Genomic DNA, 143,274 nt, shown 5'->3' on the forward strand with positions numbered 1-143,274 from the left:
CCAGGAATGACCTTCATCCATTTGGGTTTTAGCAAACGCTGTGTCTGGCCTCATCTGTGATTTGATCTCTCTTCTGAGCATGTCTTAAAGGCCATGGCCTTCAATGGGTTTTTGACCAAATCTGCATCTTCGTGGCCACGTCCTCAATTTGGTGAGGAGACCGCTCCGTGTCACAACTCTGGAAACCCAGGGACATCAGGACCCCTCACTTCTGCTTGTGAACTGGTTGGTCTTTGTCTGAGTTCACTTCTTTCTTGTACTACCCTTTGAAGTACAGGCAGTCATATCAGCTCACACAGGGGATCATCTTTCCTGATGCTTCTCTGCCAGGAGCCACAAATAGATGAGGTGTCTATATTCAGTTTTCCACATCTCGTGGGCAGCATTTTTTCTGCCATGTAACCCAGGTGCCATGTTTCTATCCCTCTTTAGGTTCCCTTACCACTAGCTATCCAGTGCCAAAGCCACTGTGCCAAAGTTTGGGTTGGCATAGCACTCCACCTGTAGGTGCCGATTTCTGTTTTACTTTGTGCAGCACAAATACCTCCCAATAGGTCCAGTGGCTTATGACAAAAATATGTTTTATTACTCAGGGTTCTGTATGTCTTCTGTTTTGCTCCACGCTGTGAGTCAGGTTCAGGTCGTTGTACTTTTTGGGACCCAGGTTGAATGGTACCTGCTGTCTAAGGCATGCTCTTCTCATGGTGAGCCCCAGCTTATAATTCTTTTTTTTTATTAAAAAAATTTTTTTTGGCTTAGTCAGTTAGGCGTCCGGCTTCGGCTCAAGTCATGATCTCACGGTCCGTGAGTTCGAGCCCTGCATCGGGCTCTGTGCTGACAGATCGGAGCCTGGAGTGTGCTTTAGATTCTGTGTCTCCCTCTCTCTCTGCCTCTCCCCACCACCCCCCCCCCCAATAATTAAATGTTAAAAAAAAATTAATGTTTATTTTTGAGAGACCAAAAGAGACAGAGCACAAATGGGGGAGGAGCAGAGAGACACACATACAGAATCCAAAGTAGGTTCTAGGCTCTGAGCTGTCAGCACAGAGCCCGATGTGGGGCTTGAACCCACGAACTGTGAGATCATGACCTGAGCTGAAGTTAGACCCTTAACCCACTAAGCCATCCAGGTACCCCTACAATTCTTAAAGTGTTTCTTTCATGTCCCCACCCCTGTCCCATTCTCTGCCACTTTGAGTTGTTTCTTTACATCTTTTCCAGTTAATCCTCACATCAGCTGTATTTATTCATTGGGCTTCTGGTTTCATTTTTCATTTCTAGGAGTTCTAGGTGATCCTTTCTTAATCAGGTACACCGGATCAATTTTAAAATGTTCCTCTCCCATTGTGTTTAAGCTTATAGGCCTTATTTCATATCTGTACCCTGGCCCTTGGGGGTCAGTTTTGCTGCCCTTCCTGCTGACTCTTACTCACAGTGGTTTCTTTCCTTGGGTGTTTGGTAATTTTTCATGGTGAGCTCACATTTAACCGGTTATAATCTGCAAGATTCTGGAGAGCCTGGGCTGAGCATGTGTTCTTTCGGAGAGAGAATGTTTCTTTCGGAGAGAAGAACCATTTTGTGAATGGTTCTTCTTGGTGTCCAGTGATGCCACCTACCTGAAGACACTTGATATCTACCTATCTACTTGGTGTTTCTTTGACTGAGGAAATGCAAATTCACCCAGGTGAAAGCAGGCTTGGGCCATGAACTCCACAGAACACTCCCTGAGTATTTCTCCCTCCGAGCCAAAGCTGGAGATGGCCAGGTCTCCCGGTTGTCTCCTTTTCCAGTGAGTGGATTGCCTGAGGTATAACTTTGAGAGTCCTAGGTCCAGGCAGAGGTCCTAGTTTAAGCCTCCTTATTTTGTAGGTCAGAGGTGTTTTTTCTGCTTCTGGGATTGGCTGATGACCTTACAGCAGCCCTGGTTTCTGTACTTACATGGCTTGGGCATCTTAATTCCGCTAGAGCTCTTAGCATTGTAGATTTCCCACACCTGTTTGTTCGTTCCCTCCCTCCCTCCCTCCCTCCCTCCCTCCCTCCCTTCCTTCCTTCCCCTTCGCACTTATATTTATGCTGTGTCTTACCCAGCATTTCTGGATGATTATGTTGGGAGGGTGACCCAGCACATTGGCAGGAGCTGGAGGCCTCCCTCTATAGTACACTTATCTCAGTCCTCCCTGGGCACACAGAAGGTCCTGTTTCTTAAGAGGCCTCAGGGGCTCGGCGCAGGGGCACTCAGGGGAAGGAAAAGACCCAATTTCTCTGAATGGGCTTCTTGTCCGAGAGAGGATAGGGCATACAGACACAAGAAGGTTGAAGAGGAAGGGACCCCCATGCACTTATTGAGCACCTATCAGGCATGTGCAAGATCCTGTGTCTGTACCACGCCTGTCTACTCCTATCATCTTACTCTATCTTCACAACAACTTTTGAAAGACTCAGAAATGTCAAGCAGTGTACCCAGGGTCTCACATCAAGCCGGTGGGCTGAGCTGAGAGGCCAAATCTACCCCTTCTCCTAGTCCAGTGCTTCTTCAGAAGACGAGGTGCAGGCTGGCCTGCCTGCCCGGAGCAGGTGTGTGGGAGGCTGCATGACCTTTCATGGACGACTCCGCTTGCCTGAGTCTCTAAGCTTGTGTGTGCAACATGGCGGTGGGCACCAGTGAGTAGGGGCTTTGGGCAGATTTCCCCCCCTCCCCTTTTCTTGATGGTTGTAGAAGTTCCAAAGGAACAGAGAAGTAAACATCTTGAATGGGGTGCCGGGATACTGTACTGCATGTGAGCGCAGGGGGCTGTGGTGTGGTTGGGGCTAGAGGGGCCACATCTGGAGCCACTGGTGAGCGGGGCATGGACGCTTTGGGAAGAGAGACAGGTGTGTGTGTGTGGATGGGGGCTTGGCCAGGAGACCATGTTTCAGACTCTGTATGAGTCTAGCTGCCGTGCTGTTGGGTCGTTGCCAAACACTTAGCGGCCGTGACTCCCCGGGCCCCGGACCCTTGGGTATTTGTTTTTTTAATGACGATTCATTCCCAAGGATGGCAACAGCTTTAGCCCACAAGTCTGAACTTAGATCTTGTCTCCCAACCCAGCGGTGTTTGCTTACGCCTTTTCCTTTGAGAAAGTCCCATTCCGTGTCTTCTCCCTGGCACTGCCCCCACCCCCGGGCAGTCATGACATGTCAGGCTCCAGCATATGGTCATGGCAGAACAGAAAGAGACTGCTCCTCAGGGTGCACGGGGCCCCTGGGCTGCATCCCCACCGCTGTCCCAGTCAGCAGGGGCAGGAGGCTGTCGCGCACAGCAGTGCTCGGGGACAGCTCAGCTGCCCCAAGCAATGCCTGGAGCTGGCCGTAGGTTCACAAAGGCTTCCTGGCCCAGCAACCTGCAAGCTGGAACCTCTGGGTGGGGTTCTGTGATGGGAAGGGAAACCCCAGGGCCGGGTGGGGAACAGAGTAGTTAAGAAAGCGGACGCTGGAGTCAGGCACAGCTGGATTCGGGTCCTGGCTCTGTCAGTTGGTTTGTGACCTCGGGCAAGTTCTTTAACTTCTCAGAGCCTCAGTTTCCCTGCCTCTGAGAACAGGAGTAACAACTGTACGTGGCCCTGTGTGGCTGCTGAGGGCCTTCCACACAGGACCCGGCACGTGGTAAGCAAGCAGTAAATGCCACCTGTTGTTGTCATCGCCGTCCATGTTGAAGGGACCCTGGAGGCCATGGTGCCCGATTGTGTTGGCTCTGGTCTGAGCAACAAGAGGAAAGCCCAGACGAAAAAGCCCAGTAACTTAGAACTTGGGTGTAGAAATTGAGTGGTCGGTGTTGGTGTGATTGTGGCCCTTTAGCTGTGGGAGGAGGCTGTCTAAAGGCCCAGAGGGGTGACCCGGTGGTCACAGGGGATGGCCACTCCCCACAGCGTTCTCCAGAAGCCTGGCAAGTAAAACTGCTGCTCCCCACTCAGATCGGCTGGCTAGAGGCCAAGGAGGCTGCAGTGATGCACCCGTGCCTCAACCTGACTTGGGCTTCCAAGGGCCTTTCTTTTTTTAGAAAAAAAAATTAATGTTTATTTATTTTTGAGAGGAAGGGTACAGGAGAGGGGCTGAGAGAGAGGGAGACACGGAATCGGAAGCAGGCTCCAGGTTCTGAGCGGTCAGCACAGAGCCCAAGGCGGGGCTTGAACTCTCGAACCACGAGATCATGACCTGAGCTGAAGAGACGGTCACTCAACTGACTGAGCCACCCAGGGGCCCCTGCAAGGGCCTTTCTTAACCTGAAGTGGCCTGGGTTCCTGGGGATGGGAATCCAGAGAGAAAGCAGACATGCGAGGACCCCAGAAAGAATTAGGAGAAAGCCACCAAGCCTGTCGTTTGGGAAAGGATAGCTGGTCATTCTCTAGCCTGCAGGGTGCTTGCGACTGCGGTTGTATCGGGCCCTGCAGGCTCAGTCATCTGCAAAAGTAGGCGTTCAGCCTGGGTATCTGGGCTCTGGAGCCCGCTCTGGAGCTGGCTGTTCTCAGCTGTAGTGTACCTGTGTGCCTGGGGGCTGTCCAGAGCCTGCTCCCTGGGCCCTCCGTGGCCCTGCACTGCCCACGTTTCACAGTCTGCTAAGATTTTGCAGGATGGGGGCGCCTGGGTGGCTCACTTGGTTAAGTGTCCAGCTTTCACTCAGGTCATGATCTCCTGGTCGTGATCTCTTGCAGTTCGTGAGTTCAAGCCCTGCGTCAGGCTCTGTGCTGACAGCTCAGAGCCTGGATCCTGCTTTGGATTCTGTGTCTCCCTCTCACTCTGCCCCTCTCCTGCGTGTGCGGTGCTCTCTCTCTCTCAAAAATACATAAACGTTAAAAAAAAAAAAAGGCATTCGCAGGATAGAAAATGGACTCAAAAATCAAGTGGCACGAGTCTTGCATTTGAAGCTTCTCGGGTGGTACTCTGAAAGGTCTGTGTGGGGTGCAGCCTGGTGGGGAATGGCTGAGGGCATCATGGACCCTGGGGCCCACCCAGCCATGGGAAAGGGACTTTGTGTCTCCTGGACCAGAAGGTACTCTCACAGTCACATTCGTCAGGTGACGCTAGGAGCCAAAGAGCTTTCTAGGGAAAGCTGTACATCACTGAATGGATTTCCTTCCCTTGGTGACAGAGATTCTGTTAATCCTTTCCTGATAATGACAGCTTACCTTTCTGTTTTTGTTGATACGAGGAGCATTTATGTCCTGAGGGTCTATGAAGACCCTCTCGTCGATAGAGTCCTGCCCCACAAAGATATCCACATCCTAATCCTCAGACCCTGTGAACGTGTGTGTTCCCTTGCATGGCACAGGTGACCTGCCAGGTGTGATTAAGTTAAGGGTTTGGGGATGGGGAGCTTACCCTGGATTTTCCTGTTGGGCCCAGTGTTTTCACAAGAGCCCTTGTCAGTGAGTGAGGGAGGTGGAGTGTCAGAGTCAGAAAAGGAGAAGAGATTATGGAAGCACAGGTCACAGAGAGGCAGAGAGAAGTTAGAAGATGCTTCTGGAATGGCTTTATAGAGGGAGGAGAGGCACAAGCCCAAGGATGCAGGCAGCCTTGGGAAGCTGCAAAAAGGCAAGGAAGAAAATTCTCCCCTTGAGCCTCAAGAAGGAACACAGCTTGGTGATGCCTTGATTTTTTGTGTAGTGAGACACAGGTGGGACTTGTGACCCCCAGAACCGTAAGATAACTTGTGTTGTTTCAAGTTACTAAGTTCACGGTAATTTGTTACAGCAGCAGTGGGAAACTAATACAGACACTAAGACCTAAGGTTCGGTGCAGGAGACGGTGAGTGCAGTGCGTGTCCTAGACCCACCCCAGAGATCTGTCTCCTGCCTCACCCTCCTGGGCTCCAGAGCAGGGCTCCAGACCGCCCCTCTTCAGCAGATCTTCATGGGTGGGTGTGTCCTTAGCCCGTGTGTCCTCATGAGCATGCGTTTCCTTCAGGGTTAAGTCTAACAGCACATTAGGAGCAAAGAGAAGGGAGGGTAATCACACGTGACATGGAACCACCGTTCCATGCACCTTCTTTCCTATGGAGTCAGGACTGTGGACTTTTTGACAACACTTTGTCTCCCTTTGGTTGCTTTCTTCCATAATTTTTGGCTCTGGGTCTGTGCTCCAGAGTACAGAAGCTCCCAGGAAGGTGAGCGCCAGCCAAGAGATGGGTTTCAAGTATAGTCAGGGAACCACAGGGAGCCCACTCCACGTTCATGGCTGTAGAGAAAGCCAACATGGCCATGGGATCTGTGAGCTTTTTTCAGAAATACCTTTGGCTTTGGTGTATCCGAGAGCAAGCGCTAAACCACTCTCTTCACCATGGTTTTCAGAAGTGAGCCTACAACGGGCAGCGGGCTTTGTTGAGAGGAACTGTTGGGTTGTGGAGATGGACAAGCGGGGTTCAGGGCGGGGGAGGTGAGGATGGAGGCAAACAGCCTTGGGCTTTTGCTTTATTTAAGGCCTCAGGAATCTTCCCTGAACAGGCCAGCCTCTGCCCATGGAGGGCTTCCTCCCAGAACTGGATTGGTTTGCATATCCCTGGACCTTTTAACAACTTAGAAAAACACATCAGTTCTTTGGATAAAGAGGAATTTAGCACAGACAATTACCACGGGCTTTAGGCATTTAAAGGTTGTTATAAAGGAAGCTGGGGCAAAAACAAAAAGGCAGAAGGACCGAGACAGCACTGCTTAATTTCCAGCACTGATACAAGACTGGTCCCTGGATCTTGAGCAGACCCTCTGTACCTGGTTCTTAGTTTCCCTGTCTCCTACGTACACATTCCCCATGGATCCATCCACTTCTGACTTGTACCCTTCATTGATGCCAGGCTTGAACGTTGCTGCAGGTTTGCAAGACTTCACATCGAGCAGTCCTTGATCCATTCAGAAACAAAGAGAAACTGTTTTGTGAGTTATTAAAAAAAATTTCCCTTGGAAAGTAAGAATTCCACAAAGGTAGTTAGCAGACAGTCCTCAGAATTTGCAGAGAGATACCAATTGCCCCAATAATTCCAGAGCAGGATGTGGCAGAGAGCTAGATGCCAGCCTGCCGTCCCTCCCTGACCCACCCGTCCCTGAGGGCAACCAGAGGGGCTCCCATCAGCCTGGCCTCTGCTGGCTGGGATGCTGCAGGGACCGGCTTCTCAGGAGCCACAATTACCAACTGCCTGTGGAGTGAGGGTTTGATCTCCAACAGCAGATAATAAATTGTTCCCATGCACTAAACCAATTCCCCTGAGCACTGGAAACATGATAATTCCACCCTCTCTCTGCCGTCACTAACTCACGCAAGAAACCACACTAAACCATGATGCCGAAATTAAAATAATGCCTTTGTAGATTTGCTGATTACAAAATTCTAGGTGGGTTTCTTGACACTAAGTTTTTCTCAGTGATTCAGGGGCTTGCTGTCCTCCCATGCCTGGGGTACTTTGCATTACAGCATTTATGGTTGTGGCCCTGGAGCCTTGAAGAGCTGGGATTGAATCCAGTTCTGACCCTGTTTCCTATGTGACCTTAGGTAAGTTATTTAACCTTTTCTGTTCCCTTGTTCTCAGGGGAGAATGGGATCTTCCTCACAGAGCTGTTAGGGCACTAAGCTACCGTTTATTGAGTGCTTGCTGTGTGCTGGGGCACATGTACCCTGCCATTTAGCATTCGCAGTGACCTCATGGTGGGGGTGTCCAGGGGGGTAGTATTGTTCCTATTTTATAGATAAGTTGTAGACCCCGAGAAGCCAAGTGACTCACCCAAGTCCACAGCTGGTGAGCAGCACAGCTGAGACTCGAATCTGGAAGTAGACTCAAATGTCCTCTCTCTCTTTCTCTCTCTCTCTCTCTCTCTCTCTCTCTTTTTAATGTTTATTTATTTATTTTTGAGAGTGAGCAGGGGAGCAGCAGAGAGAGAGAGAGAGAGAGAGAGAGAGAGAGAGAGGGAGACAGAGAATCTGAAGCAGGCTCCACACTGTCAGCACGGAGTCCCATATGGGGCTCAAACTCACAAGCTATGAGATCATGGCCTGAGCTGAAGTTGGACGTTTAACTGACTGAGCCACCCAGGGGCCCGCAGTCATATGTCCTCTTTCTCAACCACTGAGACAATGCTTGCCCTTGGAAGGGCTTGAGTGCAGTAGGTACGCAGTACAAATGAACGGACAAAGAGAAGAGAGCTGAGTGCATTGTCTGTAAACCTGATCCCAGGGAGTGTGTCAGGTCTCATGCATGAAACCTGGATTCCCAGGATCTCAGCCTGATGGCAGGCAGGCAGATGTCCTCCTTGAGGATTGTTCCAGGGCACGGCTGGGCAGCAGAAGGCCCTCTGGAGTGCCTGAGCAGTCTTCTCCCCTCCCTCCTGGGCAGGCAGGGATGTCTAGAGTTCGAGCCCAGATCCTAGATCCTGGAGGCAGGCGCAGCGTTGCTTAGATTTAAGGAGTAAGTTCAAAGCAGAAAGGAAGCTCTCTTACAAATGAAGGGCAGTGTGGGTGTCAGGGCCAAGGGAGGATGGTTGAGAATTCCCAGTAAAACTTTACAGCTTCCGCACTTCTGCTCCTCTCAATCTTCCCATGAAAACCGCGCGTCTGGGGGAGTGTCTCGACTGAGTGAGGCCAGGAGCCACCCATTAGCCCCGCCAGGCAAGGCTTTCCGGCTTCATTAGTGCCCGCGCACGGCCCTGGTGGACGGCAGCCGGCTAATTGGGGGCCACACGGTAGGCCCGCAGGAAGGAGAAGTGACCACCGGTGCCCGTGGGGACCGGGATGGCCCCGACGCTGCCCGCCCACCCTGCTGGCCTGCATCTGGGCAGAGGACACTCTGCTCTTGTCCCTTTTATGCGTATTGACTTAGCGGAGTGCAAACATGTTAAAAGTTCACTTTCTCCTTTATAGGAGTCTATAAAAAGGCTCTTAAACTGGAGTCCTAGGGCTTGAGCGAGACAAATGTAGGATCAGGCCTTAGGGATGGTGTAGTCCGTCCCCCCGCCTTCACGGAGGTGTGAGCCCATTTCGGATGTTGCTTCAGCTTGAAGCCTGGAAACCCCAGCTTGGCTCATACAACCACAGCAGACCCATGCCAGCGGGCAGAGGGGTCCGGATGTGGGGGCTGCCTGTGCATTCTATCTCTGGTGTGTCCCTGGTGAAAGCTGGCTGGCCTGCATGGCTCTCTGGGGTGTAACAGCAGGAGAGTCGGCCTTGCCCAGGGCCAGTGGGGGGTGCCTGAGATCCCGGGGTCTCTAAGCAAGTACAGGAGAGGAAGTGTCCCACATGCCCAGCATCTGGCTAAGTGAGCTTCCTGATCATCGGCCCTGGTGACTTAGAGCCTAGGATGGCCTGTTGGGGTGCTGGAGAGGGTGGGGGTGCAGGATGGACTTGTACCTCTGGGGTCCTTGTGTGGCCACAAGAACCACAGAGCCCACGGCATGCCCTGTCCATGTAAAATGCTCCCTTTAAAGAGTGACTTGGTAATCAAGTGATGAGCCCTGTAGTCAAGACTTGCGGGTTGGGGGGGGGGGGGGCCAGTTTGCAGGCTTTGGGAAATTGGTTTTGTTCCTCAGCCCTCAGTTTCTCCGTTTGTCAAGCTGGGGGGCCCTCCCTGCCCTGCCTGCCTGCCTCTCAGGGTTGTCGCAAGGCTACAGTGGGAGAGAGGCATTTGGGAATGGTGGGTGGGACAAAGGTGCTTTATGGCCCAGAGGGACCTGATCTGCAGAAGGTGACCCTGGCACTCCTTTGTTCAGCAGACAGCTAATGGAGGGGTGAGAGATTGAATGTGCTGGGGCTCACTCCCAGGGCCTGGCCAGTCACTGTGTCCTCCTCGCTGTGTCTCAGTGTATTCTATTCTGTAGGTATGGCTTTGGGCAGGAACACAGGATCTGGTCCCACTCACAGGCACACACCCTGGGGCATCTCCCTGATACTGGCTGTCCCTTTTGGCTCTGCTGATCTGCCCCTCGCATTGGGCCATGCTGTCCGAAGAGGTGTGACAGCGCAGCGGGGGCCTCCATCTGTGGTCTCCCCACGTGGCGCCTGGGCCCAGTAAGCAGGTCCCTCTGGGCACCAGGGGTGGTTGATGGGGCCAGAGCAGCCCCAGTGGTCAGCAGCAGCCTTCACAGGCCTGTCCAGCCCAAGGCATTCCTCCCGGCAAGCAAGGGAGAGCATGAGCCTTGGCCTAGGCTCAAACAGGTATGAGCTTTCCTGAGAGCAGGAAGTATTCAAAGCTAAGAGAAAGGTAGGAAGGGGATAGAAACCTTTTAGAAAGAACAGTTACCCTCCGAGTGTAAATCTGGTCAAAGCACAGAAGAAGGTTAGTGTGGGTTCTGTACCTGATGGGCAGGCTGGCTTTCAAGTCCAAATTGGCCTTGCCTCTCTACCTTGCTTGAATTCTTTACTCTCTCTGAGTCCATTTTGTCACAAGTAAGGTGGCGATAGGTCACAAACTGTAGAGTATTTGGGGAGGGGTGGGGGGGGGAGTTTAATGCAATGAGTGTGAGGCACCCAGCGCAGTGCCTGGAACACAGAAATGTTCACTACATGGATATTATTATTTCTACCACCATGATTTTCACTATCAGTAGCATAGAACCATTGATTGATCGAAATGCCCTGGCCATGGTTGTTGCTCCATATGCTAAGTTAAATGGTATGAAAAGCTTGGAGTGTAACCCTGAAGAGCTCCACCAACTCAGGTTCTAGAACAGTGTTGCTCAATACAATGGCCACTAGCCACATGTGCCCACCCACTGAGGACTTAAAATGTGATCAGGAAAAATGAGAAACTGAATTTGAAATTGTACTTAATTTTAATTTAAATAGTCTCATGTGGTTCATGTGTACCATATTGGTCCTGAAGGTTCTAGAAGGTTCCCTCCAAACTGGACATGGCCTAGATCTTCTCTGAGCTGTGTTAGCACCGGATGGAGAAGCGTTTACTAATAACTCCAGCACTTCCAGCTACAAACAATAAGGTTGGGGTTACACATGGTATTGGTAACCACCTGGCCAGATTCCTTTAAACTTGGCCCGCATGAAGATGAACTGGCTACTCTCAAACACTGACCATAGCCAGAGTTTGGATTCTGGCCATGGCAGGTGCCTGGCTTCTAACCTTTATGGGAATCAGAGCAATAGTAAGAAATAGATCACGTTTATTGAAGTATTTGGCCCCGACACTGTGTTGCCAACTCTATTTCACAGACGAGACCACGCCCCCAAGAGGTGGGGTGACTTAACTCGTTCCTCCTCCCTTCTCAGACCACAAAAATAGAGGCCCAGCCGGTCTCGTACTATCGGAATGCCAAAGTATGGCTCAAGGTCACGGGCTGCAGAGCAGTGTTTCCCCAGCCAGAGCAGGGAGTAGCTTCCCATTTTATAGCTGTGAGAGTGAAGGCTCAGAGGGTCCAGAGGACCTCCCCAGAGGTCACAGGGAGTTGGTCATTCCACGAGGAGGCAGGACGGTACTCAGGGCCCGCTGGTCCCTGAAGATCACCTCTCCTGTTACCCAAGTCCTCCCTGCCCCTGCTTCGACTTCCTGTGGCCACTGTCAGGGTGGACAGGCCGCACCGCAGGGCACGTCCACACGAACTGGAGCGAGGGCAGGGCCCCGAGTGGGGTGGTCCTGGCTCAGCGGGGCGGGGTGCACTGGTGGGGGACTGACAGCTGACGGCCTTAATGGGCACATTGTCCCCTTGCTGCCGAGAGCACCGCCCGGCCACTTCCTCACACGCCGCGCGCTGGATGAGCTCATGTCTGAGGCTGCGGGCGGCACGGGGCAGCCGAGCTTGGCTGCAAGGAGGCCCGGGGCCCGCGAAGCCCGAGCAGGCTGGGGCCGGCGGAGTCGTGAAGCAGAACGTTGTAATGAGCGACGCCGGCTGGATTTATGGGGCTGCGCACGTGCGCCTGGCCTTCCTGCGAGGGCCTCCGCACGGGAACAAAAACAATTCCTGGCCCGAGAACGGCGCGACTGGGTCTTAACAAGAGCCCACTAATTACTGGAAGGCCCCGGCCAGGTCCCCAGCCTGTGGAGGAGCAGAGCGTGGGGCTGGTTCCTGTGTCAGCTTAGGCTTTGCTGGAGTCTTCGGTCTCTACTCAGGAGGCCCAGCGGGAGGCACGAGACATGCCACTTGCTACCTATGGCATTGCAGAAGCCGCTGACCTCCTCCTCACTTTTCCTCATCTGTAAAATGGGGCGATGTGCCTTCTGAGGCCAGGGGGTGACAGCATACCAGAGTGAACAAGGGTGGGCCTCGCAGATGGCCCGTTTCTGGTTCTGAGTCTTGGTTATATGCCTGGTTCTGTTGTGTGGCTTGCCGAGAAACTTCACCTCTCTGAGCCAGGCTCCCTCACCTAGAAAGTGGGGATAAAGGCGTTCAGTTTGCAGGGTGACGAGGAGGATTTGACAAGAGAACGCACGTGGACTCCTTAGTGTACCAGGTACTCAAACCGCTGCCACCTCTGCACGCGGTCATGGCTGGCTGTGTTACTGTCATCTTCCTACACAAGCATGCAAGTGGCAGATGGGTTCTTGAAGGCCCTGTGTCAGTGTGATTCTGCAGCTGTGCCGTGGTGTCTGGGCTTCAGAGGGTCAGACCCATACCCTGTCAGGGGCACGTCGGAGACTCATAAGGGCCAACACGTCCCTTGTCCTCTTTCCGCTGGTAGAATCTGGGCCTTGGACTGAGAACGGGGCTTGTCCTGGGGCTGGGTCTGTGAGCAGGAGATCCCTGACTCGGGCTTGTGTATTGGGCCATCAGGAAGTGGTGCTAGTGTCCCCCCAAGGACACCTGCCCTGTGGCCAGTACCCTTGCCTGGAAAGTTTGTGCACCAGGCCCCCTGGCACGCAGGCAAGAAGCTCTTGGCTGCAATAACTCAGAGGTCTCTCCTGCAAACATTTTCTACTGTTTTCCCTGTTTATGGATATCGTGGATTTAGCATCTGGCCAGAAAGTTCCCATGACCACTCCCTTTTCAAATCGAGAGCCAAAGAAAGCAGAAGCACCAGATGCCACGAGATCTGGGCTGTGGTTAGCAGTGTGGCGAGAGGGTGCCGTGCCGGGGCCTGGGGCCAACATCACACTTCACTCTGAAGCCACCGTGTGCCCACATGAAGCGAGAGATCCAGCAGAGTGGTGCCCCTGGCTGACTTGCACAGGGATGGATTTTCGGGAACGACCATGTTCTCCCCAATCTTCTCACTGCCTTGTCTGACTCAGGCGGTCTGCCTGGTGACTAGCCTCTGAGGTCCTGGTGGAGTCTGCTCATGCAGTGATTCCCATCTGGGTCCTTGGGGTAAGACACTGAGGGTGCCCCACAGGGCAGAGGCCCCTCTCCCCGGCCTCATGGAGGGCAGGGTTTCTTTTGCTTGTCCACTGCTGCACGCCTAGGGCCTCGCGTACTGATGGGTCCAGAGGGCTCAGGGGGTGTGTGTGAGTGAGTGATCCTCACTGGGTGATGGGGAGACAGCCGTGTGAACACATGACAGCCATCCAGGAGGCACAGTGTTGTGGCTGCTGAGTGTGCCTGGTGCACCGAGACAGGGCACCTGGCCTAGACAGACAGGGGATCGGGGAAGGCTTCCTGAAGGAGGAGGAATGGAGGTCTGAGAGCAGAGACCTGAGGGTTGAGCAGGATGACGAAGAAAAGGTGGCCGTGGCATGTTCCAGACTGAGGCACTGGCATACACGGTGGCCTGAAAGCGACGTAAGAGAGGGGTGCAACAGTCTGTACTGGTGGAAAGAGGGGCGGAGGTGGGGAGGTGAGGCGGGGGGAGGCTGGGCAGCCTTCCTCGGGACCCAGGCCCATGTCCCCTTCAGGAGGCAGCTTCTGAACTTCCATGGGTCCCTCTTCCCTTGACCGTTCTGCAAACGGAAATGCTGTGCCATCATCCCAGCCCGTTGTGAGGCCTGAGGCAGCCGTGTGTGTGCACGTGTCTTGTGTGCTGTAAAGGGCTGCGTGGCTGATGGCTCTGGGTGCTGCCCTGTAGAGGCCCTGGAGTGACTGGGGCCACTTGAGGTCCAGAGGTCCAGGAGGGTTCAGGTGAGGGCCCCCTGCCTAGCGAGGTTGTTTAAGGGAAGTTGTGAACATCCCCTTGGTCATTTGGATTTGCCCAGAATTAAGGCCGTGAGTAAGCGAGAGTTCCTCACGGTTGGCCTAACCGGGATGTGCCACAGGGCCAGGTGACCTCTCTCCAGGCCTTTAGGGGCTGCCTCCAGGTGGGATGCCATGGGCATGACCTCCGTGGCACGTAATGAGGAGCTGCCGGGGTTCAATTAGGCGCCGAATCTGGCACTGCACCGTGTGACTGACAGCTCATTACCCCACTGCCATTTTGGGCGGTGGAATTTAATCTCCCAGATGGCAAGCAAATCAATTTGTCCATCCACTGCAGCTGAGCCTGCTCGAAGCCTACTCTAATTTATTCTCTTAAGCTTCAGAAGCCTTGCCGTTTCAACGTACAGCAATACCAGCTTCCCTGGCCAGCCTGGGCATGGGGTGTCCAGGCGGGCATGTGGAGAAGGCTGAGTGGGCGGCCTGATCGGGCGGCTGGAGTGCTCAGGCAGGGCCCATGCCATCAGCCAGGGTCCTAGTCCAGGAGTCTGGGCTCATAGGTGGGAAGGTTGTATGTGGAAATAGGAGTGGTAGAACATCTAAGTCCCTGAGACCAAAGTTGCCTGCCCCAGGGCTAAGGCCAGAAGGCACTTTGGCCAGCATGGCACAGGTGATCTGCTTCCATGCATTCTAGGGCCGGGTTTCCCCATGCTGTGGTCATGGGCCTGCTAGAAGATTTGGAGGCTGTAATTCTGGGACTCTGAGCTGTCTGCCCTCAGTAAAGTATGGTCACAAGCCCACAGCCGTGGCAGGGACCTTCACCTTGCCACGCTGGGACAGTGTTCAGGGAAATCCGAGGCCTCTTCCTCCACGATTATAGTGCCTGTGGCATGTGCTCCAGGGCGCATGATGCCCCTGCTCGACTTTGGGTGCCGGGCCCCAGCAGACTCTGGAAGGCAGTCTGGGTGACCCCTCTAAGCATACTCAAGGGGGCTGTTAGCAAAGGTCTGCATTTACGGGGCAAAAACAGCCTCTCCGAGGGCAAATTTCAGCTGCTTTGTGTGCTGGGTGATCCTGTTCAAGGTGGGTATTTTTCTGCGTATCCCTCAGTTCTGCACTCTGCTGACATGGGGCTCTGGAGTCTCCTTCGGCGTGTGAGGTGGGGGGCGTGGGAGGGGCGAGTGTCGCTTTGGTGGTAGAGGGATTTGAGGAAGACAGTACCTTCTGTGGAGAGAGCATTTGTGAAACACTTTCTGGAGTTTGACAAAGCAGCCCGCTGAGTTGGTTTTTAGGGGTCAGGGAAAGGCCAATCTATTTACACACCTTTGCTAAGGAGCATGGCGGGGCAGTGATGGCGGCCGGGATTAATGAGCAGTTTTATTGCCTCGCCTGTCAGGAGGGTCATGGGATATTATTTTGATATCGGGGGGCCCCCAGAAGCAAACACATCGGGTTAAGTTATAAACAGAAGAAATGCCAAAGGAAAGGTGGCCTCACCCCTGGCCATTGAGCGTTTCCTTTTCTTCTCAGCCAGGGATGGGCCCAGGACCCTCCTCCCACCCCGGTGCTTTCAGGGGGATCCCTCTGAGGCCGCACCAAAGCCAGTTCCCAAGATAACATTGGCCGGTGGCGCCGGGCCAGGAAAATTAAACATCATGGTTGCTAACGAAAGGAAACGTCCGGGCCATCCCCCAGCCTCCGCTGCCTCTGACAGAGGGAGTGCCGGCCCACTCGGGGTGAATGATGACACAGCCCGAGTGACATGTTGAGGAAACTGCCTGAGGACTGCCTGCACCGGCCCTGACCGGCCCGGTTGGGTCTTCCACCCCTCCGGCCTCGAGATGGGGACCAGGATTGGGACTGAGTGACTGGACGAGAGACGGAAGTGACTGCTCATCTCTTGTTTTCTTCTCCTGTCTTCTTGCCTTCTTGCCTTTTCTCTGTCAGGGCAGACTGTAGCTGTGACCAGACACAGCCGCCTGACCCTGAACGGGCAGGAGGAATTCTGCCAGATAAACACAGGCACAGATGGACAGCTCCACATGCCGGGGCCAGAGCCAGGGAGCAGGGGCCATGGCGGATGTGGCTGGCCTGGCTGCACGTGGGGTGCAGGTCTGGGCTTCTTGGCCCCCGGCAGACCCGTAGCTCCCCTGGCTGGCACCGCCAGGCCTGTGTGCTGTGTGGCCACTTACCATGTATCACCCTGACCTATGAAGTCCTGTCTATGTCTTCTGCTGCACAACCCCACCCCCACCCCCTGCAACACTGAGCTAGTGCGCACAGCTCCCTCCCGAGTCCCTGCCCATTTAGCACGCATGTCTCTGGGTCTCCCACTTGGCTGGACAGAGGCAGGGTCTCACCTGCCTTTGCCCGTTTGAGGCTCTTTTCATAGTAAGTACCCAGTAAATCCCGTTGGCCCCTAGATGGCTTTAACATACATTTCTATTCATCTGTCCTCTAACACGTTCTGTTCATGCTGCCAGGGCTGGCCACACACGACCTGTCTGGAATAGGCAAGAAGGCCTGCCTAACTGCAGCAGAACTTGGGAGTACATACCAAAGGAGAGGCCACCTTGGAGGTTCAGAGAACATACAATGGGGAGCACTTTGTTCAGTTAGACAACTGGGCTCATGTCCCAGCTCTAGCACTGAGAGCTGTGTGACCTTGGGGAATATGCCTCACCTCTCTGTGTTGTAGTTTTCTCGTCTGTAAAATAGGGATAGTATTACCAACATCACAGGGTTGCCATCCAGCTGAATGGATGTAGAGGACTGGGATATGGGTGTGCATACACACACAGACACACACACACACACAGTAGTTATTACTGTCATATTAGTCCCAGTTGGAGCTATGGTGCTGTGTTAGATCTCAGATGCAGGAGGCGGAGAAAATTGTCTGGATTATTGAGGGCAGAGTCCAGCTGCCGAGGGCAAGGGCTGCTCCTCAGGAACAGGGAGTGGGGGGTGGCTGTTGTCTATCTAGTGCCACCACCAGATTGCAGGGCTGCACAGCCCCTAGCTTACAGAATAATTTCATTTTTGGTAAATTTCACTAACTGCAACGGCTCTTTTGAATGGAGGCATGTGTGCATTTCAAGTTTTCCTTGCAGTTACACCAAGTTTTCTTTCAAGTAATGAGCTGTTTTCTTTTTCCCCTGTAAACATGAGGCTGACATCAGAGAACAATTTTTGATCCTGGTTTTAAAAACTAACTGGGTGGTTTAGACATGATGGGAATCCCAGGCAGTTGGCTGGCTCTCTTTTCTGTTTCACTGAAAAGCATTTCTTCAATGAGCCCACATCTCAGGGGCGAGACGCACTTTGGATTAGTGAAAGTTTAGAAACATTTAGGTGATTATGGTAAATAATTCACACAAATCCCGACAACTGCAACTTATTCTTTTGTGTGTGCTGGAGGAAGAGCCTAAGCTGGCTCCCTTTCCTGCATTTGCTTCCCAGTCCTCTTAGCGCCATCTAGTGGACGCCCCTTGCTAAATAATAGGATTTGCTCCTGTGGTCCCTTCTTCAAAGTTGAGGAAATGCAATTCACCTAGAGGCCTTTTAACCCTCGGTTCCTTTTGTGTTTCAGTCTCCAAGTTAGAAACACCACCACGGTGGGGGTACCTGGGTGCCTCAGTTGGTTAAACGTCTCTGCTGTCAGCACAGAGCCCACTTGGGAGCCTCCGTCTTCCTCCTCTCTCTCTGCCCTTCTCCAGCTCGCTCGCTTTCTCTCTCTCTCTCAAAAATAAGCATTAAAAAAAAATATCACCATGGTTAACTGGATTTCCTTTTGTTGCTGATAAGAGTGAGCCATCAGGGGCCCTGCACTGTAGTTGTCAGCATCTCTGCATCTGAGTCTGGTGGTGACTTACTAGTCGTGTGATCACGAGGAAGTTACTTAACTTCTCCCAGCCTCAGTGTTCTCAGCTGCAAAATGCCTTTGAAAACAGAAAGGGCCCATCGAATTATCCCTGAGGCACAATGAAATTATGCCCCTGAGGGGCTCAAGACAGTGACTGGCACACAGCAAATGATCACCATCCCCAGCTAACAATAGCACGGTTTATTTCTCGTTATCCTGCATGCTGAGGATTCTACTTATAGACAAAATGCTCTTGGGTGAATGACTGCACCATGTGGTTTGTCTGAGCAAACACTTTGAAGATACTACTTTTGACCTGATGACATTTTAAGATGCGTCTTGAAAAGACCACAATAAAGTTTTTCTCTTTCTTTCTTTCTTTCTTTCTTTTTCTTTCTTTCTTTCTTTCTTTCATCAAATTCTAATCAAGAAGTAGGAAGTGTAGACTCAGTAGAGATCTTGGGGAAGAAAAGTAAAAGTATTAACAACACCATACCTTTATGAGAAACTTGGAAAAAACTGTCTTTCAGGTTTGAGTTAGAAGCAGTTGCCTTTTCATTGAAAAGCATGGTTGTGTGATGGCTTGGGACTTCTATTTTGATTTCATTAGGCACAGTTGGGAAAGGAAAACTGATCCTTTATGTTCATCTCTGATATGTGTGTGCTGCATATTTTCTCCTGGTTAAAGTCTGTTCTAGAAGCAGGCCTATTTCTTTTTAGAGAGAAATGGTCTTCTGTGCATTTTAGGCAAATGTACCTTCTGAAGCAAAGAGTGTCTGTGTTTTGCTGAATTTAGGTAACACAAGGTTTAGCCACTGTCGTCCAGCTGGGATCTCCGTAAATACAGCTGACCATTGAACAAGATGTGTTTGAACTGCACAGGTCCACTTACGCAAGGATTTTTTTTTTTGATAAATGCAGTATAACACGGTGTATGTATTTTGTCTTCCTTCCGTTTTTCTTAACATTTTCTTTTCTCCAGCTTTCTTTATTGTAGCAATACAGCCTATAATGCACGTAACATACAATCGGCTATGTTATTAGCAAGGCTTCCAGTCAGCAGTAGGCTATTGGTAGGTAAGTGTTGGGGGAGTCAAAATTAGACTTGGACTTTCAACTGGGCGTGAGTTGGTGCCCCGAACCCCCACCTCGTTCAAGGGTCAGCTGTAATCTGCATCACTAAACACCCACAGCTGTGAGAAAGCATGTCAAAGCTGGGAGCACATCTCGGGGACCTTGGGAGTGGCACCTTGCCCTTGGAAAGTTTTTGGCCGCAGGGACCCTGTCCTACAGGAACAAGAGGCCCGACCCAGCTCCGGCAGAAGTCTCCAGGCTTCGCCAGCTCCATGTGGCAAGCGGCCCGGGGACACTGGGCCCGTCCATGAACCAGTGAGACTGTCAGGAGGGGGCAGACGGGAGGAGAGATCTGGGCTCAGATTCTGAAGATCTGGGCTCAAGTACCAGTCTGCCACTTACCACCCACATGGCTTTCAGTATACCTGCTTCCTCACCTGTGAAATGGGGAGAACGCCCTTGCCCGAGTGTCACAAGGATGGAAGGAGAGACTTTAAATGAGCTCCCCCTACCAGTCATTAGGGCCTGAGGATGCTCCTGTGTCCAGGCAGCGGTGGCCCTGTGGTGGCTCTGGGGGCAGCTGCTCTCGTCCCCCATCCTGTGACAGGAGAAGTCCACCTAGGGCTCAAGGGCACAGTAACTTGAAACAAGCCAGTCACCACAGCAATTTAACATTTTACTAAATCGATTCACACAAATTCCAAATCGCAAATATAATTAAGGACAACAGATTCTGTTCTGCCTTTTAAATCTTTCATTTTCAAATCCATCATTAAGACAAAAAGTAAACAAAAATGAAGTCTGCTGCAAATTCATGATCTTTCTTCTTGAGGAAAAAAAAGGAACATTAGAGTAAAAAGAACGCCACTGGGTGTACAATAAAGCACCACGACACACGGTTACAAAACAGGCTTCCTGGATTCGGCCACAAGTAGAAGACACTGCTCTCCCCGCTGTTCTGCGTCAAGCAGGATTTCATTAAAATAAACTATAAAATCTCCTAGGTTACACTAAAGTCAGACACGGTCTGGAACACAGTGCTTAACAACAGTAATGCCAACTATCAGTGCTAACGTAAAAACATTTTAGAAGGTCAAAAACAATTAAACTGGAAACCAAAACCTTATCTTCCCTAGATGAGCAAAACTGGAAATGAAAGGGTTCCGCCTCCCAACAGGCGTGAAGGGGATTTTTCTTTCTTTCTTTCAGATCGGAGGCGGGGGCGCGGCGCAGGCTGCTTCTGTACTTCAGCCTAGTTGGCGTCCAGCTTGGCCATTTCCTGTACGTAGATGCCTATACTCTCGCTGTCAAAAAGCACGAAATACACCGTTTTGATGGAAGAGGACATCGTTGACACAAAGTAACTGGAGATGGCCTTCAGAATCAGCTGAGCTGCCGTCTGCTTTGGAAAGCCATTCCTGCAGGAGAGAAGGGGGTTCAGCAACCAGGGGCCTCCGTGGCCATGGGCCTGCCGCCCTCCCTCCCGGAGGCCCCCAGGGCTGGGTGCTGTGCTTCGCCTCGAGGGGCCTCAGTGCCTGCGAGGGCTGCTCACACACAGGGGAAGGGCCAAGCAACAAGCACATACGCACGACTTGTGTCTCCTGCGTGGAGTCTCCCAGGGGTAGTGTGAGTTCCCACATTTCTGTTCCCAGTGTTACTGTGACTAGGACGGGGCTTGACGCCACCCCTCCCCCATGGGACAGCTGGAGGCTGGAGCTTCTACAGGAGGGGACTGTTGTTCACACACATAGGGGTGTTAAAGCCTTCATGTGGGCCTTAGACTTGACAGGTGCTGGGGCTGCTGGCCTGGAGTGCATCCCAGGACCCACCAGCTTGCTATCACCCATAGGCCAGGCCATGGGGGGCTGGGAGTGCAGGGGACGACTCCTGGCCGAGGGGGCTCTTTATCTCAAGAAATGGCATTCAAATTTCCCCTCCAGACGGCTGTGAATTCACATATTTCCACTTAAGGTAAAAGGTGAGAATTTTGGAGGTAGGGCTCAGACTCGGGCAGAATCTGAAATGAGGCCTAGAGAGACTGGAGTCTCTTGCTCTACATGTGCCTGGGGCTGTTCCTGGTCAACACAGCAGGTGCAGGACCCAGGAAACCCGGGACAGTGGCAGGAACATAGCGGCTTGCCTAGGCTGGCAGAAAGGATGTGGGTTTTGAGCCAGTGGTCTGGATTCAGATCCCTTACTGACCCCCTGGGTACATCAGGTGAGAGTCTGAGGCCAGGTTTCATGGGGATTTCTTTTTTCATTGGCAGATCTGCAGTCTTCCAGAGCCCCCAGCCTGTGGACCATTGTATCCAAAGTGCTGGGCCAGCCTGCCAGCTTAGGCCACACCCCTCCTTCAGATGGGGTGCCTGCTGCCAGGTGAGAGGTTTTCAAATGCATAAGGTGGAGGCTTTCTTAGAACATTCTGAGCCTTGCTTGCTAAGTGCCTCTGAGTTTTGAACTACCTAAGCTTATTCCTCTGGAGAGCCACACTTACTCTCCAGTTGTCAGTACAAAGCACATCTCAGGGCCACAGGGCAAAACCATTCTAGTGACTTGGTTTTCATCCAACGGGGCTTCGCCCAGCTGGAAGATGGATCCCTAGTACTTGTAGATGGTTTGGAAGTGAAGCTCATTCTTAGCAGACAGGGGGTGTCACCCGGGGCATGTTCCCAGCCTGTGCCGAGGGGCCTCTGGGCAACAGTGGGGTGTGAGGCTCGTCCTCAGCCACACGGCGCCCACAAGGCAGCCAGCCAGCACAGGACTGCCCGGGAGGAGCGGGATTCAGAGGCCGAAGGAAGAGCTGCACAAGTGTACCAGCTGCAGGAAGGGGGTGTCAGGCCCAGACTCCCCTGGAGCAGATCCTGGGTGCTCTGTCTACCAGCAGCACAGGAAGGGTGCCCAGCAGGTGGGGCAGGACGGAGGGTGGTGGGGACCATGCTGAATGAAAGGTTTCGCTGGAAGGGGGGAGAAGGTGGGACCCACAAAGCAAGTTATTCCCCTTCCCCCCATCCACTCTCAGATCTGCAAGCTCATTCTGGGAAGAAGCTGTTCTCATCACCCCTGACAGAGTTGCCCTGAGCATTTTCACAGGATAGGTTGTCTGGTAAAAGGCACGTGTTGGCAAGTATTCGAAGACATGAACTCAACTTCCCATTTTAGGGGCACGTTCCTAGGGGCACGTGTATACATGACTGTTGTGGGGGGGTCCACCTCACACCCGCTGTGGGTGCCTGAGCGTGTACAGGCTGCCCTTCACCCAGCCCCAGTCCTGAGGGTGAGACCAGGGCCAGCTTTGGGGGAGGGCTATGCCGTTACAGGGTCACGGGGGTCACTGGAATAAGGGACCCTTTAAAGTGTCTCACAAAGAGCCAATATTTACTTTCCCACTGTAAACTCAGATTACGGCCTCTAACTTCATCCCTGGCGAGAAAAGCCAGTGGCCAGATCTGCAGGAGTTCCGGAAGTGCCTGGAAGCCGAGGCAGGACGGGTAGCCTGGCCCACCCTCCCGAGCAGCCTGTGTCAAGATCAGGGAGGGCTTATTCAGATGCAGTTTGCTGGGCTCTGTCCAGGGAATCGGACTGGGCAGGTCGAGGGCACACCCTTTGAGAACCACTGTTCTGTATGGAGCCAGCAAGGAGGTTTTAATCTGAGCTCACAGGGTGGGCCCCAAGGTTAAGAACCTAGAAGTGAGGGAGAAAAGGTGGGGATCGAAGGCTCTAGGCCCGTAGTATCAGTATCTGTCAGCCCTACTGTTAATGGAGCACGGGCTGGTCTCTTTCAAGGTTGTTGGGTACAAGTGAATTTGACTTATTTCCAGGAGAACCTCTTATTGACAAACCCATCCCTCTGTCCTAGGCAACCACAGCCTAAAGAAAAAATGCAGCCAAGGGACCGTAGCTGTTCTGGACCACGCAGGCCGCCAGGAAGGAGTGGGGAAGGTGATTCCTTTCTTTATGTTTTCATGGCTCCAGAATGTTTTCTCGTGGCCAAAGTGAGCGGTGCTTGTAGCAAAATGGAGCATAGCAGCAGCTGTTCTCATGGCAGTGCTTTACACACCACACCCGGAGCCCTCAAGTCAGGGGCAGCTGTGTCGCTGCAGAGGCCCAGATGGCCTCCCGTCCTCAGGAGGGCCCAGCAGCAGGGCAGTTAGAGGCTCAAGCCACGGAGCCACACAGGATTTGAGTCCAGGCCCTGCCTCTGTGTCTTGTCTGTCATCCGGGGAAATGGGGTAGGTAAGCAAGGCACCTGTCATCCCTGGGGGCTGTGAGTATTGAACAAGACAACATGCAGAACATCCTCAATTGGTAATGGCGTCTATAGAACAGGCAGTCTGGCAGCATCTTTCTAGAGGCTCACGTAGTACAAAACTGTCTTCCTCCCAGGCCCCATGATCGCTGTCACCACTGCGCTTTCCCTGTGCCGACAATGTCGGCCTCAGGCCCCCAGAAGGCCATCGGGGTCTGCGATGCCCAGTCAGCGATGACTACTGGCACGCATGGTATGGCAGGGTGACACAGGGTCAGTGGTGCTGTGTGGGCCAGCTTCAGAAGCATCACTGGTCTGTGGGGTCTCTCTCATCTCCTGGCTTCCTGGCTGGTTGGGGTCCCTGCTGTTGCTTCCCTGCAGCTGTCCCCAGTGACCATCCCTGCTTGGCCAAGTCTTCGGGCCCACCTCCCCTAGCAACAGTCACTCTTTCCACCTTCTGGAGAAGACCAGATGCCCCCTCCCCCAACGCACAGTAGAGTAAGGGGAATGGGGCTTCCCTTGTAGTGTTAGATTTGGGTTTGAAGCCCAGTTGCCCTGGGGCAGGGGCCTTAACCTCTCCAAGCATTAGTCTCCTTGACGTGGGTACATGGGGTTCTGATGCCAAGAGGCAGGTGTCCCTCATAGTCCCATTTAGGTCCCATGGGGCCTGCCAGGGGCCATGGTTAAGGCATGTGCCTTAAGTTACTCTGCAGGCAAGTGTCCTAGACTCCAGCCTTTTGGTCTTGAGCCAACTAAGGAGCTTCCCCTGAAGTCATTTCAGTTGTCTTCAGCCTCAGTTTCTCTAGACTAGTGAAAGGGGACATGAGCTGTCGCACCCTTTGAGTCAGCCTGCTCAGTGATGGCTGGGGGCTACATATTGGTTGTCTGTTCTTGCATTCCACCTGGACCGCAGGGGTTCTGGGTTCACAAGGGCCATGTCCCATAAGAGACTGTCATGCCTCCAGCCCTGCTGGGCCCCCACCTTCGATGGGGCATCACTAAGTGTCTCTGTTATCAGTGAGCTCACCTGCAGGGCTGGCCACAGCAGGCACACAGGACTCTAAGCCAAGAGCTGTGTTGCACAGCCTGATCAGGGACCCTGGAAGCTCCTGTGGGGAGAGGCTATGTCTCGGGGGTTGGAGGCGTCCAGGAAGATTGTTCTGGAGGAGACAGACTGGCAGCTTGCCTTTGAAGGCAGAGCAGGATTAAAGGTGGATTCTAGACGGACTCTGGTTTTTATGGGACTGGTCCACCTGTCTAATTGTCCTGGCGGTTTGCAAGAGGGTAGGGCTGGATGTCACAAAAGGTTGAGTGACTTTAGGAAAGTGTGTCCCTGTGTGGTCGTTTTTTCTGGTAGGATTAGGTTTCCCTCTCACGGTGCTCCTGTGCCTTTCCATTTTCCATGTTCTATGTAGCTTTGAGCAAGTGCCTTTGTCAAGTTGGGCTGCCTGAAGGCCACTCCCTCCAGAGGCAGAGACCAGGGCAGCAGCTGAGAGCAGTGGGCTCCACTTCCAGAGGACATGGTGGGGGGCATGGACTGGGGAGCACAGCCCCCGTGTGGCCTGTAGCCTTCTTTCCAGATGTTCTTGTCTTAGGCTAGTAGGTAATTCTGCCCGTTCTGTTTGGTTTCTTCCTATCTCTTCTAAGGCCAATTCTCAAGGTGGAGGGAGGCTGACGGCTGGGCCCAGGGAAGTCAGGGACTTCCCCAGTGGGGTTTCTGAGCTTCCCTAAAACCTCCTCCTGTACAGCACCCTCAAGCAGTGGGGCGATCCTCTGGTGGAGAGCAAATGGGGTCTGGAAGGGGCTCCATGCCTCTCATCTTGGCCAAGGACTTGCCCTAAAATTCGGGCTCTCCCCCGTCTAAGTTGTGTCACCTCAGGGGAGCGAGTTAACCCCTCTCAGCTTCCTTTTTATTTTTTCTTTTAGTGGAATTAATGACAGTGCTCACCCTGTAAGGGTGTTGTGAGATAATGCAGATCAAGGGTTTAGCACAGTATGTGGGACTCAATGAATACCCATAAATGGTAGCTTGAAAAAAAATGAACTGGCCTTGAAGCTCATAAATCTACAGAGAGTTTAATCAAAGTTCCAAACTACCCATTCCCTATATCCTACCCCTCCAGAGAGGGGGTCGCCCCCTAATGTCACACAGAGCTGAGAGAGTGGGGGTATCCATGAATGTTGTGACCATAGTACCCAAGGACAGTCTCCCTGAGGTCAGGGTCTGGCCTCCCGGGGGCTACAGGGAGAGGGCATAAGGGTGGGATGGCCTTCCACATGCTGGGCCTTGGCTGAGAGAAAGTGACCCCTCTGCTCCTTGCCAACATGTTTGCATTTCTATTATTTTCATTCCAACCCGACTTTTAGGCCGGAGACACTGGATGCCACAAACAAGCTTTTTATTTCCCCTCCTAAAACCCACTGTGATTTACAGGCCGGCTCTGGTGTAATCCTAATCTTTACTCATGAAAGAGAGGGCAGCTGTTTACATGGCTCTGTGGGGCAAGGTCTGCCTGACAGATGTGGGGCCACTGGCATTGCACATGTGCTTGCCTTTGGCATTCTGCCCTCTTAAAAGCTTTCAATGGATTGTTTTTAAAAACTTCTTACTCCATGAAAAATGTAGAGAATTACTTTTATGCTTCAATTAAAAGTTTCCCAATAGCTATATGAAAGAATATGAAATTATTACCTCCAATAAAGGCTCCTGTTGCTTCTTTCTTCGGAAGCACCTTTCATCAGAGCAGATCAAAGTGCATCCGAAGCACTAATTGAGCCTCAGGACCATCTGTGAGGGAGGGCCATCCCCAAAGCCGTGCTCACTGATAAGGGAGGCCACGGACAGAGAGGCTAACTCGTTTAGCGAAGGTCACACAGCAGCACTGTGCCAAAGAACAGACCGTCTACAGGATGTGGAAGAAGCAGGAAGCTGGCTACTTAAACTCTGATTCAGAAGCACTTTGTCAAAAAAAGGTTCGAAATCGACTCTGGCACCCATTACACATCTCTCTAGTTCTGGGGAAATTTCAAGCTAGGGGCGGGTGGGGGGGGTGCTGACGACCTTACAATGGTGGCTTTTGTCTTTGCCACCGGCTGTGACACCCAACTGACAGCAGCCTGACAGCAAATGGCTTTCAATGGTCCCTCTCCTTTAGCTTTTCTTTTAAGAGACCCTTAAATGGTGTTGCAAAGTGACGTTCAACATAGGCTCTTGGCAAAAGAGAACAGGATTTAAAAGCACAGACCGGAAGTGTGGACGGCACCCAGACCAACACGTGTCATCACATACCTCTGGATGTCTCTCACTTTGGCAGTGAAGTGGCACTCAGCGTACAGGGTAGGGAGACTGTGGGCATGCATGAGGGTGGGGCGCTGGCATGAGCTATCACTGTCCCCTGAGGGCCCCTCTTCCCCCCCCCCCACATACTGTGGGAACAGGGCAGCTGGGGCAGACCTCCCGGTGCCACGTGATAGGAAGCCTGCCCAGGGCTAGCTGTGTCACTTGAGGTGTGGAACCCCAGTGGCAGCAGTGTTCAGAGAGGCATCATTACAAAGCCTGCCCAAGATGGCGCTCGCAAACTCTACTCTTTGCTCCTCGTGGGTTCGGAGGGGAAGTGCTTTGAAAAGAGGTGCTTTCTCTAAACATGAGGAAGGGGGTTGAGGATGGTCACCCTGTGCGGCCTGCAGTGTCAAAGGAAGCCGGTATATGGCCGCCACACAGCCCTGCCTGGGCACCGGGAGGGTCCGATGGCAGAGACCCAAGTGGGCGCACAGTCTGGATCGGATGCCCCAGGTGCAGCCACGGCCAATACACAGCCCTGGGTTATGGCCCTCTTGGGCCCAAGATGTCCACAGCTGCAGCCTCTGGTGCCAAATCCAGAGTGTGAGGCATGAGGCACAGACCGGGACAGGGAGGACCCCATGATGTGATGGGAATTGGGACACCGCCCCTGCATCATGGCACGGAGTTCCCAAAGCACTCTCCCTTCTCAGAGCTCTAATTTCTTTTAATGCACACCCAGAATTACTGGGGGCTACTTCAACGCTGGAAGCCAGAGCAGACCCAGCCCTATGTCACTGACACAGAAGTGTCCATTCATGTCCGCCTTGCACGAGCCAGACAGCAGGACACATGGAGACAGGGCTGGCAGGTTGCAGGGGGGGATGGAGGGGGGGGCGAGTGAAGGATGCCAGAGATACAAAGGTAAGGGGCAGAGGCATGCTGTGGCTGGGAGGGTGCTCCTGGAACAAAGGTCCTGGCTTTCACACCTCCCCTGTCCTCTCCACTTCCCTCATGTCTGAGTCTTCGTGTCCTGCCAGGTTCACTCTCTAAACTGCCATCTCTGATGGTCCCACTACACCCTGAAGTCACTTTCTATGCTGACATCTGCTGTCACAAAGGAAATTTGATACGTTCCTCAGTCTTCCTGTCTCACTCCGTCTCTTCAATTGCCGTTCACCGTTGCTTAATGTTTGTATTCTTTCCCCCCCTGTGCTTTGGGTCTTCTCGACTAAAGCAGATGGCTCAAAAACAGCCTTAGCTGACCGTGCACAAGTCAGAGCTCCACGATTATGGGCTAAGTATGCAGCTAAGTATAATGACCTCACAAGCCACGATGTGCCCTTACCTGCCGCTGCCAATGGACGGGAACGCGATGGACTTGAGCTTCTTATCGTCTGCCAGGGCCAGACAGTTCTTCACCGTCTTTTCCAGAAGTTCCTCACACTTGTCGGCACCCCAGACCGGACTGTTACAGTGGATCACAAACTTGGCAGGCAGGCCGTGACCTGCGCTGACAGCAGCTGGGGGAGACAAGACAGGAACAGTGAGTTCTGTCCCTCACACACCCAACACAGCGCCCTCCAGCTGCAGCGCGCCCCCAGGCTCCCCTGTGGCCTGCATCCAGGGAGCGCTGCAGCTGCCTGCCATCTTGTGCTTCTGATGTCCCCCTAGAAACTGCTCACCAGCGAGTCTTCTCGGGAAACACCAGGCCAAGGGCCACCCTTGGAAAGCTGGCATTGAGATGCACCGCCACTAAGAATTTTAGCCAAGATTACAGCCAGCCCTCTCTGTACATCCTCCCAGAGGCGGACCCTGAACCACCTAACTTGACTGACTGTGTCAGAATGTTTGCAGCCTCAAATTCGCCTCTGGGGATCTCTAAGCCCCCTTCCTCCTGTGAACTCCTGTACACATAATTATGACGTGTCTATAAATCTCCCCGGCAGAGTTCAGGATAAACCTATTAGGAAAGCAACTCCATTTAATGAGCCACTAAGCAACATGACTGGCAGCTCTGGTGCCCGCCTCTCCTCCTGAACTGATCTTCGTTTTTGACAGAATTAAATTGTTCTTTCACGCTGGAACTGGTTTCTGTTCCGGGCAGAGCTGCCTTTTCCCCACTACACATCTCTACACCGCACCCAGCTCCCTCCCTCAGGCTTTGCCTTCTCATCAGAACTAAAGGCACTGGCTTCGGGCGTGCTATCCCTTAGGAAGTGTTCCAAGTCAGCGCCGGGTCTCCGAGAGCATGTTCTGGGACTCCTGTTCCCAAAGGTGCAATGCACAGGTGGTGGTTCTGGGTACTGGGTTTGCCGAGTGCCTCCTGCACCATTTCTGTACAGGAACACACTGAGGCCCCACATCGCTGCTATGGTCTGATTGTTGCCTGAGCCCACTTGGGGTGACCGTCCTCGTGGGTAGGACTGTCAGGTCTGCTGTGGCACTAGTAGGTACTGGGGAAGAGTGATCTGTAGGTAGTGCCTCATGGTGCAGAGAAACAGCTCTGAACTAAGAGGTCTCAGTTTGACTCTTGACTCTGGGCTCAAGTGCTGACCTATAGCAACATGAGATGTGGGGGGTTTACGCACTGGTCTGTCCTCGGGAGAAGTCACTGCTGAACGATTCGTGGGAAGAGACTGGAAAGAAACATCGGTAACTGTGATCATCATCCGTTAGTGCAGCCAGGGCTAAGGTTTTACACCACCTTTAAATGTTCTAAAACTTTTTCTAAAATTGATCTTAATATCAAGGACAAAATGAGTTATTCAAACAGGCAACCATATCCTCAGCCAGGCTAAAGGTAATGGGTTTGCATCAGCGGTGGCCCAGGTGTCACCTGCTGAGTTTGGGGTATGGAAGCACCAGGCTGACCTCTCACCACACCTCCATCTGAGGGCCACCCATGGGAAGCACCTCCAGGGTGGCACAGACAGGTTCTGGGAAGGGACTGAAGAAAGGTCAGGAGCCCCTGGCTGGGTAGTTAATACTACATCAGTTCTCCCTTGTTCAATGTGGGACTTTGGTGGAAATGCCTGTAAGGACTTGGAAAGGTACCCTACCTGACACCACACTCATTGCAAGCAAAAGAAAGTGGGCAAGGCAGAGGTCCAGGGCAAAGCGAACGCTACCCTCTTATCCACACCCGGCTCCGTGCCTAGCCCAGGATGACTGGTGAAAGAGGGTCACTGGTGTACCCTCTGAAAGAGGGCTTGTGTAGAAGTCACACAGTCACTGTTGACACCTGTATTCAATTAAGAGTCATTTTTAAAGCAGCAGTAGGATTTGCAAGACAGCTTGGACACTGGGGACCATCCAGTATGAAGAGGAACCAGAGTCCAAAGGAAGGGAATGGCTTGTCCTCACATCACTGGTGGAGTGAACCGGGCCTCACCCCACTGTTTGGACCCCTAGGTCCTCAGGAGGCCCTCTGTCCTTCACCTCCTACGGACCACCTCCAATTCCAAAATCCAGGCCAGTAGCAGGAAGAAGGCTCTGCCACTAGCTCTTAGCAATCATTCTCCACACATCCGGTTCCAAGCTATTTTCTTACCCTTGGTATCAGGAAAGGTGTGACTGGCAAATGAAAAATGTCGATTTCTATTTTGCCCATTAAACACACAGATGGCTGAATGAAAATGATTAATTTGCACTTCTCGCCAGCACTTTTGCAGATGGCTCAGTATCACTGCCTACAATTCTCAGCTCTCAGCTTTGCCAAACTCGAATGCTGTAATTCCTTAAAATCAGAGTCTAGACACCAAACATTTAAAAGCTATTTTGAGCAATAAAGAAAAAAACTGGAAAGGTAGTTTTCACAACCCTTACACTCCCCCCGACAATTTGCATGTGTTTTAAGTCCAAATTTGTAAGGCTAACCGGCTTGGAGACAGGTTTGCGTGGACACGCACTCCTGAGTTCCAAGATGCCTCATAATCAGGCTTTCCTAATGCTGCACGGGCCACGGCCAAATAAGCAAGGCGCTGCCCCAGCTCACCTCCAGCTACTTCCAAGGGCCCGTTCTTTTTTCGGAGTTCCAGAACAGCTTCCACAAACTCCTTGCCACCTTTCTTCTCCAGCGTGTTTCCTAGACAAGGACAGGGTGAGGTCAGACTGTCATTCTTGCATCTCAGGGCACACACAGACACTTAGCATGTCAGGTGATTACATACTTCAAATGATCTGACCAGCTAAATTTCCATACAGCTGCAAAACAGGAAACTAAGACTTGGTTAAGTCATGAAAGTGAAATTTAGAAAAGATTCACCACTTGGCCAATTACCACTGAGCTGGCTTTGCTATCCGACATTTGGGGGTGACTCAGGGCAATCCTGGATATGCCAGAGATACGAGGGACATGGGACACGCCTGTTCCCTGCAAGCGTGCCTGTCCTGCATTTCTCGCCATGAGAAATCAGATGGTGTTGGCTTCTGAGGCTCATGCCCCCCGCCCCTAGATTTTCTTCTCTCTGAGGAGAACCCCCAAATATGAAGGCTTTAGGGGAAGCATACCAAGTTCCCATCAGGGAGCCAGCTCTCCCCTTGGCAGTGTGCCCAGAAGAAAGCATTCAGATTTGGTCACCTCTGGACCACCGTTATGACCATACTTCTTTCCTATTTTGCAGCTCTGGTGTCAAAGGTGAATACAAAAAAAAAAAAAAAAAAAAAAAAAGGAAAGAAAAAAGATAAAAAAAAAAAAGAAAAAAATGGCCTCAGACAGTATTTCCTTCATCACACTAATGACTCAGAATCACTTTAGGTAAAGGAAGGCAACATCAGAAGCAGAGCTTAAAGGGGAGCTTGTACTACATGAAAGTTTGTAAAAGAAGATGACTGTTCACCAGATTTTCAAGGTTAAACCCAGCAGAGGTAGGCAGCACCTTTTCTGGAATTCGGGTTCTTGCTAAGTACCCAATTCCTGCCAGGAAAACCGGGTTCCCACACAAGGTTACCAACACCTGTGAGGCCTGTTGGTTAAATGCCTCGTGTGGCACAACAGGCGGCACTGAAAACGTGTGACAACATCGTCCTTTAAAGTTTGGCCAGAATGGGGTCTCTCTTCCTTAAGCTCTGATTCATCAGTTTTGCACATTTTAAAGTACTTTTCCTCACAAGAGGATAAAATACTCCCCTTAAGATTCACCATTTGTCTTGGAAAATTCGGAGATGCACTCGGCACACTGTAGTAGGTGTCAGTCAGGGCGCATCAGAGTGCACCAGCCCAAATTCTCTTTGGATTCACCCTGTCGGGACTAGGTCTTTTTCTCTTAGAAAAACCTGCCTCACTGGCGTGCTTGTTCTGCAGGAGTGAACTAACCCCAAGAAGTATCTGGAAGGAAGAGCACATCGTCTGGGCACTGTCACAAAAGAGACGGCACCGGGGCTGATGGCAGGCACTGGCCCGCACGCCGGCCCACTGCAGGAAGTCTGGGGTTGTGTGCATGAACGTGACCGGCAGGCCGGCACCCCCAGGGAGCTCTAGGATGGCGAAGAGCAGGCCCTGCTTTTAAAGAGCAATTAGCACGGGATGCTTGGGGTAGGATCCAACATCCCTTATTAGCCCAGACTGCCCTCACGCCTCCGCCTGTCTTGGAAAGCAGTCACAGACACTTAAAATAGCAGAGGTGTCAGGAGGGAAAACACATCCACTCCAGAGACTTCTAACTGCTGTGACAGCTGCTGTCTGTTTCTGACAAAGACCAGCGTCACAAACGGTGGCCAGACAGGCATGAGGGAGCAGGGTCAGGCCTCACAGCCACCTCCCCCCGGCAGGAAGGGGAGACTCTGAGGATACAACCCAGAGGAGTGAGGCCCAATTACGGGTTCACTCAAAATATCATGCAGCCGAGAAAAACGCCTCTGAATTCTGAATCTGCTGGGTCCCAAACACTGCTGCCCGCCACACCTGGTCGGGCCTTCCCTCCTGACCCATTCTCAAGTTTGCAGGAGGGAAACAAATACGCTCTAGGTGCAACTATTTTAGGTGTGCATCCTCTACCCCTATATGCTCTTCGGGGAGAACTGAGAAATTTGGGAGGCAAAATAAGATCAGCACTGGAGGAATACTACCAGCTCCTCTCTAAAGCAAAAACGATTAAGAAAATGGGCTTATTTGGAATTAAAGGTGTTTGATCTTAGGAAGAGTGTTTACTTTAAAATTTTTTTACTTATAATTAAATCTCGCTTTAATTAGAAGTGAAATTTGCAAGTTAAAATACACTCAATGCATTTCCCAAACTTAAAAATTGAACCCTAGGTTGCAGGCAATCACCCGGTCAGGACTGGACTCCTACACACACATATGTACGCACATGTTCATGTAGACACACGTGTACTTTGTAACAAGAAACAGGCCCATTTCGACTGTATTGTCAACACTAGTAATGTAAGACTCTTGTTTTTTAGGCTTCACTTCAGGGTTAATCATAAAGCAATTGGCTTCTTTGCCCCCAAGCATAAACACGTGTTACTCCCATGAGAACAAGAACATTATTTCATGCTTAGAAAGCAGGCATAAGTATTGGTGTTCAAAACAGCCTAAGCGAAAATTTAGGCTTGGGCATATGTCAGGCTAAGCCTGTGGTCTATTTCACTGTTAGAAAGAACTGTGATGGGTAAGAGTTAATCACGGGGCTAAGCATTCCTGCACTGGCATTCCTTCTTCCAGCAGTCTTGGGTCTCAGGAATTCACACCCAATGGGAGAAATAGAGTGATCGTGTCCTAGCTTCCTCTTTTCCCCTCTCACACATCAAAGTGGGAGCTGGAACCAATTGAGGCCATGCATGAATCTGGTTTGTCATTGTTTTGGCATTGTAAAAGATAGGTGGGTTCAGTACTAGTCTGGACTGGTTCACTGAGAAAAGGCACTGAGGTGGGCTTTGGAAGACCTGGGTTCTGGCACAGTCATTTAGGGTTCCGGCCGGCCAGTGAAGCCATCTGGACCTGTGGAGGTTCTTTTCCAGCCGTGACAGTGTCCGTGAGTGATGGGCCCCCTGACCTCGGGCAAGCTCATGCACCCAGGGTACTTAGAAGTCACTGAGGCTCAGCATGCCTCCCCTGTGCACCTCAGTGGGGGGAGGGCAAGCACCTCACAGGGGAAAGGATTAGCACCAGTTCTGATCACGGTTTAGGAAGGACTAGGTTCTTTCCCTGCTATCCCCCGGCTGGTTCCTAACTCCATCTCAAAGCCTCCAGCTCTATGTCCCAGCACAACTAATCCTGCTGAACGCACCCCTTCCACAGCCACAGCAAAGAAAGTCAGCTTTCTCTTCTCCTCGGGCCTGGGGGAGACCCCTTTGCGCCCGAAGGGTGCTAATTTCCATTTTACCCAAAGTCCTGGATGGCAGGATGAACCCAGGCCTCAGTCACTCCTGGTGGAAAGATAAGCCCTTAGCTGTTCTGTTTATTTCCCTCCCATCAAGTGTTCATTTGGTCAAGAAATAAAGAGAAAGAATATCTTTCTCTTAAGCTGTCTGACTTAGGAGCTCTTAAACTCCTCCAAAATCTTGTGAAAGTGGAGTTTATTTTAATTGCCTACAGCCTGATTTCATTTTGGCCTGGATGACTTGGCGAATCCCAACTTCCCGTCCAGTGTGTCTTTTCCATCCACGTCCGAGATCCAAAATGCCCAGGAGAGCAATCAGCCCAAATCCCAGTGGCTAGGGCGGGCTGTGAACAGCGGGCTTTGCTCGTGACACTAAACAGAGCTGGACAGCCTCGCATTGCTAAGCTGTTGGACTTCCACTGTCTGGGACGCTCATGAAAATCCCCATAGCCTCAGCCTTCAACATGACTTCACTTCTGCCCGTAGCAAGGGCACCACTTTAGAAAGTGGTGTTCAAATATACACCTAGGGCACCACTCTCAGGACTAGCACATCGATGGTAAAAATCATTAGATACACGTGAGAGTAAGGCTATACGGTAAGCACCAATCAGGAGGCAGACACAAAACAAGGTGCTTTGCTTAAGTTATCCTCTCACTATTATCACTCTTGCGATAGGACAGAGAAACCGAGGCACTGGGGAGTTAAGTAACTGGCCCAGCTCTCATGACCTACAGATAGCAAGGTTGGGATTTGCGCTCCTTCTACCTAGCTCCAAAGCGGTGCCTTTTTGCCATCCATCCGGATGCCCCCTCATCACGTAAGCAGCACAGCATACTCTTAGAGCAGGGCACTACCTGACTTTCATGCAGCAGGCCAGCGGCCCCAGGGCTTGGCACCCAGCCTTCCCTCTCTCTCCCTCACCCCACCCTCAGATGTTGAGCGCCAGAAGCCAAATGACTATGGGTGTCAGCTGCCAGGGAACAGGAAGGAGCTTTCTGGGTCTAGCAGAGTTTCTCAAGTGGTCTAGGCACCCCACATCAGAATGAGGTGACTTTCATGCAATAAAGGTCTGAGAACCTCAGTGTGGGAGAGTGTTCTCAAAATGCCCGAGTGCACCTGAGGCCTTGAGGCCATCTTCAGGAAAGCGTGCTTCCGATGCCAAAGTGGGGGGAGCGGTGCTGACACCTGTGCCTAGGTATTGCTATGTGTCTGGTCCACAGCGGTCACATCAGTGGTCTTGGAGGCCACTCGGCCGACCTGGCTGCATCCCCTCCACAGCTGAAATCACGGGTGAACCCAGTCTCCGACAAAGCTGTGCCTCGTGAAGCAAATGCAGAAATGATGCTGCCGAACCAGTTTCCAAACCAGAAGCGAGCCCATCTGTGAGCTGCATGACGCACCCTGGCTGCCAACTAGCTGAACCTCTCGTGTCTGCAGCCCGGGGACTGGAGACCTTAGCAAGGTCGACCTTGGGGAGGCCGGGGACAGCTGGAAGTGTGAAATGAATGCAGCCCTGCATAGCTGTCAAAGGATCAAGCTGTCTGCGGCGGCCGACTGACCATGCACACACACACTCGGCAGCACCCGGCTAGGCATTACCTACTTCACCACCGGTGTAGAAGTCAGTGTTTGTCGGGTGAACGACAGCATCACTGTCGATCGAGGCAATGTCAGCCTGTACAACTTGCAACTATAACAGGTAAACAAATGTATATCAACTGTGTTGGACCGAGACCCACGCACAGGCACATTTACTAATGCCCCAATGGCGGGGCTGGCCTACCTGGTCGATTCCAACATGTGAGCCCAAGGGGCAATCAGTCCACGAAGTGTGCGCACATGTGGATGGGGGTGAGGAGGAGGAGGAGGAAGAGGAGGAGGAGGAGGAGGAGGAGGAATATCAAATGTGACATGTTTAAATTAAACATTTGAATGACATGTCCAAAAAAAGAGAAACACACACATGAGATCATTTCCAAAGATTAAAAGAAATAACAAAACAACGAATGCCCCGTTTCACTTCGCAAAAGCCTATAAAACTGGCACCCCACTGAGAAGGCTACTAAAACATGGCATCTGTTTTAAAAAAAACGTGGACTATCAGGCCAACCACAACAACGAGTTTCTCCATTTTGTTGGCAGCCGTCAACGTTCAGAGCTGGAGTTTTGGTCTTACGACATTCAACGTTTGGTCTGCCTTCAAGAGACAGCTCTTGAAAACCAAGAAAACAGTATGTGTGCATAGAGAACTGACTTTATTTTTTCCCGCTCAATGTGTACAAATGTGTTTCCAGGTCTAGCATTTACTCTATCACTCTTTATTTTCATGTATTTTACACATAAAACATACTTTGGATAGATAGGATCCCTGCTTTTTCTAGCCTGTGGCCTTTTTTTGTTGTTTTTTTTTTTAAGAAAATATCCATATGAAGAGAGTATGTGGTCAGAAAACAAGGCCGGGCAGGGCATTCTTGAGTCCCAGTTCCTATGTTTCCGGCCCACTGTTACACCCAATTGGTGTGGGTCGGGCCTGGGCTCTGGAAGGAGCATCTGTGCCAGTAAACGAATCTGCCACCTTACAAAGGTAGCCAAAGGTCGGGGGTAAAGGTTTATAAAACAAACCTGGGTCGGCATCAGGCCTGAAGCTACCTTGGTGGGCCTCTGCTAGTCTGCTGCCCCTGTCAAGGCTCAAGGCTGAGAGGTCAGGAGCCTTCACTGAGCCCCTGAGCTGACAGTTCTCCGGGCAAAGATCAAGCCACAGAATGGGATACTGAGGGATCCCTCTCAGCTTGCCCCCAACCAGGGAGACACCGTGGCTCTGAGGCAGAGTTGTCCTCTGTAGGAGCTCACCCAGAAAGAGATGTTGCCCTTCTGTTTAATATCATCCCCTAATCAAATAATTCATGAAGCTGGCATGCAGTCATATACTGTTTTCAGTTCTAGAAAAAATTGAGGAAGTGACAGTAAGTGGTAAATTGAGGGGAAACCAATTTACTGGTGGATTAAAGACAACTTAATGATATACTGATGCAGTTTAATTTTCTCCCTTTTCAAGTGCTTTTAAGCTTTGTCATTTCTAATTAGGGCTTAAATGGAGAAACTATCATTTTGTAGTAACCTGAGATTTTTCAGTTCTAAAAAAAAACAAACACATTTTTAAAAAATCCCTCCCAAGTAACCAGCAGTCAGTATGATCATTATGGAAGAGAATTTAGATAGCAATACATTTACAATCAAGGGGAAAATAGCCAATTGCACTCAATGAAACATTATCGGATCATTTCCATTTGAAATGGCTTGGAGTGAGTAAACATTGAGGATTTCCTTCCAATGTTCAACTGGGATTTGGGAATTTGGCTTGACCATCTGAAGTTTGAGACGATGAAGAGCCTAAATTCTGGGTTCCATAACTTTTCATCTGACAGCTGGCGGTGCCAAACCCCATCCCCAATTACCTAGGTCATCTTTAAGGTCAATGTCAGCATTGGTAGGATTGATTATGGCCTCCACCTCAAAGCCGGCTAAATTACTGATTTCACTGTGAATAAGGTTCAGCTGAAAAGAAAAGCATGAGGTGGGAAATAACAGGACAGCCGGGAAGTCACAGAGAAGTGAGCCTTGGGATACAGATGAAGGGCAGTGCACACTCCAGGGGCACTGGGCGCACGGGGTGGGGGTGGGGAGGCAGGACAGGGAGTCGCTGGCTAAAATGAATCCAGTTCAAACAAGGCTCCAGGGCTGCTCGGGATGCTGAAAGGAAGCAAGCTAGGCTGAGGCTCCAGAACCTGCTGGGTGATGCTTGGGGCCAAAGGGAGGCATAAGCCATGTGGACTGGTGGATCCACTTCCCTTTGAAGGAACAAAGTACAGCAGCTATCAGGAACCAGCATCGGGGTACTCATTGCCGAGGTGGGAACGGTGTATGTGACCTCTTCTTTGAGCCCTGGGATGGTACAGAAGCCCCAGCTGGTGTGGGAAAGCCCTAGTAGCTCTGCCATTCTCCTCTAACTGGCCACGGGTCTTTAAAGTTGTCCCCATCACCCTGACTACTGGCTGGCTGGCTCCCCTGCCCTGCTCGGAGGTAGCAAGGAGCAAGATGGTCTGTTGCTTAGAAACCTCTAATCCTGAAGTTCTGGTGAAAGCCAGGAAGAGAACCAGCAGTTCTCTGGCAAGACCGTGTGTCTCTTAAAATGTTTCACCTTGTGGAGGCCCACTGGGTCGAGGATTTTCCTCGAGTTTCATGAGCATGGGAACCAACTGGCTCTCTTTGAAGAGCCAATGAATGTCCTCCCTTCCCACAGGTATTCCATTGCTATAGCAAGCATCAGGATGAGAGAAGACCTGAGTTCTAGATTCGCCTGTGAGAAGGACAAGTGGAATTAGCTGGCCCAGGACTACTGTCCTGGGTCCTACCCTTTCCCCTCCTGTTCTTAGGTCCAAGTGCCTGCAGCAAAGTGCTAGCTCACTCTCTAAGACGCTTATCCTTCAGTGACATGAATTCCTAACAGCTGCAGCCAAGAGCAATGCCTAAGCAGCCCTCAGAGGAGCTGGTGCCTGGGACCCACTGTGATCCACGCTGGAAGAGCTGTCCGCAGCCGCAGGGCCCAGCAGGACAGGAGCCTTTGTCCAGGCACGCACTTGGAGGACAGGGCCGTGTGCAGCCACTTGGCAGGGAGGCTCTTGGCAACTAAGCTCCAATGCACTGAATTTCTGAGGCCAAGTGTTTTGTTGAAAACAAAACCAAACAAAAAACCTGACACCCTATAAGCACCAGAAATATAAACCCGCATTTCTGATTCCCAGAAGTAGACAGGAGATTCTCAAAAAAGACCTGCTGAAACTAAGTCATTCTTTGTGAGAAAGCACTTCTGGAAAGAAATCTGGTCATACGACTGGGGAAAGGCTCAGCAGGGTCCCATTTCTAGTTAGGGCTGGAAGGTGGAAGAGGAACAAGTTTTCTGCACCGGGACTTCCTGGGATATGGTTCCCAGCACCGCAGGTGGTTCAGGGGCCACCAACATCCCCGAACCTGGAAGAAGCCCACAGGGGGGTGGGGGGGGGTGACCTCACACAGCAGAGCACTCAGCACTGCAGGACAGAGGCATACAAGAGACCAGTACCAGGGTGAGGGTGCTAACTGCTGTGCTGAGGGAGAAGGGGTGTGCATGGGCAAGACTAGGGGGGCTCGAGGAAGGCAAGTGAGGAGTCGGGATTCAGGACAAGGGGAAGGGTTTGATTATCCTATAAGTATTGCATCTCACTTCAAGCAAACAGTGTTTATAGCAACTCAAATTAAGTGAATCTTCCCTGCTCTTCCTCCTAAAACAAACACCCCAAGACCCTATACTGTAAAGTAGTAGCAGGCTGTTGAGGGAGGAAGGGAAAGGAGAAAACCGGGAAAGCAACACTTTACTCGGTGTGGTATAGATAAGTACACTTTTAGGATACCTAGGAGTTTCCTTTCTTGTTGTTTTAAAAAAAAGACATGTTCAGATCCCTAAAATTCACGCTATTTTTTTTTCCAATGGCGTAGATGCTTCTGAACTTATACTTGGAGATGCCTCATTGGAAAATCAGCTGTTTTCCATGGGCTTTGATTTGGCTAGCAGAGAAGACCCCAGAACATGGTCTCTGACTCTGCCTGGGGAGAAGTCCCCTTTTGCCTGTGGGATGGGCTCTCTGGACAAACTGTGTGTGGGGGGGTGGGTTCCGGGGGCTTCATGGCAGTGCTGAAGCGAGGGAATGGTCACAGACAGCGCAAATTCCTCGGAGAACTCCCTATTCACTCTCTGCACCTTCCTTTCTGACAGAGGCAGCCTGCTTTCTGAAGCACCGCACCGAGCCGCGGCCCTTACAACAGAGAATTCCCAGCCAACCAAGTACTCTCACTCTCCCTCACATCTGAGTCTTGCTTTTCCGACTATATTCCGCTGTGTACCAGGCTTAGTACAAGTCCTCAGGGTGAGGGGCTGAGCCGCAGAACCATTCTGCTATTAAATATATAGAGGTACTTTAAAAAACCACCTCTGGACTATATAGCATGTGTTTGGGGTGGGGGGAGCCTTGTGTGTGTCTGGGAGAGACATGGGTGCGAGGGGAGAGGCCACATGGCTAGAGGCACTTTGGAAAGACACCTGGGTAACCAGATTGGCTTGGGCGGGCAGGCCAGTAGACAGAAGCCAACAGTGAAATGATCAAGAACAAAGGCCAAAGCTCCCATGAACAGGAGGAGAAAGCCCATGAGCATGGGATACAAACAGGCCACATGTGCAAATGTCTTGCAAGGATCCTGTTGTCCAGTGGGTACATACAAATAGGCCTGGTGGGGCCAGGAAAGATGGCCAATCCTGCCAAGTCCCAACCCCCTTCCCCCAGGAGCCACATGGCTCTATGAAGCACAGGGCAGAGCAGGGGGACCTGTGGGCTGGGAAATAAGATTTCTGGGTAACTGCGAAAATTCTCGTATTTAGTTTGATTCTCTGGGAGGCGGGACTAATGATTTCGAAATTTGAATAAGGTCTCTACTTCTTTGTCTTATCATTGGGAATGATGGGAAAATAAGTTTTGGGGGCACCTGGGTGGCTCAGAGCCTCAGACTTTGGCTCAGGTCATGATCTTGCAGTTCATGAGTTTGAGCCCCATGTTGAGCTCTGTGCTGACACCACAGAGTCTATAGCCTGCTTCAGATTCTGTGTCTCCTTCTTTCTCTGCCCCTTCCCTGCTCATGCTGTCTCTCTCAAAAATAAACATTAAAAAAATACATACATAAAAGTCTTAAAAAAAAAAAAAAAGGAAAAATAAGTTCTGAATGACAGCACGGGGAGTTTAAAACATCTGAAGATTGTTGGCCACCGTAGAGAGTGACAAAAGGGCACTGCCAGTTAGAGAGCAGAAGGGGGTCCTGCTTGGCTGTGGAGGTGGAAGAAGGGGACCTAGCTAAGTGTCCCGTGAGACCCTTCCACCTCTGGGCCCTGACTACCCTAATCTCAGCTGGGTTTACCACATCCGGTCTCTCGGTCTGTAGTACCCCCATATTCCCTCCAGTGGTTATGTCCACATTAGTCCTTGTTCTCTACTCACAAGTGAACTCATTAGGAGAAGCTCCCAGAAGGCAGAGACTGGGTTGTCTCTTAACCCTGAGTGCCACAAGAGGCCCGAGACAGTGCTCAGGCTGCTACAGGCACACAAACAGAGCTGGAATTGAATGTCAAACATCCCGACAACTCTACGGTGAAATGCACATCTCTCTTCTCTTAAAGCAGGGCTAATGGAAATGCCAGAGCTCAGAAACCGGGCCCTTGGTCTGCAATGGACCTCAAGTGGCTCAGGGCCAACCTGGCCTTTCTGGAAGGCAGGCTGTGGCCCCCACCACTTAGGGCAGGTCAGAAGGAGGCCTGCCAATGATAGGGAAGGAGCCAGTGGCTTGGAACTACTAGACAGATATGTGGACTGCGCCTTGACATGACCTATTTGGCTAGAGGAATCCTTTTTTTTTTTTTTTTTTTACTTATCAAAAATTCCATTTTAGGAAACAAAAGTAATTGATAAACAGTATCTGAAGGACATGTTAAATCTGGCCTGGAATTATTAAATTTTGACATCTCTTTGACAATGCCTTCACAATGGACAAGGAAGGGAAAAGACTGACCAGTCTTATTTCCTTGTGCTGGCCATATACAATGCAACTCTCTTCCTGTCACCAAAGTCCACTTCAACCAAGGCCAAGGGAGAGGGCACTGTTTCTAAGCCCCTCATGGAGAACTGTGTCTTCTCTGTGGCCCCATCCTGCCCTGCCTCTGGGATCAAGGGGTTTTCTTTAACGGTGCTCTGATGCCCTGCCTGCGCACATCCCCAGATCTCCAGCTTTAATTCTCCTGAAGATCTCAGGTCTGGTGGTAGCATCTGGCAGGTTTCAGGCTAGACCTGCCACACAAAGGACACATGTGAGCACCGCTGGAGGCCTAGAAGCCCGGAGCCAGCACCCTTCATGGCATGTGAGAGGCCCATTGTCAGCTGTAGGGGTAGAAAGAAGGCATCAGCCCTTTTCTCCTCACTGCCGTTTCAACTGCCCCCTCTCCTTATAGTATTCCAGCCTCTGGGAACCGGGTGTCTCTGCGAGGCAGACAACCCAAAGTACCCTGCCCCATGCCTTTAGTGGCCTACGGGGCTGCGGCTCCGATCCTGACAGTTGGGAGGCTTGGAGACTCACTCACACTCTCCTTACGCTGCCTTCCCTACTGCTGACCAAGGAAGCCCCAATCAGTTACTACCACTGACACAGATTTATAGAAATACACATTGGAAGAATTTTTTTGGAAATAAAAAAAACCCATCAGGTTTTTCAATCTGTGGAAGGAAGCTGTGAATCTCTGTTGAAGCACAAAGCAAAAACATTCGGTAGATTCAGATTCACAGCACTGTCTTCTTTTTGAAAACAATTCAACAATGTGTGTGAACGCTGGATAAAAGCAGAGTAATGAGGACGATCACTCCTGAGACTTGAGAACCTGAAATACACCATCGTCAATGATAATTAGACCCCAGGCTCCTGAGCCCTGGGCCAGCTTCTGTGAGTAGCTTAGCAACCAGGCCTTACAGGGCTGTGCAGGGCGCAGTATCACCTTTCTCTACCTTCTCCTGCTTGCAGCGTTCAAGCATGGGTTTCATGGTCAAAGATGGGAAAACAGGACTCGTGGGACAAAGGGTACGATATGGTCTTCATCTTCAGGTACGCTTCTTAGGACACTGCCTAAAATCCAACTCACAACTAACGTCCGTAGACTCTTGAATACAGAGAACTGAGGGCTGTTGGAAGGGAAGGGGTGGGTGGAGGAATGGGCTAAATGGGTGATGGGCATGAAGGAGGGGACATTTCAGGATGAGCACTGGGTGTCGTATGGAAGAGATGAATCACTGGGTTCTACTCCAGGAGCCAGGACTATACTCTATGTTAACTAGCTTGAATAAAAAAACAAAAACGAACTAAGGTCTGTAGTAACATTTTAAAATGTGCTTTGTGTGAAAATTCTCATCAGTTTTAGGACTCTTGCCCCTCTTGCATTATTAAGCCATGACTTTCACCCCACAGTAATAGCCAATAAAGGACCAGAAAGTACTGCTTGCAAAATAACGCTCCCGACCATAAATACGTGCTCTACCTCACACCTCAGGGCCCAGCGTTCCAGAAAGGGTTGCTAGCACACTAGTTTCCGACGCTGGCACCCAAGCTGACTTGAGGTGTTCCCTTATTCTGTGATGCCACAGTTGGGGAGATAGAGGCATGCCTGCTAAAGGGCATGTGTGGCGCTGGATTTGGGGGTACCTCGCCCTGGATGTGTGAGTTTTGGGTCATTAACCTGGCAGCACATTTGACGCGGAGGGCAGCCTCACGGTAGCTCGGTGTTTGTTCTCCCCACTGACGCTTAACTGTGGGATGTGGGAAAGAAGGTGGGTGGTCTGTCTGGGTCTGCATGCAGCCCCCTCTCTGACAGCTGACCGCTTTACACGGGGTTCAGCTCAACCAAACAGAAGTCAAGACCTCAGACAGGCATATTAGTTTCTTTGCCAAGTCTACTTCTCCCATTTTCCTGTTTCTTAAACAACAGTCGATGACACATCTGTAGGTTATTATGGAGTGTCAGTACTTCCCTATAGCTTTTTGGTCTCCCCTCTTCCCAATCCTGAATGGGGTACAGTGTTTGCCGATTTGTACTCTCTTGTACTGTTAGGCCTGTGGCACCTGGTCCTGAGACCCCACATGGTGGGGAAGAAGGCACTGCGTGGCTGCAGAGGAACTAGCAAGGTGTCTGCTGCCTTTGCCAGCTCCCTTCCAGGGCTCACATGCAGCAGAATCCAGACAAGACCCTGACCCCGAGATCGAGAAGGGCATCCATTTGTACATGGACACCTGTGTGGCTGAGTGCTGCTATTCTGAGGGTACTGGAGTTCGTCCAGTAAGGGGGTATGAGGCTGGCTGTGGGGTAGTCAGCAGGAGACAGCAAGACCACCACAGGGAAGGGAGAGGCCAGGGGCAGGGCACCCAAGGGTGGGATGGGAGAAAGCCTGAGAGACGGTGGGGGACAGCAGGAGGGCCTGAACTGTTCTACCTGCTGAATCGGCTTCCAGCCCTGGCTGACGGTCTGCAACAGGGACCTAAAGACACTGGAGCTACCCCTCAAGAGCAGGGTGTTCACACTCGAGTTCAAACCAAAGCAAGTGGGAAGGCGCTTCGCGTTAACGTTCCATGTATCGTATTACCCAGAGGACAAGTTAAAGGGTGTGAAAGTAGACCCAGGTGGTTGCCTTCACTGCTGAGTTGAAACTTTTAAACAAATAAAAACAAAAATCTTTTAAACGAAAACTCTGAAAGCCCCAGACCTTAAGATGACAAGCGCTGCTTATTTTTCCCTTTGAAAAATGCGTACAAAATACAGATAATGGTTATAAAATGTCAGCTGCAATGGTTATTTGCTGGAACACAAGGTCCACCACAGGAATTGCATCATGAGAGCCTGAGTGCAATTAGTGACAGGAAGGGGGGAAGAGGGGAAGGAGCGCTTGCAATGCAGGAGCAGGAGGGCTGTGTCACTGAGATGCAAAAGAAAATTGACAGTGAGGTTGTAAAAATGATGCAGCTTCAGAACCAAGTTGTTAGCCACAACGCAGTTTACATGAAGGTCAAATTCATTCATGCCTTTAATTGTTTCTCACGTAGGACTGAAACATTAAGAGAAGCGTAATTCCCTCTCTCTCCCACCCCCTGGTTTTTTTTTTTTTTGTTTTTTTGTTTTTTGTTTTGTTTGTTTTTGGTGTTAATAGAGCATTATTAATTAACTCTCACTCTCAGGTCTTAAAAGCCTTTGCATCATTTTTATTTTCAACAAAAGTGAATCATCTTTTACAAAACCATGGCGTCCTGGCAAAGCTGCATCACTGGGATGGCTGAAAATACATTGCCCACGATTAAAACAAACAAAAGATTGGCTTGAGGAGTCCAGAGGTGGCTCAGTGCACCCATTACCTAAGGACGTCTAAAAACAATCCCGCCCCCCGGAGCAGAGGCTCTGACTTCAGTGCCCACCCGAGCCTGTGCGCTGCCTACTAGACCTTTCCTTTTCCAAGACCCAGCTTTGACTTGGGGCAGTTTTGCTGGCCGGGGGCTACATGATGACCAGTGTATCCCACATTAGTAGCTTCTTCTGCAGACTAACCCCGGGGTTGTCCCGAGCCCCCCACCACCATGGGAGCGGCTTTCCCGCTTCTTTACCACTACCTCTTCTTCCCACCTGCCACTCTCCCCCACTGCTCCTGCCGCAGCCCCCCCGTGAGGCTACCCACTCCTCCTTCCACACCCACACGGCCAGGAGTGGCCTCCGGGAATCCCCAGGCCTTCCTGCAACAGAGGTGGCCTCCACCCATCTGTCCCAGGGCCGCGAGCAGACCGAGGCCGCACATCTGCCTACCTTCTGGCCGAGGAAGAGGCTCTTGGTGGAGAGTACTGTGAAGCCATCGGCCGGCGTTCCCTCGGTGGTGCTGTCGGCGCTGGCTGCCTTGCTGACTTCGCCCTGCTTCTTCTTGCACAAATACAAGAGTCACTATGAGGCCCATACAGGCAGAGACCAAAGGAATCTGGGCTTTTCTAATGGGGAGGAAGCTCACAGGCCCTCCCCTTAATACTGCAGAAAACAGGAAACTAAAACACAACCAGTTTGGGGCCTGTCTCAGCTCGGGAGCTGCAGGCTCACTGTGAAGTCCGGGAGTTCTATGAGGACAGTTAGCTGTATTTGCATCACTTTGTCATGTAAATACACAGCTACTTAAAGGCAAAACTCTACTGTAGAATGATAATCGAGAACAACTATTTTTATAAGTTTAGACCAATTAAGTATCTCTTACTTAAGGGTCTTTGCTTTCTCGATGTCTGCACACTATTCAAGTTGGAGGGGAAAAAGCAATCTGTTCCTGGTCACTAGTTCTCAAAGAGCAAAAATCAGACCAAGAACCATAACTCTGCAACCTCTTCCAGCCCGCTAGGTAAGACACTCCCAACTGTCCTTCATGAAAACCAGCCTTGGAGAAGGATCCCTATGGTGGCTGTTGCTGAGTCCCGCTGCCCCTGGGGACTCCCCATCCTCATAGTGGGCATGGATATCAGCATCTCATGGGCCTCCTTCCAGCCCCAACCCGACTCAAATATATATACCCTGGGGTTCCTAAGGGCCTTGCAAGGTCTGTTGTCCAGAGAGGTTTAATTCATTTCCAGATCTTCAACTTTCTCATGTACTTTTTCCTGAAAGTGATCTACCCTAAGTGATCTGCACATGTGATAGAGGTCTCATGTCAGAACTCCCTGCACCACCACCCTTGTCCTGCTTCCCACAGTGACTAGTAGCCTGGCACACCCAGGGAGGGAAAAGGGATACAGGACTTTACCAGTCTTTCATGCATTTCTGTTAAGCATGAGGATTATAAGAGAAATGGGTATTCTGGCTCATTTGGGGATGTTCTGCATTCACATGTATCATACACTGAGGATAGCGGGAACAATGTCAATTTGTGTTTAGATACTTCGCCTTTTCCCTTCCCAAGTACAATCAAAAAGGACATCACTCTTGAGAGATGCTCCAGTGTGAGGAAACCAAGAAAACAGGGGATGAAAGGTATCTCAGATGACCATGCATTTATGAAGGAAGGCTCTGGACCACAGACCCTGTCCACATGCCAACTTAGGGATTCAAATTCATTAACATATTAACATTTTTGCTTACATTGAAAAAATAAGGGCTAGTTTTACTCAACACTTTAACAAGAAGGAATGCTTTGACATTTAAGTTCTATGGCCAACCTCGAACATTTTCCATAAACGAAATGACCTAAACCTGAAGCTCCAAGGTTTTGATATAAATAAGAGAAAAATTATTTTATCAAGAAACAGGGTATTAGCAAAGATATGATAAAATGATCACTATTATGGCTTTCCTAATTCTTCCAGTACGCCAGACTGGACAAATGATAGACCAACAGTGAAAAAGGTATAACCCACAGTTACGTGGTAAGTCTTAGTAAGCCTATTTTTAATACACTTTCCAGGAAACAAGAAAGGGAAAGGCTGGGTGACAAATCCTTTCACTACTCAGATGTTTCTAATTCTGTGCTTTCAACAAAACAGGAGAAATACCAAAATGACTTAACAGATGAGAGATCATTAAAGAACAGACTGATGGAGTTAACAGTGCCAGTTTCTTAGTTGTGACAAATGTACTGGGGTTATGGAAGATGTTACGATGGGGAAACTGGTGAGGGGCATTCAGGAACACTCTGGACTGTCTCTGTAACTTTTCTGTCCATCTAAAACAATTGTGAAGTAAAACATACTAAAAGAAATTGATGACAGATTACTATGTGACTGCTGCCACATAGCTCAAGAGTTCGGAGGATCGAGTGATATTGCTGTGCCCCGAAATCCTTTCCATTCCTATTCAACTACTTTCTGTGCATAAGACATTCCAAGTACTTACACCTATAAATATCCAAACATAGGATGCTGAACCCTGTTTCATTTTATAAGTAAGTAACTGTCCTAGGAACCTGAGTGAATTATAAAAACGATCTCCATCTATCCCATTATAAGACACGGTTACAGGAAAAATAAAGATACAGTTGAGGGAATATTTTCCTTAATATTTATTAAATTTGCACAGTATTGGTGTGATCAACTGTGTGTTAATAAATGTGACAATGATCCAATCCTGTAGAATCCACAGCATTTAGTGGATTTATGATCACAAGAAATTTTTTCCGAGTAAATTTAAATTTATATACATTATTTTTGTTCTGAACATCAAGAAAATACCAGCAGCATAAAATGTTTGACATTAGGATAAAATATTGTGGGACAAGTGAAAGGGAAATACGGGTTCAAGGAGAAAATTAATGTAAATTTGCTGCCTGTTAAAAAAGAGCTTGTCTGTATGTTTTTAAATGATGGTACTCCAAATCAACGTTGTATTTCAATTTCTTTGGATACATGTAAATGAGTGATGAAACAGTGTTTTGAATACCAAAAATTATACACTTCACAGATATTTAAATTTATTATGAAAAGTTTAGCTGTCAAAATTTAAATGTGTGCAATACAAAGATCTTCAAAATTGTTTTAGGATGTAGGCAAGCAAAAACCTTTGAGAACCACTGCTCTACCCAGGGAGCACAGTGCATGCAGGGGGTCCTCAGTAAACACTTGGGAATGGGATACAGTTGATAAGTAGATAAGGATTTAGTGCTTATGCCCCTCAAATACTTGGACTTTTAGAGGTGAGAAAGTCTTAACTTTCAGAATTTCAGGTATCCAAGAAAGGGAGCTGGTTTTACTAGAAGGGGCTGTGACAGCTTCTCTGGGACCCGGGTATAAGTCAGCAGCTGCCTATGAAGCCAAATTATAAGGCTTAGCCTGTGATCATTAATCCTGGTGGCTTTCAGCAATGGTTCATTTGCTCAGGGCCTCCACCATTAAAGCTGTTGCCCATGCTGTACACTGGGACAACCACTAGGGAAAAACGATAGGAAGCTTCCTCAAAAAATTACAAGTAGAACTACCATATGATCCAGCAATTCCACTTCTGGGAATATAACCAAAGGAAACAAAAATCCTGTGTCAAAGAGAGAACCATACCCCCTGATCACAGCAGCATCATTTATAACGGGCAACACACAGACACAATCTAAGTGTCCACGGAGAGATGAATGGGTAAAGAACTGTGGTATATATATACTGAAATATTCAGCCATAAAAAAAGAAGAAAATCCTGACAGGAAGCCCACAGAGCTCCAAAAACTATGAACCCAAAGAGACCCACACCAAGACACATTATAATTAAAATGTCACAAGTTAAAGATTTTTGACAAGGAGAGAATCTTTTAAGTGGCAAGAGAAAAACAACTTGTTGTTTTCATACAAGGGAACCCCCATCCGACTATCAGATTTTCAGCAGAAATTTGTAGGCCAGAAGGGAGAAGCACAATATATTCCAAGTACTGAAAATTAAAACAACTTCCAACCAAGAATACTCTACCTGGCCAAGGTGTCCTTTGAAATTGAGAGAGAAGTAAGTCTCCAGACAAGCAAAAGCTAAAGGAGTTCATCACCACTAAACTAGCCTTATAAGAAATGTTTTTAAAAGGACTTCTTTAAGCTGAAAAGAAAGGAGTGCTATTAGTAATAGGAAAATACATGAGAGTATAACTCTCACTAGTAAAGGTAAATCTATACTAAAGGTAGAGAATTAATCGCTTAGAAAGCTAATATGAATGTTAAGACACAAGAGTAGTAAAAATAACTGCAATAATTAGTTAAGGGATGCACAAGATTAAAACACATAAAGTGTGACATCAATAACATAAAATGTTGGGAGGGTAAAAATGTAGAGTTTGAGAATGTGTTCAAACTTATGTTATTAGCTTAAAATAAACTGTTATAGGTTGTTCTATAAACCTGTGTGTCCATGATAAACACAAAGCAAAAGCCTACAGTAAATGCACAAAAGATAAATCTATACCACTAAAAACACTCATCAAATCATAAAGGCAGAGAGCAAGAGAGGTAGAAAGGAACAGAAGAACTACAAAATAGCCAGAAAACAACATAATGGCAACAAGTACATACCTGTCAATAATTTCTTTTGAACTAAACTCTTCAACCAAAAGACAGGGAGGCTAAATGGATAAAAACACAAGACTGATCAGGGCACCTGGGTTGCTCAGTCCGTTGAGCATCCTACTTAAGCATAGGTCATGATCTCACGGTTTGTGGGTTCCAGCCCCACATCGGGCTCTGTGCTGACAGCTCAGAGCCTGGAGCCTGCTTCAGATTCTGTGTGTCTCCCTCTGTCTGCCCCTTCCCTGCTCACACACTCTCTCTCTCCCTCAAAAATAAACAAACATAAAAAAAAAAAACCCACAAGACTCATCTATATGGTGCCTCCAAGAGGCTTACTTCACAAGGACAAGACAGACTGAAAGTGAAATGATGGAAAAATATTTTTCATGTAACTAGAAACCAAAAGGAGGCTGGGGTACCTGTACATGTGTCAGGTAAAATATTCTTTAAAACAAAGACTACAATAACAGATAATGAAGGCTATTACATAATGATAAATGTGTCAATCCCACCAGAAGATATTTGTATATATTTCATAAATTCCGTAAACATTTATGCACCCAATACAAGAGCACATAAATATATAAAGCAAACACTAAGAAACCTAAAGTCAGAAGTAGAAAGCAATACAATAATAACAGGGGACATTATACCTCCATTTTCATCAATAGATAGATCAACCAGACAGAAAAATCAATGACACATTAGACCAGGTGGACTTAATAGATATATTCAGAACATTCCGTCCAAAAGTAACAGAATACACATTCCTCTCAAATGCACATAGAACATTCTGTGGTAAAGATCATGTTTTAGGACACAAAACACATCTTAATAGATTTGAGAAGACTGAAATTGTATGAATCATCTTTTCTGATCACAGTGCCAAGAAACTAGAAGTCAATTACGAATAAAAAAAAACTGGAAGATTCAAATATGTGGAGATTAAACTACACACTACTCAACAACCAGCGGGTCAAGAAGAAATCAAAAGAGAAATAAAAAGATACCTTGAGACAAAGGGAAACGGAAATACAACATGCCAAAACTTACGAGATGCAACAAAAGCAGTTCTAAGAGGAAAAGTGTATAGCAACACAGGCTGCTTCGAAAAAACAAGAGAGGGGCACCCGGGTGGCTCAGTCGGTTAAGCGTCCGACTTTGGCTCAGGTCATGATCTCGCGGTTTGTGAGTTCGAGCCCCGCGTCGGGCTCTGTGCTGACAGCTTGGACCCCGGAGCCTGCTTCACATTATGTGTCTCCCTCTCTCTCTGCCCCTTCCCTGCTCATGCTCTGTCTCTGTCTCAAAAATAAATAAACAATAAAGTTTTTTTTTTTTTAAAAAGAGAAAGCTCAAACAATATAACCTTACACCAAAAGAAACCAGAAAAAAGAAAAAGGAACAAATGAAGCCCAAAATTAGTAGAAAGAAGGAAATAATACAGATCAGTGCAGCAACACATAGACAAAAATAGAAAAGATAAATTAACCTAAGAGCTAGCCCTCTGAAAAGATAAACAAAACTGACAAACCTTTGGCTAGACTAAGAAAAAACCCAGAGGAGTCAAATAAATAAATCATAAATAAAAGAGATGTTACAACTGATACCACAGAAATACAAAGGATTTTAAGAGATGACTATGAACAATTATATGCCAAAAAATTGGACAACCTAGAAGAAATGGACCAATTCCTAGAAACACACAGACTACCAACACTGAATCATGAAGAAATAAAAATCTCAACAGTCCGATTACTAGTAAAGGTATATAGCATCAGTCATCGAAAACCTCACAACCAACCAACAGAAGTCCAGGACCAGGTTTCAATGGTTGATTCTAATAAACATTTAAAGAAGAATGAATACCAATCCTTCTAAAACTTCCAAAATATAAGAGGACATTTCCAAACTCATTTTATAAGGCCAGCACCACCCCGATACCAAAACCAGACAAAGATGCCGTAAGAAAAGTAAATTACAAGCCAATATCCCTGATGAACACAGATGCAAGCCACTCAACAAAATACTAACAAATGAATTTGACAATGCATTAAAAGGATCATATACCATGATCAAGTGGGATTTATTGTGGGGGATGTAAGGGTGGTTCAATATCCCACAAATCCATCAAAGTGATACACCACATTAACAAATGAAGGGTAAAAAAAAACCCCACAAACCTATGATCACCTAAACAAATGCAGAACAAGCCTTTGACAAAATTCAACATCCATTTATGATAAAAAATCTCAACAAACTGGGTATAGAATGAACATACCTCAACATATTAAAAGCCATAAATGTCAAGCCCACAGCTAACTTCATATTCATTAGTGGAAAGCTGAAAGCTTTTCCTCTAAGATCAGGAACAAGATAACAATACCCATTCTTGCCACTTTTATTCTAATATATATTAGAATATATATAAATATATACATATACACACACACATACTATATATGTATATATGTATATGTGTATACATATACTATACATATAGTGTATATGTATGTATATATATATATACACAGTATATATGTATACATATATATATTATATATACGTATTTTATTCTAAAACTATATTAGAAGTCCTTGCCAGAGCAATTAGGCAAGGAAAAGAAAAGGCATCCAATTCAGAAAGAAGTAAAACTGTCTCTGTCTGCAAATAGCATGATATTATATATAGAAAACCCAAAAGACTCCATCAAAAACCTGTTAGAATAGAGGCACCTGGGTGGCTCTGTCAGTTAAGCATCTGACTTTGGCTCAGGTCATGATCCCACGGGTCGTGAGTTCACGCCCCGCATCAGGTTCTGTGCTGACAGCTCAGAGCACAGAGCCTGCTTAAGATTCTGTGTGTGTGTCTCTCTCTCTCTCTTTGCCTCTCCCCTGCTCACACTCTGTCTCTCTCAAAAATAAGTATACATTAAAAAACTTAGAATAAATGGATTCAATAGTTTCACGATACCAGATTAATATACAGAAATCTGTTGCATCTGTATATGCTAATAACATTATCATAAACAGAAATTAAGAAAATAATCCCATTTACAGTTGCATCAAAAAATAAAATATTTATAAATAAATTTAACCAAAAAAGCAAAAAACTATATCCTCAAAACTCTAGTATATTAATTAAAGAGATTGAACCAGACACAAATAAATGGAAAGATATTCTGTGCTCATGGATTGAAAGGATTAATATTGTTAAAATGTTAATACTACCCAAAGCAATCTACAGATTCAATGCAATCTGTATCAAAATTCCAATGGCATTTCTTATGGAAACAGAACAAACAATATTAAGATTTACATGAAATCACAAAAGACTCCAAAAGCCAAAGCCATCTTGACAAAGGAGAACAAAACAGAAGTCATCATGCTCCCTGACTTCAAATTATATTACAAAGCTATGAGATACAAGTGTAATCAAAACAGTATGGCATCAACACCAAAACAGACACACAGACCAGTGAAACAGAATGGAGAGCCCAGAAATAAACCCACATATACATTATGAATTCATGACATAAGAGCCAAGACTATACAACAGGGAAAGGGCAGTCACTGCAATTAAACAATGTTGGGAAAATAGGATAGCCACGTGCAAAAGGATGAAACTGTACCGCCATTTTACATAATACACAAAAATTAACTCAAAATGGATTAAAGACTAGAATGCAAGTCCAGAAACCAAGAAACTCCTAGAAAACAGATGGTAAGCTCATTGTTAATGCTCTTGGCAATGATGTTTAGTATATGATATCATAAGCAAAGGCAATGAAAGCAAAATAAAAAATGGGACTACACCAAACTGAAAAGATTCTGCAGAGCAAAGGAACCATCAACAAAATGAAAAGGCCACCTTCAGAGAAATTATTTGCAAATCATATACAGACAGGCCCTGACTTTGAATTTTTCTGCTTTCCAATGGTGCAAAAGCTATATGCATTCAGTAGAAAGTATACTTTTAATTTTAAATTTTGATTTTTTCCCCCAGGATAGCAATGTGCAGTACTATACTCTCTCGTGATGTTGGACATCAACACGTAGCCACAGCACCCAGTGAGTCACACAGTCATGATGGTAAATGATTGACAGACTTAAGCAAACATTCTGTACCCATAGAACCATTCTGTTTTTCACTTTCAGTACAGTATTCAATAAGTTACATGAAATATTCAACACTTTATTATAAAATAGGCTTTGGGTTAAATGATTTTGTCCAATTGTCGGCTAATAAGTGTTCTGAGCACGTTTACAGTAGGCTGGGCTAAAGCTATGATGTATGGTAATTATGTGTATTAAATGCACTTTCAACCTAATGATATTTTCAACTTACAATGGTTTCATCATGACACAACCCCATCATAAGTCAAAGAAAATCTGTATCTGATAAGGGGTTAATATCCAAAATATATAAAGAACTCATACAACTTAATAGCAAAAGAAAAAGAATTTTTTTTATTAAAAAGTGGTCAGAGACCTAACTGTGAGACCTGAAACCGTAAAGAGCCTCGAAGAGAACAGAGGCAGTAACTTCTTTGACATCAGCTGCAGCAACTTCTTTCCAGCTATGTCTCCTGAGGCAAGGGAAAGAAAGGCAAAAATAAACTGCTGGGACTGCATCAAAACAAAAAGCTTCTGTGCCGGGAAGGGAACAATCAACAAAACTAAAAGGCAATCTACAGAATGGGATATTTGCAAACGTCCTATCTCAAAAAGGATTAGTATCCAACATATATAAAGCACTTATAAAACTCAACACACCAAAATTAAAAATCCAATTAAAAACTAGGCAGAAGACACAAATAGACATTTTTCCAAAGAAAATATCCAGATGGCCAAAAGACACATGAAAAGCTGCTCATGATCAGTCATCATCAGGGAAACACAAATCAAAACTACAATGACATAACCTTGCACCTGTCAGAATAGCTAAAATCAACAACACAAGAAACAACAGGTGTTGGAGAGGGTATGGAGAAAGGGAACCCTCTTGCTATATTGACTGGAATGCAAACTGGTGCAGCCACTGTGGAAAACAGTTTGGGGGTTCCTCAAAAAGTTAAAAATGGAACTACCCTATTATCCAAAAAACACAAAAATACTAATTTAAAGGGACACATGCACCCCGATATTTATAGCAGCATTATCTACAATAACCAAATTATGGAAACAGCCCAAGTATCCACTGATGAACGGATGAAGAAGATGTGGTATATGTTCACAGTGGAATGTTACTCAACCATCAAAAACAATGAAATCTTGCCATTTGCAATGATGTGGAGGGAGCTAGAGAATGTTATGCTAAGCAAAATAAGTCAGAGAAAGACAGATACCATATGATTTCACTCGTCTGTGGAACTTAAGAAACGAAACAAATGAGCAAAGGGAAAAAAACAGAGAGGCAAACCAAGAGATAGTCTCTTAACTGTAGAGAACAAACTGATGGTTACCAGAGGGGGAACGGTGGGGGGGACGGATGGGCTACATGGGCGATGGAGATTAAGGAGTGCTCGTGTCACGATGAGCACTGGGCATTGTATGCAAGTGTTAAATTACTAACTGTTGCCCTGAAACTGATATTATTACACTGTATGTTAAATAACTGGAATTTAAGTAAAAACTTACAAAAAAAAAGTGGTCAGAGAATCTGAATACACACTCTTCCAAAGAAGACATACAGACAGGCAACAAGGACGTGAAATGGTGCTCAACATAACTCATCACCAGATACATGCAAATCCAATCCACAGTGAGGTATCTATCGCCTCACACCTGTTAGGCTATTATCAAAAAGATAATAAATAGTTAAGTGCTGGTAAAGACATGGAGAAAGGGGAGTTCCTTGTGCACTGTGGTTGGAAATGTAAATTGGTGCAGCCACCATGGGAAACATTATGGAGGTTCCTCAGAAAATTAAATAGAACTACCATATGATCCAACAATTTTAACTTCTAAAGAAAACAAAACACCAACTCAAGAATATATGTGCACCTGCAGGGTTACTGCAGCATTATGTATAATAGTCAAGTAATGAAAATAACCTGAGTATCCATCAATGAAAACATGGCTAAAGACAATGTGAAAATTTGATAAAGATACTTATATATTATATATACTAACATATTTTATATCCTGATATATATGTCCTTACATATAATATGTCCTATTAGATATGTTATGTATCCTATTATACATTATCTCCTCATGTATTTTATATATACATATACACACACATATACAAAATAGAGTGTTATCACTAAAAAAGAAGGATGTGACCTGGAGGGCATTATACTAAGTGAAATAAATCAAGACAGAGAAAGACAAGTAATATGTTCTCACTTATGTGTGGAATCGCAAAAAAGAAAAAAAAATCCGAGTTTACAAATACAGAGAACAGACTGATGGTTGACAGAGGTGGGGGGGGGGTGAAATGGGTGAAGCTTGTCAAGAGGTACAGACTTCCAGTGATAAAAAAACCAAAGTCACGGGGATGTAATACACCGCACGGTGGCTATAGTTTTTAATACCGTACTGCATATTTGGAAGTTGCTAACAAAGCCGACTTGAGAAGTTCTCTTAAGAAAAAAAAACTTGATAATTACATATGGTGACAGATGTTAACTGGACTTACTGTAGTGATCATTTGCAATATATACAAATATCAAATCATCATGTTGTACACCTGATATTAATATGATATTAAATGCCAATTATATCTCAATAAAAAAAGAATTAATATCCATAATAAATATGTACTGTAAGGCATTTAAAAGAGATAGATAATCCACATTTTTAAAACTGCCTAAAACACTAGCACAAAAGGAACTATCCAAAGGGCCAAAATTTGTTTCAGCACATGCGAAAGCTAAATGGTCATGAAGACAATGCACAGCCATCAGACTGGCTAAAATTTAACTCTCAAAACAGCCTGCCTTGGCAAGAATGTAGAACTGGAATCCCCATTTGCTGCAATGGGAATGCTCACTTTCACCACCACTCGGGAAAACTATTTGGCACTCTCTACTAAAGCTGAACATATGAATACCCTATGATACCACAATTCCACTTAAAAGTATACTCCCAAGACAATACAACATGTGTGCACCAAAAGGCATGTACTTTCATAGCAGGAATATTGGTAGGAGCCTCAAATTGCAAGCAACTTAAATCTCTCAAGAGCAGAATGGATAACCACGTGGTGGTAAATTCCAACCATGCAACACACAGACTCAGGGCTGTATGCTACATACAATAACCTAAATGAATCAAACACAATGTTAAGACAAAAATAAAGAAAAAAAAATACACCCTAATGGAGTTAAATGTACTATGGAGATTAAAAAGGTCCCTTACCTCGCTCAGATCCCACCTAAGTGTCTGTACCTAATTTTTTATTTATAGTTGTATATTTGTGGGAGAACTGGATGTCAGTGGTCAAAAGGCTCAAACTTTCAACTAGAGTTCCAGTCCAAAAGTATGACGTGGGAAGACCCTGACCCTCACCTCCACCATAGACACACCCAATCTCCAGCTACTGATAGAGCAATTCCTTCTGAAGAACTGAAGGCTGGCTGAACAGCTTTTGTCCAACAAAGATAAAGAGACCACACAGAAAATAACAGAAGGAAAGAGACACAGTGATGAAGGGAACCCCCCACCCGCTGCTGCGAAGTGCAGTAGGGAAGGAGATACTGAGGGACTGGGAGCAAATTTGTTAGCCGTGGGCACAGAAAAAAAAGCCTCGATTTAAAACAGCAGCTAGTAGGGATGCCTGGATGGCTCAGTTGGTTAAGAGTCCGACTTCGGCTCAAGTCATGATCTCATGGCTCATGACTCCGAGCCCTGCGTCAGGCTCTGTGCATTAACAGTGTGGAGTCTGCTTGGGATTGTCTCTCTCTTCTCTCTCTGCTCCTCGCCCTCTGGTTCATGCGTTTTCTCTCTCTCTCTCTCTCTCTCTCGCTCTCTCTCCCTCTCTCAAAATAAATAAATAAACTTAAAAAAAAGAGTGGCTAGTATATAAAAGATCTAGATCCTCTGGCCCTCTTCTGCTCGTGCACATTCTTTCTCTCTCTCTCTCTCAAAAATAAATAAATATTGTAAAAAGAGCAGCTAGTGTATAAAAGATCCAGTGCTATAACTCCACCAAATGACAGGGAAGCTGCTGGAACTCTTTTCATGTCAGAGGGGCTGATGAGTGCCATGGTTTACATTTCCCCTATACCTTGGTATAATGGGTGGATGATAGCAGGGTCCCAGGGCTCCAGATCCAATATCCTTGATGAACACAGATGAAAAATCCTCAACAAAGTATTAGCAAACTGCATTCAATGCAAGAATACATTAAAAGGATCATTCACCATAATCAAGTGGGATTTTTAGTCTAAGGATGCAGGATGGTTCGGTATTAGCAAATTAATCAACATGATGTACCACCACCAACACAATAAAAGATAAAAATCACATGATCATCTCAACAGATACAGGAAAAGCATGTGACACAATTCAACATCCATTCATGATAAAAACTCTCAATAAAGTAGGTTTAGAGGGAATATACTTCAACATAATAAAGGCCATATATGAAAAACAGCAAACATCATACACCCACTGGTGAAAACGTGAGAGCTTTTCCTCTATCAGGAACAAGACAAGGATGCCCACTCTCACCATTTTTATTCAACACAGTACTGGAAGTCCTAGCCCCAGCAATCAAAAAAGAAAAACAAAAATAAAAGGGATGCAAATTGGTAAAGAAGTTAAAGGGTCACTCTATGCAGATGATGTGATACCATACATAGAAAACCCTAAAGACTCCATCAAAAAGCTACCAGAAGTAATCGATGAATTCAGTATATTTGCAGGATATAAAGTTAATACACAGTAATTGGTGTGTATACACTAAAAATGAAAGAGCAGAAAGAGAAATTAAGAAAACAATCCCATTTACAATTGCACAAAAAAGAATAAAATACCTAGGAATACACTTAACCCAGGCAGTCAAAGACCAGTGCCCTGAAAACTATCAAGAAATTGAAGACAACACAAACAAATGAAAAGATATTCCACCCGCACGGAATGGAATAATATTGTTAATATGTCCATACTACCCAAAGTAATCTACAGACTCAACACAATCCCTACCACATTTTTCACAAAAGTAGAACAAGTAAAACCAATATTTGTATAGAACCACAAAAGACCCCAAACAGCCAAAGCAATCTTGAGAAAGAAGAACAAAACTGGAGATATCACAGTCACAGATTTCAAGATACACTCCAAAAGCTGTAGCAATCAAAACAGTACGGTACTGACACAAAAACAGACATACAGATCAACGGAACAGAATCGAGAAATAAACCCATGCTTATATGGTCAATTAATCTACAACAAAGGCAAGAATATACAATGGGAAAAGACAGTCTCTTCAACAAAGGGTGGGGGGAAACTGGACAGCTACATGCAGAAGAAAAATACTGGACCACTTTCTCATACCACACACAAAAATAAGTTCAAAAGGGATTAAAGACCCAAATGTGAGACAATAAGCCATAACAACAGAAGAAAACATAGGCAGTAATTTCTCTGATATTGGCCTTAGCAACATTTATGTAGATATGTCTCCCCACACAAGGGAAACAAAAGCAAAAGTAAACTATTGGGACTACATCAAACTAAAAAGCTTCCGCACAGCTAAGGAAACCATCAAGGAAATGAAAACGGTGGTGGCGAGGGGGGTGCTCCTGGGTGGCTCAGTCAGTTAAGCATCCGACTTCAGTTCAGGTCATGATCTCACAGTTTCTTGGAGCTGGAGCCGGCTTCAGATACCGTGTCTCCCTCTGTCTCTCTCTGTCCCGCCCCTGCTCGTGCTCTGTCTCTCTGTCTATCTCTCTCAAAAATAAATATTAAAAAAATAAGAAAATGAAAAGGCAGCCTACGAAATAGCAAATGATATTTGCCATGATATACCTAATAAGGTATAATATCTAAAATATATAAAGAACTTATACAACTCAACACCAAAATAAGAGTCGAATAAAATACAGGCAGAGAGAGGCACCTGGGTGGCTCAGTCAGTTAAGCATCCAATTTCAACTCAGGTCATGATCTCACGGTTTGTGAGTTCGAGCCCCATATCGGGCTCTGTGCTGACAGCTCAGAGCCTGGAGCCTGTTTCAGATTCTGTGTCTCCCTCTCTCTCTGCCCCTCCCCCACTCACGCTCTGTCTTTCCCTCTGAAATTAAAACATTAAAAAAAAAAAGTCTGAGAACATGAATAGACATTTTTCCAAAGAGGACATACAGATGGCTAACAGATACATAAAAAGATGCTCAACATCATTAATCGTCAGGGAAAACGCAAAGCAAAACCACAATGAGGTATCACTTCACACCTATGAAAATAGCTAAAATCAAAAGGACAAGAAATAACAACTGTGGGTAAAAATATGGAGAAAAAAGAAGCCCTGGTGGGATTACAGAATGGTGCAGCCACTATGCAAAACAAGAAAATACAGTTGCCATGTGATCCAACAATTCCACTACTGGCTATTGACCCAAAGAAAACGAAAACACTAATTTGACAAGAGACATGCACCCCTATGTTTACTGCAGTATTATTCGCAATAATGAGTAGAGAGAAGCAGCCCAAGTGAGTATCAATAGATGAATGGATAAAGAAGTGGCACATACACATTTAATACACATTCACATACAAAAGAATATTAGTCATATCAAAGAATGAGATCTTGCCATTCGCAACAATATAGACGGACCTAGAGAGCGTTATGCTAAGTGAGATAAGTCAGAGAAAGATAAATACCAAGATTTCGCTTACTTGCGCAATCTAAAAAGCCAAAGAGTTAAGTAAACAAAAAGCAGAAACAGAATCATAAATACAGAGAACTCATGGTTGCCAGAGGGGAGGGGGTTGGATGGGAAGGGCAAAATGGGTGCAGGGCAGTAGTAGGTGCAGGCTTCCAGTTATGGAGGGAAGAAGTCACACGAATAAAAGGTCCAGCATGGAGGATAAAATCAACGCTACCGTAACGATGCTGCACAGTGACAGATGACAGCTACACGTGCAGCGAACGCAGTAAAAACATCCAGAGAAGACCCATCACTGTGTTGAGGGCCCAAAACTGATTTAACATTGTAGGGCAACTACACTGCTTTTTTAAAATACTCCCCCAAAAGGTACAGACTTCCAGCAAGGAGTTAAGTACAGGGGATGTAAGGTGCGGCCGGACAACCATAGTTAACACTGCTGTATGGCATATGTGAAAGTTGTTGACAGTCAGTCCTAAGGGTTCTCAGCATAAAGAAAAACACTTTTTTTTGTATCTCTATGAGACAAGGGAGGTCATCTAAACTTAGTGTGATAATCACTTCATGATGTATTTAAGTGAGGTCCTTATGCTGTATACTTGAATACGTGTAGTGCTGCATGCCAAGCACAGCTCAATAAAACTGGAAAACAGTGCAATAGAGAACGAGAGGGGGAAATTGTAAGCAGGGTATATATTGCAAAGGCACAAATATATTCACGATGAGCCCAGAATGTGGTATTAAAAAAACTTTTTAAGCTGTTGCCCCACTCACCTACAACAGAAGGCGTTCAGCCCTCCACCAACAGAACAGAGGGGCTTCTGCCAAGGAAAAGTAAGTGGTCCACGGTCAAAGGTCATACAAGTGACACTATGTTTGTGCTCTGAAATTCTGCATTTCATTTCTAGTTCTACTAGTGATGTAACCTTGAGAAAACTGCTGGACTTCCCTCTGCCTTCAATTCCTTGTGGGGAAAAGGAGTCTAAGGTGAGAGAACTCCTGATAAGCCACTGGCCTTGATAGAAGGCCACCAAACCCTGTCTGTATAGGACGGGCCTTTCCTCCCCGGTTCTCTCCAGCCTCTCTACCTGGCAAATGGCTGTCTCTTCCGCGCAAGGTTCCCAGCCCAAGACAGGGTAGTCGCACTCAGGTGCCTCGTGAGATATCACTACATTCAAATCATTAGTAATTGTTTCATGAACTTTTACATAAAGCCTGTAGTCAGGGACTATTTCCCTTCCCAGTCTCTAGGATTAAAATGCCATTTTCTTTTAAGAAATGGTGATAGTGGTAGATTCTTTTCAGATCCTGGCCCGAAGGGGAAACGCTAGCAAGCAATACTCTTTGTCAATCTCTGAAATGTTGATTTTGGAGAATTTTGTATTGTTCTACAAATCTCAAAGCCCCCCTGCATTGTACCTGCACCCTGTTTTGTTCTCAATGGCACAAATCCTCATCAGTCAGAGTCAGTGGCCTTTTTAAGAACATATAGGACTGAGTGTCCAAAATGCCTTATGTGAAATCATCAATCCAGGATTCCCTATGCACATTCTCTTTCACCCTGATGTCTGACCTGCTAGAAAGCTCATTAAAAGGCCAGCAAATCTGGCCTCTTAATTGCAAGGATGGCGGCTTCTCGAAAGAACCAATCTCTTTCTTTGGCATCCCTAACCCGAACATTCACCACTCAATTTTCAGTTTCAATATTTATTTCTCAAAAAAGAAACAGGTGCTCTCCCAAAATCACCTCGGGCTTTCTGCCAGGCAGCGAGGAGCAAGCCTATCTTCATGATCCAGAGGGTGATTTCCACACGGGGGTGGAGTTCAGTTAGGGTGGTAGTGCGGATTTAGGTTTAAATAATCCTACGTGAGACTGAATCACTGTATTGTGCAGCTGAAACTAATATGACGCTGTAGGTTAACTAACTGGAATTTGAAGAAAAACTTAAGGAAAAAATAAGAAAAATCCTAGATGAGAGCACTTTTTATACAGATTTTTGGCAACAACTATCTATCTTCTTGGAGATCTCGTAAAGACTATCCTATGGCTCTCGGTAAACATTCTGACAAGGGGTGTTAACCTGGAAGATTTAAGCATAAACGGTTTCCTTTGAATCTTCAGCATTTTATGCCCTTGAAAACCTTATCTTGGGAAGGATTCCTAGGCTTCTCCAACTGCCAAAGGTGTGCATGTTATGGAAATGTTGGAACCTCACATGCCAAGTCCTGTTGCGTTCTCCCTGGGAGGGGGACAGGCACACTTACTTGCTGGTCGTCTGCCAGTCACCTCTCCTACCAGTCACCTGAGGGCCCAGACACCTTACCCTCTCAGGTCTCTGTTCAAGGGTCACCTTACCAAAGAAGCCTCACCTGTGTGAAGTCACACCGCTCGTGCTGTCACTCTGCTGTATTTTTGTCACCGCACCCGCCTGTACCCACAGCCCTTCTGGAATGACTCTGCCTCTCCTTGCTAGACCAGAGCAGAGCTCACCGAGCACCAGGGGAGGGCAAGGGCCTTTGTTCACTGCTATGCCCTCACTCCCAAGAGTAATAATGGGCACGTGCAGGCTGGGTGAATACTGATCGAACGAACGCATCTTCTTTCGACAACTTTGGCGCTGAATGTTAAAAGAACAAGGCAGATTTTGGAATTTCTTAATGGCACAAAATGTTCTCGATGTGACCAAGAGCCATCGGAAAACGGTCTGCTTCAGCAAGTTCACACTGGGGACTTTATCCTACGTGTGCGTGGGCACACACACCCATCAACCATCACGGTCACTGTGGCACTGTCTGTCGGAACGCTCGGGACAGCTGTAGGTTCATCCACAGAGACGTGGTTAACACGGTACTGCACACTGTAGAGGCCACTTGCACCACAACATGAAATAGAAAGAACCAGCCGTATAGTCAGAGCTGTAGAACAAGTCAGTAACAGCAGCACCCAACCCGTGTGCTGCACACCCTTCCCGTCCTTCTCCACAAAGCCAGTGAGCAGGCGCGCTTAAGCAATGCCCCACCCTGCGAAAGCACTGGGTAACAGGACTTATTTATATCCAAAGGCAGGTATGACGAGGAGGACTGTATGGGCCTATACGCTTTTCCATGCGTAGACTTTCTGAAAGGCCCATAAAAATTCACTGCAGAGACTGCTCTGGAGAGGAGTGAGGGGCCGTGGCGAGAGGGGGACTTTTTACAGCACTCTCTTTCATACCACCCCAACTCTGACACCTATTACCTCTTCAAAAACATGATGCAAATAGGCACAGTCATTGAAGCATAAGGCTGGATTGCACCCCTTCATTTCATGGGAGGGGGTAAACTGAGGCACAGACTTGGCTGAGGCCACCCAAGTAGGAAGGAGGAGACCTAAGGCACCACCAGGGCCCCGGACTCCTGGCTGCGGTGGGTTTTGGCACCTTCTCCAACCGGTTCCACAATAGCTGACTCAGCTGTCACAACTGGAGACTCTCAAAACCCTCCAATTACATAGAACTGGGGGGGAAATTATGATTTGGAATTCACGTGTTGACACTTGAAAAATACCAACTCCCTTTTACTCCAAGTGCTTTAGCATGTTAGGAAGGCTTTCTCTGCATGTCTCTGGAAAGGTTATTTTCAGAACATTCCACTTAAACCTGGAGATGCAGGTTTTCTGCTGTTTCTGGGAGCTGACACCACAATTTACATTAAACAAATGTTTTGAAAATTAGCTGTTCACGGTTCCAATTTCAGCTTCCCCCAGGGTTTAATGTTAGCCAAATACTGGTACAGTAAGCAGACAATGTGTTTTATTGTGTGGAAGAAAAACAGACCACCATAACAGACTTCCTGCTTTTGTAATCAAGGGAAAAGCTGAATGTTCGAGTGATTATTGGCATATGGTTATTAGAAACACTGAGTTCCAAATATAGCTACTAGGAGCTGAACACACACACACACACACACACACACACCCTTCATTTGAAGTCCAAAAAGAAAGACACAGCATTCTTAGTGTTCGCTTAAGTGGGAAGGCAGAAAGTCATCAGGCAGGAACTAACAGGGGAGGTAGTGGGGTGACGGGAGCGGGGTTCAGCCCAGGGTTGCCCGAGATACAGAATCAGAGAGGCTGCTCAGACGCCAACCAGCAGTGGGCCTGCATTAACAAGGGCCATGGCTAGGGCCACAGCCAGAAGAAGGCTCAGCCAAGCACTAAGGGCACCAGCTCCCTAAGGCCCATGTTCAAGAGATGATGGACCTGGCATCTTGATCCTCAAACATTTAGAAAGGCTTGCCCATGCACCTTTCCCCTGCCTTCCCTGCCCCACTATTCCCAGCAAATGCAAATGCTAGAACGGTTCAATATGCTAATTTTACAGTTGGTGAGCTGAGTAAGAGAGCATTCTGCGACATCCTCGCCTGGTCCTGAGCCTCCCCCGGGACTAGGTGGAGCACAAGCGCCTGGCAAGAACCTACAGGACACTCCTCAGGAACAGGTTTCTCTCTCACAGAGCTGGGAGTGATTCTCAGGTAGGGTGGGGTAGGGCAAGGTGGTGTCCTGGTGGCAAGAGGAATTCAGATTTTGTTTTCAGGGAATCATGTGTCCGCGCCCAGAAGGGTGTACAAGAACTTCAACCACCAAAGGCCAGCGAACAGCGTAGACACAAACTTGGGAGCCTGGGGCCTGCTCTGTGGACTGGCTCAGAGGAGAGGATGTGCCGGGAGTGTGGCCCCGAGCCTAGCCCCGGGTCAGTGCTGCTGCAGCCTGTCCTGGGAAGGTGTCCTCACCACCTCATCAGGTAAGAGGCTTGGGTTTTGCTCGGAAGAATGTGCTGACACTGCATCTGACCCACAGGGCATTTCCACCAGCTACTACTGAGGGTCTCACAAAACAGCCAGGTTGCCTTCTGCCAGGGGTAAATTCCTCCTCGTCTGGCTGGAGACCAGAAGGATCACACCTGAGGGGGGGCCCAGGGCAGGGCAGCTTACATTCCATTTTACTGATGATGAGCTTTCACTGCACTGTCCCTCGTTTGTTGGCCCCGGAGGTTCTGACAACAGCTCAAAGGCGGGGACGGGTGAGGGAGGAACACGGAGCACGTGTTCCAGTTGCTTCCAGTTGCGCCCGCCCTTGATCCTGCTGATACTCAGACAGGTAAGAGCAACCACCTGCAGGCCCAGACCTCCCGAGGGGGGGCTGCTGTGCTCCGTGCAGTGAGGAGCGAACATGGGGATCAGCTGGCCTGCCCCACCCAAGAAAACATTAGGTCACACTAATGAGAGGGCTTCACTCACCACAAAAAGACCAGCACCTAGGACCTGCTCGGTGTAGGCTGGGTCTGGTAGGGGCACCTGAATAACACATCTATTTTTCTCCTTAACAAGGCAACCATCCTACAGAGCCAACTGTCCGAACCATCCTACTGGAAGATGCACAGTGGAGGACACGCAGGCACAATAACACAGTGACAGTTCCGAGAGGCAGCCAGTACCTGTGGGTAGGACCTGACGGCAGCCACCCCTAGCACAGGAAAGCTCCTGCACACGCAGGTCCCTTCCCAGAGGTGGAAGCATCTCCCTGGCAGGCCAGGAATGGGCTCTTCCAGCCTGGGGCTATCTGCCCCAGACCCTCCTCACACCCCCTTGCCTACCGGGATCCGGTCCCCCAATTCTGCCCACCTGAGCTGGACTAGCCTCTCCGCAAGCAGCTCCCATATGTTCCTCCTTAGTCCTTGGATAAGTCTCAGCACAAAGGAGCCACTCATGACCTCACCTGCTTGCACCTGCCCCAACCCGCCCACTCCTGCCAAATCACATACCTTGGATTTCCGAGCCCCTTTCTTGCCTCCTGCTTTCTTAGACACGGGCTTCTTCTGGGATGGAGACTTGGCCTTTTTGGCTGGGGGTGGTGTGATGATGGCTTCCAACTTCCCTTTGGATCCTCGTTTCTTTGCTAGCAACTCCGGATGGATGTTTGGTAACACTCCCCCACTGGCTATGGTGACTCCTTTTAGCAGCTTGCAGGAAAATCAAAGTAGCAGATGGTGAGCCAGCCCACCCTGTCTCTGACCTTCAGGAAGCCGGCCCTGCCCATTCACATTCTTGCTTTGGGTTGGGATGAAGAGCTCCTTCATCCACGGGATCTACAAGGATGCTGATGAGACCCAGGCTCACTATACAGGGAATAAGTCCTCAGGGTCCCTCACTCTGGTGAAATTTCACTATCTTTCCTCCAGGGAGAGCCAAATACCTTGTTTCATTCCCTCCTGCTCCCAAATAAAGCCTGGAGGAAGAACTGCCATGGGGGCGGAGAAGCTGCTAACGGTCCAAAATGCAGCCCAAACCTCTGAGAGCCAGCCAAACACCAACCTCCCTCCGTCTCTCGGCCACTGTGACTGCCTGCACAAGCGTCTGGCGTGCGGGACGCGGAGGAGAGCCCCATACCTGATTTAGCTCTTCGTCATTGGCCACGGCCAGCAGGATGTGCCGGGGGGTGACCCGCCCCTTCTTGTTGTCTCTTGCTGCATTGCCAGCCAGCTCCAGAATCTCAGCTGTGGGGAGCAGAGGGGTAGAGCAGCTGGTCATGTTAGAGCATCAGGGGGTCCCGGGCATCCTCCTGATCCCCCCCACAGTTCATGGTGCTGTGAATGGGCACAGGCAGCAGCCTCATCAAACAGCTGCCCTGAGGTATGAAGCTGCAGGGGTCCTGCCTGGCCACACTTTGAGCGAAGCCACAGAGGTACCGAACGGAGCCAGGAGGCCCCCAGTCCATCTCCTTTGTTTTGGAGATGCGAACACGGAGGCTTAGAGAGAAGGGAGGAGCTGAGGGTCTCTAGGTGATAAGTGGTGGAGCTGACATGTGAACCTGTTTCCCAGAATGGGCTGCCCGAAATCAGCACTCCACACATCACCAGGACCGACCCTGCAGAGCCACAGTGCGACCCTGAGAAGCAACCGAGCACCATAAGCACCGGCTCATGCATGTGTCCACGGGACGGTGGGGGGAGGTGGCTGAGCAAATCTGTTGACCAAAGCAATGTCCAACACTGCACATTCACACTCAAAGCCAAGAAAAAAAAAGTTGTAATAGTCATTCTAGAGAAAAAATGAGATCTGAATGTCAACTGGATATTAGATACTAGAGGATTATTAATTTTCTGGGGTGTGACCATAGCATCAGTACCCTGTAGAGAACACTGTTCGTAGGAGATACCTGCCCAAGTACTTGGGAGTGAACTATCTTGATGTCTGCAATTCAGTCTCTCAAACAATTCTCACAGACGCCATGGAGTAAAACTAACATGGGGATATGCTACGTGCTGTTAAATCTAGGTGTGTGACACAAGCGTCCCTCCTTCAGCATTCTGTACGCTTGACACTGAAAAAAAAAATGTTACCAGCTAGCAAGCTAGGAGTTCGGTCCCTGGTTGGTGGTTAGTCAAAGTCCCCTGGCCGGTCCTTCGGGGCAGGCTCTCACTGGACAGGGTGACAGCTCTGCCACAGCACCCAACCCGGGGGGACAGCCAGTGCCCTTTGGCAAGAGGGTTTTTCTCCCTAGCAGCACAATGCTCTTGCTGTCAACATCATCACTGTGTCCTCATTTCCTTAACCCAGACTGTCTCAAAATGTATCTTACACCCCCTCCCCATGTCTGCAATTCTGCCCATGCCGTGGTCCTCTGAGCCCGGCTCAAGCCTGACCTCTTCCTGGTACTAAAGATTTCCTAGTATTCCAGGTCACGGTGTCAACACTGGATGTCTCCAGCAAAGGCAAAATGAGACTCATTACAAAGTAGGTAGGGCAAACCTTCTAGCTAAATGAAAATCCTGTCTTTAAAGTTTACAATATTCCATGGTACACATCCACAAGTGCCAAGTGCCGAATCGAATGCAGTAACTATGGTGTGTGTAGAATGCTGAAAAATTGCTTGGCTACTCACACAAACTCTCATATTGGTAGAAGTGAAAAACCAGTCACACCTTGGACAGGTTTCCACTCTGAACCCAAGGCAGGACTTCATTTACTCCATAATCCCGTCAGTGAGCACACACGAACACTGGAGGCACCACAAGGCCCCTGGCCACCTGATGCTCCCAGGCCAGTGTCCCTCATGTTGAATTTCACAGTTGAGAGTCAACAGAGTGAGGCCCGGGGAGGGCCTGGGACAGGAGGAGGACCAGCCCACTTCCCACCCTGACTCGTTAGTCTCAGCAAGACTGTTTCCCAGCAACCTGAGTGCAGGTGCAGGGGGAGACAGCCCCTCCAGCCATTTCACTGAAGCCTCCCTGTAAGTGATCATGGCGGAGTGTCTCTATGCCTAGCACAGATGGGCCTATCTTGGCCAATGCAGAAGAGAAGAGGGTGCTTGGGATGCCTCAGTGGCGCCAGGCCCCAGAGGCCATGAATGCAGAAATGAGCCCACCTCAGGCTTCTTCCTACTGTGTTCACTGAGGAGGCAGCACACCTGTAACACTACTGTCCTGCCCATGGCTGGCGAGGAGCTGAAGTGGGAGGCTCACCTGGTGTGAGCACAGGCTCTAGGAGTGAGGGCAGAGGGAAGACAGTGAACTGTGGCCATCTCTGGCCGGAGACCAAGTGGCAAGAAGGCCAGAGAGGAGCAGGTGGCACCACAGAACTGAAGGCCATCTGGCATTCTTCCTGGCCTCAGCCATCCCCTCCGCTCCTTGCCACCCCTCCCCCCCCACTTTCTGACACCACAGGGAAACATGGGGCCATCCATATCTGCAGAGCCAGAATGCACACAAGGAGGCTGTTGGATTACAACCTTTTCCCAATAAGGTGCTGAGAATGCTTTACCTGGCCTGCATTAGAGACCCACAACGGAGCCGGAAGTCCTCCGGCATAATGGATTGAAAGGATGGCTTCTCAGGCACGTGGACATGGCCAGTTTCCTCTTCACGCCCCCAGAGTGTCAGTGGAAGGCTCTCTCCCATGAGAAGGCACCATGGCCACTGTGGGCAAGGGCTGTGGTCTTAGGTTAGGCAGCGCTGCTTTAACTTTTTCTGTGTGCAGTGAAGATGGTGATGACAGATGCAAAGACTCAGAAGGTGGGTTTGGGCCGCTAATTTGGGTGGGAGACAGGCAGCATGTACAAGCATTTAAACTACAGGAAGGACTGTGAGTAGCACCCGTGGCACAGCAATCTGGAAATGAATTCTCTAGGAATTTCCCCCTCGCTTCCAGCAGCGTTTGTGCCCCCGCCCACTGCGCTCTTGCCTTGTGGCTAAAGTTTCTAATGGCCTGAGCTTCCACACTTGGGCCATCGCAAGGCCTGCACTCACTTACTGCTAAGTCAGCACGGATCCACATGCAAGCGACACTGAGGGATAGGTGTGTTGAGTGGGATGAGGAGCAGTGTAGCTCCTTGGAAAGAGCCAGGCTGTCACTCCTCTGCCTCCTTCACCAAGGAGCAGGAAAATCCCCAACTCTTTTCTGGCTGCAAACCCCATCCAGCATTCAATCTGCGAGTGCCAAGAGGACTGGCCCTCCTGCCCTCTAGCCCTCTACTGCCAAAAGGCAGGCCCTCAGCTCAGCCTGTGGGGAGGGAGAGGAGGTATGGCAGGTGGGGAGAACAAAGAGGGGCACATATTCACACTCCAGCTAGTTGAGCAAGAGCCATACGTTCAGTTGACTCCTGCATGTTTTCCAGAGGGTAGTTACCATAGCAACCCCTTTGTCAAGGGACACACAAGACAGAGCACCTCTGAGACACACCTTTTATGAGAAGCCTGTTCTACACCCGACCGTGCCGTGCACCGCAGCAGGCAGAGAGCCGGGGCAGTTCACAGCAGCCAAGAAAGACGGAGGCCGAGTCTGACAGCTAACAAAGGCAGGAGCCCAGAGCACGAACTCAGCCCTGGCCAAGTCTCCATAAATGCCCCCCCTGTAGTCCTCAGGCCAGTTTCAGAAATAGCAATCATAAGGGGCTTTCCTGGCCAGGAGACGGCTGCCCGCCGCAGGCGGAGAGGAGAGGGCTGCAATGCCAGCTGCTTGGCCCTATGCAACAGTCCCCATCTGCTCTGCAGAGGGAGTGGGTGCTGGCTGCTGGGGAACTGGGGCAGGGCACATGCCACCAAAGGAGATTTCCTTGTTCAGTTTCCTTCCTAGTAATTGATCCCGTCTTTGCAAATGACAGCAAGGGCAGGGTCACGGAAGCCTAAGGTCAGAGCTGTTATGTAGGTTCCTGCCACGGCCCCCACCACATGCACAGTGGGAAGGGCTCATGCCCCCACAAACAAGGGGGAGGGGTAGTCCCGGGCCAGCTTCAGCTATGTCTTAACCTGAATGGAAACCATGCCTTCCTGCAAGGGACGGTTTCCTACACTTGATTCATCTTGTATTTTGGAAGGTTTTGTCCATCTCTAAAAATTTTTTTTCCCTGCCTACATTAAGAGAAAAGGATTCTGGGAAAGACAATCCAGAAAGTACCAGATCTACAGACACAAGTCCTTTTCTCTATGGTGTCCAGAGCTTCATGGTTGGATCCTCCTTTGGAGGCTGCTTTTAGGAGCTACAACCCTGTGGGCGGTAACCAATACAAATGGAATCTGCAAGAAACCACAGGAGGAAACTGGGCAAGAGCAGTTAGGAAGAGAAAAAACAGACCCCTTACCAGGTTCTCCACCCCCTCAAGCCATGTCTTCCTGGCCAGTGATGGGAAAAATTTTGTTACCAATGACCAAAAATGAACTGGTTTGGGCCCAAAGGGTCAACTGGTTTGGGGTCAGCCTTGGAAAGGACTCTAAGGGTGGTAAGGTTCCCAATGATAAATGCTGTACAGGGTAAAGGGGACATGTTGAATGACAAGTAACACTGGCCGGCTTCTGAGCTATTTTTTTTGTTTTGAGATCTTTTTGTTTGTTTTAAGATCTAACTCACAAAACACCCAAGCGTCTCTGGCTCCCACTCCTGGCCAGGGCCAGTCTCTGGCAAGTAGTGAGCCACTGGATCCATCATTTGTAGTGGCCCAGACCAGTAATGAGAACTTATTCTCTACTCAGAGCAGCAAGCACTGCAGACACCCCTGGGCCCCCTAGCCCCCAGCCTCATGGAACGTGATCTCTTTAAGGCCACTTGACAAAATTCCCACAGCCGTGAATAATGGCATTATTTGGCAGCCTTTTCAGCTATAGACCAGCTGTCTGAACGTGAATACCTCTGACAGGTCTACTTTCCAAGTTCACCCAGAGACCAAAGGCTTAGTCTTTCCCCACCCTACCCCCCACTACCCCCCCCCCCACATCTTGAACTGAACCCTATCTGTTGTATTGAAGCATTCCGTCTATCTTCCTTTAGGGAGATGAAGTCATGGCTTGCAGAATTAGACTCCTAACAGCTAACAGGTGACGTGTGGAGACTGAGCCAAACTCTAAACACAAACCTTGCGAAGACTCAGGGGCTTCTCCAGAGCTGTTTGAAGCATCTCCGTTAACAAAAGAAATATTGAAAATAACAACCAGAAATCAAAGGAAAGCAAATGCTCACGTAATCCCAAGGAGAAAACAGATATTTGCTACAAGGCCAACAACATGACGAGCAATCTGTTTATTGTATTTCTTTCAATTCATCGGGCCTCCCTCAGCAGTTCACGGAGTTCAGAACTGTTTTACACCATTCTGGAAAGCTTTAACCCAATCAACTCCAATTGGAGAGGAAATGCTAAGAGTTTCCTGCATCCTGACTGCACCACGAGTTCCTCCAATTCCCCTGGGGGCCCAGAATCCACCCGCCCGCACCTCACCTTTTCAGGAGATGAGCGGCAGAGTCTGAAGCCTGCTAAGCTGTCAACCCAGAGCTCCAGGGCCTCACAGGCCACAGCAAAGCTCTCCAGTCTGCCTGTCCGGGGCCTCAAAGGAACTGGGGATTCCACAGAGAAAATAAAACCGACAGCAGTAACAGAAGGTAGCATTTTCTGTGCAAGATGCAAGGTATTTTGTAACAATGAGCCATTCTGCTGCTTTTCTGCAGATGTTCCAAGTCTGACACATACTGTCCCTTGCTGTTAAGCCCATGTTACAGACCCCTCCTAAAAACCCATGAGCATCTGGTCTAGTCTCCCACCTTCCCCACGTCTCCCAGTAAGACAGAAATACAGCTTAATTTGGGAGTTTCTAAAGTAAGCTGGTTCTTAGACTTCCAAGTAAAAAGTAGGTCATTCTACATGATACAGATTAACAAAAAGGAGATCTCATTCTTGACAAACATGACCTTCCTCTAACCCTGCAACCCAGCCCAGTGCCTGAGTACCTTCCCTTTCTGGAACATCTTCCTGTATCTTCCCCCAAGTCTCCAGCACTTCTGTATAAGCTTACCTCCTCGGTCTGTCTTGAACGGAGTGCAAGAGCCACAAAGGGCAGCATGCTAGAACTAGGGTCTGCTGTCAGACAGCCTGGGTATGAATCCCAGCTCCTGCACCTTGCTGTGAATGGCCAACGCACACCCAAGGCAGGCTTTCCCTCTCTATAGAAAGGGGATAAAAATTAGGTCACTCCAGGGCTGGTGAGGATTAACGAGTTACCAACTTCCATGGTTAGAGCATGGTTACATAAATGTAAACTACAGTTATTGGGGCTACAACCACACACTTCATTTTTTAAAAAGTGTAGCAGGCTGGATTTCCAGGAGAAGAAAACTAAACTTCCTATTCCTCAGTTTCCTCCTACCACACTAACGGCCTAGCTAAACGGATAGATGCACATGCATGAGAGTTGGAAGGAGGAGGAGGAGAAAAGCAATATAGAAAACCTGGTGTTTCCTTGCCCGATAGTTTACTCTTTGCTGTTACACTTAACAGTTTACATATGTTTGAAAAACGCACTTGAACCTGATTAACCTTGTGGCTGCCAGACTTACCTTGATAGAATGCAGCACCCAGGGCGGCCCCACAGGCAGTCTCTGCCTGGGGATGGGGTCTGAGGCTGTTGTCTGACCCCCACAGAGTGCGCCACAGCAGGGGCAGAACCAAAACCGTTTGCTGAGACAGCACAAGTCAAGGCCCAGGAAGGTAGGTGGAAGGATGAGGTGCGGGGGCGGGCCCAGGAAAGCCTGCTCTAACTCTCCCCACCCCTGGCTGACAGCTGGGCCAGGCCCTCTGCCCTCCCACTCACTCCCTTTCAAGGACGCCAAGTTAATCTTCAAGGAAGCGGTTAATATGTGTGTTTGTTTTGATACGGAAAATCACAGCCATTTGTTCTTAATTCATCTCGGGAAGGGGCGAACAATCAGATGTCTGCTGAAATGAAAAGATCTGAAGGGGGTAACGTAAAGAGGAAACTCACTGCAACAGCCCTGCCGTGGTGACACTTCCCTGACAGAGGGACGTTTAAGGAGGAGAACAAGAAGTGCTCGTGGGGCGGTCTGCCCTCGTGCGGGGGGCGGAGGCGGTGCCTGTCCTCCGCACTTAGGCGCGCATGCGCGTTCACGGACCTGTGACGCAGACATGCCTACTCTGAGTGGAACTCCATTGGGGGAGAGCATTTTGCTCTACCCTCTTTGGTGCTGTTTCCCTTATGCACAGTTTGTCTTTTCTAAATGTCAGAAGTGAAATGAAAACGCAGCGTGAATTAACAGAGGTAACTATGGTATGTGCACCGCCCCCCTCCCCACCGCACCCCCAGCTTTCGCAACTCTGGGTCACAGGCACCCCCCCAGGCCCTGACAGCTGTCACAGCCTGCTCAATCCTGCTTCTCACAAGTTATGAGCATTTGGACTTTTTAGGTTCTTTGCATCACCGACTCTCTTTAGAGCAGTATGAGGGCACTGACTTCCTCTCTCCTAGGGCTCTTTTCGCTCCTCTTTCCCCCAGCACCCCATTTGTCCTGCAGCTGCTACAGCCAGCACCTTGACAGTGACCTGACCGCCCCTTCTCTATAGCCCAGCACAGGTCATGCCAACCGCCACGGCCCTTCTTGTGTTCAAGCCCATCTCCTTCCTGTCGGTGACTCCTCACCCCTGCAGGACCCCTGTCCCCTCTGCCCACGCCAGGCCACAGGACCCTGCAACTGCTCAGGGCCTGCCCCTCTTGGGAGGCCTTGTCTGCCTCCTTCACCAGGCTGTGGCTCCACCCAGGACCAAGCCAGCCTTAGAGGACTGGGTGCATACCATCCTCCTGTGACGTCCACTGGAGACAACGGAGATGCGCAGTATACTGAGGGACCCTGAGACCCCCATGCTGTCCTGGTAACTGCTAAGGTCTGAGCTCCTGAAGAGAGCCTACAGGAGATGCTCTTCTAGAGACGGGTCACTATGCTGAGTGGCCTCGCAGAGGTTACTTACACTCTAAGCCCCAATTTCCTTCTAAGCAGAATAGGAAGTGTGAGGATCCTGTGAACTACCAAATGTGAAGCACTTAGCCAGTGCCTGGCACATAGCAAGTGCTCACTATAAGGCAGATGTTTCATTCCTTAATCACTCTGCCTTTGCCTAGCACTGAAAGCACCGGCCTCCATGCCCCCAAAGCTAGCATTACCACAAGCCACTCTCAATCTGGAATGGGGACCTGCCAGGGCCTGGGGAGGAGGCCGGAGGGCAAGGAAACCAACGCTCCTCCAGATAAAAGCCCTCATTTTCTGATACTGACTTTCAGCAACCAACAGCCAGATTTACAGAAGCAGCAGATAAATGTTAACCAAAGACTACCTTAGTTACCAGTTACCACAAGGAGCATCCGTCAGGATAGACATGGCAAGGGAAGCCTACGATTAGCCTTTTACAGAGGCCCTGGATTCCCACATGGCTCCCACAGTCCTGCAGGCAAGAAATGTGGGCTCTGGCAGAGCAAGAGCCTCCTTGTAATGAGGACGACATTTATAAATGTCTTCTGTAAAGGCCACTCTACAAATGTCTCCCTGTGTACGCGGGCATGACAGTAATCCCGTGAGACGACACCTCAGCATCAGGCGCCGTCACAGGCCTCTGAAGTACCAGGCAACACGCTCTTCTGGCCACCACACAGAAGGCACTTGCCTAAAAAGGAAGGTGGGACATAAAATGAAGGAGGGAAGACATAAAGGAAAGGAAGGTGGGAGCCAGGGTCAGAGCTGCAGGCAGGCTGAGCAGCCTGGCAAATGCAAGGAGAGTCCCTGTTATCCTCTTGGCAGCTGGAACTGGAGGCGGCTGGGGGGTGGGGTAGGGGGGACGGGAGAGACAGGGAGATGGAGGGAGGCGCACTGTCCTGAATACCCTTTGGGTCTGTCTTCTTGCTACAAAGTATTTATAGCTCTGAGGAGTGGCTTTTCACTTTCACGATATTTTATTCTAGGTTGACTAGACATAGAGGCCCTCAGGCAGGGAAAGAAAGCAAGAGGACTATAAATATGTTTTATTAGTTGCTGATATTTTAACGGGAAGATATCAAGAGAGAAGATATTTGTAGAATTCTTATCACTTCCTTCTCCTCTTAGTAAGTAGTTCTTTAAAGCCATTCTTGGTGGTCATCCACAGAGAGACCTTGGGGTACTTCTAGCATGGCTCCTGGGATGCTGCTATTTAAGGCAGTGGAGTGGCTCCTCGCTTCCTCTGCTTTTCAAGGTACAGACATCCTCAGTGGCTTTTGTGTCAGAAGTGAGAGATCAGCTCTTGATAAACTTCCCACGCCTTCCCATTTGCCACCAACAGCTGCCTGACACTTGCTGTTGCTCAGGTCGGTCTGGCCCCCGATGCCTGGTGTCATTAGCATAACCCTAATTATGCCACATTTAAAAATCCAGGGGTCTAGTTCAGCTCCCATCTCATCAATTTCCTGGCAGCCTGTGACCTTACCGACATTCCCTCCTCCTGAAATTCATCCCTGTAGCTGGTCTTCTTACCTTCAGTAAAAAACTATTTACTAAGCGGCTGCAGAATGTAAGCCCTCATGCTGGTAGCTGAGCATACAGTGATGGGGGAGGGGTGGGGAAGGCACAGTTCCAGCCCCCGGGGTCACAAATACGACCTCCGATATGTCTGACCCATCACAGACACTCAGTACAAATCTTCTGAAATGAACACGGATTCTTTCAACTTTCAGCACCCAGCCCGGCACCTTGCACCTGGTTAGAGCTTGGTAACTCCTTCACCAATAGGTCATTAAGGATGGATCACTAAACAAGTACACTAAGCACTTGCACCACTGAGACCGTGATTAAGGATGGAAGTACAGGGACATTCTCCAAGGCACTGGCCTGGTTTCATGTATTAGAGCCAACACTCAGGATCCACGGCAGGCAGTATGAACTGAACTATAAAGCAGTCATCCAAGAGGAAAGTCATCCCAGCCCCCTGATGGTCCAAGATCCAGGCAGGTCTCACCTCACAGTCTCAAGTGAGGTCTCAGGGTTGGCTCAGGGGCCTGGGGGGTACTGGGGAGATCAACAACCCTCAGATTCTCCCAGCCAAGATTCTGGCTCAAATATCAGTGTCAGTCTGTGCACATCACATGTACCCATTATCCTGATTCATTATTTCTTGGCATTTCATATTTTAGATTTTGAAATGAAAACGGAGAAGAAAAATATCTTTAGAAAGATAGATAACTTACATATAACTAATAATACTGTCTCCTGGGAGGAGAACTGGGTAGGAAAAAGAGCACGAAGGGAAATGAATGTCTCACTGTATGTCCAGGGGAACATGGAAATTTTACCATTGGTAAACATCACTTAGTAAAGAAAACAATCAAAGACAATAAAAGACCTACCAGATATGAGAAACATAAAGTATGTAACTAGACAAACCAATGAAACAGAAAATAAAGCCCAGAAATAACCCTAAATATATCTAGAAATTTCACGTATGGTAAAGGTAGCATCTCAGATTACCAGGGAAAAGATGAGATACTCAATTAATTGTGTTGAGAAAACTGGGTAACCATCTGAAATAAAATTAAGTCAATCCTTATCTCACACTATGTATCAGGATAAATGGATCAAAGTAAAAATGTAAACAATTAAAACATAAAAATACCAAGCAAAAGCACAGGGGGAATTCCTTTGTAACCTTGAAGAGAGGCAGACTTTATGAACAACAAAATCTGGCAGAAATAGATTTATGAAGACTTCCATTATTAGGATAATTCAGATAAACTTGACAATCATTCCACAATATGTATGGATATCAAATCATCACATTATATGCTTTAGATATATACAGTCATATTTGTCATTTTCCTTGATGAAATTGAAAAAATGAGCTATTCAAATAAATACACAATAACTTTAGTTAGAGAAATAATTTTTAGAGAAAACTTTGGAAATGAAGAGAAAATAAGAAATTATAAAGAACAACCAAGCCGATTCAAAAGGAAACCAGACAGGACTTCTAGAAGTAAAAGTTTCAAAGCTGATATTGAAAATTCAGTGACTGAATTAAACAGCAGATAAGACACAGCTGAAGAGAGAATTATTAAACTGGGAGACAGTTCCAGAAGATAGATCAGAAATAATTATCCACAAATAAGACCTGCAAGACAGAAATGAAAAATAAGAATGAGATGAACAGATATGGAAGAATGAAACACTAACATATATTTGATTTGTGTTTTATAAGGAGAAAGATCCCAGAATAGAGACACTAAAGAAGTAACTTTATGGATGTGACAGAAGTGTGTTCAAAAACAGCCTGAGAAAGCTTATCACTAAAAGACCTCATGAAATGAAATCCTAAGGGATGTACCTCAGTCACAATTAAGTGATCCCAGATGGCAGGTCTGAGAAGAAAGAGGCACACTTAGTGTTGGGCACACCTTTTTCCTTGCCTGAATCCAAAAACAGGTTTTGTCTTGCTGTGTGCTTTTCCACTGGCCCCAGCGAAAACCCAGCCCTTGAGAGGGAACTTGTCGATGCATGTGCAGACCCCAATGGCAGAAATGAAAGTGGCATGTCACCGTTCCCAGGGAAATCATGAAGCAACAGTGAGAGTCCTTGACCACCGAGCATTCCCAGGCAATGCAGCTTATCTTGGAGAAAACAGAGAGGTTGTCAACAAATGGCGCTAGCGCTGTAAATCCACGTCCCAAGAAGTGAATCTAGACACAGACCTTATACCCCTTGCAAAAATTAACTCAAAATGGATCACAGCCCTAAACATAAAACACTATAAAACTCCTGGAAGATAACATAGGAGAAAATCTGCATGACCTTGGGTTGGCGAGGACTTTTTAGAGACAACACCAAAGGCATAATAGATGAAAAAAGAATTAAGATGCCAGACTTCATTAAAATCACACACTTCAGCTCTGTGAAAGACACTGCTGAGAGAGTAAGAAGACCAGCCACACCCTGGGAGAAAAGAAAGCAATGAGGCCGTTCCTTTCTGATCCCAGTGACACAGTCCAGCCCCCGGCCCCAAGAAGGGAGGGGTAGCAGGGCCATTGTTTCATGAAGTGGACCCCAGTCACACTTACACTCTCATGGACCACCTTATGGACCCTTTGGAAGGACTGGGTGGTGGACTAGATAGAAACTCAGTGTTTGAGCTCCATGGCAGATTCACGTGCTTGTGGGAGAAGGGTGCTGTCAAGCCGGGCTTCTACCTCCACATCTTGCCTGGGGTAGCGAAGCTCCAGGCATCACACCTGTGGCAGTTTCCAGGCTCTCTCCTCAAGCCCCGAGGCCTGCCCACCCTGGATCTGCTAACAGGCGGGCAGGCCGACAGCACACGACGAAGAAAATGTCAAAGGCACCTTGTGATAAACTGCTTTCCCAAGCACTCCTTGGATGTCTACCCACCATGGAATCATCTACTCCCCCAGGGAGGCTGAGGGAGAACTAACAGTGCAGCATAGGTGGGAGCACCTCCTAAATTAACACATGATTGGCTCTGAAAGATTAAGTATAATGATGATTTTCTGTGATGGGCTATCAGTGGAGATCATTAATCGCAGATATTAATAAAAACAAATATTGAAGCTAAAATCCAACTTCCTTTCATGCGTGTGTGCATACACACAAGAGGCAGTCAGGCCCAGCAGCTATCTCTGGGCAATGGCATTATGGATGAGCTTTAGCTTCTTACATTTAAAAAATATGTGTTTTGTAATGTTTATTTATTTTTGAGAAAGAGAGAGACAGAGTGCAATTGGGGGAGGGGCAGAGAGAAAGGGAGACACAGAATCCAAAATAGGCTCCAGGCTCCGAGCTGTCAGCACAGAGCCCGACGCGGGGCTTGAACCCATGAACCGCGAGATCATGACCTCAATGGAAGTCGGATGCTTAACTGACTGGGCCACCCAGGTGCCCCTATATTCTTACATTTTTAAACACAAACTGCTCATATCACCCAAAATGGGAATATGAATTTAACTATGGTCTGCACACAATGGGTGTCCAGTACACTAGTCTCAACTCCAGTGTTTCCAGCTTCATTCTAGTTGCAGCCCTCTGGCTCATTAAATCTCTTCCCTTTCGTGTGTGTGTGTGTGTGTGTGTGTGTGTGTGTGTGTGTGTGTTCAGGAGAATAAAACTGGCAAAGGGCTTTGCAGAAGAATGAGCACTGTGGGGTGGTGAGAGCCTGAGGGCAGCATGAATGCCCAAGAAGGTGCCAGCAAGACTTAGCTGGGTCCTGGCCTGAAGTGTTAGTCTAAGGTAGGAGTGGTCAGGCAGACAAGCAAGAGACTCAGGAGGAATTTGGGGGGGCCTCAGAGCATCAAGGAGCCAGCCTGACTGTCCTCTTGTTCCTGCCCTATTTTTAGCTGCAGGAGTAACAGGACACACTCGGGTGTCTTGGATAGGAAAGTGGTAAAGAGGCCAGGTAAGTGATGGAGCCAAGGGCAGCCTCTGCCTACCTCAATCTGCCAAGCTTGTCAGATCCTTTCTTTCCTAGGCCAGAAGCACCAAGTCCGATAGGTGTTTGCTGAACCGAGTATCCGTGTAACAGGACAGGCTGCTGAAAGGGAAGGTTCCCCCTCCTGCGCTGAGAGGAGACAGGGCGGGGACGGAGTGCAACCGAGCCCCTAACACAGGAGAAATACGCAGCATCTGACCCAGTTACAGATCAGAAATGAAGCAAGCTGAAACTTGGGATAAGGATGATCATTTCGTCAGCCAAACCAGACAGCAAGGTATATTCGCAAGAGTCACCCCTTTCCCTTAGGGTTTTATTGTAGGATGTGGTTAGGCACAAGGGCTGAGACTCATCTAGTCTGCAAAGTGGCCATAAGGTCACCCAGGGGACCCTGCTTGTTCCCCAGGTCAGGAGCTGGCCCTGTAAACTTCACCACGGCAGCTTCTGACTGGAGCATCTATGGGGAGAAGATTCCAGGTACTGATTAGAAGACAGGGAGGCTCTGGTCCCCAACAAGATATGGGAGAGGGAAGACCAAGGCTGAAACATGGGCACTGAGAGGGGCAGGGCTTGGGAAAATGGCAGGAGTGGGGTTTAGAAATATAAAACTCCAGAGGTCATCATTTTGTAGTTTAGATCCAAAGAAGACAGGAAAAAAAAAAATTCTAGCTATAGCCTTACCTTGTGCGAGGTGGAAATGCAGTCCTATGGTGCTGGGTTTTTATTTATCTTTTTATTTTATTAAAAAAAAATTTTTTTTAATGTTTATTTATTTTTGAGACAGAGAGAGACAGAGCATGAACGGGGGAGGGGCAGAGAGAGAGGGAGACACAGAATCGGAAGCAGGCTCCAGGCTCTGAGCTGTCAGCACAGAGCCCGACGCGGGGCTTGAACTCCCGGACTATGAGATCATGACCTGAGCCGAAGTTGGACGCTTAACCCGACTGAGCCACCCAGGCGCCCCTGGTGCTGGGTTTTTAAATGGACCACAATTTAGGGACCCATACCAGCAGGCTGCTCCCATAGCCACCTTGGGAGAGTCTATACCTATCACAAGGTGTCAGCATTCAGTCTTGAGAGCTGGCTGCCAGGGCTTGACATCTTTCTCAGAGAAACCCTCTGGGAGTGCACTGAATTTCTGCAAATAAGCTTAAGTACTAGGAGGGAAGTTGGTAGAGTAAGGTTTGTGCTCAGGCCATGTGACAGGGTTTCTGCCCCCCACCCCCCAAAAAAGGAAACGATGTCATCGCACATCTTTTTGGATTTGATGAACAGGAACCAGGCCTGTTCTTTGCTCAAGGGTTGGATAAAATGGCTCCAAAGGCACTTCCCTTCCAGGAAGTAAGTTCCTTGGGCAGAGACTTTTGTCTTGGACCTCAGTGTCTGGCACAGAGCCTGGGATATGATAGGCCATCTCCGAGTCAATATCTGAGCAACTCAGCTTAGCAAAGTAAGTGCTAAGGGCTTCCCAAGATACCACCTCACCTAGCAAATGTTCAGGCACCTTCTATGGGTTGGGCCCTGTATGGAAGAGGAAGACCCAAGGTCTCCTTATCTGTCAGCCAAGCTTCCTGCCTCAATGCCACAACAAACCGAAGCTGGTTCTTCATGACAGCTTTCGATTTTGTTTCCTCACTGAGCCTTCCCTATAGTGCCATCTGTCATGGGCTAAAGCCACACCAGTGTTCCCTACACTGTACTGTGCAAGGTGTTTAAAGGTGTTCCTTAAAGACTTCTGTGATAAAAGTTTGGGAACCACTACGTAGCACAGCTCCTTCCCATGGGGATTCACAGTGACACCAACATGTTAAAGGATCTAAAGAGTCTTGCCATAAAGAAAGCTATTTCTTGCTGGTTCCCAAACTAAAACAAATTCCTTTACTGAGAAAATTGTTGAGGTTATTCAAAAATCCACCTCAAAAGAGGGGATGTGAATCTAGCCATCTTCTGACCTCAGTCATAGGGACGTGTTTTTTTGGTGGAATACCTCTCGAATTTCACCAGATACGTAGGTTCTGCTGAGCACTGTTTGAGCAATGCTGACCCACAGGACCTTGACCCATGACTCAAGACCATCAAATCATAAGGGTGCTTGCTCTTTGCTCTACTACACACTGTTCATTTCCCACCACCCTCCACCCCCAACTGTGGGACTCAAGCACCTTTAACTTATCCCCCCCCCCCACCCTGTTTGCCCTATTCCCTTATTGGTCTCTGGGCTTGGGGATCCCCATCATCAATGGAAAGGTCACTGGGACAAAAGCCACGCCATATAGTTCTCATTTCACATCTCCTATACCTTCCAGTAGTGCTATGCTGGGCACAGAGGAGAGATTCCAGAAGCTTCTGAACTGATTAAAGTCAGGTTCCCTCTTCCCTTACATATCATTTAAGGGAGAAGTACCATAGTACCATGGGGGCAAAGACAATGAATGGACTGGGGCTGCCCTGACTGCCTCAGTTTCCATGCAGTAACACTTACTTCCATCTACCATGTATTGAGAGGTTACTAAGAAAGCTGGCTAAACACTTTAGATGCAGTGTCAATCCTCACAGAGCCCCAAGAGCAATACAGGCTGCTATACTCCCCTGGTGGAGAATGGAGGGAGGCCCAGATAGTCCTCCACACTGAGAAGACAAGTGGACAGTGTCACACTGCTTGGGGAGAACTCCAGAAAGAGTCCGGCAGGGAAGCTGGATCTGGGGAAGGAGCTATCCGGTTGCCACGACCAAGCTGGTTCCAAGTGTTGCCTTTTTCCTTTTAAGTGCAGCAGATGATTGGGCTCTGGACCCAAGAGGACAAAGAGAGGCCTGCTTCACTTTTCAGAGCAAGATGCAAAGCTACAACCTCCTCCCACATCTACCCCAGCCGGGAGAAGACTGTACGAAGGAGAACCTATGTGGTCCCTCACCACTGAAAACACGCTCTGCATGGCGGGGGCGGGAGGGTGGTGGTGGGGTGTCACTGGGCTCTGATGGTCCCCTGTCTGAAGGGCTGCTGGTGGTTCAGACGCTTTTTTTTTTTAAACATGTATTCATTTTGGGGGGGGAGAGAGAGAGAGAGAGAGAGAGTATAAGCAGAGGAGGGGCAGAGACAGAGGGAGACAGAGAACCTGAAGCAGGCTCCAGGCCCTGAGCTGTCAGCACAGAGCATAACGCAGGGTTCAAATTCACGGGCTGCAAGATCTTGACTTGGCTCAACCCAAGGCACCCTGGTTCAGGCTCTCTTAACGGTGGTCTGGCCTCAGCTCTGGCATGCTCAGCTCCTGGCTAACTAAGAAATCTTCCAAGAAGATTTCCACGCATGTGCCAGATGCTCAGTCAGAAGTGGCCTCCAACATCAGACAGAAGAGTTCGGTAACAGGACATGTTGGTGGTGAGGCCAGTACAGGCTTCAGGAGGAGGAATCAAGTGCCACTTGAAACAGAGCAGGGAGAGTAGGGCCTGAAGCTGCCAGGGCATCCTGCGGGCGTCTGGTGAGGCCCGGAGGCTTCTGGCGAGTTGCAGGATAACACTCATGAGCGGGCGGTGACAGCCCCCATCACCAGCCCTGAGGAAAGTCACCTCAGCAGCCAGAGCAGGAGTACCAGGGACTTCCTCCTCTCTCAAATGCTAACGTGAGATTTGGGCACTTACACCGTGAGGGCGTGGGAAGAGCACTTCCCCTGCATCCTCTCACTGCAGCTTCTAGAACTCTGGGAGACACTCCCCACAACCCCATTGTACAGATAACCAAACCACAGCTCAGAAATGTGAGCGACTTATCTGAGGCCACAGTAATGAAAGGGCGGCTCTGGCACCTGGGTCCACATCTTATCCATCCAGCTCCACTGCCTCTTCCTGATGTCTACTGAACACTGTGGCGTCCCACATGGTCCCCAGGGCCAGCCACCAAGGAGACGTCAGCTCCCTGCTCCACAGCCACCTAGTCCCACCAGGGCCCTGTAGCTCAGCAGTCCTCTTAGCAAGCCCTCTCAGACCCCTCATCTCTCCACTGAGGCCTGCTGAAGGCAGGAGGCCTAGCCCAGCCATGTGCAAGGGTACCATGGGGCACTCCGCCATCACCATGCCTGCAACTGTGTGTACCACCTGTAAGAGTCTGGGTTGTGCAGAGAACATAATCCTTCCACAAGCCTCTTCAGGTGATGACTGGACAGGCAGGGAAGCTTTGGTTACCGGGTTAACAAGCATCCTCTGGCCTGACACCTACCAGCAGCACGTATAGTTCTGCAGCATCACCGCCTTTTGCTTGCCTGGGCCGGACTCGGACAGGCAGCTCTGAGGGGTAAGGAAAGGTCTTGCTCTGGATTCGATCCCTGGGCCAGATGCAGGTTCGGTGAGGACCTGCTGAGTGAGTGGTGCTCGCTTCACATGCCTGGTGTTAGAGCATGATGTCTGCGCCGCATCCTTGTCTAGGCCCTGAGCTGTTCGACGGCTGCTGCTCGGGCTTCTCACTCTTTCCCTGTCTTCCCCAAGCTCTGGGATGAGCCTGGCACGCGACAGGCACACGGAGTGCAGTTGAGTGAGTGGCACTGCGCCTCTCCCAGCTCTCACAGGGCCGGCTGGCCGCACAGCTTTCTCCAGGTCTCAGCTGAGATCTCCTCAGAGAAGCCTTCCGAGCCAGTTCATCTCCAGGCCCCCAGTTAGCCCGGCCCCGCTTTGGCCTATTTACGCTCTCTGTGGCATCTATCACAGGCAGTAACCATCTGGTGTGGTTGGTTCTTTCTCCCAGACTAGACCATGAGCCCCACAGAACAGGCCCCAGTCATTCCTGTGTTCTCATACAGGGCCTAGCATGGTGACTGGTACACAGCAGGTGCTCAGTAAGTGTGTGGAACAAACCAGAAAGTGTCTTCGGGGAAATAAAATCAAAGAGCGGGACAGAAAGCGGGCTTGTCCCACCTTCCCTTCTCACTCATGGATCAAAACCAAAGCTGTGACTGGGCAGATGCTCAGAACTTCCAAATACCCACATGCTCCCACATCCCAGCCCAGGGAGCTTAGGGCTGGTCAGTCAGTATGGGCATGCAGCAGTGTTCTGAGGGGCAGAACGGAGCAGTGTTTTCACTGGATAGGGCCCCAGAGCTCAGCTACTCTCCCATCAGGGAACAGGACTCAAGTAACCACAAAAGTGACTGATGGCTCAGGATGTCTCCCGAGGTGTCTGTCACGTAGGCCAGGCACCATGCTGGGGGCAGGCATAAGGCAACGGTCAAGCCAATGACTCAGCAGTATGTGAGGGCAGCAAAAAGTGGCTCAGATTCAGCTAACTGTAGCTCTCCTGGGAGGACTTGGTAAAACTTAAAAATATGTATGATGTTTAATACACAGGGGTTAACAAGGCTGCTGCCTGAGTAAAGATTTGCCTTGGGCTACTTTCTAGCCCTAGTGATGGGCTGTCCTGACCATTCCCACACCCCTCTGTGACCACTCCCACACACCCATGAGAGCGGGGGTGGGAAAGGCATAATGCTGTGGGTGCAAAGAGTCAGGGTCTCTGGCCCCATGAGAATGGACCCACTGGCCTCAAACTCATGAGCACTGTGCTCAGTTCCAGAGCCAGCCAGGCAACCAAAGACGACTAGATTTTCTGCGTGGCACACATAGTAACTGCCTCAGATATGCCGGAGCAATGGTCTCCCCCCCAGCAAACTAAATGGTAGAAGCCTGATGGAAGACATGAAACTGATGTTGTACTTGACCTACCGGTAGTGTCTGTGGACATCCCCGTGACAGGGACATCATGGCATTTGGGCACCAGGAACCGTGGCCTAGCTGGGTATGCCCAGCACATGAGCTTTCCCGTTGTGCTCAAACAAAGACCTGCGGCTGTCACAGCAGCCTGGAGCTGGTGGGACATGGGCTGTTATCAACATTTTGAGTTGTAGGGGAACTGGGGTCCACACAGGTTAAGTGAATCACTCTAGGTCACAGAGCATATACAACCGCCAAGCCAGAATTAGAAATGTCCTCTGCTTCCTGTCTAGTAACTTTGCCCCTGACTGCCAACGTTATACATTGTTTTCCTGCCTGCGTCACGAGCTCCGGTCCTCTGTTTCCTCATCTACAGAAGAGAAGAATCACGACTAGCGCATGCTGCCAGGCATGCCACCTAAAAGAGTCTCTGAGGAGCCAAGGGTTAAATGTCCCAGAAGTACAGATGCCTCCCAACTGTAATACACCCATGTCTTTTCCTGCCTAGATGCTCTCAAAACAACAAAGACACCATATCCCTCAGGACCATGTTCTTTATGGAAGAACCCTCACTCTTGCCTTAATGAGAGACCAGGGAGAGCAAGAGGTAACCCAGCTCTTCTGCTTCCTCTTACCACTTTGGAAGAGGAAACCTTGTCTTGCTGAGTCTCCTCGTCTGGCTGGAGGAGGGCTGGCTGCAAGAATCAAGGCTGTAAGAATCCTGCCAGCTACCCTGACTATGTATGGAACAGTAAGTGGTAAAAGCATTACAACAGGCCAGCAGGATCTGCGTCCCGTCCCAACTCCTCACTGGCTATGTGCGACCCTATGCAAGTTCTCTTATGCTTTAAGGCTGGTTTTGTCATCACTAAAAATGGGGGTGACATCCCTGCCCAGCCGGCTTCCCACAATTGCCATGGAGCCACCAGTAAGACCAGTAAGATTATTTCTGGGAAAAGGACCACCCCTTCTCTCCCTCCCCCCACCCTGCCCCCCGCCGCCAGAGAGAGAGCTGATTCCAAGACCGGTGCTGGGAAAATTCAGGGTGAGTCTAGAACATCGCATTGTGTGAAAAGGCAAGAAGATGTGTAAGAATGGAAGAGGCCGCTGCAAAGCACAGCAGAACCAGCGTGAAGGTCAAATGTGGGACAAGGTGAGCACCATACAGAGCAATGAAAGGATAGTGTATTACCCACTAAACCAACGAAGTCCATGAAGCAACACTGAGAGTACAAGAAATAGAGAGGAAGGGCAGAAGGAAAGTTAAGTTCATTACTGAAGAGTGCCAACTGATAAATGTAACAGAAATGACAGAAATAGAAAAATCACTCTTTTATAACCACTACAGTTATAACGGATTCAGGGAAGGTCATCAAGTGATGCCAAAGCCATCGGGTGAAGACTGTGACTCAGGAGGTACAGAAGTCCATTAGACACCACCTTAACCAAATGACCAAACGGAATCACCAATGGCAGGATGAATCCACATCAGGTGCCTCCCGGTGTGATACCAGGCAAGGCCTCAATGCCACTTAGGCAATCCCCCTACCAAAATGTTTAACTCGAATCCAAGCCTGAGACCAGCCCAGGCTGAAGGACATTCTGCAACACAGCTGGCCTGCACTCTTCAAAAATGTCCATATCACGAAAACTGGGGAACGGTTTCAGCTTCAATAGGACGAAAGAAACCCAACAACCAAAGGAAATGTGTGATCTTGAAATGGATCCTGGGTCAGGAAAGACAACCAGACAAAATTATAGAGGACGTTTTGGGGACAATTAAGGAAATTTCCACATGGACTGTGTAACAGCCAAAAATCAAGGTACAAACGTGTGCACACATGCATGTTCACGTACACACACAAGGTGGGGGGGAGAAAAGGGAAAGGGGCCAAAATGTTAACAACCGGGACACCTAGGTGAAAATGTTCATTGTTACTACTCTTACGAGTCTTCCGGGGGTTTGAAAAGTTCCAAAATAACAGGTCCTGGGCAAGTGTCAGAACAGCCACTCTGTGAGCACAGCGGAGCCCTTCCTAGGTGGACCCGGGCACACTCACCTGTCAGATACTCCAGGACGGCAGCCATATACACGGGTGCCCCCACTCCAATCCTGTACTTGGGGTGGCCTTTCTTGATGTACCGCAGCATCCGCCCCACGGGGAAGATGACTCCCGCCTTGGCGGACCGGGAGGTCTTGGTAGATTTCTTCTTCCCACCCCGGCTCGACATGGCGGCGGCCCTGGAGGTGAGTCAGTAAACACACTGTGGAGGCAAGAGGCACAGCCGTCAGGATCATGGGGGCAGTGCACCCCTCTTCCCCACACTCTCCGGCCCCTACAAGAAAGGCCACTCCTCGCGGCCACTGAGTCCTCCGGGCCCAGTTCGTGCACTTGGTTGGCGCACTCTGGCCCCTAAGAAGAGATTGGCTACCCTTTTCACATTTGATACCACGACATCAATTTTATCGGCCACTTACATTTAAACGTTACTCTGACAATGAGTGCTCTTAAGTGCCCTGCCTTTATGCCACGTGGTATAAAAGAAAATGGGATTTCTTGGCTACGTCCAATATGCTTGTTTAATAATTGCATTTTCATACACTTGAGACCGGGGCTGATAAATTTGCTGAAGTCTTCGTGGAAAAAAAGCAAACGATGTCACCTTCCCCTGGAATAAAGACGTAAAGCCTGACACCTAGGTCGCCTGATGGAAACAGCATCTCTACCTCGTGACCCTTTCCCCGTGAGGGGCAATGGCAGCTCACAGGAGTTCAGCAGATAGTCAGGCTGCAATCACAGGCCCTCAGAACATGCCCAGTCCACTAGCTGGGCCTGTCCTTAGAGAAGAGGGAGAAGGGCTTTTCTTACCCTGATCCTCCTCCCAATCGACATCCAAAACGCCACGCAGTCCAGAGGATGCCCCCTTTTCAACACCTCACGGAGGGTCCTCTCCTCTACACCCCAACAGTGACTGGATCCAGGTCATCTCTAACCAAATGATCGCAAATATGTCCTGAAGAGATCTCCCCACTACTCGCCCTACTCTCCAATCCACTGGCCCTCTGAGGGTGGTGCATACAAATCCGAGTACTCGACGGCCCCGGTGTTAAAGCTTTCTCTGGCTGCCACAGTTCCCAAGGTCAAATCAAGATCCTGGGCCTGTCATACGATGCCCTAGAAATCTAGGCCTGGCACATCCATCCAGCTTCACCCCATACCTCCTGGGGTCCAAACTTGGACATGGGGCAGGGGTGGGGGTCACACACAGTTCCCTTCAAGTGCCCTCCCCTGCAGTGGCTGTGCCCTTTCGCCAAGACCTCCTCTATTCCTCACACTTGCTTCCTGCTCTCTGCCATCCCTACCCTGAGCGCTCGGGTACAGCTCCTCCATCCACTGGGCTCCCTTGCACTTCACACCATGGCAGTGATGTGCATACAGCCCCGGCTTTCAGAGAGCTGCCCCTGGCTGGGCCCCTAGCACAGTACCACTGAGGTCTGCATGTTTGCTAAGAGCACTCAAGGTCTCAGATGTTTGCTAAAAGCATTCCAGTCATTCATGCATCCACTTTAGGAATGATGCTGGAAAATGGAGACAGTAGTACACAAGGCAGATGAGGTCGCTGTCCTCCCAGAGTTGGTGGGGAAGAAGGGAAGAGAAAGAGGAAATAACCCTACAGTCATTTAAATGATCATCATGAAAGGCAGTGAGGGTGCTGGGAGAGGAGCTGTGAACAGGCCTCTCAGCCTGTTCTCCGGCACGAGGCAAGCATGTCTTAGAGGACATTTATGCTCAATCATTTAACCAAATGGGCAGGTCTCCCATCTACTGGTAAACTGAGATCAGGCTGCGTGCTGTGTGGGTGCCTCCAGCTCCAACAGGCCAGGCCTCAATGCCAGTGGAGGCGACAGAGTTAGGAGTCCTTGTTACTCTGATGCCCAACCCTGTATTCGGAACATGCTTGTGGTTCATACCTAACATTAGTGTGACCCCTAAGATACCTCAAGTCATGTGCCTGACAGCCATGGCCAAAACAACAGAGAGCAGAATTTGGGGGCACTCTGACAGAATGTAGGTGGCTCAAGCCCCAGCTCTGAATAGATGTTTGGAGGGTTGAGGCAGGGGGAGGGGCACTAAAGACGACTATGATAATACCTTGTATTTCTCATCAAGGGGTACCAAGTGTTAATGGATCACTGAGTGCTAAAAATAGGGTCTGCGCTTCTCTGAAACAATGAGATGGCTCCATTTCTTGCTGTGATGAGCTCCATCTTGAGACATTCCCTGCAAACAGGTGCACATGCTCACTCTGAGCAGGAAATGGTATATGTACACGTTGTGCATGTGTGTGTTCGCAGGGAAAGCTGCCGCTGGGTTTCTTAGCAGTCGTTTGCTTTACCACAAATGTGTTTCACAGACCAACCCAATGCCTCTGGACCCAGAGTTTTCAGATCTGAACATTTCCCCTCTTTCAGCAGGAGAGGCCTGCAGTCAGTGATGATGAATGGAGCTCAGTCCCATTCTTACTGGAGCACAGGCTTCAGCCCTATCTCCAGGCAGACCTGTCTGGGTAGGTTTGGGGCTGCCTCTGTGGGAATCAGTAACGTCCTGCCCCAGGGAAGAGCCACTAGCATTCAGAGACCTGATGGGCCCTAGACACGCTCATTCTTTAAAAGTGATGCTCCTGGTGCCTTCCTTCCACTCCAGCCAAGAGTCCTGACGTGGACATGGACAGGACGGTGACTCCCAGGTCTCTAGTCCAGTGCACACCTGGCTACAGAGCCCCAGAGCTCTGTTCTGACTGCCTGTGGCTAGGACCCACTTGACAATCCCATGGGCACCTTGAATCCCTTCCTGTTCCAAATCCTGTGGAATTTTCAGCTCCAGCAGTGACAACCTTGTGCATGAAGCCCCTAAGTGGGAGTCAACATGCGCCCATTCTCTCGGCCCACTTTCCCAGCACCCAGCCATTAGCCAAGCTCTGTTGAACCCACCTTGTAACTGCCGAAGCCTCTTCCCTCCTCTTCAGCCTCCCTGCCTCGGTTCAGCTCTCTCTACTCCTCATCTACCCTCCCCAGCACTAGTCTCTCTCCGTGGATGCCAGGGGATCTCTGCTCCCTTGCTGGTTCCTCACCACCCTGAGCCAGCCACAAACAGCATCCTTCAACTACTTCCTCAGCATTGCTTCCTGCCACCCCTCCCCCTGGGGGCGATGCTCCAGGCCACCACTGGTTTCCTGCCCTCGGATGCAGTGTCCAGAATGTCTTTACACAGGCTGTCTCTCCTGCCTGTGACACCCTGTCCTTGTGCCAATCTGCTGCACTGGCACTCGTGAGATCCCTGTCCTCGGACCCAGCCGTGGACTGGAATCGCTCACTGCTTCACGTTCCCAGAGAACATATCCTGGCACGTATCTGTGTGCCTGCCTGCCCAGCTCAGCCGAACCACAAGCTGCTTGATGCCAGGCACTGTGGTCAGCTCATCCCGAAATCCCGGGGTCCCAGGCAGGGCCTTAAACGTCATGGATCCTCAAGGGGTGTTATGCTGAGGGGAAACCATCTTCACGTCTAGTTTTTAGTCAGGCTCCTGATAAAGCAGCCCCGTCTTCACCCCTCCCCTGGCGGCAGTCCTGCAGCTCCTGCTCCTCACCCTTCCCCGCATTCTTCCTGCACTTTTTTTATTTTAGAGAGAGTGTGTGCACATGCAAGTGAGCGGGGAAGAGGGGCAGAGGGAGAGAGAGAATCTTACGCAGGCTCCACGCTCAGCACGAAGCCCACGTGGGGCTCAGTCCCACGACCCTGGGATGGTGACCTGAGCTGAAATCAAGTCGAGTCGGAGGCTCAACCGAATGAGCCACCCAGGTGCCCCTTTTTTATTCCCTGCACTTCTAACTAGGTCCCCAATGTGCAGCCACAGCTTGGAAAGACGTCTGAGTCAGCCATGCAGCTTCATGACATCCAGTCATGTGTACAGACTTTAAAAACATCTTGGAGAAAATCACCTTGTGGCTGGGCAGTCTCCAGATGAACCTGTGAATGTGCTGGCTCCATACTACTCTTCAGGGGTCTATGGAGATGTGGGCACCCACGTTGGGGACAGAGCGGCCGTGATGGAAGTGGCTGTTGAGCACTAGGCTGCGTAACTCAAATTCCAAAGTCAGACTGACCTCATTCAAGTTGTGGCTCTGCCACTTACTACCCATGCATCCTCGGGCACGTGATATGATGTTACCCTCTGAGCTTATTTTATCATCAGTCAAGCGGGGATGAAGGTAGAATCGACTTCAAACATTTGGTGGGAAAACTGAACAAAACATGCATATACGGGGCCTGCCAAGAACTCACTGAGTGGGTGCTCAGGTAAGTCAATAAAAACAACAACAACAAAGGCCGCCTCCTTGAAAACCAATGTTGGGTATTTGAACTGGCAAGGACAGGACCAGTTGCTGTAACAAACAAGCCCCCATAGCTTATTTCTCTCTCGTGGAAAGTCCAAAGTAGGTTTCCATGATTGGTTGGTGCTTCTCCACATGATTCAGGGACCCAGACACCGCCCCCCATCCTTCAATGCACAGTTCTCAATGTCACCACAGAAGGAAAGAGGTCGTGGATGCTAACACATGGAGGCCTTCGGGGGCCACACCCAGAGGCGGAGCATACCACTACTGACCATGATTCATCGACTAGAACTTGGTCACATGGCCACACGTGATTGCAAAAGAGGTTGAGAAACACCCTTTTGCTATTTGCTCAGAAAACAGCCAGTCTCTGTCCTATAACAAACCAACTTGAAAGCTGACCCTGAAGCCAGGGTGGGAGCAACCAGCCAAAGCCTGTTGGGCCCTGTTTGACCCATGCCGTGCATCCAGCCTCTTCCAAGAGATGGACAGTCCTACGTCACAGAAAAAAGTGGCTTCTTGCACACTCGGCTTTTCTTCAAGGCATGGACATTGCTCAGGAAAGAAACAGCTGTACTATCTTGTCAGACTGACAAAGCGATGTCCTTCCTTCCCAGGCTAATCATCCAGGAGAGCCCCCCCTTCAATAAACCAGAAGTCCTCACCCCTAGGGAGGACCCCAAGTGCTTTGAAGACAGTGACGTGGCCTCAGGCAACCTCACTACACATGAGCATAGCTGCTTTTTTGACTGTTATTGGGCCAGGAAATGAAGACTCTGTGGTTGATCCCAAAGGGATCTCTGTGGTCTTTACCTCTGCAACTCCTCCAACTATAAATCAATCACAGTAGACATGACCCTTGCTTGCAGAAACCCAAGGCTTACCCAGAGACAAGCTAGGCTTGAGTGATAGGCAGGTCTCTGACCACCGGCTCCTCAACAACTGAGCTGTGACCGGGGCACGTGATCTGTCCTCTTGGCACAGGACTAGCGAGAGGCCTGGCTGTGAGGATCCCACGAGTAAGATGAACACAAGAATGACAAGCCCTCTACTACCACAAGGGCCACGGAGGAAAAAGGGTCAAAGGGCTGTCCTACCTACTACCACACTGTTGCACTCTTCCCCAACAGGGCACCGTAACAGGCTCCACACTGCCCTGTAAACCACTTTCGTCACTTCGGCACATACCACCCTCTCAGTCGATAGCACTCTCTCCAGCCCTGTGTCTGTTCCTGCTGTGGCGGTGCCTTGTGCCCGCCAGTCACAGTCTAGTTTGGGCCAGCCCTATGCCCAGACTCCAGCCTTGCACACAAGGCCCCACTGACCTCCCGCCCATCTCTCCCTATTTCCAGCAACGAGGGCTCCACCAGGCCGAACGGCTCCCGGAGTCCTTAGTGGACATTCCTGCGTGTGGCCCGGGCCCAGCTACAAATCCCTCGTGACGTTCCTCACCCTGACACCATTCTTTAATATGTTCAATTGCTTTTCTCAATCTTATATAAAGTGCTCTGCAAATGCAGTTCCCAGCCCTTTCTTCCAACTGGATTGCTACTCAACATCCAATTTATATAAATATCCTGAAGCCAACCTCCCCAACCTTAGCAGCTGCTATACTGTATCATCACTGCCAATTTCCTTGTCTGTCTTGGTGGGACGTACCAGTCTGCTCCCCAGTGTACCTCCAGGAACCCACTGCCCTGCCTGGTACCTGGTAGGCCCTCAAATGCTGGCTGGATGGTGACTAATTAGTTGGATGCATTTACAGTTCTCTGGACAAAGATGAGGACAGCATTTCCAAAGGCCACAGGACTCAGAAATGTGGCAAGTGGGACAGCAGTCAGGGACCTTCATTGAAACCATTCACGGACACATACCTGGCCGATCCCTGTGGGAGCTCAGACAGTTCAGGGAGCTTGTGGGGCCATCTTAGAGATTCCCAGGGAGGAAAGACCACAACGGCCCTGACAGCTGAGGTGGGAGCCCCACAGAGGCCTTCCCACTCCCTAATAATTCTGTGGCTCCAGCCACCTCTCCTCTTGCCAGGCAACTAGCTCAGTAAGAGACTGGAGGGAAATACTTCCCTTTCTCACACCTGTAAGTGACTGACCTCCACTAAGGCTACAGCACAGAAAACTCTTAATCAGGGCACTTAGAAAACCACCTGAACTGGAGGTTGTGAGGTCCTCTGTTACCTAAGCAATGAATTTGTGCATATTGATACCGAATGAAATGTTGACCAGAATTGCTGCGGAGCTGGCAGTCACACGGCCCCCATCCCAAGCACCCGAGGACAGGGAACCTGAGCGATCAGCGCTTACAGTTGCTGTCGCTGAGGGAGGAATGCACCATCCACTCCCTGCAGCTGGATGAATGCCCACGTGTCCACATGCATTTGTCAGCTTCCCATCAAGTCCAATCATGACAGCAAACCTGAGACACTTAATTCTGAAGCACAGGACACTAATCCTGTTTACAGCATTCTCTTCCATTTACTCCTACCATACCAGATGATTAACGGTGTCACTGCTGTCAGGTCTCCAGAGGCAAGAGGATCTACTACACAAGTATCGCTCACAGAGCTGGGGTTCAGAAACAGCGTTCTGATTGGCCGAGAACAGAGACTTGTTCTGGTGCTCGAGCCAATCAGGGAAAACCTCTCTCTCCATTCATAAAACACTAGATCATAAAGGGAGCCGGAGGATTAAAGAATTTACAGTCCACCCTCAATGAATCAAGGGATTACAAACAAGGAGAAAAGGACAAATTGAGATAATAAATAAATCCTAAATGGCACTTTTTGTTCCAGCCCACGTGTCTTCCTCGTGTGTTAGGTTTTTAGTGGTGGGGAACAAACAGAAACCCGAACCAAGTGTTATTCAGGAAAGAGTTTACAAGAGGCTAGGGGAGTCAGCACGACATTTCAATAGCAAAGCACTGTCTTCCTGCCTCACAAGGAAACTTTAATTCACACTCCTCTCTCTTTTAAAAGTTGTGCCAAACATTAAGATAATAATTTCAATGGAAGGTTATCAAAGGAAAACTTTAAATGTGAGCTTCAATAGGGCAGGACCCTGGCTGGCTGGGCTTGCCATCCAGAAGCTATTCAGTATTTGTGGAATACATAAGGCATTCACAATAACAATAAAAAACATCTGGCCATGATTCTTTCCTGCTCAGAACCTTCAACGGCTTCTTCTAGCTTCACCTGAGTTCCCTCCATGATCCAGCCATCCTGAGCCTCTGGCAGTTCCCCCATATGACCTCTATTCTCACTGTTCTAAGACTCGACACATGGGGTTCCCCAGGCCTCAAACACTTGTCTCCATCTGCCCTCCGTTGCCCAGCCAACTCCTACTTGGTCTTTCTGTACAGTAAGGGCTTGCTTCCGCTTATGTCACCTTTCTGGGGGTTACTATGGGAGCTCCTGTGGCCTTCTGCACCAAACTCACAATAGCCCCTTGCCTGTCTTCTCCTTGTGTCAGTTTCCCAAGGACAAGGACTGAGCACTTCTTGATCATGCTTTTGTCCCCAGTGCCTGACTCAGAGTTGATTCTCAGGAAATATTTATTGAAAGACTTTAAGACACCAGTCAAGAAAACAAGCTATACAACTCTTTGGAACCCATCTGGGCTCCCTCGTAAGAGCTGGGGCGGGACCTAATGTACTTCTAAAACTGTAGAACGTGGGGAGGACTCACAGGATAGGTGCGGGGTCCCTCTCGTCCCTGCTCCTTCCCAGCATATGTGCCAAGAACGGGGCTCTGAAAAACCCAACACAAATCCAAAGGCACAATCAAACCAAAAACTAGAAGCTGCTGCAATTCTGATCAATACCACACATAGGCTCTTATTGGACTTCATCAGGTTGGACTTTGCACTTTTGTTTATTTAAATAAATCTCCTTTAACTGACTGGGGGCAGCATTAGCTCTGAAGGTATTGGAGGCAAATCCCAGAAAACATGTACTCCAAGCCTTCCTGTGGGGAAGGGATGAGGACTCTTGGAGTTCTGTTGTCACCAGGACCAGAGGAAATGGCAGAATGAGATGTACCACTCCCTGTGTCTGGGCCCTTTGGTATAGACCACGGTAGTGACTTAGGACAATGCATTAGACTGTCACATGTGATGTTCCAGACTACTCTTCATTCTAAAGGACCTATCTACCTCAAATAATTTTCACTTAAACCCTTCCCACCTCCCCAATGCCTTTAGGGATCAGCATTAACAATGGTGACAGGTTAAAACGAAATACAAGAATGAAGAGATTTCCCACCCTCCACCTAAAACTATAGGGACAAGAATTTAAAGACTGAGTGTTTTTGGTTTGTTTTGTTAAGAAAAAAAAAAAAGGTTTATGGGACACCTGGGTGGCGCAGTCAGTTGAGCATCCTACTTTGGCTCAGGTAACGATCTCACGGTACATGAGTTCAAGCCCCACATCAGGCTCTGTGCTGGCAGCTTAGAGACTGGAGCCTGCTTTGGATTCTTTGTCTCCCTCTCTCTCTCCCCCTCCCCAACTCACACTCTCTCTCTCAAAAATAAATAAACATTTAAAAAAACTTTTGAAAAAGGAAAAAAATATAAGGTTTAAAAGCATATTTATCTTCATTGGAGAGCCTCTTGTGCAAGACAGAGATGCGGCTACCCAACTTCAGCTAGTTGTTGTACGATGGGTATTAATTCCAGTTGCAGGCAGGGAGTGGCCATTTCAGAGCCGGTAAACCCCCCTGAAGGCCCTAAAGGCGCCCCTGCAATAGGCGGATTCCACCAAACTTACAACTAGAGTCTCCCATTCAAACCTAAAGCTGCTTGAAATTCCCCTAGTCTGTGGGGCAGGAAGCCTTGGAACAAAGCACCTTGCCCCCTCTTTAACGGTAAAACCTCAAACCACAAAGGTGGAAGAAAAAGAGAAGCTAGCAGGAGTGCCCCTCTTAATTGTCTATTTTTATATACTGTTTATTGGGTCGTTAAAATCTTACAAGGATTTCACGGTAATTGTAATTGTTGAATTCCAGGTTTGTCTTAGCTGATTGTACGGACATTTCTCACTTTCAAACTCAGCAATATTTTTCCTAATATCTTGTCTAAAAGAACCTTCCAGTCTGCCGACCAGATCCTTGAGTGATCCGTGGTCCCTGCAGGAGTGGAGGCGGGGCGCGCCACCCCGCACACCTGTTGTCAGGTGACACCGCCTGCAGCATCCAGCGCACTCACCTCTCCACTCCACCCCACCCCCAGCGAGTCCCTTCCCTCCCGGCCTTCTCCACCGGGAAGCCTACAGCCTTCTGGAGTTACCTTAAAAAGGAAAGAAAGAAAGAAAAAAAGAAAGGAAGAAAACACAAAAACCTCCCAACCACAAAGCAAACAAAAGGCCGATCAGAAGATGAGCGAGGGCAGCGGGGGTTCCCGCGTCCCCTCTCCAGCCAGTCCCTGGACAACCCCCTCCCCGGCCCTGCCTGGCTCCAATCCCACAACTATCCCCCAGCCGCCAACCCTCCCCTCCCCGCAGAGAGCGAGCCAGACGCCTGCACCACGGCCACCTGGCTCTCGGGCCCGACTTATTGTGCTGGGGACGGCAACTCGCGGGCCCGCGGGGCCCTCACCAAGTACAACTCCGAGCACCGCAGCTCCCGGTCGCCCAGGCCCACGCTGGCCGGCCAGCGCCGCGGGGCCTCCCCCGGCCTCTAGCTTAGCCCGCTCGCCCGCCCCGGGAAGGGTCGCCGGGGAGGGGCCAGCACTGTCGCCTTCCCACAAAAGCGCCCAGGCGCGGGCAGGAGGACGCGGTTTGGAGAGAAGTTGGCTTCCGGGTTCGCTGTTTGAACAAAACCAAAGAGAATCCCGCGCGGCCGGGCGGGGAGGGCCTGGGAGGGCGCCGTGCGCGCGCGAGGCCCCGCGTGGGCCACGCCGACCGCGGCGACTCGAGCCCGGCCGAGCGCCGCCCGTGCGCGCCAGGCCCGGCCGCTCCCAGGCCCCCGCGGCCGGAAGCGCGCGGTGGCCGGACCCGGCGGCGGGGACCGGGCGCGGGGCGAGGGGGCCCGCGCGGCACTTACGGGGCGGCTCGGCGGCGGCGGCGGCGGCGGCGGCAGCAGCTAGGTGTCCGGCCCGTGCCCTCTCGGCCGCTCGCGCCTTTTCTCTCCGCGCTCGTCGCTGGCCCGCCCGCCCGCCTCCTCGCTTCCCGCCCGCGCGCCGCGCGCTCGCCCCCTCCGCCCGGCTCCGCTGCCGAGTGAACTGGAACCAGTCGCCGCGGCCCCGGGATTCCCACAATGCACAGCGCGCCGCTCGTCACATCCCATGCCGTCCCCGCGCGTCCGGCCACCCCTCCCGCGCCACCCGGGCGCCCCGGCCTTGACCCCAGCCCCGCGGCTGCGCGCGCCACGGCCTCCGCGCTCCGCCGCCGGGACGTCTGTCCGTCTGTCCGCGGGCCGCCCCAAGGCCCTGCCCGCAGGCACCCCGCCCCTAGGCTGAGCGCCCGACGCAGGGCGGGCCCCGCGAGCCGGGGCGTGAGCTAAGTCCTCAGAAGGGGTCTGGTCCCTCGCAAAGGCGCTTCTCTGGCGCGCGTCGCAGCCCGTGGGTCTCGAGCGACACTTCTTGAGTGCCTACTGTGTGCCTGGCATGGAGCACGGGACTGTAGCTGACTCAGCCCTAAAAGCCTTCTCGTTAAGCCAGGGAGGGGGAGGCACAATTGCTGTTAGCAGCAATCACTTTTCCCTCCACCACCAATGCAAACCTCCCGCGCACCTGAGAACGTTCGCCGTGTTTCCGTTCGAGCCCCCATCAAACTCTTTCCTGCCCCACGACCAGCCACTGCACATCATGCTCACCTGGGGTTCTTTATAGTGACCCCCGGAAGTCTGGACCTGCTTTGTGCATGGGAGCGGTTAGCTACTTTGATTCAGCCAACGTTCACTATTGGACTCAAACTGGGATTTACAACATCAGAAGTGATTATCACACACACTTTTTTTTCAAACTGCAGACAAGCAGAAAGAAAAGGAACCACTGCAAAGCCCATGTGTATATTCCTAAATTGGTTCCTTGCTCTAGAGCGTTAGTGCCCCATCCAGGTTGCCTAAATAGGGACCTTCTCTCTGCGTCCTTCCCTCTCCTGGCCAAACTGTGAAGGGGGAAGCCACCTCAGCACCCAGGTGTGGACCAAATTTAAATAACAATACACGCCCAGCAGAAGTTTCCTGTGCTCTTGCTGGAGGTGATGGGAAGAGATTATGGAATTAACCCCAAACCGCTCCTCCCAACTCTCAGGCCGCCCCTATAGCGGCGGTGGTGACCTCCTCCCCTCACTATGCTGCTTTCACACTTCAAAAGTTTGCAAAGCAGTGTCCAATACAGGCCATTCATGCATTCATTAATCCGGTTAACTACTGCGGTCATACTTTGTGCCATGCTCCAATCTGGGTGATGGAGATGAAGCAGTGAACGAACAGGCAAAAATCCCAGCGTTGGAGTTTGAACCCCATAGGGAAATAGGCCATAGGAAAAACGAGAACCAGTCTCCTTAACAGGAGAGAACCTCTGAAAGGAAGACCAAACCTGTCGGGGGGAGACTCGTAAAGCCTGTTGGTGCCCTGGCAGCAGACAGATGTGAAGCTTCTTCTTCGACAGGTCCTCAGTGATGGCCAAGGCCAGACACAGAGGATGACCGTCCGATAGATCCCAATCTGCAACCTTAGGAGGCCAAGAAGTAACTCATTCACCGCCACCGCAGTATTGGCTCTGACTCAGTGAAGATCACATATACCCCATAATTTCACCCTCATGACAGGCAGGCTAGTCCTGTACGTTTCTACTTCCATTTTACAGATGAGGACGCTATAGTTCCAGGAAGCCAAGAAATCTGCCTGAGATCACACAGAGTTTCAAACCCAGGTTTGTCCAGGACCTGAGTTTTCATGATTCAGGCCTGAAGGGAGCCCTTCTGGAGGTTCGGTTTTCTCTATGTGCACAGTCCAGTCTTCCATGTCCCCCAATGCAGAGTGGGTCTTTTTGTTCCCACCCAGTCCCACACCACCATCCATGGGTTAGAGTCTGTACCCTTCCAGAGGTGATCTTAGTGCCACCCCACCCCCAACCCCCCTCTCCAGCACACTGTTCTCATAGAACTCACTAGGAGTATCGTCCCCCAGAGCTGTTCAGGCAGAGGCCCTGTGTCCATCTCTCTTTAGAAGGCTCCACCTTTTCTCTCCTTTGTCTCTCCTCCTTATTTTGTATGCCTTTGGTGACCTGTCCCCTCACCTACTCTGGCTCAGGGAGGTTCACAAGCTGTTTCCCCTCCACTTGCAAAATAAAATGCATGTTCACTGTGTGGAACTTGGAAAATAAAATTGCACCAAATATAAAGATCACTCTTAGTACACCACTAGGAGAGAACCACTATTCCTCTTTCAGCTTTTGTATCCATATCTACTTAATATTAAATATATTTGGGTTTCTACTGCATTTAGTGCTTGTCACCTACTTTTTAAAAAATATGTTTCAACGTTTATTTATTTTTGAGAGAGAGTGTGAGCGGGGGAGGGGCACAGAGAGAGGGAGACACAGAATCTGAAACAGGTTCCAGGCTCTGAGCTGTCAGCCCAGAGCCCGACGCGGGGCTTGAACCCACAAACCATGAGATCATGACCTGAGCTGAAGTCAGACGCCCAACCGACTGAGCCACCCAGGCGCCCCTGTCACCTGCCTTTTAAGCTTAATGGACCTTTATGAACATTTTACCAGGCCATTATTCTAACACAGCAGTTCTCAAACTATTTGGATTCAAAAACCTTTGTCCTCTTAAAAATTAACGAAGATTCCAAAGCACTTTTGGTTATGCAGGTTATATCTATCAAGATTTGCTCTATTATAAATTAAAACAAAAATTTTCAATATTTATTAATATATTCACTTTAAAATGTATAATATATATAAATAATGTATTTGTATGAAAAACAGTCTCTAAACAAAAAAATGCAAAAAGAAAAGTGGCAGTTTTTGCCATTGTGCACATTTCTTTTTTTTTTTTTTTTTTTTTTTTTTGGGACAGAGAGAGACAGAGCATGAACGGGCGAGGGGCAGAGAGAGAGGGAGACACAGAATCGGAAACAGGCTCCAGGCTCTGAGCCATCAGCCCAGAGCCTGACGCAGGGCTCGAACTCACGGACCGCGAGATCGTGACCTGGCTGAAGTCGGACGCTTAACCGACTGCGCCACCCAGGTGCCCCTGTGCACATTTCTTTAACGTCTGACTTAATCGACGATAGCTAGATTCTGATGTTGTTTTATTTGAAGTATATAAAGAAAATCCCATCACACACAGAAAATTATTTCTATGTATATAAATCCTCTATTAAAATGGAGAATTTTAATAGCCTGCTTAGATTATTTTGCCTGTTCTTCTTTAATATTATACCAAAATTCAAGAAGTAGTAGTTTCACAAAGGTTCATTGCGATGTAGAATCTGAAAGTGATTAATAAATTTTGTGAGCTAACACAAAAGTTCATGAATCTGTCTTGTATCTTGAATGGATCTTTTAGCCATGCATGATTTGGTAAAATCATACATTGGTCATTTGGAAAATGTTTTTTTTTCAAATGAGTCATATAGATCTTCCAGTCTTCCAAATATGAACACCTTTCATTGTACAGTATCAGAAAATCACATTTTTTAGTATCAGCATTGATATCATCAAAAGATTTTAAAGTATTGGTAAGTTGTAAAGCTTATGGCAGCAAAATACAAGTGTCCCAAAACTGTATTAAAAAAAATTTTTTTTTTTAGTGTTTATTTTTGAGACAGAGAGAGACAGAGCACAAGTGGGGGAGGAGAAGAGAGAGAGAGGGAGACACAGAATCTGAAGCAGGCTCCAGGCTCTGAGCTGTCAGCACAGAGCCTGACCCAGTCTCAAACTCACAAACCATGAAATGATGACCTGAGCGAAGTCAGATGCTTAACCGACTGAGCCACCCAGGCGCCCCCAAAACTGTAATTTTTGCTTGAAAGTTCAAATTTATCATTGGCAACATAATTTTGGTTATTTTCCTTGAAGTGACAGGTTCGTTTCCTGCATTTTCAAGAAACTGTTTATCACATACACAGGACTGCTTTATGACTTCTGCAGGCCTTAGGCATTTTCCCTTCATGGGTCCCTTTCTCCATTAAAACAAAAACAAAACCCAAAAAACCCTGCATTGTTATAAAGACAAATATATTAACATTAGATATTAAAATTGTGCCTTACAGAGAATTCAGCCCTGCACATTCCAGGTCTAAACAACCATAGTTTGTCAGTCACTCGGCCAACTTCTCCATTGCTGAGGCTCACAAGACTTTATGGGCCCACAGAAACATTTTCTTTTAAAATCAGAAAAAGAAGGGGCGCCTGGGTGGCTCAGTCTGTTAAGCGTCCAACTTTGGCTCAGGTCAGCATCTTGCAGTTTGTGGGTTCAAGCCCCGCATCAGGCTCTGTGCTAATAGCTTGGACCCTGGAGCCTGCTTCGGATTCTGTGTCTCCCTCTCTCTCTGCCCCTCCCCTGCTTGTGCTCCGTCTCTCTGTCTCTCAAAAATAAATAAACGTTAAAAAGAAATGAAAAAAATCAGAAAGAGAAAATGAAAGTTAATTCTTTTAGATAGAAGAAAATATCTTAATAAAAAATATTAAAATATTTGTCTTTCTACCATTGCAATCATAAAATACAATTTTTGTATCTTTTTATGGAGAAAAGGGTCCACAGAGGCAAAAATGCTCAGGGCCCGTGACAGTACTAATGAAGTCCTGAAGTTACTGTTTCAAGAACAAATGGTGTTCATTGTAAAAAACAGCTAGGTTAGCGTGCAACTCCATCCCACAAAGGTTTTTCCTCAAGGCGACCGTCTTTGTGATATGGTGAAGTGCTTTCTCCAGGCTTCTCATGTGGTCACATAGAATGTTTAGAAATGTATCCTAAAAGATCAAGATTCAATAAAATTAATAGTTTTTATTGCTTAGTCACGGACATTCCTAAGTGAAACTTTTTTTTTTTCCTGCAAGTGTTTGGCAAAGAAGAAAATGAATATCAGTGCAGTGTGGTGTCCTTGCTGATCTGTACTAAGTCACCAGCGGTATTACTCACTTCTGTGTTTGCATCCTTGGTGGAAAGATGAAGACAGTGAAATGTCTCAATAATGTCTTAGTTTTGTCATAAGAAGTTCTGACTTGTGGACTCCTGGAAAGGGTCTCAGGGACCTTCAGGGCTCTGCAGACCCCATTTTGTGAACCACTGTCCCAAACATCCTGGGGCTGTACCATCATACTTTGTTTCCTTCATGTTATTCTTTTTTCTTTTAGACTGTTTCCAACTCTATTACAAAGACACAATGAATACCCTAAGAGATACATCTTTGTGCACATCCCATTGCTGATCAAAGAGCCACTGCATGAAGCTTTAACACAGGGAGCCAAATGGCCCTACAGAGAAGGCAGGACAGCGTGCCTTGGTGGGCAGCCTGAACATTCCTGCATTCCCCAGCACCTCTCTGCCCCACACTGAGTGTTCTCCAAGACCTGTGATGATCTGAGGGTCTGTTTAGTCGGGTGTCACCTCTTTCCCAACGTCCCTTTACCTTGATCTTGATTGTGGAAGGGCAGCGAGTGGGTGTCCAGTTAATTCCTAAGCTTTTGATCAATACAAACCACACCAAGAAGAATGTGTGTGCACTTGAGGGAGTGGGGGGAATCCCAGGAAACAAAGCCTCTAGTACACATCTCCCCCACCACCCTCTGCCCCCACAAGCAGACAGATGTGTTCTTTTCCACGGAACAGGTGCGTTTGTCACCTCTACTGGCTGGGGACTTTCTTCCTTACTTGATTACTTCAGAGATTAGTTTTTCTTTGATCTGCAATTGGCAGCAACATCTGACACTTTCCCTTGATTTCAACAACCCATACCCCATCTCGTCTTTGTTAAGCAGTTAATGCCCTTCTCCAAGAGGAGCACACGTACATATTTACCCTTAATAAGGTGTAACAAGGGGCTGAGGAAAACCATCCTAGGATGGGTGTGGGAAGGAAGAGGGGCTGTATTACCTCTTTCCAGGCAACTCTAAATTTAAATATCTTTTCCCTAGTGAAGTTAGTGCTGGATTGAAAAATATAGTGTGAAGTATTTAGACTACCTGTAGAGCAGTGGTCTTCAAAGTGTGGTCCACGGACCATGGTGGGGTGCCTGAGACACTTTATTAGGGTCTGTGCATCAAAAGTACTTTCATAATAATGCTAAGGCCTTACCTGCCTCTTTCACTATGTTGACATTTGCACTGATGATAGAGAAACACGGGTGGGTAGACCATTGGTGCCACAGTATGAATCAAGGCAGTGGTTTCAAACTGCTAGCAGTCGTGGGATTCTTCAACACACACACATACACACACACACACACACACACACACACACACAGCTAGTTTCATTTAATTTAAAATGTCCTTAATGAAACAGATTTAAAAATTTTTGTTCTGCCACCATGACTTGACAGCTTCCCAATACTTAAAACTTTTCTGGGGCACCTGGGTGGCTCAGTCGGTTGAGTGTCCAACTCGTGATTTTGGCTCAGGTCATGATCTCACGGTCATGAGATCAAGCCCCAAGTTGAGCCCTGAATTGGGCTGAGCTATGTGTGGAGGCTGCTTAGGATTCTTTTTCTCCCTCTCCCTCTGCCTCCCTCCTGCTTGCACTCTGTCTGTCTGTCTGTCTGTCTCTCTCTCTCTCTCTCTCAAAAAAAAAAAACTATAAAAAAGAACATTCTGATGAGACTGGTGATGGTATTAACAGACATTAAAAAATTTTTTTTGACGTTGTATAATAAAATCTGTCAACATTTGGAAAGATCTTATATATCTTAGTGATTTATGACAGTACAAGCTAGTGAACTAGTATTTTCCAAACGACTAATGTATGATGCTACAGCATCATGAGTAAGTTTAAAAAATCCAAAGTGCAAGATAAAGCAATGGATTTAATATCTCAGAGTATGAAGAGCTCAGTGATATGTTTTAATAATCCACATAATGCTAAGAAGGTATTTTAAGAAACTACCACTTGTCAAGTTTGGGTGTAGAATCAGAGAACAATATCTACAATTATTTGAAAAATTATTATAATATTCCTCCCTTGACTACATAAAAATCAAAATAAAACTTTTGCATGGAAAATAATCCAACATAAAAAAGTCAAAAGACAAATGACAAACTGGAAGAAAATACTGGAAAAATATAACACAGATAAAAAGGATTGTCCCGGTCTTAAATCTGCTCAGGCTGTTGTAAGAAAATACCATAGACTGAGTGGCTGAAAAAAAAAAAGAATTTTCTCCGGGTGCCTGGGTGGCTCAGTCAGTCTTCAGCTCAAGTCATGATCTTGTGGTTCATGAGTTTGAGTCCTGTGTAAGATTCTGTGCTGACAGCTCAGAGCCTGCAGGCTGCTTCAGATTCTGTGTCTCCCTCTCTCTCTGCCCCTCCCCCATTTGTTCTCTCTCTCTCTCTCTCTCTCTCTCTCTCTCTCTCTCTCTCAAATAAATAAAAATATTTTTCAAATTTTAAAGTAAGAATTTTCTCACACTTCTAGAGGCTGTAAAATCCAAGATTCAGGTTCTGATTCAATTCAGTTTCTCTTCCAAAGCAAAGCCACTTGTCCTCACATGACCTTTCCTCTGTACGTGTGTGTATGGGGCCAGGGGTGGGGTGAGGGTGAGGGGAGGGAGGGCTCTCTATTGGATTAATGTCCCATCCTTACGATCTCATTTAATGTCAATTACCTCCCAAAGACTCTATCTCCAAATACAGTCAGATTGAGGGTTAGGACTTCAATATGAACTGTGAGTGGCCATAATTCAGTCCATAGCAGTCATATATATATATACATATATATATACACACATATATATACATATATATATACATGTATATGTACATATACATGTATATGTACATATACATATACATATATATATATACACACATATATATAGTGAAAATGTATATATATATACATATATATATGTATATATATATATATATATATATATATATATATATAGTGAAAATCACCGAGGGTAATTAAAACCATTGAAAGACTGCTCAAAAACTGTGAACAATTAACAAACAGAGATTAAAATAGTGCTTACAGTATGAAAAGATGTTCAACTTCACTCATAAGTGCTAATAAAATCATACCTCGCTATCATTTCCACTTACCAGGCTGGTACGAGTTCCAAAGCTAGAAACCGTTAGCACAGGAAACCGGCTCTCATGTATAACTGGTAGAACTACAAGCTGCTATGGCCCTACAGAGGGGGCTTTCACAGTGTTTAATAAAGTATCCCTAACCAAGCAATTCTGCTTATAGAATTTACTCTGAAAATGCACCCCAGTGATATGAAAATACAAACCCACAAGATTGCTCATTGCTTCATTATTCTTCATTGCAAATTATTTATTGCAAACACTGAAATATCCAGGCATGGGAGATTGGTTGAATAAACTATGATAGGTACACGCTAAGAACCATACACTGTAAAAACAAATGATGATCCCTGTGAACTGATGACGGAGTGATTTCCGGGAGATATTGTTGTGAAAAACGCAGACGGCAGGCGAGCATATATATAGGATGCTACATTTTGTGTAAGAAAGTAGGGAAAATAAGAACACATGCATATTATCTGTACAAATGGCAATGCAGGGGGATAAACGAAAACCCTAAAGACAGTTACCTATCCGTGAGGGGTGAGGGACAGAAAGAAAGGGACACAGTGGCATTTCTCTGAGTATATTGTTTTGCATACTTTTGGCTTTTGGAATAATGTTAGCGCTCTGCAGACTCAAAAACTAGCATTTCATCTATAATAATAGACAGGAAGAAAATTCCTAAAACTGAAATGAAACTAAAACCCAAGTGTATCTCAAGTGAATGTCATAATTCACTTGAAGTGAGTGAGAAAGAAGTAATCCACTTTATTTATGAACACAGTATTTGGTACTTTTGGTCTGTGGTGAGAAAGCGCATCAGGGAAGAATTACAAACAAATCCTGGACCACTTTTACTGACTTGGTTTTTCATAGTGACATGGGAAAATCAATTCTAAGGCAACTTTGAATCTACTATAGGTTTTAGTAAATGAGTACACGTGTTGATGCTGTTGGGAGTTAGGGATCTCAGAGTAGGAAAAGGGACATCCAAGTATGGAATGAGGGAAGTCAAGAAGGAGCCCTGTGAGGATGAATTGGGACTGGAGGTATTGGTGTGAACTCACTTCTAAAATATACATACATATGTATGTGTCTATACCTGTATATGTGCACACATGTATATATGCATGCATACGTATGTATGTTTGTATACATGCATGTTTCCTAGCTCTGTCCACAAGCAAAGACACCCCTTTGCGATAAGCACATCTAGCACTCATCTTGGTTTCTAATACTACTACCTACTAAAAGAAGCCAGGGCTCCTTTGAGAAATGGCTGATTCCATGGCTGGAGCAGGAAGTATGCAAGATAAGCCTGTGATATCTTGTTATGCCAGAAAAATAGGGAAATACACACACACACACACACACACACACACACAGTGGGGGCATGTCACAAGAGCAAAGTGGCCAGTTTGAGGGGGCACCCCATGGGCTCAATTTGGGACAGTATGAGGGATTCTTAAGTCCATACTGAAAATAAAAAGATCTCATACACATATGATCACGTATACTTATTATATATATATGTGTGTGTGTGTATACATATATATATACACACACATATATATACATTTTAAATATGCATTTATAAAGGTGAGGGGAAGAAGTTCTCCTACTCTAGTAGGATATTGAAATAACTGGTAAATGTTGAGGGAAGGGTGAAGTTAGAAGAACATCAGCCTTTCGCAATGATGCTGATAAAGATTAGTTTGGGCAAAAGTCCCCAGTGGATACTGCATTAGTTTCTGATTCCCATTACAACAAATTGCCACACATATTGCAAGATGTGCCCTCGACATTTTACCAAGAAATTGTTTTTTCTATCTTTCCAATGATTACAAGACCCCAGAATATTTAACCGAGGATATTTTAACTCTTTCAACGTTTCATTATTCTCATGAATCTTCTACCTCTGCTTTAAATTCAGCTACATCACTAGGATTATTTTGTGCAGTTCTACTCATTTATATTTACCCTTTTTGGTGTTCTTCATTCTCCTTTACACCACCTATGCTGTCATGCAGATCATTTTTATTTTTCCTGGAAAAAAACTACCATTAGTGCCGGCAACTAATTCTCTGTTTTTCCTTCTTTAAAGAAGTCTCAAAACTTCTTTACTTCACCTTCACTCACAAGAAATTCTGTTATGGAAAACTTAAGACATTTACAAAGTAAAGAGGAGAGTGTAACGCATTCCCATGTATTCATCACCTAGTTGTGACAATTATCAAATTTGGCGATTCTCGCATCTTCTCCCAGCCGCACCCCAACTTGATGGTAATGCTGCTGCTGCTGCTGCTGATTTTTTTTAATGAGGAATGTTGCACAATGGTCTTTAATTTTTTTTCTTTAGAAATGGGAAAAGAGAAGGAAATGCAAGGCATTTCAGTGTATCAATTGCATTATAAAATCTGATACAGATAGAAATAGAGATAGATAGATGTATGCATATATCAAACAATAAAAGGAAAAAATAAGATACTGTGGCTGTAGAGAAAACAGTGTTAGAGAAAATGCAAAGGAAGGAAAATTTTCATAAATCATGGAAAGCACCAGCCTGACAGCTTTACTTTGTCAGTGTTTCTCAGAAGATAGACTATAAGCCAGAATGATTTTTTTGTTTAGATCGGTTGTAAAAGTAGGCAAAAGAAATCTGACACTTCAGAATCTGTCTCACAAAATCAAATATGGAGGAAACAAAACCTTAAAATTTTAGTATCTGAATATGTAGAAAGGCAAGTGTTTTGACAAGTAAAACAGGTTTTATGTTGGTGAAATCAGTTATTTTTTTCCAAGCTGCTTCTTTATGGTGTAGACTAATCCAATTGTTTTATTTTTTTTAATTCTTTCTGACGTTCATTCATCGTTGAGAGATGGAGACGGAGCATGAGCAGGGGAGGGGTAGAGAGAGGGAGACACAGAATCTAAAGCAGGCTACAGACTCTGAGCTGTCAGCACAGAGCCCTATGTGGGGCTCGAACTCATGAGTCCTGAGATCATGACCTGAGCTGAAGTCGGGCACTTAACTGACTGAGCCACCCAGGTACCCCTAATCCAATTGTTTTCTGAGGAAGGAAGTTAGGAACTATAATTGCAGCAATGGTGAAAAATACTCAACTATGTCCTGATAATTGTAATCTAGCAACTCATAACTTGTGAATTGAAGTTTTGGTAGGTTTAGGTAACCTGTTGCAAATGATTTTTAGAAGATGGGCAGTGGAGTATGGCCTGACCAATAAAAACAACGATGATAATGATTTTTAATAGCTCTTTTATTTTTAAGGTAAAATGTGCATCATGGAGGTACACACATTTTAGTTGTGTGATTTTGACAAACAGTACCCTACTTTAATTGCCTCCTTTATCACAATCAGAACATTTTCATCATGTTAAAAAGTTCCCTTGAGTCCCTTCCCAGTGAATCTCTACCCCCCCAGAGGCAACCATTGATTTGATGTGTTTCACTTCACATTGGTTTTGCCTGTTTTAAAACCTCATAAAAATGGCATAATACAGTTTATCTCTTTCATGTTCCATTGTTCTTGTTTGAGGGATCGATGCATTTTGTTGTGTGAATGAATACTGCATAAGTTTTTATTGTTGAATAGCATTGCATTGTATGAATATATCATGATTTGTTTATTCATTCTCCTCTTGATGGACCGGCAGTAGGAGAGTTTGGATTGCTCTACATCCTTGCCACTTTCCATTCAAATATCTTCCTTTGTGAAATATTCCATAAAAAGTAAGATTGTTTGTTCTTTTAACCATTAAGTTGTAGGTGTGTTTTTATGTCCTGGACACTAATTACTTCTTAGTTATATATCTTGCAAATATTTTCTTTTGGTCTGTGTCTTGCCTGTTTATTATCTTTGTGATGTCTTTTGATGAACAGGTGTTTTTACTTTTGACAAAGTCCATTTTGTCAATGATTTCTTTTACAGTTTTATCAAAATCTTTGGCCCCTGATCGTGAAGATATTTTCCTTCAGAGCTTTATACTTTCAGCTTTCACACTTAGGTCTGCCATCTATGACACATCAAATCTTGTGTGTAGCGTGAGACAGGGAAATCAAGCTTTGTTTTGTCTCCTTTGGGTCCTCAGTTGTTATGGTATCAGTTGATGAAAACCTTTCTTTTGGTTTGTTTTGGCATATTTCTTGAAAATGAATTGACCATATATACACATCTTTCAAAAGGAATTTGGTGTTCTGCAGTCATTTGGTGAGAGGTCTTCCCTCGTGAAATCTTATGTCCTTCAATCTCCATTGCCTCCAGAATTCTCTGATGCTTTAGAATATATGATTTTTATGGGCTGCCTGGGTGGCTCAGTTGGTTGAGCGTCTGACTTCAGCTAAGTTCATGATCTCATGGTTTGTGGGCTCGAGTCCTGTGTCTGGCTCTGCTGTGAGCACAGAGCCCACTTCAGATCCTTTGTCTCCCTGTCTCTCTGTCCTTCCCTGTCTCACACTCTTTTTAATATATATATATATATATATATATATATATATATATATATATATATATTTTTTTTTTTTTTTTAAATGTTGTCTGCTGTTTCTAGGTCTTGTCAGTGGGAGCATTGCCTTGCCACAAGCAACCGGGAAGTAGAACCCTGTGTCGAATTTGCTGTCGTTATCTTAACTTACCAGAGACAGACGCTCTTTCCTCTTTTCTCTTACGTGAACTCCAGGGGATAAATTTCCCTCTAAGCCCAGGTTTACTGTATCCCACAATGTCTCAGCCAGCTCAGATGGCTCTAACAAAATTCCATACATGTGTGTGGCTTAAACAGCAAACATTTATTTGTCATTGTTCTGAAAGCTGGAAATTCCAAGATCAAGGTGCTGGATGAGGACCCTTTTCCTGGTCTGCACATAGCCACCATCTTGCTGTGTCCTCACATGGTAGAAAGATGGGGAGGAATCTGGTCTCTTTCTCATCTTACAAGGGCACTATTTTCATTACGGGTGTTCTGTCAGTGTCACCTCAACTAAACCAAATGACCTCCCAGAGGCCCAATCTCTGAATGCCATCACACTGGGGATTGGTGTTTCAACATACGAGTTTTGGGGAGACATAAGCACCCCATTCCATAGTACACAAGTTTTAGTATGCTGCCTTCATTGCTATTCAATAGGATTCTCCTTTCTATTGAGATGTCTTCTTTGATCCATGACTTACTTAAAAGTATATCACTTAACTTCTGAACTTTTAAGAATATGGGGGGTAATTTTATTGTATTTTATTTACTGATTTCTAACTTCATTCCACCGTGTTTAGAGAATATCTTCTGTATGGTTTCAATTCTTTGAAATGTGTTGAAATTTGCCTTATGGCTCAACATGTATTCAATTTGGGCCAATGGTCATGTGCTTGCAAAAATAATGTAAATTCATTCTTTTGCTGTTGGGAGGTAGTAGTCTATATATGTTAGTTAAGTCAACATTTTTTATTGTATAGTCAAATTCTTTTCAATCCTTACTGATTTTTTTCCCTTGTTATGTCATCAAGAAAAATGTATTGGAGTTTGTCCCTTTCCCTTTTAGTTCTTGCAAGTTTTGTTTTTTATATTTTGAGCCCCTGTTTTGAAGCACATACAAATTTGGAATTGTTATATATTTCTGGTAGATTGACCCTTTTAATATGCATTATCCTTCTTTATCTCTAGGAAACACTTTGTTTTAAATTCCACTGAGCAAACCAGCTTCCTTTTAGTGACTATTTGAATTGAATGTCTCTTGCATCCCATTAATTTTTTCAAGATTTTTATTTTATTATTATTTTTTTATTTTTAGTAGGCTCCGCACACAATGTGGGGCTTGAATTCACAACCCAAGATCAAGAATCACATACTCTAGTAACTGAGCCAGCCAAGTGCCCCCATCCCATTACTTTTTTTAAAGTTTATTTATTTATTTTGAGAGAGAGAGAGAGCATGAGCATGAGTGGAGGAGGGGCAGAGAGAGAGGGAGAGAGAATCCCACCCTCGTGGTGTGGGGTTGATCCCACCAACTGTGAGATCATGACCTGAGCTGAAATCAAGAGTAGGACACTTAACCGATGGAGGCACCCAGGCACCCCCATCCTACTAATTTCTAATAATTCTGTATCCTTATAAGTATGTATTTAAAGAAGCATTTGGTAAATGTTGTCATTATTTCTAAATCTACTCTAACTAAGACTTTTAACTGGAGCATTTCCATCATTTATTTGTGACGTTAGAGCTGATATTTGGGGCTAAGCATTGCAATTTACTATTTATTTTCTATTTATTCCACCTCTTTTATGTTCCATTCCCTTTCTTACTCTCTTTTCTATTATGCACTTTTATTATTCTATTTTTTCTCTATTAGTTGTGAGTTACACATTTAGTAATCATTTTGTTAGCGATAAGCCGAGATTACAGTGTGCATTTTTGATTTATTAAAATCTAATATAAATGAATATTTTTACAATTTTCTGCATAATACAAGGATTTTAGAACGTCTTCACTTACCTCCCTCCTCCTGCATTTTCTGTTACTGTTGGATGTTTAATTATGTACATAATATAACTGTGTGTGTTTATTAATATGTAATATGTGTATGATTTAATTACAAGTAATGCTAAATGTATACTTTTGCAATCCCACATGACATTATTATGGATGTTTTCAAAGTGAAAATTCATTTGGTTTAAACTACTTGTTTACTTCCTTTAAAATAAAAATTTTATCGGGGCGCCTGGGTGGCTCAGTCGATTAAGCGTCTGACTTTGGCTCAGGTCATGATCTCGCGGTTCGTGAGTTCGAGCCCCGCGTCGGGCTCTGGGCTGACACCTCAGAGCCTGGAGCCTGTTTCGGATTCTGTCTCCCTCTCTCTCTGGCCCTTCCTCTCTCTCTCTCTCTCTCAAAAGTAAATAAACATTAAAAAAATTTTTTTAAATAATGAAATAAAAATTTTATCTTCGTTTTAGGTTTGCAGAAAAGTTGCAAAGATAGCGAAGCAAGTTGCACACACCTTGCACCCACTGTTCCCTGTCACTAATGTCACTAATGCACTAAGTGGTGCATTTACAACATAAGGAGCCAACACTGGTACATGATCATTCCCTAAGCTCCATACTTTATTTGGATTTCCTTAGTTTTTCCCGAACATACTGTTTCTGTCCCAGGATACCACTTCATGTTTGGTCACCACATCTCCTCCTGCTCTGGTCTGTTACAGGGTCCAATTTTCCTTGACGTTAATGAGAGTGCCAAAGAGTCCTGGTGTTGTGTCGAGCTCACGGTGCCCTCCCTCGCACCCATGTTCCTCCTGCTCTTCCCCACTTCCCTTTTGTCGTCTCTCCAGCCCCCGTTGCAAGTGCATTTCTTAGAAAAGTGTCAGCATGCAAGCTTTTGCCTCTGGCTCTTTCTTCTAGGAAATCCGCAGTAAGACTCTCTCGTTCTAGGCTCTGGATCTTTGGGGTCCCGACCAAAAGCCTGAGTGGCCCTCCTGATTGGCAGATCTCGAACTCCAGCTCTTGTTCCTGCTGAGAGGCTGCCAAAAGTTGTACTCGGCTTCTCAGCCACCACTTTCTGATCACCTTTTCCACCAGAAAGTCCCAATTGGCCAATATCTCAAGGGGAAAAAGAATGCCAAATATCAGGCTCAGTTTCCTGGGGTCCCCTTCTCTCCGAGATCTTGCTTCTACAAATCCTGCATTGCTCTTTCTTGCCATCAAACCATTTAAAGATATACATTTCTGCTTTTTTTTTTTTCTTTCCCTAGTTATTTTTAGCTAGAAGCTTGGTTCAGAAAAAAAGCTAGTTCTCCATTTCAGGAAGCAGAACTCACAACCCTGGGTTTTCATAGGAAACCACAGGGTACCACTAGAAAAACTGCTGTTTCCTTACAGACTCTGGCAGGCCCCAGGCCCGGCAGAGAACAGAATAGGGCTCTGCCCCTCACACACCTTTTTATTTCTGTTGTTTCTCACTGCCTTTGTTTTCTAACAGCTTTCCATGTTTGAGTGTGTTGGTGGAAGGTAGCTTTAGTATAATTTTCCTTGCTATATACAGTTGGATCTCTCAGCTGGAGAATTTTTTTTCTGATATATATTTTCCTAGAAAATGGTCAAGGTTTTGAAAAATGTTGATGTAAGATCATACTTAACATTTACTTATAATTTTCATTTTTTGTTAAATTTAAAAATGTTTAATTCCAGTGGAGTTGACATACAACATTATATTTGTTTCAGGCATATAGTGATTCAGCACTTCCATACCTCACCCTGTGCTCGTCACAGCAAGTGTAGTCCTTAATCCCCATCATCCAGTCAACCCAACCCCCCACTTACCTCCCGTCTGGTAACCATCAGCGTGATCTCTAGATAAGAGTCTGTTTCTTGGGGTGCCTGGGTGACTCAGTCAGTTGAACGTCTGTTTGACTCTTGATTTCAGCTTAGGTCATGATCTCAGGGCTGTGGAATCAAGCTCACATGGGGCTCCACGCTGCTTAAAACTCTCTCTCTCTCTGTCTCTGTCTCTCTCGGGGCACCTGGATGGCTCAGTCGGTTGAGCGTCTGGCTTTGGCTCAGGTCATGATCTCACGGTTTGTGAGTTCGAGCCCTGCATCAGGCTCTGGGCTGACAGCTCAGAGCCCGGAGCCTGCTTTGGATTCTGTGTCTCCCTGTCTCTCTGCCCCTCCCCCGCTCATGCTCTGTCTTCCTCTCTCGAAAATAAGTAAACATTAAAAAAATTTTTAAAAAAAGGCTCTCTCTCTCTCTCTCTCTCTCCCTCCCTTGATCCCAGTCTCAAACGCTATGAAGGATTGCTACTTAATGAGTGTTTACCATGTGCTAAGTCCTCAGAGCACCTGAATGGCTCAGTCGGTTGAGTGTCCCACTTCAGCTCAGGTCATGATCTCATGAGTTCTTCCAGCCCCACGTTGGGTTCTCTGCTGTCATTGTGGAGCCTGCTTTGCATCCTCAGTCTCCCTCTCTGCCCCTCCCCCGTTCTCTCTCCAAAATAAATAAAATAAACTTTGTTTTTAAAGAGTCTTTCTCTTCTTCTCCTTTCTCCTCTCCCATGCTCACGTGCTCTATTCCGCTCTAAAAAAAAAAAAAATTAAAGAGTCTTCTTGACTTTTCTCTTTTTTTCTTCGCTTTCTTCGCTTTCTTCATATGTTTCTTAAATTCCGCATATGAGTGAAAGCATATGGTAGACTAAAGAACTTTCTACGTGAAGGAAAAATGCAGAGTTAGTCCTTGGAACAATTGCAAGGGAGATAGAGGGGGGGAGCGTGCATCGCAAAGATGCTTACCTCACTGTCCCCCATTCCATCACCCAGGGAACTTTCCACAATTCTGGTATCTGCCTCCTGTCCCTTTCCATAAATGTTGACTCCAATTTTCCTTTTCATGATGATTGCGTTACCATCATGTGCACCAGCTATTATATAGTATTGCCCTCTGGTGGATGGAACTGTTGGTCCCTTATAGAATGGGCCCAGAATGCTGCCATTTTGAACCCTGTCAACAAAGGAGGAGACAGAACAATTAAAAGAGAAAAAGGACTGCCGACTCTCACATCTTATTACAAGGAGTCTTTTCCCCCTGGATCTCTTGCCCTAACTCACCAGGGACTGGTGAATTGTACCTGTGATAACTGTTTCTGAATTAAGAATCAATAAGTAACAAGCAGGACTACACTTTGGCCTCTCGGTTTTAAAAAATACCCTGGGGCTGGCTCTAGGTTGAGAAGGTAGGCGTGATTTGGGGAGAATAGGGTTTGCCGAATTTCAAAACCGCTCTTGTATTTTCCAGGGTAGGCTAACTGCTGTAACACATAAGCTACACATTTCACTACTTTACACAGGAAAGTTTATTTCTTCTGTGTCGGGCTTTCCTACATAGCAGAGCAACTCCCTTGCTCTGATGTATTGAGAGTCAGCCCTCAATAGAAGGGTTTGTTAAAAAAAAAATTGTTTTCTTGCTTGTGCAGTGTCCCACCATAGATTTTCCTGGTCAGGTGACTCTCCTGTATGGCTCTCTTCCACCTGATGTCACAGGAACTCAGGCTGCTTCTGTTTGATGTCTCTGCCCTCTTCTAGGGCCTCAGAGAACTCTCCAATCAGCCGGTAGCAAGGAAAAGGTAGTCAAGGCTTGCACACAGGGAAGTTTATGAGCCAGACTTGGGATTATACCCACTTTGGGCATTTCATTGGCCACCATCCAGTCAAATGGCTGCACCCACCTGAGAAAGAGGCTAGGAAGTATAGCTTAGTGGTGGCCCAGGAGGAATAGGTAAATGGTTTGTGAACAGCTATCAAGTCCCTACCACAGGTCTTGTGTATGTGTCTGTGTGTGTGTGTTTCTGCCTTCCAAAGAAAAAGTAAGAAGAATGTGTCAGGTGTCACAAAGAGCCTCCAAACCTTCTTAGATCATTGATGTTCTCAGTCTACTCAAATCCTGAGTTGACAGCAACACGGGATGTGATTTTTTTCAGCCACTTAAGACTAGAAGGAAGAGGCTTTTCAGTTAAAACACGGAATATTTTCCTGGTCCTGGGATAGATCTAATTGGCCAATATTATTTTAAGTAAGCTCCTTATTGAAGTTTGACATAATATAGAAAAATGCAGAAAAACCACCGGCCCATAAGGAAACAGTTCAGTGAATTTTCACAAGGTCAATACAGCCATGTGACTATCACCATCAAGAATGAAAACATTACCCCATCTTAGAAATTGACAAGTAAGGGTGGACAGGAGGGTTCTTGGTGATGTGAGAGGGTATTCCAGGGGCACTGAGTTGTAGTACCTTGCTTGGGTTCTCCTTTAAATGTTAGCTCCAGGGGCTCCTGGGCGGCTCAGTCAGTTAAGCGTCTGACTCTTGATTTCGGCTTAGGTCATGATCTCACAGTTTCATGAGTTTGAGCCCCACATTGGGCTCTGTGCATTGACTCCATGGAGCCTGCTTGGGTTTCTCACTGTTTGCCTCTCTCTGCCCCTCCCCTGCTTGCACTCTCTCTCTCTCCCTCAAAATAAAAAAAATAAAGTAAAAAAAAAAGTGCTAGCCCCGAAGTTGAGGAAATGCTAAAGTGGCCTGAGGCTTGCCCTCCCCTTGATTCCAGACATCTGAATTACCTCTGACAGGTTAGTTCCTCTTTTAGAACCTCTGTTTTCCCATGTGTACTATGGGAGGTTGGGACTGACAAACCACTAAGCTTTCTCACCTTGGGACAACTCGGTTTTAGGACTTGCGCCAAATCCTACAGGATGGGTGTGATGGGGGGAAATGCATGATAGGCCTGGACAGCATCGCTTGTGCAGACAGATGCCGTAGCCCCAACTTGTGCCCAGGCCCGAGGCCGTCTTCCCTGAGTTCTCCAGATTGTGGTCCGGGCGGTCATTCTCCAGTGCTGTGCCACGAGCCGTGCTGACCCCGCTGGTGTTCATTTGTTTTGGCTTCATCGAGTCTGTGTGTGCTGTGTGGACTGCCGGACCTCGTAGAGTTGTTGGTGCACAGTCATAGCCAGGAGCTGAGGGTGTAGAATATGGACTTGGGCAGACTCGAGTGCCAACTCTGACTTTATCAGAAGCTGGCTGTGTGACCTTGGGTGAGTCATTTAACCTCTCTGAGACAGGCTCCCTATCTCTGAAGTTCCGAGGAGACAGTCGCCTATCTCCTAAGTTGTTGTGTGGAGGAACTGAGCTAATCCTTGGTGCCTGGCCTCTAAGTGCCAGGGATGAGGTGGCTGGCAAGCCTGGTTGTGGAGAGTTTAGGAGCAGACGGGAAAGGCAGTCACCAGGTCCTTGTGACAGCAGCTGTGGTGGAAGCTCTAGCAGCTTCCCGAAGTCTCAGTCATGCGATGGATCCTTATATTCGACAGCCGGCTGTCACTCCTTTGCGTAGGCTCCTCCAGCCCTTACCATAGCCTCCTAAGCATTTGACTCCTGGCACAAAAGCCCTCTTTTGCTAGAAACACCTAGAACAACTTCAGTTCCTTGCACTGAACCCAAATGGCACAGGATGGTGGTACTGCTAACACTTACACAATCACGGGCTGAGGCAAGCTTTCCGAAGAAGCACCCCATCGATGGTACTCAGTAATGGTTGCCATAAGACTACCTGGTTAGCTGTTCGAAAGTGGGGAAAACCAGTTCTGTAAATGGCAGCTTGCCGCCCGCCGGTGCTAGCAGGATTTTTTCTTCCTCCCACTTTGGTTTTTCCAAGCAGTCAGCAGGCATCTCTAACAAGAGGAAAATGATCCTTGGCTAATGTTGCTTTCCCCCTTGTGTTCTCGCCAACAATTCATGTTGCCTTAAGAGATTAGGCCTTTTTATTGCTTGCCTCATTGCCCTGCTGTCTGCACCAAAGTTATGTCTTGGCTGGCTGGGCGTGTCCTTCTGATGGAGTCCAGGCCTGCTGCACAGAGAGCAAGGGGGTTATTTGATCTCTTGACTGTGGCTCTCATAAGCCCCATTGAGGGTGCGCTTACCCACAGAGCTCTGCTATGCTAATTGGCCCCGGGTAGCCGAAGAAGCGAAATCCCACCTAAAGCGGTGAGTGTTTCTTCTGGCAGGATTTGATGTTTGGGAGAAGGCAGCCTCTACGGGGGCTCAGGGGTCAGCTCTGGATCCCACTCGACCCTTCCCAGATTCAGCTAATGGGCAGCCATTTCTTGATCAGGGTGATGGAGGGTCATAAGGGGCATCTCCTGCCTCCGGAGAGATTTTCACTTGGCCTGGACTTAAATCCTGGAATGTGAGAAAACCCCTCTGATTGTTTGTCTGTCAAGATGAACCCAAAGCCTGATATCTTGCCCACCAAGAGCTGTTCCACGGACACTGCTGGTGAGAAGGTAGAGAAGTTAGCCTCTCCACTCCTGACTCACTTTTTTTTATTATTATTATTAAAAGCTGCATGGCACTTTTCCCGCTCTGAATTCTCATTGCAGCTCTTCCTAAAAGGCAGAGTGATCCTACAAAGCCCACAGATAAAATCATTAGGCCCTGGAGAGAGGTTCAGACTCAATCCCTTTCACTGGCAAAAGCTTAATGAGAGTGGATCCCCAGCACTGAGTGGCTCTCCCCCAGCTTGGTCATTCCCACCTGCCCTGGTCTTCCCAGAATTGCCCCTGCCCTGGGAACCCCCAAACCCTTCACATTCTCTTTACTGCTGTGATGTGCTCTTGATGGGCACTGAACTCAGCACTAGGAAACTGTTTGTCTGCAAAAGAAGAAGAAGAAAATTCACTCTTTGAAAAGTAACTCAAATCCCCTTTTGTTTACTGTGAGTCCCTATCTCACTCTAACGAATGTCCCGTCTCCTTTGTATACAGCAGAGTTCTCCAGACTTAGCGTGCTTGAGAATTACCTGAAGCAAAAGCACAGTCAGATACCATGTCACCCCTACTAGGACGGTTCTAATCAAACCATGGAAAATAACAAGTGTTGGTGGAACCCTTGTGTGTTCATTGCTGCTGGGAACGGCAAGTGGTGCGGCTGCTGTGGAAAAAATTTTGGGGTCCCTCGAAAAGTTAAACATAGAATTATCATGTGACCCAGCATTTCCATTCGTGGGTATATTCCCCCAAAAAATGGAAAACGGGGGCTTGAGCCGATGCACACATAATGTACTCTCGATGTACTCACGATAGCCAAAAGTAGAAGAACCCCAAGCGTCCATCAACGGAAGAATGGGGGCACCTGGGTGGTTCAGTGAGTTAAGTGTCCGACTCTTGATTTTAGCTCAGGTAATGATCTCATGGTTGTGAGATCGAGCCCTGAGTCAGGCTCAGCACAGAGAGAAGAGTCTGCTTGGAATTCTCTCTCTCCTTTCTCTCTGCCCCTACCCCACTTGTATGCTCTCTCTCTTTCTCTCTCTCAAAATAAATAAATAAACCTAAAAAAAAAATAAGGATGGGTACACAAAATGTGGTATAGCCATACACTGGAATAGTATTCAGCCATAAGAAGGAATAGAGTTCTTTTTTTTTTTAATTATTTTTTAACGTCCATTTATTTTTGACAGACAGAGAGACAGAGCATGAGTGGGGGAGGAACAGAGAGAGGGGGAGACACAGAATCTGAAGCAGTTTCCAGGCTCTGAGCTGTCAGCACAGAGCCCAATGAGGGATCATGAGTTGAGCCAAATTCGGATGTTTAACCAACTGAGCCACTCAGAAGCCCCAGAAGGAATGGAGTTCTAATACACACGACAACATAGGTGAACCTTGAAAATATTTATGCTAAGTGAAATAAGCCATACACAAAAGGACATGCATGGTACATTTCCACTTACACACACTCTCTAGAATAGGCAAATTCATAGAACTAGACAGTGGATTAGGGATTATCAGACCCTTGGGGTAAATGGGGAGTTACTACTTAATGGGTACAGCTTCTGTTTGGGGTGATGAAAAAGTTTGGGAAACCGTGGTAAAGATTGTACAACAGGGTCGATGTGATTAATGCCTGCCACTGAATTGAACATTTAAACATGGTTAAAATGGCATATCTCATGTGGTATTTATTTTACCGCAATTAAAAAAAAAAAGTAACCACAAGAGCTTGCTGAAATGTGCCTTCCCGGGACGCTCCCAAGCTTGTTGAATCAGTATGACCAGGGTGGAGCTCCATCATGACTTGTCAAGTGTCTCTGATGTGGGTAATCCTGGGGATTCTTTTAGGATGCAGATATGCAGAAGGATAGGTCAGGCCACCTGCCTTCCTTGGGAAACAGAAGGAAACAAAAGAGGAGGGCGGGCCAAGTTTTCGTGAGGCAGGACACGCCCACTTCACACACCGTGATGAGGGAAAGTAGGCCATGCCACGCCCTGGCCTGGTGAGGACAGGCCCACCAGTCTACTACACAGCCTGCATCTGAAGGTGGCACTCTTGGGACCAGAGGAAGAACAGGGACCTTGCGACCAACACCGTGACTCTGAGGTCCAGAGTCTTGTGATGGTGCCTGCGGGTCTCCGGGCCAGCCCTCAGAGCCCTGTCCCGTGTCCTTCTCCAGCCTGCACCTGCCCAGCCAGGCTTCCCTCCGGGCTCCAGCGAAGGCCAGAGTCAGGAGCTGACTTGGGGCTCTGGCCGCTTCTGGAGTTGGTCATGTTGTCTTCTTTCTCCCTAGTTCTCCCAGTGCCAGGGTCAAGTTTGCTCTTCTTTCCTCGGTGGTACATGATCTCCATTCCGGTATTCCCCTCCCCATGACCAATGCACTTTACTGTATTGATTGACTATGTCTTTTCTCGCATGCAAGTAATCAAATTACTAGCAAAGAGAACGACCCAACAACGACACAACCTCGCTGGGCTGATATTTGAGAGTTGTGCTTGTGTTCTTTTGTTGCCTGGCAACTCAAATATTCTTTGAGATTGGTTTACGCTTCTACTCTGAGTTCCTAAGACTCATTTTCAGAAACTATTCTGATAATGCCCCATCCAGAGAAAAGCTGAGGAAAAAAAAAAAAAAAAAGGCTGAACCTGGAAACTCAATTCTAAGTCTTGTTCGTCTTCAGGACGGAAAGACGAAGAAGGGAAGAGGCTCGCTCGTTCACTCCCCTGCTTTCTACCGAATCCCGACCCAGGGCTGGGTCTGCACCTTGGGAAGTGAGAGTGGACAGGACACAGCTCTCGCCTTCGGGGAGCTCAGTCCCAGGCGGGGTGAGGGTGCGGCTGGGGAACACATGTCAACTGGCCACCATAAAATAGTTGACTGGTGGGCAAGGCAGGGGTGTGGAGGGAGGGCCAGAGGCTTGGCCTGATGGGTCATAGATTGGAGGATTCAGGGAAGATCAAAAATGAGAGGACACTTTGAGGAGACTTTTGAGAAATGGGTATTTTTTTTAGGCAGACAGGATGTGGTTGGGACCTGAGCTCTCCAAGCCGTGAACAAGATCACCAGTCAATATGGGGCCAGATGAGGGGAGGGGAGGCTGCAGGATGCAAAGCGGCCTGATCCCTTGCACTGGAATGACACCCTTACAAGTCCAGACTGGATCCTGTAGGCAGTAGAGAATACCAGAATATTCTGAGCAGGAGAGTGCTGTGGTCAGATTTGCAGGGTTATTGAATGTACGGAAAATTCCGTAAGAAGAAAAGAAGAGTGTGATGAACCAGGAGCCCATACTTAAACTGAACAATTATGAATGCTTCTCCAAATTTTCTTAATGTATTTCTTTGCTAAAATATTTTAAGGCAAGGGGCGCCTGGGTGGCTTGGTCGGTTAAGCATCCGACTTCGGCTCAGGTCATGATCTCACGGTCCGTGAGTTCGAGCCCCGCGTCGGGCTCTGTGCTGACAGCTCAGAGTCTGGAGCCTGTTTCGGATTCTGTGTCTCCCTCTCTCTCTGCTCCTCCCCTGTTCATGCTCTGTCTTTCTCTGTCTCAAAAATAAATAAATGTTAAAAAAAATAAAAAAAACAATATTTTAAGGCAATCAAGCCATCTTCTCTAGAAACTTCAGTGTGCCTCCTTTACAAATTCGGATTTTCTTTTTACTTGCTATCACACCTCACACACTTAACAGTAATTTCTCAACATGTCATCCCAAGTTCACAACCAAATTTCCCACATTGTCCCCAAACGTTTTTGTTTCAAGGTTGCTTTGTCTGAATCAGGTTTCAAAGCCAGTGTGCACACTCCAGTTACAGTTTTTGTTTTAGAAAGCTCACCCAGGGAAGGGTGGACTCTGGAAGGTTCAAATCTTCTAGCCCCGGGAAGAGGCCAAGTTACATTGTTTCAGTCGGAAACATGGGCCTGCAGTTCAGGTGAGCAGGCCCGGCGGGAAGTTGCTCTGCTCCTGGGTGAGAAAGGCTGGTGTCACTCGGAGCCCTGGGAGGATGGACCCTGAGGGGTGGTGGGCTTGGGCGTCTTTTGCAATCTTTAAGAGAGATGGGGGATGGGAGCTTACCGGCGGCAGGTGAGCGTTGAAAATCTACCTTGATGTCATAGAACTCTGGAGGCAGTCGCAGGGGAACAGTGAGGGTCAGAGCCTTCTGCGGTGCCCCGAGCGGTGGACACGAACAAGGTGAGGGGACAGGGATGCGGACAGCCTTTACAGGAATCTTTAAGAGAAAACGGATGGGCCATAGTCAGAAAGGACGGGCGGGCGAAGAGGAACATCCCCAGGTATGGCAGGTCTGTGACCCTCTAAAGGCTAAAAGGCTCTAGTTTGTCACTCCAGAAGAAGAGGAAAGGTCAGGTGGTGAGTCTCAACTGAGGCCGCGTTCTGGAAGATAGCCCAGCTCTTTCAAGTGGCCTTAGCATCGAGCATGCCCACAGAAGCTGATGGCAAGGAGGTGGACATGTGCAGGAGGGTTTACCTAGCAGGTGTGTTGTTGCTTCAGTCATGCCAGGAAAAGCTGAAAGTAGCCTGTAGGTGTAACAATAAGGATATAGAGAGACACGTTTTCTCAGCCTCAGCTGTCAATGTTTGAGGTCAGGTGAGTGTTTGTTGTGGAAACTGTCCTGGGCATCGTAGGGTGTCTAAAAGCATCTACCCACTAGATGCCAGTAGCCACCCCCACCCCACCCTGCGTTGTGACAACCAAAAATGTCTCCAGACATTACAAAATGCCCCCTGAGGGAGGGGGGAAATCCACTGCAGTTGGGAAATACTTAGGTGAGCCCGTGATGTGCCCTAACGGTGACATATTACAGCATCCTAAAGATGTCCCTGGGTGGCTCAGTCAGTGAAGACCCGACTTCAGCTCAAGTCAAGATCTCCCAGTTCGTGGGTCCAAGTCTGTGTCGGGCTGTGTGCTGACAGCTCAGAGCCTGGAGCCTGTTTCAGATTCTGTGTCTCCCTCTCTCGGCTCCTCCCCCACTCATGCTCTGTCTCTCTCTCAAAAATAAATAAAAGTAAAAAAAAAAAAAAAAAAGATGGCTTTTAGGAGTGATTTAGGATGTATGCCAGAATCCTTACAATATGATAATAAGAAGAAAAAAGTTGCACATATAATTTTTTATACAAGAATAATACTAAATGTACACGTAAGCACACATCGTACCTGGGAAGAGGTGGGAATGAAAAATACTAACATATGAAAGGAAATTAATTCTGGATGATAAGTGACTTCTTTCCAAGTTTTCTCTTTTCAGGAATAAGGAAACCACCACATTTTCTACACGGATCCTGGGTGTTTTATATTTATTTATTTGTACACACAGCATGGCCATGGACCCACTCATTTATTTTAAGGAAATTTATTACTGATCTAACATATGTCCAAAAAGGGTTTGTAGGCATATAGCTCAGTGGGTTTTCACCCAGTGAATATACTTGTGTAAACCGGTGCTCAGATCAAGAAACAGAATATCAGCAGCCCTCTCAGAAGCCCCGTGTGTCGTCTTTCAGTCATTCCCTCCCCCCAGGATGACCCAGGTCCTGATTTAAATACCATGGATTCCCTTTACATACTTTACAGCTTTATATTCTTTATATAGATGCGATTGTGCATGCAGCGTGAACTATTTTGTATCTGGCTTTTTGGGCTCAATGCTGTTGGTACGATGCATTTATGTTATGGTGGGTGGTTGTAGTATTTTAAAACGAGCGTATATTATTTTTAAAATCATAAAGCTATTTTACAAAGACGGCAGATGGCAGCTATTAAAAACCTGGGATGGTTTCCACTTCCCGATGAATGTTCTACAGTTCTCTGCTGGGGAGCTGGTCATGGCCTCCAGCCCTTGGTCCTCTGCCTCCTGCCTTGTTCTTCCCGGTTGGCTCTCCGAGTCTAGGGAGGACGTAGGCTGATCTCACCATCCCCTGGCTCACCTGCTGTCACCAGTGATGCACATTCGTGTTTGAACCCCCTCCCCCCACCCCGATGAGGAGACCGATCAGGCAAGATAGGGAGAGGGGCATGTGCGGCTTGCACAAGGCTGAACAGGAAGGGGGGCCTGGGGTGTCCCAAATGGGGCTGGGCACTCCTGAAAAGAGGGTCTTCACTTCTGTTCCCATGGTGACTGTCACTGGCATCCCACGGGTAGAGATACAGACATCATTTGCCTCATCTGGTCCCCTGGCTCGTCACATTCATCAGGGTAAAGCAACCTCCTGGACACTCCTTTGTTCCCCAACATCTTACAGAGGAGGGACTGTCATGATTTCCCAGTTCAGGCACCAAGAGTCCGATGCCGCAAGAAGTAACTCGTTAAGGCCCCAAGCTGGGCCACAAGCATTGCCTCTCAAGGCCACTGTCTTGCCCTCTCCTGTCGCTGGCTGAGATGGGGGCAGGCGGGCAGGACTCCATCCGCAGTGATGTTCTCTGCTGACCTGGTCACAACCAGCTGTGTGGTCAGGCAAGTCATTATCTCAGACACCACTTCAGTTGGTTTGGCCATAAAACGGGCAGCTCACTACCTCCCTTCTTCATGCCCCAAGCCCCGCCTCCTCTCACCAACAGGAACCCCTGGAAAAATGTTCTGGAAAAACGGAGGCATTTTTATGACTCTCTCCTCACCTAAACCTGCTGGGCCAGGACAGAGCGCAGACCCTCGGGCCCTGACCGTTATCCTACACTTTGGACCCCGGCGCCTCCGGCTTTGATGTCGTCTTGGTAAATGTCCCTGAGTCACCAGTGGGCTCTGATCTCCCCAGCACCTAATAATTCAAACAGCCTGGGCAGTGAGCAGCTAATCAGCTGGGCAGCCTCTGCAGCTGCACAGTGAGGTCGAGAGAGAAGGGGTCCCTTTCATTCTTAGGGTCTCATTCCACAACCCGAGGGCCAGGGCAGACGCCACCATCTCCTGGCCCACGGGGGGAGGTTAATTCCTGCAAGGACCCGGGCGGGCATCTGCCTGGCTGAGGCGGCCAGTTGCACGGTTTGAATCATGGCCGTGGCGGCCAGGCCATCGGGTGGGAATTAAAATTTAATTTAGAAAGTCCCGTCTCTGCGGCCCTGGTGGCCGTCGTCTGGGTGATTGACTGGCTGGTTTCTTTCACCTTTGCACGCCTTGGGTTTTTACTGGCGGAGGAAATGAAGGCTGAACTGGGGCAGGAAATTCCATGTACACAGGTGTTTCTGGTTAGCCCTGTGCACCTCGCCCAGGGGCACGTTTGGGGGCCAGGGATGCCTGTGAGCCCGGGGCTTCTGTGACCCGGCAGCTGCTGTGGCTCTGCCCATGGGGAAGGCTGGACAGGGCACTCGGGCCCCTGCAGGGCAGACAGGGGTGCCGACGAACGGTCCCACGGATGGTCCCGGGGCCCCTGTGCCTGCCCACCGCTGACACAACATCACGCAGGCGACTTGGCGAGAGGCGCCCCAGAGTGGCGCCTGGTGGCACCAGGGCCTGACCTGGAAGATTAGCGGCGCCCTGAGGCGGTGTTTACACGTTGTAGCCAGCTCTTCACGTGGCTGACCTGCCCCCATTTTCACATCTTCTGAAGGGCTTAAAGAGCCACAAAGCATGCCCTCCCTTGCTTAAAGGGGCTCTGGAAGGGCTGGGGAGGCCGCCTTGGGCTCGGTCTGAGACAGCCATCTGGGGGCTTGTTCCAGAGGCCAAAGAAGGAGCTTTCCTCGTCCTATGGCTTCCCCATGCTGCCGTAGGGGCATCTCCACCAGCAGCCGTTCACTGTGCGAAAGAAGGTACCTGGGGCTCCCCGTCCATCCAGAGTGCTCCTGGAGGGAGCAGGCCTTCTGAGAAATGGCACGGGGAGGTACACTGACTAGATCTGGGCAGAGGCTCACCCCCACCCACCCACCTCAGTTTTTTAATGGGCATCCTAGGAACAAAGTCTGCTGTGTTGGCCGATTGAGGAGATACCCTCCATCTGTGAGGAGCCCACAATCTTCGCTCGGCTCTCAACTGACCATCCAGCTCCCGGGAACGTTCCCAAGGGAAGTGCTCAAAAGGAAAATCATTTTATGAGTAGTTTAGAGTATTACTTTAGACACAGCACAACAACAACAAAAAATGTAACCAATGAAAATGCCCTTCAGTTGGTTGCAGACTGAGGTATGTCATTGACGTAATACCAAATAGCAAACAGATCACTGTGTTGAGTGTGAAACCATGTAAAAGGCCCAGGAAACGACTGAAGACAAGTCTATGCCCCCCGATTACGATGTGTGGAAAATGTGTACCTCAAGGAAGACTGGAGGAAGATGCAAGTAATTGTTCATTTAAATATACTTGTCATTCAATATTTAAATGCATAATTTAAAACGAAAATTAAGTAAGAACAGAGATCGATATGAATATGTGTAAGTTATCGAGTTCCCGCTAGGATGAGACCCCGTGTCGTCTGTCCAGGACAGGATATATGGGATCTCAAAGGCTGGAGAAAAGCCTGTGACTGGAGCTTGGCCACCGTGGGGGGACATAAAAGCGGGGTCATCACAGTGAGTGTGGCCACCCACGTGAGGTTGTGGTTAGGGTGTTCTGGGCATCCTGGGGGAAATGGGGCTAAGCCTCTGGCACAGATCAGGACCCCGCATAATCCCCTGGTCTCTGAAGAGGGGTGGGAGGGTCCGCAGGGCTCTGACCAGCACACGGCTGCCCCTAGCTGTAGGGTGTGAGAAATGGGTTTTCACTGCAGTGAGGAGTTCTAAGGCTGGGTTACCTAAGCAGCACTGTAGAAGGGACATCATGTTTTGTTTTTGTTTTTTTTAAGTTTATTTATTTATTTTTAGAGAGAAAAGAGAGAGCATTGGGGGAGGGGCAGAGAGCAAGAATCTCAAGCAGGCTCTGCACTGTCAGCGCGGGCCTTGAATTCACAAACCATGAGATCGTGACCTGAGCTGAAATCGAGTAGGACGCTCAACCGACTGAGCCACCCAGGCGCCCTGGGACCTCTTGTTCTTAGTGAAGCACAAATGAATGGCTGCCACAAGTGACTGTGTAGGTTGAGGTATGGAGGGGGCTAAAACTGAGCCCCCTGAGCCCCCTACCCCTACCTCTACCTTGGCCTCGGACCCCTGCCAGGTATGCTGCAAGGCACCTAGGGTGGGCATCTCTCTTGCTCAACATACTTCCCATATTTCAAGGCGTAGCTCCATCCTCCTGCTCCCAGGAACCTCTTCTGAGCAACTCAGCTCTTGCCAGCCTGCGCTCAGAGTGCTTCTAGAATCTGGATGTGGTCCTGAGTCTGAGGAGGGCAGGGGCCAGGCCTCACCCTTTCTGGACAGCACCTCCTTCCCCACCCTGGGGCTTTCAGAGCGGATCTCCGTGCCTTCTCCGTGCCACAGATGCAGAATAGCAGTTGGAGTAGTAGCAATGATTTGTGAATTTCAATTCCTCTTCTAAAACCGCTTGCAGATATTTCTGCTGCTTTCCTCCACTCCCCCATCCTACTTCTTCCTTCGCCGCAGACAGGACTTAGGAAATAGTAACTCACACTCCCCCCTCTGCTTCTCCTGCTCCTCCGGTGGGTATCACTATGGCTACTTCGGGGATAAGCCTGATTCTGATGCACCTCTGAGCACCCTAGAACCATCAGACAGGGTGCTGTTCACCCTTGGGCGGGGGGGAACAGCAAAGAAAGAGAGCTTCCCAACATTGACTGCTCACTGAAAGCCAAACACTGCACTCAGCACCCCGTAGGCATCATCTGGTTTCATTCCCCCAAACACCCCAGGAGACAGGCAGTGCTCCTGCTTATAGTTGGGAGACCCTGAGGCTGGAGGAGATTGGTCTCTTGCCCAAGGTCACGGAGCTAGTAAGAGGTAGAGCCAGGCTCCAGACTTTGACTGTCTGATTCCAAAGTCTAGGCTTTCCTTTGCTCTAAATCCCTCCACTCAACCTTCTCTTTTGTCTGCGGAATTCTAGGAAGTGTTGGTTCTGTTTCTCATCAGCAGGGCCTCGTGCTCCCCGCAGAGCAGGGTCTCTGGGCATTTGCACATCATCCCTACAGGCAAATGTTGGGTGTGCAGAGCCTCATCTCCAAGTCCAGGGTGTCCAGAACCAGCTGGAATCAGAGGCATTCTGGCCCTTTTCCCTGCCACATGGAAATGTCATTTGCAATCAGCCGGCTGTAGCTAGAGAGCTGCCTTTTAGGTGCAGCGACTAAAAGGAGCACATGGAAACACTCAGTGCCTGAGCCAGCATCGGAGAGGCCCTGGCTCTTAGCCATGAATGGCGGCAGGTCCAATAATGTTGAGCTCCAGGCATGCGTGTTGCCAAGAAACCAGAGGGGTTTGGAGATTGACCAGCTCCTGCAGCACGTGAAGATGCCTTGCACAGTGCTGGGCATATGGGTGCTTGAGAATGTAGATCCCTGTTTGGTGACAGAGGGGCCGTGGTCCTGTGGGCTAAGTGCCCGGTGATGAAATGTTCTGTGCCATGGCTGCCTTGGGGGTGGGGCGTGGTCTAAATCAGGGGACCATGGGCTTCTGAGGTTCTATGCGAGTGTTACGCATGCTCCTGTATCCAATGGGCAGCCATAGCTTTCTCTGGGCTTTCAGAGCTATCCCAGACCCAAGATCCTACTATCCAAGAGGCTGCAGGTAGGGACCAAGAGATTAAGCCATTCAGCATGTTCTAAGATACGCTCACCCCTGGGACGGCTGGCAGGGGGAGATGTGCCAGACTGACGAGAGTGTGAGGAGGGGGAACAGGTACCCAGGTCAGGCTGCCTCTCTGAGCAGAATGGAGCTCCTGCTGACTCCCCTCCTACTCTGACCACACAGGCTGCAGAGAGCAGAGCCCTCTGGCCCTTGGGGGGAAGATGGCCTCCCCCACCATCATCTGTGAACCTCATCTCCAAGTTTAGAGCTTCCTCCCCAGGTGGGGTTGCCCCCTCTCTGAGCTCCAATTTCCCCATCGGCCTGTGGCCGTATATCTTCTCCTCTTTTCTCCTGGCTGCTTTATAGCTTGCTGGAAACACCTTCCCTTAACACTTCGAAATGTATCACTTGAAAGCATCTTAACGTTAACCAATGTGATTCTTTTTTAATTTGAAGGGGCTTATTTCTCTGAATGGCTTTCCTGATCATATAGGAGGGCATGCTCCCTAATATTAAACTTTTTCTTTAAAAAGAGCAAAAAATGACTCACATCTGTTTGATATTTAATTCAAATTGAATGGCAGGACAGGAACAGAATTACACTGCAAACGGCCATAAAGAGCCAAGCATAAGGAACCTACATGCCAGGAGATTTGAAATGACAAAGGATTGAGGGGGATGTGGCCTGGGCAATGGGGCATGTCCTACCCAGAAGCCAGAGCTGTAGTAGCAAAGCCAGGAGAAGGTGGAAAGTGGGAGAGGGGCTCCCTTTTGCACTAGAGGATTTTGTAGGGACTGGTATCTAGATGCATGTAAGTTTGGGGTCTGGGATCCAAGCCCCCAACAAGCGTCCTGATCCCATCTGGAATCCAATGCTCGTCGCTCTCTACATTGGGGTGGTGACCTGTCTGGGCTCCCCAAAGGGCTGTCGGGTAATGCTCGCACATAGCCTGGGTGACCAACCAGTCACTGCCCTGATCTCGGAGTCCTGGAGGCCTTGGGGTTGGGCTACAGCTCGGAGATTGAGCTCAAAGTCTCCCTGCTCCCTGCTGATCAGTTCACCAGAAACTCCAACATCCAGCGTCTAAGAGGGCAGGGAGATGAGGTGGGGCCTAGAGAGCTGTGTTTTCCTCCCTTCTCAGAAAGACGGTGACTTCTAAATGCCAGGTGACCTGTACTTCCTTGAGCTCTGAGAGTGAGATCCCAGGAAAGAAATGAGCACAGCCTCTTAGCTAATACCTGCGGGCATGTTTGAAGTCAGGGGACCGATTACAGGGTCCAGGCACAGCACTTTAATTGTGAACCATGTCTCGTGGCATCTGCTAGGTGGGCATCGACAGTGGGGTTCTACAACCCAAGCTCAGCCAGAGCTTGTGGGCTTCCTCTCACCAGGGGTGCACGGATGGCGGGGGTGAGGAGAAGGGCAAGAGTCCCCCACTTACCAGCTGAGTGCATTTGGGAGCCTTTCCCCTCCCTGCGCTTTTGTTTCTTCATCTGTAGCATGGGACGGTTTAAAATCCTCATAAGGTTATTTGAAACATCTAACATTATAAATACAAATGACTTCACTTTTAAAATGGCCAAACACCATACTGTTTTCTTAGAATGGTTACCCTGACCTCTCCAGCACTTCTGTGTAGGCACCATATGCATCTCAAGGCATTTTCACATGTTTGTTTGTTTGTTTATCTGTTTGTTTGTTTCTCTGGCCCACCGTTCTCAGGTGCTGGAACTTTTTCCACATGGTGGTGTGCTAAGAGGGTCCCATACTGTCTTATAAGAGCCGATTGTTAAACAAGCCACCACTGAAAATTAAAGCACAAAGGGATGCCTGGGTGGCTTAGTTGGTCAAGCATCTGACTCAGCTCAGGTCATGATCTCCCGGTTCGTGAGTTCGAGCCCCGCTTCGGGCTCTGTGCTGACAGCTCAGAACCTGGAGCCTGCTTTGGATTCTGTGTCTCCCTCTTTCTCTGCCCCTTCCCCCCTCACCCTCTGTCTCTGTCTCTCAAAAATAAACATTAAAAAAAAAAGAAAATTAAAGCACATGAACTTAGTGTTGAATAAGTTACATTAAATACAAAGTTAAATAATAAAAACTCACAGTTTCCTAATTATTTTACTGTATTTGGCTATATCTGTGCTCTTGGGGTATTTGCATCCAGTCTCTCTGTGTGCAGAAGTGCTATCTGTGTGTGTTTACTGCACATCTCTTTCCAACTCCAGGTTCAGTGGTGTCACCCTGATACCTTGAAACTGACGATGGTGGGAGAATTTCCATCACGGAACTCAGAAATCGGCAAACACTACACAATCAGAGGTCTCCCACCACCCAGAGAGCTGGTGGTTAACCGTCTGCCAGCCCCTGACTGACTGTAGGGATTGGCAGAGTGAAGTCTCTAGAGCCTTTGGTGACTTTCTCGGTATGCCGCGTCGTTCTCTCAACCTGCTGCTTTGTCCATCAGACTTAGATCTTCCAGCATTCCCAGGCCCTCGTGTGCAGGGTATACGGCATCGCTTTATTCAGAACACTCTGAATTTGGCCTCCTCTGAATGCCTCCTACCATTCCTGTAATGAGGTCTCTCCTTGGCTTCTGGTTTTTTCCCTGAGCTCAGCCAAAATATTCACCCTGGTTTTGTGAAGCATGCTGCGAGTCTCAAGTGGAGGTATTTTCTCTTTAACTGAGAACCAAAACTCACAGCTCATAATGACCCTGGGGATTTCTAACCAACACCTTACCCGGGGTGCTAGACAGAGCCCAGAGGCTTGCATGTGCGTGAGAGTGTGTGAGTGTGTGAGTGTGTGTGTGTGTGTGCGCGCGCGAGATGGGGAGTGGCATGGAGAAGGAGAAGTCAAACCACATGAGGCTTTCCTGACATTTCAAATTGAAATCTGCACAGCAACCGCAGCCCCAGGGGAAGAGGAACGTAAAAGTGAAAGATGGAGCCCCCTGATTATTAGCTTCCCTCCTGGGCCTCCAACAAGTGTCTACAGGGGACCATGTGTTCCTCAGTAATGAGGGCCAGGATGATTCTGGAAACCTCTGACATCAAGCATGCAGCCTGCTTGCTTCCAGTGTTCCCCGGGGCAGAGGTCCAAGTTTGGGAGCTCCGCACCTCGTACATGTGTTTCTTGGTGGTGGGGGGCTGGGCTCTTGTGTTGAACCATAGACATAGGACTCATCTGGAAACGGGAAAACCTATTGGCAGAGAGTAGAAGAATCAGGGGTGTGAGCCCTGCAGGGCCTTGCTGGATTTGTCCTTGCCTCCCGGGGTTAGGGTCCTATAGAGAAGATGAGGGCACTCATGGAACAAACCACTTACCCTGGCCTCTTCTCATTCTGAGTAATTCATTGTTTAAAGTCCATTTTAACCTGTTAAACCAGCAGCTTTGTTGTGACATGAGGTTCTGCTCAAAGCTCATTCCCGAAGACCTGCTTTCACCCCAGGCAAATTCTTTGTCCCAGCTCACTTTCTTGGCAGTCGTCAGTCAATAGACCCCTGCTGAGGAGCTGGGTGGCTGTCCCATCCATAGACGCAGACTCATCCGAGTTGGTCTCTGCCTTGCCCGGGGCCATGTTGGCAGGGCGGAGCACACGGCAACTACATGTATTTCCAGCTGAGGAGATACCATGTGGTTGATACCATGGATCACTGCCTGGAAACCCCTCTGAGTGTCCCACAACAGGCTTGGAGCTTGGGGGTTGACCATTCCTTTCTGGAAAAAGTCAGGAAAGCTTTCTGGAGGGAGAAACGTTTGGGGATGGGTGGTGGCAGTTCACACTCACGGCCGGCAGTCATTGAGGGTTTCCAAGGCGTGCATGCTAAGTTCCATTACACATATGTGTGCATTTCCGTCTGCACAGAGGGGGCGCGGGTACTGACAGCATTCCCGTTTTGTACTTGGGCGTCGATGGCTTGGGAGATGAGGCAAGTTTTAGGGTCAGTAAGTGGACAGCGGTGGGGATTTGGACCCTCCTCTGCTGCCCTGCCTCTGAGGTGGGGGGAGAGGGGTTTTCAAAGCAGGAGCCCCGGCTGGATTGCGTGACCCAGGCCAGGATGGCCCCACCTGGCTCTTCTCTGGACCTCACTGTCGGTACCTGTCCTCTTGTGCCCTCCTCTTTCCTTTCTTACAGAGGCCAAAGGATATGTGGTTGGGGTGACATGTGGGAGAGGGGGTCTGTGCTTGCCTGTTGCCTCCAGGAGGCCCCCAGGCAGGGGAGCCCTCTAGGCCATGCCCCCTTTCCTCTCCCTTTCTGGTGGCCCCGGGCCCCCTTCTCCCTTTTTGCCCTCAGACCCTCCTTCTCCCTTCTCTCCTCTGCTTACCAGGGCGGGGCGGGGGGGGGGGGGGGGGCAGTCCACCCTGCAGACTGCATTCCCCAGGTTTGCTCACCAGCTTCCTTCTGCCTGCCTTCGGCCAATAAGAACCGCAAGGGGTGGGTGAGGGGAGCAGCCAGGATATGTCACCCTCTCTTTCAGCGCCTCACGCTGGGGAGAGAGTCTGGAGCGGCAGGTGTTATCTCCTCTTTGGCTCCAGCCTACCCCCCGCCCCCAGATGGCCTCTGACCCTAAGGTCCCAGCTTCTGCAGGGACAAGGCACATTCGTTCTAGCTCTGTGCCTGGCAATGCCTGCTCTGGTTGACTCTGCAGCCCCAGAGGTGGGAGCAACTTCTGCTCTTGCTGATTTCTGAGGTGCATGGCCTGTTATGTTTTTGCAATGCTTACAGTGGTTTTTGTTCTCTTGACTGGATCCTGCTATGCACCCTCTCCTACCTCCCCCCCCCACCCCCGCCGCTCCCTCCCCCCAGGCAAGGTGACCTAATAGGATCCAACGTGCAGAAAGCTGCATATGAATGGAGGAATGATATCATGGTGTCCTGATCCCTCAGAAAAGAAATTACGGAAAGGAAACCCGTGGCTGGCTGCCTGACTGAGCTCTCCCTGGGAACCCCCCCCCCCCCCCGCCTCCCCCTCCCTGTCTCTGCTTTATTCTGAAGAGTCCCCACCCCCTACCCCCTGCCTCTGTGTCTTTAAAGGAAAGCAAGGCAGATGTCTCAGCTGGGGCTCCTTCCAGCAGTTTGAATGCTTGGCTCAGAGCCTGGACGTCGTGATGGTTTTGCTCCGGTACCTGCTCTGTGTAATTTCTCTGTTAGGTAACACAGAGGATCGGAGAAATAACAGAGTGGGGAAGAAAGCCCCCCCTTCAGAACTCCAGACCCCATGGATCTTTTCCCTCCTTCCAGGACTGTGATTTGAATTTTATTCAAATCTGCCCCTTCTCAGACTCCTTCCTGGTTCCCAAAGGTCTGGAGCTGGGCACTGTAGCTGCCAGTGCCCCTTAAAAAGGTAGGCACTGTGGGGGAAATGGAGGCTATGTTCCCCTGGAAAGAAGAGGCAGAGAACAGTAACAGTTCAGGGAAGGCTGGCATTATCGGGGAAGGGCACATTTTTGCGGAGCAAGCCCCATACCAAACGACACTTTAAAGCCTTTTCAACTCACGTCCTTAAAGAAGAAAATAATTAAACTCTTCTGCTGGGGATCACCTGGCTTCCCACATCCCTTCACTTAGGATGTTTTGTTCCCACTGGAGCGTGTGATTGGAAAACAAAGGTAAATGAGAGCAATTTATTCCCGGATCATTTCTTCCCCCGGCGGGCTTAAAGCTGCCTCAGCCATAAAGAGTTTACAAACTCTAAAGAAAGATAATAGCTTCCCTTCTCACGGCCCGGTCATAGGGAGGTAATGTATGTTTCCAATCAGCTGAGAATGTAATTCAAATGGTAGGTTTTATTTCACTTTAATCCGCCTGTGAGTTCACATTCAAGGTAAGAGGGATCACAGCCCTGCAATGTGAATAGAGTTCATTAACTTGGCATCTCCACTTAGAGGCGGAGGAGCTGGGTCTGTCTACTCCTCTCCCAGAGCCTTGGACAGGCTTGGGCCTCGTGTGCCGGCCAGCGACCAGAGTGTGCCGGAATGTGGGCAGGGCGGCCACAGCGACAGGAAGCTGGAGGGTCCAGTTTGGGGACCAGCTAACCCGACGGCAGCATCAGCATCACCAGGTGCCATGGGGTAGAAGCTGAGGAGGAAGAAATGAGCTCACACAGTAGATAGAGTAGATAGTCTTCCCTCCGCAGCCCAGTTTGGGGGTGGGGGAAGGTCCTGGAGGTGGTGATGAACTGTCCACACTGCCTGTGGCTTACTTGCTTCTATACACATCTTTGCTGACAGCAGTCTAGCTGCTCAGTGGGCTGTTAGGCAAAGAATCCGTTCTTAGCTCTGTTGGAATCCTGTCTCAGCTCTATTTAGTCACAGGGAGACCTTGAACCAGCCACTTGACTATGTCTTGCTTTATACATTTATGAAGTGACTATCCATTTGAGGGGAAAGGGACATGTTTTCTTCATTGGCCTACTGTGAAGCCTTTTTTTAAAGTTTATTTATTTGTTTTGAGAGAGAGCGAGAGAGCACAAGCAGGGTAGGGGCAGAGAGGGACAGAGGCAGAATCCCAAGCAGACTCCACGCCGTCAGCACAGAACCCGTTGCGGGGCTAGAACTCACGAAGCGTGAGATCATGACCCAAGCAGAAATCAAGAGTCAGACACTTAACCAACTGAGCCACTCAGGCGCCCCTGGCCTACAATGAAACGTTTAATGCCGCTCGTTCTACAATGAAACTCACTTCTGCAGGGTAAGCGTTACCCTCTCCAGCCCTTTCTTTGGAAATACTGATGCCTTCAGCAGTGTGATATCTTAGCTTCCCAAGCCACAGGGAATCCCTTCAAGGAACAGTTCTGGTCTGTGCAGGTGGGGTGTCGGTTTAGGGAGGCAGCGTGTTCCTAGCGAGTGTCTGGGGGAGGAGGTTCTGTGGAGGGTGGCTTCCATCCTATGGGCGTGGAGCAGAGGTATCAAACCAGATCCAAGGAGATGTGGGGGGCTGGGGGCCCACACTCCATCCTGCCGGTCCAACTCAAGACTCCTAGTGATTGGAGCCCCTCCTAGGGTCTCCTGGAGGTACCTATGTGCCTCTAGGAAGTGCTGAGAGCTGTCTCTCAGTCACATGGGGACCTGTCACATCTGTCGACCTTCCCCAGCAGTCATCTCACAGAATCTCAAAAATGCAGCGTCCTGGCTGGCTTGGGCTGCAGAGGCTCAAGCCCCAGAGAGAAGCACAAGCTGTGTTCTGCCCCAGCTGGAGGATCTGGGCTCTCCTCACTGAGGCCTAGAGCTGGAAGAGATTTATTGTCTGCCCACGGCTTTCAGCCCCTGCTGCCCCAGTTGGCCGACCCATCTCTCCTCCTGCCACTACAAGCCTTGGCCATGCCCTCACCTGCCTCGCTTACGCCTGAACAACTCACCTTGCCCGTCTGTCTGTCCATCCATTCTCTGACGAGCTCCCCAACGGCCCCCTGGAACACAACAGCAAACCACCCGTGGTCCTCATCTGTGTGGAGCCTAAGTCTCACAGGGAGACAGACACAGAAACTACGGCGACAGCATTGGGGTGTCCGGTGCCCTTCCTTGCCCCCGGCCACAGCCACGGTTGTGCTGTCCTGCCATCACATCCTCACCATGCTTGCTCACGCCTCAGAGCCCTGCACATTTATGTGGAGTTCTCAGGTCTCCCTGGAAATGGGGCTCGGGAGGTTACGGTGTCCCACTTACAGACAGGTTGGGGAGACTCCCATTCTTGGAAGAGCAGAGGAATGTGAAGGTTAAAATGTCTTAAAGGGCACAAGGGGTGATTTCTAGATTTCCGGACATGCCTTCAGAGAATCGTAGTGCTCTAGGGCTAACTGTTGTAGCCCTTTGTAGCAGACGTACGCATGTGTGTCTATGCTGAGTGTATGTGTCAACCCGCATTCAATTCATTCCACCGAATTGGACAGTGAAAGCTTACTCTACTGAGTACCTACTATGCGCCAAGCACCACACTAGGTGCTTTATATGCACTGCTTCATTTTACCACCACTGCTGGCTGTCACTTTTCCCATTTTCCAGAAGAAGAAACAGAGGCACAGGGACATTCATTCACTTGTCCAAGGTCACAGAGCTAGTAACGGTGGAGTAGCAATTCCAACCCAGGCAGTACCCGATTGCAGAGCCCCGGCTTGGAGCCGCCTCAGCGGGTGGGCGTGGCCCGTGTCTGTGCGTGCACGTGCACCCCCTCGCCTCCGCGCACTGCCCTGTGTGTGGGAGCTGAGAGAATGCAGAGGAGGTGTCTGGGAGGGTCTTTCCAACCTGCTCAGGCTGCCTGTGCAGGCCAAGTGTGCAAATGCGGGTGGGTGCAGGGACCTGGTGATTTAAATGGTTCTCTGGTCAAGAAAGATGGAATCTAGCACGGAGCGGAGCTTTGCTGCCCTGCAACCTGGTACGAGGCAAGCGGTGAGTTTTCCAAGGAGAGTTTGTGAATCAGCAGAGTCCGAAACAACGAGCGGGACGTGTCTGGGCTCCCTCCTGCCTCGTGTCTGGCAGGCATCCTGCAGCCTGCTGCACACTTCATCCTGGGGCCCGGAGGGACTCCCAGACACTTCCCTCTGAATCTCCCACTCCTCATGGGGGAGGTAACTCATTTCCTCTCATAGACCCCCAGCGGCTACGGTTTACTTTCTTCCGGGGGGGAGGGGACCCGTTGAGTGGTACAGGCTCCGTGCTGGAGCAGGGGAGCTGCCCCCTGGGACTCTGGGGTAGCGTGCCACCAGCCGGCTTCCTCTTTTCTGCCTTTGAAATTCAGGTGTGGTCTCCAGATTGTGGCTTCCCTGTTCTGTATCTGCTCCCTTATACACAGTTTGGCGAACGTTTTGGTCTCCGGAGGGATCATCGCTGCATTTTGAACCCGTGCGTGAAATACAAAGGCAGCTCCAAAACAGTGGGCTTCATCAGACCGCCCAGCACACGGCTTCTTCTGCTTGCCAGCCCCGACCATGTGTCTCCCATCCAACAAACTCTAAATATCGGGCCTTCTGGTGCAAGGAACAGGTTAAAGCCCCCTCCTGCCTGCCCACCAGGGCTGCAGCAAAGGCAAAATCCTTTATCAGGAAATCACAGACTGCAGGTGAGCCCTTGGGTACGGACCCATCACGTTCCCTCTGTCAGGTTTCATGATGGTATCTAACCCTTCCTGAGTGCCTACTATGTGACAGATGCTTCACTATGAGCTCCTAAGACCGTCATAACATCACCAGTGAATGGTGACTGTTATCTTACCCACTTGCCGGAGGGAGAAATGGAGACCAAGAGCAGGCTAAGTCCCTGGCCCAACATCACACAGCCAGTAAGTGGCATGATATTGGGCAAGATACCTTTTCTAAGCCTCAATTTCCCCAGGTGTACAATGTGTTAACACCACTGTCCATCTGAGTGTTTTGAGGATTCAGCTGGGCAAGGCACATAGCTCCTAGCAGAGGGCTAAGCACACGTAAGCACTCACCAGACATGGCCACTTAATGGTAGAACTAATGTTAACACCAGCCCGAAGAGAGAGAGAACACAATGTTTACAGCACCAAGAACAGGGGTGATCAAATAATTCAGTGATTAGTTCCTCAACAGGGGTCTTTCATGAGCCCAGGTAAACTCTCTGGGGGCAGGGACTTTGTCAGCCTAGTTCACTGCGCCTGGGGCTTTGCATAGCATCTGGTGAAAGTTTGTTGAATAACTGAGTGAAGGACCATTTGGGGGGCCCCCACATGCCATTCACAGCATTGGACACCCCTTCTTCTTACATCCCTTGCCCTCCTCTGCCTTTTGCTGTAATCTGAGTGTACTTGTCCTATTCCCCATTAGAAGGGAAGCTTCCCAAGCCAGGACAGGCCTGGTTCCTGCCCACTGCTGTCTTCCCCATGGAGAGGACGCTCAGGGAGTGCCTGGCAGACCAACTGAATCTTCTTGCCAGGCTCAGTGTCTCCAATATCCTAGAGCATGGTCTAAGATGATGATGGCCATCTGAGTTTGTAGGTCCCTCCCTTCACAGCACGGGTGAACATTGTTTCTCAATGATGCTTGCCATCCCCCACTGGGGAGTTGGAATGGAGATGATGTGGAGAGTAGGTACTTGTGCTCAGCCCTTCTGTTCACTGAGAAGTTGTCCCACCCTTAACCTGCATGGCTTACTAACTAGTCCCTTATATTGGAAAGACCACCCCACCCCCGTTGGTATATGACCCACTTTGAGTAAAATTACCGTTGAGCTGAATTTTACCACAACCTCTTCCCCCCACCCTCACGGACTTAGTCTTGAAAGATTTCTCTGCTCTGGGAAGCCACCTTTCCCTGGAGGTCTTGCCCTCCCATCAGCCAAGGCTTTGATCCAGAAATAACAGAGGGAGGGAGTGTGAGGATGACCGTGTGACAGTGAGTTTCCCGGCAGGCCCAGCCCCCAGCTCCCCGCCCCCAGGAAACCCTGAGCTCTGCCCACATCCTTTCCAGAAATGTGAGCCCCCACCTTTCCAATTTCCTCTTACACCTCTTCTGTATTTCCCGCCCCTGCCTCTGCGTGACAACGTGGCGTGCACGCACCCCGTCTGGCGATCAGGGAATCCTACTGGGCATGCCAGCTTAATGAAATACTTACAGTTTATTAAACACAGGCTTCCCTAAGCCCTGAGTGCCTGTGGGTATTAGAAAGCCCAAGGTAACCCCGAGCTACCACGAACGTAATTGGTACATGTGTCCATGCATTCCTCGTGCAACCTCAGACTCCAGCTCTTAAGCGGCTCACGAAATTAGCCACATAAAGTAACTCCTAGGCAGACAGGCCGGGGGAAATGTGGGGAAAGGCTGAGAAAGGCTCTCAGAAGCCCTCAGGGCCTCTAACGTATACAAAGTTCCCGTTCCTTTACGTAGCTGTAACCATGGAGGGTGATCCCCCAGCCCAGGCTGTTCGTGTTTGCAGAATCTGTTCATTATTACCAGGCCCGTCTTGCTTGTCAGCCTCACATGATGTAGCTACAAGAGTTCAAGTTCTATTTCAGGTAAGCCTTGCTCTGGGCCGCTGGCGGGGCTAGCAGAGCATACTTTCTGGGGGCTCCTGGAGCTGTGTTTCTGTTCCTCCTCCAGGGCTTGGATGGGAAGGGCCGTGGTGAAGCCCTGGGTGATCTGGAGCTCGCTGCCCCGAACTTGGGGGCGGCTGCTCCTGGGGTTTGCTTTCCCATTCATCAGTCTCCTCAGCCTGGGGCCTGTGAATCAGGGGCGAGGAGCTGAGATGGAAGCAGCAGACAAAGGCCTCCAGGGAGGTGCCTCGCTCTATGCGGACCACCATCTGGATGCCGGAGAAGGCAACCCTGTTGACCACGCTCAGTGGAACCTGCTCCAGGAACCTCAGAGTCAGCCCATTGACCCACACACAGCCTTTGCGGCTCAGGGCCTTCAGGCAGAAGGCCAGGGGAGTGCCACCCTTCTCCCGGTAGGGCTCCAGCGACAGGTGTCTGCGGGAGAGGCACGGGAGCCGCAGCTGGAGGTGGGCCTCCGGGCCCCGCCCCACCAGCAGCGGGTTGGTGTCATGCTGCAGCTTCGGTGGGACGTTGGCAAAGGTGTCTGGGTCCTGCGTGGGGTGGTACAGGCTCACATGCAGGACCGTGAGGGGCTTCTCCGTGGATGGGAGCCTGGGAAGGATGGAACACAGACAGAGAAGTGTGGTTGGAGCCTGACACCTCTGTGACTCCCTGAACCTAGACATGCTTGCCCGGCTCAGGGGCCCTGGACCCCCTCCAGCCCAACAGAGCAGAGCAACGGAGTGTGGACACGGTCATCCTGCTCAAGCCAGGATAACACCAAGGCTAAAGCTGGTGTGGAAGTTCAGCCCCACTGGTTCTTTTTTTTTTTTTTTTTTTTTTTTTAACGTTTATTCATTTTTGAGAGACAGAGACAGAGTGTGAGTGGGGGGAGGGGCAGAGAGAGGGGGAGACACAGAATCCCAAGCAGGCTCCAGGCTCTGAGCTGTCAGCACAGAGCCCGATATGGGGCTCAAACCCGTGAATCATGAGATCATGACCTGAGCCGAAGTCGGACGCTTAACCAACTGAGCCACCCAGGCGCCCCTCAGCCCCACTGGTTCTAATCTCAGTGTCACCTTGATCATATTCTGTGAGCAGGCCTTACCGCCCATCCACTCTGAGCTTTAGTTTTCTTTTCTGTACTGTCAGTATGCCCCTCCTTGTCTTTGTAAGGTATATGGGATACCAGCTTCTGCGGTGTGGTTATGGTGGTGGCCTACTGACATCTGGAGACAATCTGGCCCTGTTTTGAGGGGAGGGAAGAACAGACAGACAGGATACACCTTCCTCGTATCCAACCATCACACAAAAATAACCTTGCTGGGCCCTTGTTTGAGCCAGGCACTGAGCAGCTGCTGGCAATGAGCACAGGCAACAGGAGAACTAGAATTTGATTTCCGGAACACCCAGCTGCGGGAGGAGACAGGTGCCTCTTGCATCAGGAATTATGGAGAGAGACAGAACAGGGAAGCCCAGTTGGCTCCTGGGGGAACCAGAAAGGCTCCCTGGAGACCCAGAGGATGAAGAAAAACGGCTAGCATGTTCCAAGTTGCTTCTATGGGCCTGGCCCCATGCCAAGTGTATTTTGGGCATGAATGTCTCACTATATGGGCAGAGGACAGATCCTGATGGAGAAGGTGGACAGCCATGAGAGATGTCACTCAAGAACCAACAGGGGCTCACGGCGTCTGGATGGCTCAGTTGGTTGAGCACCTGACTTCGGCTCAGGTCACAATCTCACAGTTTGTGAGTTCGAGCCCCATATCAGGCTCGCTCTGCTGCTCTCAGCACAGAGCCCTCTTCAGATGCTCTGTCCCCCCTCCCCCTCCCCAAGTCATGCGCGCGCGCTCGCTCTCTCTCTCTCTCTCTCTCAAAAAAAAAAAAAAAAAAAAAAAAAAGAACTGACAGGGGCTGTGTGGAGGCCAAGTAACAAGGCGGCCACAGTGTGAATCGCATACATCCTTTGTTCCAGCAACTCCATCTCTGATCATTTGTCCTTTAGAATGTCACTGGCACATGCAGTAAGGCTACTTACAATAGTCGGCTTTGCTTGTGCATGCATTTGAGGAATATAAACTCTCTGGCACATCCCCCAACCCCATATGGCCCAGAACCTGCCAGAGCCTTCACTGGGAACCAGGGGATGAGTGGGTTTGAATAACTAATTGTACACTTTCTCGGCACCAGACTTTGCTTGCAGGTTTTTCTCTGCTAAGAATGTATCCTCCATCCCAAACCCTGACCAAATACCGCTCCTCTTGAAAGGCCCCGTTCCAATGTGGCGTCTTCTATGTAGCTCTTTTCCTGTCTCTGCCCTCTGACCCTTTCCGGACACCGCCATTCAGTCCATCTTCTCATTACACGTCAGAATTATGTGGGTCCTTGTCCTGCCTTCCCTGAGCCCTCCTGCTCTGTCTCTGAGACTTCCCAGGGGCAGGCTGTGGTCTGAGCCGCCCTGTTGCCCAGTGTCCCATTGCCCT

The 143,274-nt window shown here is 48.5% G+C and overlaps 2 protein-coding genes and 1 long non-coding RNA gene across 9 annotated transcripts in view; 1 reads left to right on the forward strand and 2 right to left on the reverse strand.

The window, feature by feature from the left end:
* Nucleotides 1-19,629: 19,629 nt before the first annotated feature.
* On the reverse strand, nucleotides 19,630-98,406 carry LOC106989149 (core histone macro-H2A.1). Of its 4 annotated transcripts, none has more exons than XM_027076650.2 (9): nucleotides 98,210-98,406; nucleotides 87,825-88,029; nucleotides 66,735-66,841; nucleotides 66,110-66,307; nucleotides 45,282-45,392; nucleotides 35,420-35,510; nucleotides 30,490-30,579; nucleotides 27,841-28,015; nucleotides 19,630-20,384 (listed from the first exon to the last, which is right to left on the reverse strand). In XM_027076650.2, exons 2-9 carry the CDS (start codon nucleotides 87,994-87,996, stop codon nucleotides 20,219-20,221), a joined length of 1,110 nt encoding a protein of 369 aa, XP_026932451.1. In that variant the 5' UTR covers nucleotides 87,997-88,029; nucleotides 98,210-98,406; the 3' UTR covers nucleotides 19,630-20,218. The 4 variants fall into 4 exon arrangements, with proteins under 4 accessions (XP_026932451.1, XP_026932449.1, XP_026932452.1 ...); XM_027076648.2 differs by lacking the exon at nucleotides 35,420-35,510 and adding an exon at nucleotides 37,276-37,375 and having other exon boundaries at nucleotides 98,210-98,405; XM_027076651.2 differs by having other exon boundaries at nucleotides 45,282-45,389; nucleotides 98,210-98,404.
* Nucleotides 20,382-28,579, forward strand: LOC128315243 (uncharacterized). 4 transcript variants are annotated; one of them, XR_008297825.1, is made up of 5 exons: nucleotides 20,382-20,587; nucleotides 21,234-21,342; nucleotides 21,986-22,905; nucleotides 26,368-26,549; nucleotides 27,733-28,579. It is a non-coding gene; the product is annotated as an uncharacterized LOC128315243 (long non-coding RNA). The 4 variants fall into 4 exon arrangements; XR_008297829.1 differs by lacking the exon at nucleotides 27,733-28,579 and having other exon boundaries at nucleotides 20,382-20,592; nucleotides 26,368-27,369; XR_008297831.1 differs by lacking the exon at nucleotides 27,733-28,579 and having other exon boundaries at nucleotides 20,382-20,592; nucleotides 22,823-22,905; nucleotides 26,368-27,369.
* A 41,135-nt stretch (nucleotides 98,407-139,541) lies between the features above and the next one.
* TIFAB (TIFA inhibitor) overlaps nucleotides 139,542-143,274 on the reverse strand; it is a 4,658-nt gene continuing 925 nt past the window's right edge. Inside the window, exon 2 of the mRNA XM_015087615.3 lies at nucleotides 139,542-141,403. Within this exon, the coding sequence (XP_014943101.3) occupies nucleotides 140,803-141,403 (601 nt within the window). The 3' untranslated portion in view covers nucleotides 139,542-140,802. The remainder of the gene's footprint in view (nucleotides 141,404-143,274) is intronic.

Source organism: Acinonyx jubatus, chromosome A1, assembly GCF_027475565.1.
Source record: "Acinonyx jubatus isolate Ajub_Pintada_27869175 chromosome A1, VMU_Ajub_asm_v1.0, whole genome shotgun sequence".
Lineage (NCBI taxonomy): Eukaryota > Metazoa > Chordata > Mammalia > Carnivora > Felidae > Acinonyx > Acinonyx jubatus.

Excerpts from the sequence above, each read along its gene's own strand:
- LOC106989149 (XM_027076648.2), bottom strand. The coding sequence starts at position 87,996 with ATGTCGAGCCGGGGTGGGAAGAAGAAATCTACCAAGACCTCCCGGTCC. Across the intron at positions 37,376-45,281 it reads GCCTCTTCCTCGGCCAGAAG|CTGAACCTTATTCACAGTGA; the intron begins GTAGGCAGATGT and ends TTTTCTTTTCAG. Across the intron at positions 28,016-30,489 it reads GCCCTTGGAAGTAGCTGGAG|CTGCTGTCAGCGCAGGTCAC; the intron begins GTGAGCTGGGGC and ends TGTCTCCCCCAG.